General features: G+C 40.7%; 4 protein-coding genes across 7 annotated transcripts; 2 read left to right on the plus strand and 2 right to left on the minus strand.

Moving 5' to 3' along the window:
* Positions 1-42,255: 42,255 nt before the first annotated feature.
* Positions 42,256-59,218, minus strand: map3k12 (mitogen-activated protein kinase kinase kinase 12). Its single transcript, XM_043234047.1, is given in 15 exon segments — positions 42,256-44,426; positions 44,686-44,971; positions 46,689-46,756; positions 46,940-47,364; positions 47,367-47,599; positions 48,692-48,811; positions 50,754-50,870; positions 51,143-51,252; positions 52,475-52,583; positions 52,761-52,919; positions 53,001-53,159; positions 53,244-53,435; positions 54,367-54,550; positions 55,202-55,702; positions 59,080-59,218. Coding segments are annotated over 14 exon segments (2,703 nt in total). The 5' UTR covers positions 55,626-55,702; positions 59,080-59,218; the 3' UTR covers positions 42,256-44,309.
* A 94-nt stretch (positions 59,219-59,312) lies between these two features.
* aaas (achalasia, adrenocortical insufficiency, alacrimia) lies at positions 59,313-72,012 on the plus strand. Of its 2 annotated transcripts, XM_043234049.1 has the most exons (17): positions 59,313-59,442; positions 61,021-61,126; positions 62,217-62,344; positions 62,803-62,858; positions 62,938-63,029; positions 63,102-63,148; positions 63,225-63,323; positions 64,212-64,355; positions 66,129-66,249; positions 67,185-67,309; positions 68,446-68,506; positions 68,960-69,050; positions 70,548-70,620; positions 70,738-70,805; positions 71,465-71,546; positions 71,621-71,705; positions 71,774-72,012. In XM_043234049.1, the coding sequence occupies exons 2-17, from the start codon at positions 61,022-61,024 to the stop codon at positions 71,912-71,914; spliced, it is 1,518 nt and encodes a 505-aa protein (XP_043089984.1). In that variant the 5' UTR covers positions 59,313-59,442; position 61,021; the 3' UTR covers positions 71,915-72,012. The 2 variants fall into 2 exon arrangements, with proteins under 2 accessions (XP_043089984.1, XP_043089983.1); XM_043234048.1 differs by lacking the exon at positions 59,313-59,442 and having other exon boundaries at positions 59,514-61,126.
* Positions 72,013-72,742: 730 nt separating this feature from the next.
* LOC122340430 (cyclin-dependent kinase 16) lies at positions 72,743-111,017 on the plus strand. 3 transcript variants are annotated; one of them, XM_043234056.1, is made up of 16 exons: positions 72,743-74,923; positions 78,818-78,980; positions 83,254-83,378; positions 84,846-84,971; positions 91,651-91,707; positions 96,323-96,437; positions 99,923-100,017; positions 100,103-100,165; positions 101,793-101,916; positions 102,023-102,143; positions 103,225-103,322; positions 103,713-103,818; positions 104,902-104,944; positions 106,479-106,569; positions 106,731-106,808; positions 108,257-111,017. In XM_043234056.1, the coding sequence occupies exons 1-16, from the start codon at positions 74,645-74,647 to the stop codon at positions 108,343-108,345; spliced, it is 1,773 nt and encodes a 590-aa protein (XP_043089991.1). In that variant the 5' UTR covers positions 72,743-74,644; the 3' UTR covers positions 108,346-111,017. The 3 variants fall into 3 exon arrangements, 2 of the variants coding, with proteins under 2 accessions (XP_043089991.1, XP_043089990.1); XM_043234055.1 differs by having other exon boundaries at positions 72,744-74,923; positions 108,254-111,017; XR_006250222.1 differs by lacking the exons at positions 103,225-103,322; positions 106,479-106,569; positions 106,731-106,808; positions 108,257-111,017 and having other exon boundaries at positions 72,744-74,923.
* A 25,457-nt stretch (positions 111,018-136,474) lies between these two features.
* Positions 136,475-137,683, minus strand: LOC122340434 (phospholipase A and acyltransferase 3-like). The gene is made up of 5 exons (XM_043234058.1): positions 137,650-137,683; positions 137,436-137,538; positions 137,181-137,322; positions 136,721-136,944; positions 136,475-136,621 (listed from the first exon to the last, which is right to left on the minus strand). The coding sequence occupies exons 2-5, from the start codon at positions 137,508-137,510 to the stop codon at positions 136,496-136,498; spliced, it is 567 nt and encodes a 188-aa protein (XP_043089993.1). The 5' UTR covers positions 137,511-137,538; positions 137,650-137,683; the 3' UTR covers positions 136,475-136,495.
* Positions 137,684-144,179: the final 6,496 nt, after the last annotated feature.

Genomic DNA, 144,179 nt, shown 5'->3' on the forward strand with positions numbered 1-144,179 from the left:
GCCTTACACGTGCTCTCAGTGCGGAAGGAGCTTTACACACAGACCAACTCTTAATGCCCACAAGAGAATTCACACCGGAGAGAAGCCTTACACGTGCTCTCAGTGCTGAAGGAGTTTTGATCAACTTGGAAACCTTAATGTCCACGTGAGAATTCACACCGGAGAGAATCCTTTCAGCTGCTCGCAGTGTGAAAAAAGTTTCAGTCGAAAAGGAAACCTTGACGTCCACATGAGGACTCACACCGGAGAGAGCCCTTATACCTGCCAACAGTGTGGAATATGTTTCACGCAAAAAGGAAACCTTAACATTCACATGAGACTTCACACTGGAGAAAAGCCGTTCACGTGCCAGCGATGTAGAAAGTGTTTTACATATCAAAGAGACTTGAAACGGCATTTACAAATTCGTTCTGGTAAATCACATTGCTGCGTGGTGTGGCAAGAGGTTTACAAAATAGAGCAATTTTAAAAAAAACCCTATTTGTGTTCTTTCTGTGAAAATCTTAATTATGATGTACTAGTACTTATGGTAATAATTTGTTATTTAGCTATATTTGTGTGAAACAAGAGCGAATCCATGATACAAAGTTGATAGAACTACAAATTCTACACACAGTTGAGTTTTAAGGGGGTCATATGATGTGATTTCAAGTAGTCCTTTCTCTTTGGACTCTTAGCATATAGGTAAGATCCCTAAAGTTGCAAAGAGATATTCTTTATAAAAATTAAGACTTGTCCATAAACCCCCTAAAATTGCTTGTTTAAATACACCTCCACTTCTCTACGTCACAAGAGTAATGTCGTAGCGCTGTAGTGTTGCTGCAGGCGCCATGTTCAGGAAACACTGTTTCGGTGTGAAAGTGAAATTACTTTGTGCTTCCAAAAGAGGACACAACTAGAAATCAGTGAGCAGTCAGAATCAAGCGTTTCACAGACCCATGTAATAATTTAATTTAAAGCACAGGCACTACAAAATCAGGCTTAACACCTCTTATTTTCTTTGAGATCACTCTGGGGTTAAATACAGATTTAAAATCATATCAAGAAATGGCTCAATAGCTATGATACTGCTTTCTAAATCAAATCTTTGCATAGTTATGACAAGAAACAATGGCATCTGACAATACCTTGGAGAAAGAATGAAGCATATGCCATAAACCCAAATAGGAAATAAAACAGTTATCGAAAAAGCATGTGTTCTAAACTCTAGAAACTTCAGTGTCTCGTGTGTGTGTGTGTGTGTGTGTGTGTGTGTGCGCGTATGTAGATTCAGAAGTAATCCTATTAGCAATTTCAAAAGTAACTTGAATTTAATTACATATTTTTGCCACGTTTTCACAGTATTTTAACTTTTGGTCCTGTTAGGTAAAAATTTCAGTTATCAAAACTGATTTTCCTTTTTTTTTTTACAACATGCATTTGCAGAGAGGTCTTCTGGTTCTGGTGACCCTCGCAGTCTTTTTTTGCACATATCCGGTGATTTGTTTTTCGGGCCATGTGCTCGTGTTTTTTGTCTTGTATGAGCACATGGCTTTTGTCTTTGTTACATGTGTGCAGTTTGCCCACCCATCTTGTTTCTTAATTATTGGTGGAGTTGCCCACCTGTTGATCCATGTTACCCTTCTAATTTGTTCCCTTTATAACCTCTTTGTGTTTTGCAGACCATGGCTGGTTCATCATAGATGTTTCCCTGATGTGTCCTGCCTTGCCAGCCTGTTTTACCCCCACTGGGTAGTTTTTGTTCTGTTTTGTTCACTCAAATACTCAGGCACACACAAACATTAACACAAAATCAACCAGTTAACGTTTAGACTTTTATGTCATACAAACCTTTTACAAATAAAAGCTTGTGGAATCACACTAGGTATCTCTACAAGATTATAAAGAAACAATTATATAACTATATGGACTATATAGGTTTATTTTTACTAAGATTTGATCAAATAAGAAATTATTCCAAAAAAGTTAATCTTATTAACACCATGTGATGTCTTATGGTTTGTCACAAATATATTACAGAAGCTTTAAGATGTTAAGTGTCTGTAAAATAGTTAAAAAAAATTTTAATTAAAATAATTTTTTTTAGGTTACATAAAGAATTAATGGCCACACCATAGGGTTTTTTGTGTGCATTTGTCCGGCGGCCACAGGCGCTCCCCTCTCCTGTTCGGGGGCACTGGCTTCTTCCGCGGCATCTCCATCGCTTCTTTCCTCCGGTCGTCAGAGATTAAGGGGATCAACAGCTCAGCATCCTGGTCCGTCAGCCGCACACAGGTGCGGTCATCGCCTGGACTATATGGGGGTCATCGCCTGGACTACGTGGTCCCACGACGCGCTTCTGTAGCGGCGGGGCGAGCTCCTTCATGCACCCTTCCTGGACCCACGAGGACACCAGCGTGCACAGGGGAAGAGACCGAGACAGAAGCGCGTCGTGGGACCACGTAGTCCAGGCGATGACCCCCGTATAGACCCGGCCAATATCGTCTGGATGAAGCGCCTGGATGTCTGGGCTTAAATTTTGATTAGTTATGCTTATATTATGCTTATAAATTTCTTCCAGGGTTACCATGGTCGAGTGAGAAGCCATCCAAGAAGTCGAGCTTAACCCAGCCAAGTTCGGTTGGATGAAGTGCCTGGATGTTTGGGCTTAGGCGCTGAATAAAATCAATTCCAGTAATATGTTACTGTTATGGGGTTAGTCTGTGAGCCTGGATGACTGGACTTAGGTTTTGAACGCTTAAAAATTTCTTTCAGGTTTACCATGGTCGAGTGGGAAAGCCTCCGAGAAGTCGCACTTAACCCGGCCAAGATCATGCCCATAAAAGTGTTATAGTAATGGGGTGAGTCTGTGGGCCCAGGTCTTAAAGAAAACTGTAATCCAAAAAAGTCGTCTGAAAAGTCGCACCTAACTCGGCCAATATTGGCTGGATGAAGCGCCTGGATGTCTGGACTTACGTTTTAAACGCTTAAAAATTTCCACCAGTGTTACCATGGTCGAGTGGGAAAGTGTTTGAGAAGTCACACTTAAGCCGGCCAATATCGCCTGGATGAAGCGCCTGGATGTGTGGATTTAAAAATTTCTTCCAGGGTTACCATGGTCGAGTGGGAAAGTCTCCGAGAAGTTGCACTTAACCCGGCCAATATCGCCTGGATGAAGCACCTGGATGTCTGGACCTAGGTTTTGAATGCTTAAAAATTTGTTCTAGGTTTACCATGGTCGAGTGGGAAACTGTCCAAGAAGTTGATCTTAACACGGCCAAGTTCGGCTGGATGTAGTGTCTGGATGTTTGGGGATAGGTTTTGAATGCTTAAAAATTTCATCCAGGTTTCATCAAGTGAAAAAGTCGTCCGAGAAGTCGCACTTAACTCGGCCAATATCGGCTGGATTGAGCGCCTGGATGTCGGGACTTACCTTTTAAACGTTTAAAAATTTCTTCCAGGGTTACCATGGTCAAGTGGGAAAGTGTTCGAGAAGTCGCACTTAACCCGGCCAAGATCGGCTGGATGAAGCGCCAGGATGTTTGGACTAAGGTTTTGAACATTTAAAAGTTTTTTCCCAGGGTGGTGGGGATCGAGTGGGAAAGAGTCAAAGAAGTAGCACCTATCACGGCCAAGATTGGCTAGATGAAGCGCCTGGATGTCTGGACTTAGGTTTTGAACGCTTAAAGATTTCTTCCTGGGTTACCATGATCGAGTGGGGCTGGATGAAGCACCTGGATGTTTGGGGTTAGGTTTTGAATGCTTAAAAATTTCATTCAGGATGGCGGGGGTCGAGTGAAAAAGTCGTCTGAGAAATCGCACCTGGATGATTAAATGTTTAAAAGTTTCCTCCAGGGTTACTATGGTCGAGTGAGAAAGACTCCAAGAAGTAGCACCTATCACGGCCAAGATCGGCTAGATGAACCGCCTGGATGTCTGGATTTAGGTTTTGAACGCTTACAAATATCAATATATTATACCTTTTATTAATTATGATAATTATGAATTATCATTTGAATTAGCTCTTAATTCAAGTTTGGGGAACTGAATCTAAAAAGATTCACGTTAGTATGCAATTCAAATATGCCTTTAAATCACCTAATACGTCCAGTGTTTTAGGGCAATTTAAACGTATGTTACCAATATGAATTTACTCTGTGATCAGCAAAATAAATCAATTGGACTTTACTCATTTATCTGATTTTAGCTTTACCTCAAGCAGGTAGCAACGGATCTGGGCATGAGTTTGACTTTCCAGTCACATAACACACAAACGAAAATCCGTAATAATGAAACAAAATTTATTAATCAATACCTACTAATTGACAAGACTACACTGAGACTACACTTTGTCTCTCCAAAGTCTGTTAGCTAGTTCTGAGATTGCACTAAGAGCACCAACAAAGCAAAGTTAGGTTTTAGCTTTGCTTATATGTGTCTGCGCCAATTCAGTGAAGAGATGAAAAGGTAGTTTTACCACTCGGTTTGTCTGGGGAAATCCCGGCTTGCTGATTGGTCAGGCTCGTCCGTGGGATGACGCGGTGGCTTTCCCGGGCTGTTCGAATGGAGTCTCTCTAGCTTGGTGGTTCGCTTTAGATGAACCGAGTTGGTTACAGAAAGGGCAGTGAGTGTCCGCGGAGTGATGTAACGGAGCAGACCGGAGTCAAGGGTATCGGGTCATTCTAACTTCTCCAAGTTCCGAAGTTTCTCCATTTCCTTGGCAATTCCTGCAGTGACCCGAATTCCCCTGCGACTCCTGGTGGTTCCGAAAAACTCTCAGAGAGCTCCCTGTTCCTGTGTTTTAAGGTGCAAGTTTTGGGCCGTGCCCTGGGCAGTTGTCCAATCCCGAGGTCGAAGGGCGTGTCCACGCCTGCTTTTGACTCTGGTTTCGTGCATATTTTATCCCAGTTAGAACTGACATTCTGCACTTCTGTTTCTTATTGAAAGTTTATAAATAGAATACACTGTAGTGTATTTTAACAAACACACCTATTCATTCACCACAATATTGGAAACATCATCAGCTTCAACTTGACACCAAACATGCATTAGCTAGCACTTATGGAACGCTATCTGTTAGCGGATTATTCGAAGATTACACAGCGGTTTCTACATACATCCCAAAACATTTATTAAACAGTCATTTAACACTGAACCTACAGCGGGGGAAATAAGTATTTGACACATCAGCATTTTATCAGTAAGGGGATTTCTAAGTGGACTATTGACACAAAATTTCCACCAGATGTAGCCAACAAGCCAAGTAATGAATTCACGTAAAGAAATCAGAGCATTTAATTATATAAGTTGAGTAATAATAAATAAAGTGGAATGACACAGGGAATAAGTATTGAACACATGAAGATAACAAGGTGCAAAATGGCATAGAAAGCTAGGAGATCACCTGAAATCCGTCAGTATTGATAGAGAAACCCTGCCCCCTATCAGTACTAATTGATATCGGCTGCTTTATGATGGCCTATAAAGGCTTCTCATTATCCAGGAGGTAGACAGGAAAGACTTCATGATGGGCAAAATCATAGAACTCTCTCAAGATCTTCGCAATCTTATCATTGAAAAGCATTTTGATGGGAATGGTTATAGGTGCATTTCCAGAATGCTGAATGTTCCTGTGAGCACTGTGGGGGCCATAATTCGGAAATGGAAAGAGCACAAGTTCACCATAAACTGGCCACGATCAGGTGCTCCACGTAAGATCCCTGTTCGAGGAGTCCAAAGAATAATCAGGAGAATTCTCCAAGAGCCAAGAACCACTCGGGCAGAACTTCAGGAAGACCTTGCATCAGTAGGTACTGTTGTTTCAAAGAAAACTATAAGCAATGCACTAAACCGCCATGGCATCCATGCACGCTCACCACGCAAGACTCCATTGCTGAACAAAAAGCATGTTGAGGCTTGGTTAAAGTTTGCAAAAGAGCATTTGGAGAAGCCTGTGGATTATTGGGAGACTATAGTATGGTCAGATGAAAGCAAAATTGAACTTTTTGGCAGTCATTCTACACACCATGTTTGGAGAAGAAATGGCACTGCCCACCACCCCAAGAACACCATACCAGCAGTTAAGTTTGGGGGTGGAAGCATCATGGTTTGGGGTTGCTTTTCAGCAACAGGTACTGGCAGACTTCATATTATTGAGGGCAGGATGAATGGAGAAATGTACCGGGACATTCTGGAGAAAAATCTGCTGCCATCTACCAGAAAACTGAAAATGAAAAGAGGGTGGACATTTTAGCAAGACAAACACAAGGTCAAGGAAACAATGAAGTGGTTTCAAAGAAAGAAAATCAAGTTGCTTGAATGGTCCAGTCAATCACCTGACCTAAATCCCATAGAAAATCTATGGAGAGAACTGAAGATCAAAGTTCATAAGAGGTCCAAGGAACCTTAAAGATTTAAAGACCATTTGTGTGGAAGAATGGGCAAGAATCACTCCTGAGCAATGCAGACGACTGGTCTCTCCATACAAGAGGCGTCTAGAAGCTGTAATCACCAACAAAGGCTTTTCTACAAAGTATTAAATAATGTGTGTTCAATACTTATTCCCTGTGTCATTTCACTTTATTTATTATTGCTCAACTTATATAATTAAATGCTCTTATTTCTTTATGTGAATTCATTACTTGGCTTGTTGGCTACATTTGGTGGAAATTTTGTGTCAATAGTCCACTTAGAAATCCCCTTACTGATAAAATGTTGACCCAGATCAGTGCACAGAACAGGTTATCGTGCTGTCGACCAGATGTTGCGTTTCAATCATCCCAATCTTGACGTGGGTACGCTAGGATTGGCTGAGCTCACTGCAGCGACAGTCCCTTGCGAACATTTGGCAGACTTTGCGGCGCTCTGCATCGCTCTGCAGACCATTTTGATTGCCTTTATGGTCCGGGGTGTGGAGGATGCGCGGTTTTACGATCCGGTTTTAGAGCGATTCCCCCTTTTATGGTTCATGTCTGTTTATCAAGGCCTCACAAAACGCTTAAAAATTTCTTCCATGGTTACCATGGTCGAGTGGTAAAGCGTCTGAGAAAGTCTCTCTTAATCCGGCCAACATCGTCTGGATGAAGCGTCTGGATGTCTGGACCTAGGTTTTGAACGCTTAAAAAGTTCATCCAGGGTAACCGTGGTTGAGTGGCAAAGAGTCAGAGAAGTCGCACTTAATATCGCCTGGATGAAGCACCTGGATGTCTGGACTTAGGTTTTGAATGCTTAAAAATTTGTTCCAGGTTTACCATGGTTGAGTGGGAAACCGTCCAAGAAGTTGAGCTTAACCCGGCCAAGTTCGGCTGGTTGAAGCACCTGGATGCTTAAACGCTTAAAAGTTTCCTCCAGGGTTACCATGGTCGAGTGGGAAAGACTCCAAGAAGTAGCACCTATCACGGCCAAGATCGGCTAGATGAAGCGCCTGGATGTCTGAACTTACCTTTTAAACGCTTAAAAATTTCCTCATGGTTTACCATGGTCGAGTGGGACAGTGTCCGAGAAATCGCACTTAACTCGGCCAATATCGCTTTGACTAAGCGCCTGGATGTCTGGACTTAGGTTTTGAATGCTTAAAAATTAGTTCAAGGTTTACCATGGACAAGTGGAAAACCATCCAAGAGGTCGAACTTAACCCGGCCAAATTCGGCTGGATGAAGCGCCTGGATGTCTGGACATAGGTTTTTAACGATTAAAAAGTTCCTTCAGGGTGGTGGGGTCGAGTGGGAAAACGTTCAAGAAGTAGCACCTATCACGGCCAAGATCGGCTAGATGAAGCGCCTGGATGTCTGGACTTAAGTTTTAAACGCTTAAAAATTTCTTCCAGGGTTACCATGGTCGAGTTATAAAGCGTCCGAAAAGCCGCACTTAACCCGGCCAATATCGTCCGGTTGAAGCACCTGGATGTCTGGACTTAGGTTCAAAACGTTTAAAAATTTCTTTCAGGGTTACCATGGTCGAGAGGTAAAGCGTCCGAGAAGTCGCACTTAAACCGACCAATGTCGACTGGAAGAAGCACCTAGATGTCTGGACTTAGATTTTGAACGCTTAAAAATTTCTTCCAGGGTTACCATGGTCGAGTGGTAAAGCGTCCGAGAAGTCGCATTTAACCTGGCCAATATTGTCTGGATGAAGCGCCTGGATGTCTGGACTTAGGTTTTGAACGCTTAAAAATTTCTTCCAGGGTTACAATGGTTGAGTGGAAAAGCCTCCGAGAAGTCACACTGTATTTGTTTTAAGACAACAATATATTAATTAATACGATTTTAACAAATGCTCTTTGTTCTGTGTCCTTTCCTCTTCTTTATTTGGTTATATCTCTTGTGTTAAAGAATGAATACTGCCAAATAAATGTTGTATCAAAATGAAGGAAGTGTCTTACAAACTACTTCATAGAATTTATTACATTTGGAAATATTTAAGCTTAACATTTCGTATAGCTGTCAACTTTGGTAAACAAAAGAAAACTATTTAGCATCTTTCTTTTCTCATTTTTTGGAAAGGTTTGGAATTGTGTATTAATAGAAAATTGAGTTTATGAAAGAAATGTGTATCAACAGTATATGTACAGTTGTGGCCAAAGGTTTTGAGAATGACATAAATATTGGAAATTGGAAAAGTTGCTGCTTAAGTTTTTGTAATAGCAATTTGCATATACTCCAGAATGTTATGAAGAGTGATCAGATGGATTGCATAGTCCTTCTTTGCCATGAAAATGAACTTAAACCTGAAAAAAACTTTCCACTGCATTTCATTGCTGTCATTAAACGACCTGCTGAGATCATTTCAGTAAACGTCTTGTTAACTCAGGTGAGAATGTTGACGAGCACAAGGCTGGAGATCATTATGTCAGGCTGATTGGGTTAAAATTACAGACTTGACATGTTAAAAGGAGGGTGATGCTTGAAATCATCGTTCTTCCATCGTTAACCATGGTAACGCGTGCAGCCATCATTGCGTTGCATAAAAATGGCTTCACAGGCAAGGATATTGTGGCTACTAAGATTGCACCTAAATCAACAATTTATAGACTCATCAATAACTTCAAGGAAAGAGGTTTAATTCTTATTAAGAAGGCTTCAGGGCGTCCAAGAAAGTCCAGCAAGCACCAGGATCGTCTCCTAAAGAGGATTCAGCTGCAGGATTGGAGTGCCACCAGTGCAGAGCTTTCTCAGGAATGGCAGCAGGCAGGTGTGAGCGCATCTACACGCACAGTGAGGCCAAGACTTTTGGAAGATGGCCTGGTGTCAAGAAGGACAGCAAAGAAGTCACTTCTCTCCAAAAAAACATCAGGGACAGACTGATCTTTTGCAAAAAAGTATGGTGAATGGACTGCTGAGGACTGGGGCAAAGTCATATTGTCCGATGAAGCCCCTTTCCGATTGTTTGGGGCATCTGGAAAAAGGCTTGTCCGGAGAAGAAAAGGTAAGCGCTACCATCAGTCCTGTGTCATGCCAACAGTAAAGCATCCTGAGACCATTCATGTGACAGGTTGCTTCTCATCCAAAGGAGTGGGCTCACTCACAATTTTGCCCAAAAATACAGCCATAAATAAAGAACGGTACCAAAACACCCTCCAACACCAACTTCTTCCAACAATCCAACAACAGTTTGGTGAAGAACAATGCATTTTTCAGCACGATGGAGCACCGTGCCAATAAGGCAAAAGTGATAACTAAGTGGCTCGGGGACCAAAACGTTGAAATTTTGGCTCCATGGCCTGGAAACTCCCCAGATCTTAATCCCATTGAGAACTTGTGGTCAATCCTCAAGAGGCGGGTGGACAAACAAAAACCCACTACTTATGACAAACTCCAAGAAGTGATTATGAAAGAATGGGTTGCTATCAGTCAGGATTTGGCCCAGAAGTTGATTGAGAGCATGCTCAGTCGAATTGCAGAGGTCCTGAAAAAGAAGGGCCAACACAGCAAATAATGACTCTTTGCATAAATGTCATGTAAATGTCGATAAAAGCCTTTGAAACGTATGAAGTGCTTGTAATTACACTTCAGTACATCACAGAAACAACTGAATCAAAGATCTAAAAGCAGTTTAGCAGCAAACTTTGTGAAAACTAATATTTGTGTCATTCTCAAAACTTTTGGCCACAACTGTATAATTAATCAGGATTAAGTTCATCAGGGTCACCCATTTTTGATTGAATGTCGTTTTGAGGATGTACTGAATCAATCATGTGACCCTGTATAAAGAGTCAACCATGTGTTTTTTAACCCTGGAAAAAAATTCTACTAATATTATTCTTTTTAAACAGTTTATTTACCATTTATACAAACATACATAAAATAAAAATGTACGTTGTAGCAACCTGTGTGTGTGTGTGAGAGTGTATATGTGTGTGTGTGTGTGCGTGCTGCTTCAAGAGATCAAACATATACTTGTGTTGTCTTTCAGTTTTTTTTGTATTCATTTGTTCTTAAATCATTCGTAATCATTTGTCCTTTATATTATAGAGTGAAAACATGGGGCCAAGGATGACGGATGATTTAAATCAAGCATGATTTTATTTAAACTGAGCTAACATGTAAAATATGAAGCTAACGTATGAAAGTTATTCCTATGTTTAAAAAATAAATGAGAAAAAAATCAAGGTGGATATTTCTGAGATGCTAAAACAGCACAAACTATCAATGATTCATCTAAATCAGCTTTGGTAGTACTCCATTAGGTTCATTTATTTACAGTGAAGCTCATTTTGATTGGTTGACTTTCCACTTCCTCTTCAGTGATCATGTGTGCACGGTTCTGGACAGGAGATGAAACGCCTCTCTTCTCTGGACAGGTGACCATTGTCTGGAAATCCCTTCATCAGCGAGATCACGAGGGGCATGTGGCTCACCAAGAAGCTTCTGAAGACATGAACACTACGAGTCCTACAAAGAGAAGCAGACACATCACAAGTTAAGAGACTCAGACACTGAAACACGGCACATACTGTACAATGAGAACAGAACAGGAAACGGTTTTTGTTGGGTTCAACATGAGAAGGTTGTGTTCTCCTCCATCTACAGGATGGAGATCTGTAGCTCTCGGGCCTCACACACACTGATACTGATAAACATACTAGTGAGTCAACAAACAACTGTTAGCTTGCTGGGATATAGGTGGTTTCATCGGGCACACACACCTGGCCTGAAGTTAACGACTGAAGTCTGGACTTAGGTTTGAAACGTTTAAAAATTTTCTCCAGGGTGGCGGTGTTAGAGTGGGAAAACGTCCAAGAATGAGCACCTATCACAGCCAAGATCGGCTGGATGAAGTGCCTGGATGTCTGGGGTTAGGTTTTGAATGCTTAAAAATTTCATCCAGGGTGGTAGGGATCGAGTGAAAAAGTTGTCCGAGAAGACGCACTTAACCCAGACAATATCACCTGGTTGAAGCGCCTGGATGTCAGGGGATAAGTTTTGAATTCTTAAAAATTTCATCCAGGGTGGCGGGGATCGAGTGAAAAAGTCGTCCGAGAAGTCGCACCTAACGTGGCCAATATCGGCTGGAAGAAGCGCCTTGATGTCTGGACTAAGGTTTTGAACGCTTAAAAATTTCTTTCAGGGTTACCATGGTCGAGTGGGAAAGTGTCCAAGAAGTCGCACTTAACCCGGCCAATGTCGTCTCGATGAATCACCTGGATGTCTGGCCTTATAGTAACTTATAGAATGCTTAAAAATTTCCTCCAGGGGTACCATGGTTGAGTGGGAAAGCGTCCGAGAAGTCGAACTTAACCCGGCCAAGATCATGGCCATAAAAGTGTTATATTAATGGGGTGAGTTTGTGGGCCCAGGCCTTAAAGAAAACTTTAATCCAGGTTCTTTACTGTATAAAATCATGCCCCGTGATGTGTTACTGTTATGGGGTTAGTCTCTGAGCCTGGATGTCTGGACTTCCACGATTACCATGGTCGAGTGGGAAAGAGTCCAAGAAGTAGCAACTATCACGGCCAAGATCGGTTAGATGAAGCGCCTGGATGTCTGAGCTTAGGTTTTGAATACTTAAAAATTTCCTTCAGGGTGGAGGGGGTTGAGTGGGAAAGAGTCCAAGAAGTCGCACCTAACGTGGCCAATATCGCCTGGATGAAGCACCTGGATGTCTGGACTTAGCTTTAAAACGCTTAAAAATTTCTTCCAGGCTTACCATGGTCGAGTGGGAAAGTTTCCGAGAAGACGCACTTAACCCACCAAATATCACCTGGTTGAAGCGCTTGAATGTCAGGGTTTAGGTTTTGAATGCTTAAAAATTTCATCCAGGGTGGCGGGGATTGAGTGAAAAAGTCGTCCGAGAAGTCACACCTAACTCGGCCAATATCGGCTAGATGAAGCGCCTGGATGTCAGGACTTAGGTTTTATATGTTTAAAAATTTCCTCCAGGGTTACCATGGTCGAGTCGGAAAGTGTCTGACAAGGCACACTTAACCCAGCCAATATCGCCTGGATGTGTGGACTTAAAAATTTCCTCCAGGGTTATCATGGTTGAGTGGGAAAGTGTCTGAGAAGTCGCATTTTAACCCGGCCAATATCGCCTGGATGTCAGGACTAAGCATTTGAATGTTTAAAAATTTGTTCCTGGTTTACCATGGTCGAGTGGGAAACCGTCCAATAAATAGCACCTATCCAGGCCTAGATCGGCTGGATGAAGCGCCTGGATGTTTGGGCTTAGGTTTTGAACACTTAAAAATTTCATCCAAGATGGCAGGGGTTGATTGAAAAAGTCGTCCGAGAAGTCAAACTTAACCGGACCAAGATCATGCCTATAAAATTGTTATAGTAATGGGGTGAGTCTGTGGGCCCAGGCCTTAAAGAAAACTTTAATCCAGGGCCTTTACTGAGTAAAATCATGCCCAGTGATGTGTTACTGTTATGGGTTTAGTCTGTGAGCCTGGATGTCTGGACTTCCATGTTTACCATGGTCGAGTGGGAAAGTGTCCAAGAAAACGCACCTATCCTGGCCAAGATCGGCTTGATGAAGTGTCTGGATGTTTGAACTTAGGTTTTGAGCGTTTAAAAATTTCCTCCAGGGTGGTGGGGGTCGAGTGGGAAAGCGTCCAAGAAGTCGAACCTAACCCGGCCAAGATCGGCTGGATGAGGCGCCTGGATGTTTGGGCTTAGGTTTTGAACACTTAAAAATTTCATCCAGGGTAGCGGGGTTTGAGTGAAAAAGTCTTCCGAGAGGTCACACATAACATTGCCGATATCGACTGGAAGAACTGCCTGGATGTCTGCACTTAAGTATTAAACGCATAAAAATTTCCTCCCGGGTTACCATGGTTGAGTGGGAAAGCGTCTGAGAAGTCGCACCTATCTCGGCCAATATTGCCTGGAAGAAGCGCCTGGATGTATGGACTTCGGTTTTGAACGTTTAAAAATTTCCTCCCGGGTTACCACGGTCGACTAGGAAAGCTTCCAAGAAGTCGATCTTAACCTGGCCAAGATCGGCTGGATGAAGTTCCTGGATATCTGGACTTATGTTTTGAATGCTTAAAAATTTCCTCCACTGTTACCATGGTCAAGTGGGAAAGTGTCCGAGAAGTCACACCTAACCCAGCTAAGATCGACTGGATGAGGCGCCTGAAAGTTAGGACTAAGGTTTTGAACGATTAAAAAGTTCCTCCAGGGTGGCAGGGGTCAAGTGGGAAAGTGTCCGAGAAGTCACACCTAACCCAGCCAATATCGCCTGGATGAAGCGCCTGGATGTCTGGACTTAGGTTTAAAAAGTTTAAAAATTTCTTCCAGGGTTACCATGGTCGAGTGGTAAAACGTCCGAGAAGTCGCATTTAACCCCGCCAATATCGCCTGGATGTCTGGGCTTAGGATTTGAATGCTTAAAAATTTCTTCCAGGGTTACCATGGTTGAGTGGGAAAGCCTCCGAGAAGTCACACCTATCACAGCCAAAATCGGCTAGAGGAAGCGCCTGGATGTTTGGACTTATGTTTAAAATGCTTAAAAATTTCTTTCAGGGTTACCATGGTTGAGTGGGAAAGCCTCTGAGAAGTCGCACTTAATCCGGACAATATAATTCACCATAAAAGTATTATCAATCATTTCAATCATTTTTATTTATATAGCGCTTTTAACAACACAGGTTGCATCAAAGCACTGTACAGTATAATGACAGGGATATATAGTGACGAGAGTGACCAATTTCTTATTAAATGCAGAGACGGTCTCTGTAGTCAATTCAACGATAGTCACTAGAAGTTAAATGTCCCCAACCAAGCAAGCCAGAGGCGACAGCGGCAAGGAAACAAAACCCCATGCATATAGAATGGAGAAAAAAAAACCTTGGGAGAAACCAGACTCAGTTGGGGTAAGTTCTCCTCTGACCGGACGCCCAGCACATAACCTCCAGTTCAATTTTAAACGCAGCTGTGTCAGATAGTGTAAATGACTTAGTGTGTGCGTGTGTGTGTGTGCATCAGGATCTGGTGATCTGTCGACGGGCGCATCTAGGTTTTCTGGTCTCTGATGAACATAATCTCTGGGTGCTAATCCACCATCTAGTCTGGATACAAACTGTGAAAACAGATTGAGAAAGAAACAGGACTAATATTAGCGTAGATGCCATTCTTTTTACGATGTCACAAGTACATCGTATTTTAGGAATAGTGTTCCCGGTTCCAGCAAATCTAAGTAATGCAGCCTAAAAATCCTTTAACGGAGTTTGAATAATAAAAGGTGTGTTGGTGTGTTATGTGTAGGCTAAGTTAAAAAGATGTGTCTTTAATCTAGATTTAAACTGGCAGAGTGTGTCTGCTTCCCGAACAGAGTTAGGGAGATTGTTCCAGAGTTTAGGTGCTAGATAGGAAAATGATCTGCCGCCCGCAGTTGATTTTGATATTCTAGGTATTATCAAATGGCCAGAGTTTTGAGAACGCAGCGGACGTGCAGGACTATAATGTGAATGTGATAAGAGCTCGCTCAAGTATTGAGGAGCTAAACCATTCAGGGCTTTATAGGTAATTAATAGGATTTTAAAATCTATTCGATGTTTGATAGTGTTGACAGAACTGGGCTAATGTGATCATACTTCCTAGTTCTAGTAAGGACTCTGGCTGCTGCGTTTTGGACTAGCTGAAGTTTGTTTATTAAGCGTGCAGAACAACCACCCAATAAAGCATTGCAATAATCTAACCTTGAGGTCATAAACGCATGAATTAATATTTCTGCATTAGAGGTTGAAAGCATAGGTCGTAATTTAGATATATATTTTAAGATGGAAAAACGCAGTTTTACAGATGCTAGAAACATGATTTTCAAAGGAAAGATTGCGGTCAAACAGCACACCTAGGTTCCTAACTGATGATGAAGAATTAACAGAGCAGCCATCAAGTGATAGGCTGTGTTCTAGATTATTATATGTGGGGTTTTTAGGTCCAATTATTAGCACCTCTGTTTTTTCAGAATTTAACATTAAGAAGTTACTCATCATCCAGCTTTTTATATCGACTATGCATTCTGTTAGATTCTCAATTTGGTGTGTATCACCAGGCTGCGCTGAAATATAGAGCTGAGTATCATCAGCATAGCAGTGAAAGCTAACACCATGACTCCTGATAATATCTCCCAGAGGTAACATGTAAAGGTTGAAAAGTAACGGTCCTAGCACTGAGCCTTGAGGAACTCCATATTTCACTTTTGATCGATATGATACCTCCACATTCAGTGCTACAAACTGATAGCGGTCAGATAGATATGATTTAAACCATGCTAAGGCGCTTCCTCTAATGCCAACATAGTTTTCTAGTCTATCCAAGAGAATGTTGTGATCGATAGTATCGAATGCTGCGCTAAGATCTAATAGCACTAATAACGAGATAAAACCACGATCAGATGATAGAAGCAGGTCATTAGTAACTCTAATGAGAGCAGTCTCAGTACTATGGTACGGTCTAAAACCTGATTGGAAATCCTCACAGACACCATTTTTTTCTAAAAAGGAATACAGTTGTGAGGATACTACCTTTTCTAGTATCTTTGACAGAAAAGGGAGATTAGAGATTGGTCTGTAATTTACTAAGTCTTTGGGATCAAGATGTGGTTTCTTAATGAGAGGTTTAACTACAGCCAGTTTAAAGGTTTTGGGAACATATCCTAATGACAATGATGAATTAAATTATTATAGCAATGGGGTGAGTGTGTAGGCCCAGGCCTTAAAGAAAACTGAAATCCAGGGACTTTATTTAATAAAATCATGCCCAGTAATGTGTAATATGTTACTGTTATGGGGTTAGTCTGTGACCCCCCCCTGGGTGGCGGGGGTCGAGTGGGAAAGCGTCCAAGAAGTAGCGAAGCGGCTGGATGTTTGGGATTAGACTTTGAATATTTAAAAATTTCCTCCAGAGTTACCATGGTCGAGTGGGAAAGTGTCCGAGAAGACGCACTTAAGACCTTCAATATCGCCTGGATGAAGTGCCTGGATGTGTGGACTTAAAAATTTTCTCCAGGTTTACCATGGTCGAGTGGGAAAGTGTCCGAGAAGTCGCATTTAACCTAGTCAAAATCACCTGGACGAAGCGCCTGGATGTCTGGGGTTAGGCTTTGAATGCTTAAAAATTTCATCCACCGACAAGGGCAGCTCGAGCGGGAGTTCGCTGCCCAGCGTGCCGCCGCTCGACCGCGCCTCGCCGTGCCCGATCCCCGCGTTCAAGCAGCGCAAATCCTCCCAAAAATGACCAGCCATGAAGAGCCGATTTTTTCTACAGTTGTTTGAGAATGTCACGGAAGGATGGGATCGCCGAGGTTGGGCACGCGCACTGGCCCCGCTGCTAACTGGAGAAGCGCAGCGCAGCTTCTACGCCATGCCGGCCGACCTGGCTACCAGCTATGACGACCTGAAACGGGAGATCCTCGGAAGAGTCGGTCTATCTCTGATCTGCGCGGCCCAGGGGTTCTTTGACTGGGCGTTCCAAACACGCCAACCAGCCCGGGCTCAAGTCGCCGAGCTCACCCATCTGGCCCAACATTGGCTGCTGGATCAGGACCCGACCCCCGGCCAGATCGTCGAGAGGGTGGTCATCGACCGGCTCTTGCGGGCTCTTCCCCGAGCCTACCGTCAGGCGGTTGGCATGCGCAATCCCCGGACGTCCTCAGAGTTAGTGGAAGCGGTCGAGCTGGCTGAAGCGGCACTCAAGAGGGAAGCCGGGGAGCGAGCGCCACCTTTTCCCCAGAGGGCACCCCAGGAGCAGCGCGCGCCGGAAGGCAACTGGCGGCCAGTAGAGCGGGCGGTGGGCCCAGCAATAAAGGACGAGCCCATGCCCACAGAAGCTTCTACCACCCCAGCTCGGGGCCCCCAGGCCTGGCTAGCGGGCTGTGGGTTACACCAGGAGGTGCCCCACGAAGCGCCGGCCGTCCCCATCGTCTTAAACGGGCGCAAGTTGGACGCCGTCCTGGACTCTGGCAGTGTTGTCAGCCTGGTCCAGTCACGCCTGCTGCCTCCCCGTACCACGCCCCGAAAACGCCTGCCGATAGCCTGTGTCCACGGGGATACCAAGAAAGTCTCGACCCACTGGGTCAAAATAACCACAGCAGGCGGAAGCTGGAACCTGGAGGTAGGCCTCATCCAAGACCTGCCGGTGCCGGTGATCCTCGGGCGGGACTGGACCTCAGGCTCTCAGGACCGCTGCCCGGGCCAACAACCCATCCAAGCCGCCGGTGAAGAAGAGAGGGGCCCGCCGCCAGACTGCACTTATAACCTCCGACAGCGGGAGAGATGGTGAGTCCCCTCCTAACACTAACGTGTTCTTTGATGTGTTTCAGCAGGTCACCGGAGGGGGCTCATTGGTCGGGCTCAATGGGACGATGTGTTGCCCAGCGAAGGGGGGAGGAAAAACGTCTGTTGGTGGTCCCGAAGTCAAAGGTGGACACGATACTGGAACTGGCCCACGCCCATCCATTGGCGGGACACTTAGGGGCCGCCAACACCACCCAAAGGATCCGGGACCGTTTCCACTGGCCGGGGCTGGACGGAGACGTACAAAACTTTTGCCAGGCTTGCCCTGAGTGCCAGCGTACGTCGCCCCGGCCTCCTCCCCCCAGTTCGCTTGTACCGCTTCCTATCATCGAGATGCCCTTCGAGCGCATCAGGATGGATCTGGTAGGGCCGCTGCCAAAGTCTGCCCGGGGCCACGAACACATCCTGGTGATCGTCGATTACGCCACCCGGTATCCAGAAGCTATCCCCCTCTGAAGGGCTACCGCCAAGGCCATTGCCCAAGAACTCTTCCTCCTCTCCACCCATGTCGGCATCCCCAGCGAGATTCTGACCGACCAAGGCACCCCGTTCATGTCCCATGTGATGGCCGACCTCTGCCGGCTGCTGAAGATCCATCAGCTGCGCACCTCTGTCTACCATCCCCAGACCAACTGCCTGGTCGAAAGATTTAATCAGACCCTTAAACAGATGCTTCAGTGGGTGGCGGCCGAGGATCGCCGAGACTGGGACTTACTTCTCCCCTACGTCCTCTTTGGGATTCGAGAGGTGCCCCAGGCCTCCACTGGGTTCACACCATTTGAACTGCTGTTTGGCCGTCAGCCCCTAGGCCTGCTGGATGTCGCCAGGGAGGCCTGGGAACAGCAGCAGCAGCCGGCAGCCCAGAGGTCGGTCGTCGAACACGTCCAGGCCATGCGGGACCGGATCGAACGGGTGATGCCCCTGGTGCGGGAGCACATGACGGAGGCCCAGAGAGCTCAGCAACGCCACTACAACCACCCCGCCCAGCCGCGAGAATTCCAAGTCGGCGACCGGGTCATGGTTCTGGTCCCCACACAGGCCTGCAAGTTTCTGGCCACGTGGCAGGGAGCGTACACTGTACTGGAACGGCTGGGCCCAGTAAATTATAAAGTCAGGCAACCCGACCGACGCCGACCCGAGCAGATTTACCATATCAACTTGCTGAAGAAATGGGTGAGGACCAGGGAGAACCTAGCGGCCCTCACCACCCAGGAAGCCCCGGTTGTCGACATGAACGTCATGCTGTCTCCCACCCAGAAGTCAGACATCAAACATCTGGTCGGTCAGTTCTCGGATGTGTTCTCGCCATCGCCCGGGCAGACCCACATCCTACAGCACGACATCAAAACTCCCCCCGGCATCATTGTAAAACAGCGGCCCTACCGTATCCCTGAGGCTCGTCGGCGGGCTATAGAGGAGGAAGTCCAACAAATGCTGAAGTTGGGGGTAATTGAGCCATCTACCAGCCCGTGGTCCAGCCCAATCATCCTGGTTCCCAAGCCTGACGGCTTGCACCGCTTCTGCAACGACTTCCGGCGGCTCAACCAGGTCTCCGAGTTCGATGGCTACCCGATGCCCCGTGTGGACGAACTGCTAGATCGTCTGGGGAGGGCCCGGTACATCTCAACGCTTGACCTCACCAAAGGCTACTGGCAAGTCCCCCTAACCGACGAAGCAAAGCCCAAAACTGCCTTCTGGCCACTGGCAGTACCGGACCCTCCCCTTCGGGCTACACGGGGCACCCGCCACGTTCCAACGGCTCATGGACATTCTCCTCCGGCCTCACCAACACTATGCCGCCACCTATCTGGATGATGTGGTGTTTCACTCGGAGACCTGGGAAGAACAACTAGAGCACCTCGGAGTGGTGCTGCGGGATCTCCGACGCACCGGACTCATCGCCAACCCCAGGAAATGTCACCTGGCGCTCCACGAGGCCAAGTGCCTGGGATACCGCGTTGGCTGGGGCCTAATCCAGCCCCAAGAACAGAAGGTCACGGCCGTCCGGGAGGCTCCTCGTCCAACCAAGTCCCAGGTACGCGCCTTTCTGGGGTTGGCCGGATACAACCGCTGCTTTATCCCCAACTTCTCATCTATAGCCGCCCCTCTGACAGACCTGACCAGGAAGGGGCAGCCTGAGAGGATACCCTGAGTCCCACTGCGGAGGAGGCCTTCACCCGGATCAAGGAAGTCCTGACTTCAAGCCCGGTTCTGCGAGCCCCGGACTTCGGCTGCCCCTTTCTCCTGCAAACGGATGCTTCCGACGTGGGTCTGGGAGACGTCCTGTCCCAGGTCCAGGCAGGTGAGGAGCATCCTGTACTTTTCATCAGCAGGAAGCTGAACCCAGCCGAGAGGAACTACGCGGCGGTGGAGAAGGAGGCCCTGGCCATCAGGTGGGCAGTCCTGGAGCTGCGTTACTACCTCCTGGGCCGGCAGTTCACCCTGCTGACCGACCATGCACCCCTTCAGTGGATGTCCCGGGCCAAGGACACCAATGCCAGGGTGACCCGCTGATTCCTCGCGCTCCAGGACTTCCACTTTGATCTGAAACACTGCGCTGGAACTGCCAACGGGAACGCCGACGGACTCTCCCGGCTGTGGTCAGCTTTTACAGGTCTGTCAGGGGTCACTCCCCGCCCACCCCCAGTTTCCCCCTTGATCTCATCTGTTTTCTCCGCCAGGACCAGGACAGCGCTTGGGGGGGGGGTGTGACGGGCGTCCCGAGCTACCATCAGCGTTGCCCTGGGAATAAACCACGATCACCGGGAAAAGCCACTGATCACCGGATTTGCCGCACCTGGAGCTCGTTTGCCAGTGGCCAGATAAGCCACGTCAGGCCCGTGCTCCAGTGAGCTACCACACTCCCACATGCTGTCTCTGACTGTTGTCTCTTTTGTTTGCATTCTAGAAGCCAGTCCTTGAACCATGACACGGAGCTAATTCCCCCAGGATTCGCCGCGGACGTACTCACTGACGGCACACTGAGCACCAAGCACCCAGAAGACAACGCCACTGACAGCGATTGTGCACCGGCTCACGAGTCACTTATCACTTCATTGTTAAATAAACGTGCCCTCCGGGGTTCAAACGCCTCTGTTTGTGCTGTGCTTCATCCGCCCGTGCCCGTGATATATATATATATATATATATATATATATATATATATATATATATATATATATATAGCTAAATTGAACATAGTAAAGAACAGGAGACAATCTGGAAAGAAAAGTATATGCAGGCTATTAATTTAAGTTTAGGTTGAGATCATTTATCAATTGATCCATTTCAGAGTTTATCTGATCAATTTGAAGTGTACTGTATATAGCCCTTGTCACCAAGTGTCACAAGTGCAGTTACCTACTTTGTGAAATACCACAAGATGGTCAACAGCCTGAGAGATACTGATCTTTTGGGTTTTCTTTCTTCCTGAAGCCTGGGGTTGGCAGAACTGGTCTTTCTTTAAAAGGCAACGCTATCTCATAATGGCCATAAATATTCCTTTCCTTCATCTCATAAAAAAAAGAACATCATCTTGAGATACCTTCATTCATTCTTCACTAATATCTTTGAAGTCTGTCTCAAGAACACAAATCACATCATCACAAATCACTAGGGTAATTATAGCCTATTAACAGACCGATCTCACAATCCTTTAATGGTGGTACCTTATCTACAATACTTGACGAGAATGACGAGAGTGACCAATTTCTTATTAAATGCAGAGACGGTCTCTGTAATCAATTCGACCTTAAATCACTAGAAGTTAAGTGTCCCCAACCAAGCAAGCCAGAGGCGACAGCGGCAAGGAAACAAAACCCCATGCATACAGAATAGAGAAAAAAAAAACCTTGGGAGAAACCACTCAGTTGGGGTCAGTTCTCCTCTGACCGGACGCCCAGCACTTAACTTCCAGTTCAATTTTAAACGCAGCTGTGTCAGATAGTGTAAATGACTTAGTGTGTGTGTGTGTGGATACTTGACAGATGGTTCCACTTTCTCTCATTTGAATGGTAAATGGCTGACCATAACACAGTTCAGTTTATCCCAGGCCTCATGATATGCTTCATCATCAGTCCTAAAGAAAACAACCTCCAAGGCTTTACTGCAGGGCTGCTCATGTACTTCTTAAAATAGAACAGTTTCTCAACAGATGAAGTATATAATTTTTTGGATAAGTGCAACGAATGAAGATTTCCACACAGTAAATCGAATAGGGTCTCCTGTGAAAACCGAAGGTTCTGGTACTGGCAGTCGACTCGTATATAAACTGTATTGAAAGACTGAGGCTGAGACACATGTTCCTGACATAGAATGAGAAGCTGTAACATTTGAGTTTACTTGAGGCAAATTATGAGACACATCTTGCTTCTTTTTAGGATCCAAAATATAAAATTCTCACACTTCTCTTTGACCTTGCCATAATCCAAGGATGAGCACATGGTTTCTTTAATAATTTCTTTATCATAGACCTTAAATATAGCTTGCGTGACTTTCACTTACATTTGTGCTTTAGCTCTTTTCCATCAGAATCAATAACCTTTTTATGCATCTTTTCTAACTGTTGAATCTATTGTATGCTTAGTGTCTAATATATGTGTTATATATGCACAGCAGTCCCAATCATAAGCCAATCCTTTAAACAAATTGAAAATTGAAAGACCATAAACAATAAAACAAACTCATGAGAATTCATTACAGAATTGATGTTAATGGAGTTGAAATTCTGCAGCAATGTGATTATATTTCAGATCATTATGTAATTTTGTGTAAACTCTATATAGCTGAATCATTATATAGCATGCTCTTATACATGACATACTGACAGTGGACTGTATATATAGAAGGGACGAGGGACTGGAGGGCGACACCACTGCAGTCAGTAAACGGACCCGAGTGGTATCAGAACTCTCTGGTAAGAAATAAATCCAATTGGGATTGTTAAATTAGAATTAGATTTAAGGGGAGGGACAAACCATATTGGCTGGATTCTGACTGTGTGGTAGTGCGATCAAGATGTTACATAAGGAAATACAGTCACCTGGGCAGATGAGATGTTTCTGAAAAATTGAAACTGAGACTTTAAGCAAGGCAGTGTGATTTACAAGACTGAACAAGACTATTATCATTGTCGTCATGAGACATTCAACAAACACAGTGGCTTAACAGAGCCTAATGAGTGAGAAATTTCAACCAGAAACCTGGGAGTGTCATCTGTGGGACTGGTTTTGAATGGACTGAGACCTGAGCAACGGCAGCATGGCAGAAGAACTTTCTAAGAGACGTGGCAGTGTGTCATGTGATGATCATGAAAGCAGAAGACTAAATGCAGGCTGTGCAAGAAGGATAGTCTTCAGACTGTCTGGAGAGCCGGCAAGATGAAGCTGAAGGAGGTGAAGAGAGCAGATTCAGGGAAGTGAACATTTTGCCTGCAATGAAGAAAAGCTTGCATCTCTTTGTGTGTTTCTGATAAAAGTAATGAGATATTTGGTAACAGTTTAATGATCTATGAGAGCCAAGGATTTTTGTCAATGGCCAAATATTCTGTGTTACTGGAAGAGTTTTTGTTTCTTTGCCAATTCTGGGGTATCAAGATTGTGTTTACGACCGTGGGACTTGCCATGTCAACCACCTTTACCCATAAAATTGAAAAACAGAAGAGGGTCAAGTGCTGAAACTTGCATTAATTTATTTGCATACGTGCCCTGTTGTGTAAACTAAATTTAAACATAAATGATGCGGTAAATATACATGTGTTATGTTATATTTATATGTTATTGTGGGAGCAGCTAAAAACAGGTAATCTAGTTTTCAACTGTACTTCACTTTTACGGTACAATGCTGCTGATGGACATATAAACATATGCAATGCTCTTATCGGGTGCATTTTCAAACGTAAATTTCTAAACCAAGTTAATTTCTAAACAAAATTAATTCTATTATTTCCTCATACTTCAGTAATGTTCATGATCCAACATAAAGAAATGTTAGGACATATTATAGAATATTCTTGAGTAAACTGGTCAAATTTTAAGACTGGTGGTTTTTAACTTTACTACAATTAACAAATTATATCACTAAAGTAAACTATTTGTATCAGCAATTTAAGAGATATGGTGTAATAATTCCCAGTACCTAGTATAAAAATATACTTCATCATATATTTTGTCATTACAAGTAGTTCTAAATCATAATATTGATAGCTAATGCAGTACATCATGCATACCACATAATCTTAGAATAGTTACACCTTAGTTATGAAATATATAAACAGTATAAACACTTTTCATTTTCCATGTCCTTGTCTCCTTATCTTCCTAAATGTTGCACATTGCACATACCTAACAGGTGCCATTTAGTTATAAAATACAGTATAAATGCTTTAGAATTTTGCAGGTTATTACCCCCTTATTCCCCAAACATTACATATTGTTCCCTTATACTTACAAGTATGTACTGTGGAGGTACTCTATAGGTACAAAATAGGTATGCTGTAAATTCGGCACATGGCGGGTTGTAATCTAAAGTGTTACTCTAACTCCTCCTCCTCTGTCAGTCAGGATCCAGCCTTCTGGTTCTCCTTGAATCAAAAATTATTCATTTTAACAATATCTGCAATACATTTGTTGGCTCCATTCTATTACTCTTGGGTGTTATTGCTATGTTGAATACCGTGCCCAGAACAGAACCATACCGCCAAAACTGTATGCTAATTGTCAATCATCTTTGTTACGATTAAACGTTGCACAACCTTGAATCCTGCAGCTCTCCCTCAGCTCTCCCAAGGGCCTTGACCTTTCTGATGAATATTGTCCACTTTGTGGATGGCTCAGCTTTTAGAGATCCACAAACAGGTCAAAACAGAGTTGGATCCTCTGCAACAACTGAATTCAAAACTCTGGCTTTGGGCACATTGCCATCAAATTATTTAGTTCAAGCAGTGGAGCTTGATGCCTTACCAGAAGCGTGTAAATTAATGACAGATAAATGTTTTACCATTTACACAGATTCACACTATGCATTTGGATGACACTTGTGGAAACATTGAAAACTTTTAATATCAGATGGGCACCTAATATTAAATGCTTGTTTAGAGGTTGTTTTGCTGCCTGAAAAGCTAGCTATCTGTAAATGCGCAGCAAACACAAATAACAAAGATTCTGTTTCTGCAGAAATAGCCAGAGCAGACATGGCTGCGAAGGCCTCAGCAACACTTGAGCAGTCAAAAGAACAGGAATGTACTTTACTATCTGACACTAAGCCTGACATTCCTTCTTGTTCTAGGAGCAGAGAAACACCAGTGGAGTAAAGCTAGCCCTAAATTGGAGGATGGAGTGTGGATGAGTGTTGATTACCAAAGCACTTTGTTCATTACTTTGATTACTTTGATTTTGTTATTTGTAACATCGTCAAAAAAGGTAGAAGCTTTCGCAACAACAAAGCACAATGCAGTAGCAGTGGCTCTGCTGACTGAAATAGAGAAAATCAACCAGGGAAAATCTGTTCAGATAATGGGACACATTTTGTCAATGCAGCAAGCGTTGTGAGGAAACAGGACTCACGTGGGTTAAATCTCTCCCAATTGTTCTCATATATATGAGAATGAGAAAAGATCAAGAATAAATTTGAGCCTATTCAAAATCCTCTTTGGTAGACTACCACAAGTGTCTTTATTAGGGATGCTCCAATCTGCTTTTTTTGCGTATAATATCGATTCTGATACCTGAGATTCTGTATTGGTCGATACTAAGTACCGATCCAATACTATTTGAAAAAGTAAAAATTACCTAATAAACCGCATGCATTCTTTTCACTAACCCTGTTTCATACACAACGATATTCTCTACAGGTTAAGTTAAGTTTAAGGAAATTTTAAACTTTCATTGTGGCGATGCAAGTGGGCCACTCTCACCTAAGAAAGACAGCAGAGATGCAGCACAGTTTGCCCATCATCTTGTGTGCAGTGATTATGTTCATACTGATAAGGTCAATATAAGGGTCAATTAACTTGAATATTTTAGAATTTTACATGCTATTAACAAATTAAACCTGAACTATAACTCAATTGTATTGTTATGGTACTTTGTAATATTGTTTAGTGTCAAATGTAGACTAGAAAACTATGTTGGCATTAGAGGAAGCGCCTTAGCATGGTTTAAATCATATCTATCTGACCGCTATCAGTTTGTAGCAATAAATGAGGAGGTATCATATCGATCAAAAGTGAAATATGGAGTTCCTCAAGGCTCAGTGCTAGGACCGTTACTTTTCAACCTGTACATGTTACCTCTGGGAGATATTATCAGGAGTCATGGTGTTAGTTTTCACTGCTATGCTGATGATACTCAGCTCTATATTTCAGCGCAGCCAGGTGATACACACCAAACTGACAATCTAACAGAATGCATAGTCGATATAAAAAGCTGGATGATGAGTAACTTCTTAATGCTAAATTCTGAAAAAACAGAGGTGCTAATAATTGGACCTAAAAACCCCACATATAATAATCTAGAACACAGCCTATCACTTGATGGCTGCTCTGTTAATTCTTCATCATCAGTTAGGAACCTAGGTGTGCTGTTTGACAGCAATCCTTCCTTCGAAAATCATGTTTCTAGCATCTGTAAAACTGCGTTTTTCCATCTTAAAAATATATCTAAATTATGACCTATGCTTTCAACCTCTAATGCAGATTATTAATTCATGCGTTTATGACCTCGAGGTTAGATTATTGTAATGCTTTATTGGGTGGTTGTTCTGCACGCTTGATAAACAAACTTCAGCTAGTCCAAAACGCAGCAGCCAGAGTCCTTACTAGAACTAGGAAGTATGATCATATTAGCCCGGTTCTGTCAACACTGCACTGGCTCCCTATCAAACATCTGATAGATTTTAAAATCTTATTAATTACCTATAAAGCCCTGAATGGTTTAGCTCCTAAATACTTGAGCGAGCTCTTATCACATTATAGTCCTGCACGTCCGCTGCGTTCTCAAAACTCTGGCCATTTTATAATACCTAGAATATCAAAATCAACTGCGGGCGGCAGATCCTTTTCCTATCTAGCACCTAAACTCTGGAACAATCTCCCTAACTCTGTTCGGGAAGCAGACACACTCTGCCAGTTTAAATCTAGATTAAAGACACATGTTTTTAATTTAGCCTACACATAACACACCAACACACTTTTTATTATTCAAATCCGTTAAAGGATTTTTAGGCTGCATTACTTAGATTTGCTGGAACCGGGAACACTACTCCTACAATACGATGTACTTGTGACATCGTAAAAAGAATGGCATCTACGCTAATATTAGTCCTGTCTCTTTCTCAATCTGCTTTCACAGTTTGTATCCAGACTAGATGGTGGATCAGCACACAGAGATTATGTTCATCAGAGACCAGAACACCTAGATGCGCCCCGTGGACCAATCACCAGATCCTGATGCACACACACATACACACACACACTAAGTCATTTACACTACCTGACACAGTTGCGTTTAAAATTGAACTGGAAGTTAAGTGCTGGCTGTCCTTTCAGAGGAGAACTGGCCTCAACTGAGTCTGGTTTCTCCCAAGGTTTTTTTTTCTCCATTCTGTATGCATGGGGTTTTGTTTCCTTGCCGCTGTCGCCTCTGGCTTGCTTGGTTGGGGACACTTAACTTCTAGTGATTATCGTTGAATTGACTACAGAGACCCTTCTCTGCATTTAATAAGAAATTGGTCACTCTCGTCATTATACATCCCTGTCATTGTACTCTTCTACCTTATACTGTACAGTGCTTTGATGCAACCTGTGTTGTTAAAAGCGCTATTTAAATAAAAATTATTGATTGATTGAAATGTAGAGGCTACCTTTTGTTATTAAGCTGATTTGAACCATCACAGTCACTTAAACATACAAAACGGCAAAATTGAAAAAACATGGTATTTTTGGTTTATGGAAACAACAGTTATGGTGAATAGGATATATACTAACATGTTAATGAAACATGGAAACTGCTCCAGAAAAGAATGAATATCTTACCTTTGTGCAAACCCTTGCCAGCTAACAACACAGTAGCCTACCATTTATGTGATTTATTGGTACTTTACTTTTATTTTTTGTTTTTTTAATTTTTTTTTTTTATTTGTTGCATGCTCGTAGATTCTGCTCACAGTATGACAAGTATAGACGCCTCGTCCATTTGCAGAGGTGCGTGTGCATTCAGTGGAGGCTCGAGCTGTGGAGCTAACTAAAATATAAACAAGGCTTTAGGGAAGTGATATACACCTTGGTCACATCTAGCACAACAGGAGTTAGCTTTTCAGAGGTGATGGACTTTTTTCTCAGGTACTCCTAAACTGCCTAAACCGCATCTGTCAAAAGTGTCAACAGCTTTCATGCACATCTTTTAAAATCTTGCATCAGAAAAAAATGGTTTTTGGTTGTTCATGATGTTTTTATGGTCGTTTACTCCATGACCCACCCAGAACAGTCTGATGACTCAAGACCCCCCAGTTGAGAAACTCTGGTCTGCGGTATCTGTCGCAAAATATCTCCAAATTGTGGATGTTCTTCTGGCTCGCTCCCTGCTGTTAGCTTGATTACTTGAGTACAGAGCATGTTATTAGATGTCACGCTGCACAGCCACAGTGCAAAAGCACACACATTTAAATTACCTTGCAGGAATTAGAAGTCAGATCAGGCCAATTGTAAACAATACCCGATATAGATATGTATTCAATATTGACATCAATACCTGATACAAATATGGGATCGGACCACCCCTCATCTTTAAGCATTGCAGTGTGCTGACTAGGATACATCATACATCAATGTAAGTGCTAGCAACACAATATGATCCATTGGGGTTCATTGTGCCTTTCACCACACAAGCAAAGGTGCTTATTCAACAAATGTGGTTCAGAAAAAGATATTGGAACGATCCAGATCTACAAGATCTTTACACTGCATGGAACACATGCAAAAGTGAGGTACAGTATCTCAGCACTGTAACAATTTCTCACTGTTACCCATCAGTTCCCAATTATGTACAATACAAATATGACCTCCATGTGTTTTGTTCATGCTGTCAATCAATCAATCAATCAATCAATCATTTTTATTTATATGGCGCTTTTAACAACACAAGTTGCATCAAAGCACTGTACAGTATAAGGTAGAAGAGTACAATGACGGATGTATAATGTACGAAAGTGACCAATTTGTTATTAAATGCAGAGACGGTCTCTGTAATAAATTTGACGATAATCACTAGAAGTTAAGTGTCCACAACAAAGCAAGCCAGAGGCAACAGCGGCAAGGAAACAAAACCCCATCCATACAAAATGGAGAAAAAAAAACCTTGGGAGAAACCAGAATCAGTTGGGGTCAGTTCTCCTCTGACTGGACGCCCAGCACTTAACTTCCAGTTCAATTTTAAACGCAGCTGTGTCAGATAGTGTAAATGACTTGTGTGTGTGTGTGTGTGTGTGTGCATCAGGATCTGGTGATCTGTCACCAGTGGAGAGCTCAAATAGCAGACCAGCTGCCAAAGTGTCATAGACTTCTCAGTCCACCTTTTTTAATTCTACTGCCATGGACTGTTTACCATGTTAAAATAGGCAGACCGGTTGGGAAATGTCGTGCGTCATTTTCAAATGCCTCACCACAAGGTGTCCACATAGCGCTTCTCAACTCCTTGGATGTAGAGTCCTGCTGAGGCTTCGAAGATACATAGCCAGCCATGGAAGACCAAGGGAGATCAGATTAGATTGCATGAAGGCTTTGCTGCTATGGAATCCCATTTAAAAGAGCAACTAACTGATTACCAGATAATCTTCAAGTTTAATCCACCCAGTGCTCCTCATTTTGGTGGTGTTTAGTAGAGGTAGATTTTGAATTCAAAACCCCCTTGGATGCGTCTCACAGAATCTAGATGCTATTACACCAAGCATCTCTTCCATGGGTAACTTATGCTTCTGGAGAAATGGGGCAGCACAGGTGGCACCATTATCAAAATGCTGTGGATCAGTTTTGGACTAGTTTACAAAGAACTACTTACCCACACTACAGACACGCCAGATGTGGCACAAGCCATCAGACTCAAACAGTGGGATCAGTAGTTTTCAATAAATCATCATTTTTATTTACATAGCGCTTTTAACTACACAGGTTGACGAGATTTACCTATTTGCTATTAAATGCAGAGAGGGTATCTGTATTCAATTCAACGATAATCGCTAGAAATTAAATGTCCCCAACAAAGCAAACCAGAGGCAATAGCGACAAGGAACCAAAACTCCATCCATACAGAATGGAGAAAAAATAAACCTTGGGAGAAACCAGACTCAGTTGGGGCCAGTTCTGCTCTGGCCAGATGACCAGCACTTAATTTCTATTTAAATTTTTAAATGCAGCTGTGTTAGATAGTGAGATAGTGTAAATGACTTATTGTATGTGTGTGTGTGCATCAGGATCTGGTGATCTGTCCAGGGTGTGCAGATCGAGAAAGAGAAAGGACTAATATTAGCGTAGATGCCATTCTTTTTACGATGTCACAAGTACATCGTATTGTAGGAGTAGTGTTCCGGTTCCAGCAAATCTAAGTAATGCAGCCTAAAAATCCTTTAACGGATTTTAATAATAAAAAGTCTGTTGGTGTGTTATGTGTAGGCTAAGTTAAAGTTGTTTCTGCTTCCCGAACAGATTTAGGGAGATTGTTCCAGAGTTTAGGTGCAAGATAGGAAAAGGATCTGCCGCCCGCAGTTTATTTTGAAATTCTAGGTATTATCAAATGGCCAGAGTTTTGAGAACGCAGCGGACGTGCAGGACTATAATGTGATAAGAGCTCGCTCAAGTATTGAGGAGCTAAACCATTCAGGGCTTTATAGGTAATTAATAAGATTTTAAAATCTATCCGATGTTTCATAGGGAGCCAGTGCAGTGTTGACAGAACCGGGCTAATATGATCATACTTCCTAGTTTTTGACTAGCTGAAGTTTGTTTATCAAGCGTGCAGAAAAACCACCCAATAAAGCATTACAATAATCTAACCTCAAGGTCATAAACGCATGAATATTTCTGTATTAGAGGTTAAAAGCATAGGTCGTAATTTAGATATATTTTTAAGATGGAAAAACACAGTTTTACAGATGCTAGAAACATGGTTTTCGAAGGAAAGACAGCACACCTAGGTTCTTAACTGATGATGAAGAATTAACAGAGCAGCCATCAAGTGATAGGCTGTGTTCTAGATTATTATATGTGGGGTTTTTAGGTCCAATTATTAGCACCTCTGTTTTTTTCAGAATTTAACATTAAGAAGTTACTCATCATCCAGTTTTTTATATCGACTATGCATTCTGTTAGATTCTCAATTTGGTGTGTATCACCAGGCTGTGCTGAAATATAGAGCTGAGTATCATCAGCATAGCAGTGAAAGCTCACACCATGACTCCTGATAATATCTCCCAGAAGTAACATGTACAGGTTGAAAAGTAATGGTCATAGCACTGAGCCTTGAGGAACTCCATATTTCCCTTTTGAGCGAAATGATACCTCCTCATTTAGAGCTACAAACTGAGAGCGGTCAGATAGATATGATTTAAACCATGCTAAGGCGCTTCCTCTAATGCCAACAGTTTTCTAGTCTATCCAAGAGAATGTTGTGATCGATAGTATCGAATGCTGCGCTAAGATCTAATAGCACTAATAACGAGATAAAACCACGATCCGATGATAAAAGCAGGTCATTAGTAACTCTAATGAGAGCAGTCTCAGTACTATGGTACGGTCTAAAACCTGATTGGAAATCTTCACAGACACCATTTTTTTCTAAAAAGGAATACAGTTGTGAGGATACTACCTTTTCTAGTATCTTTGACAGAAAAGGGAGATTAGAGATTGGTCTGTAATTTACTCTTTGGGATCAAGATGCGTTTTCTTAATAAGAGGCTTAACTACAAGTCTTCTTCTCCTATAGTGGAGAAAGAGTGTAATTTTTCCTCAGGGGATCTAAAGCTCACTATCTGATGTGAAACTGTAGTTGTCGGCTGCATAGTTACAATTTTATCTCTGATGGTATCAATCTTAGAAGTAAAGAAATTCATGAACTCATTGCAGCTATACTCTTGGGGAATATTAGCACCTGTTGACGTTTTATTTTTTGTTAATTTAGTTACTGTACTGAATAAATACAGGGGGTTGTGTTTGTTTTCTTCTAAAAGGGATGAAAAATAATCAGATCTTGCAATTTTTAATGCTTTTCTGTATGACAGGATACTCTCCCGCCAGGCAATACGAAATACTTCTAATTTAGTTTTTCTCCACCTGCGCTCCATTTTCCGGGCTGCTCTCTTTAGGGTGCGTGTGTTTTCATTATAGCATGGAGTCAGATTGTTTTCTTTTATCTTTTTTAAGTGCAAAGGAGCAACTGTATCTAAAGTGCTAGAAAAAAAGAGAGTGAATAGTTTGTTATATCATCAAGTTTTTGCGTCGTATTGGATGTGCTAAGGAATTGAGATAAGTCAGGAAGATTACTTAGAAAGCTTTCTTTTGTGGTGGAAGTGATGGTTATACCATACTTGCAATAAGGTGCAGAGTTTACAGGTTTAACTATACAGAGTTCACACAAGACTAGATAGTGATCTGAAATGTCATCACTTTGCTGCAGAACTTCAACCATTTTAACATCCATTCCATGTGACAGTATTAGATCTAGAGTATGATTTCGACAATGAGTAGGTCCAGAGACATGTTGTCTAACCCCAACGGAGTTCAGAATGTCTAAGAAAGCTGATCCTAATGCGTCCTTTTCATTATCAACATGGATATTAAAATCGCCAACCATTAAGACTTTATCTGCAGCCAGTACTAACTCAGTTAGAAAATCAGCAAATTCTTTAATGAAATCTGTGCTGTGCCCTGGTGGCCTGTATACAGTAGCCACTACAAACATGACAGAAGATTTATCACTAGCACATGATTCTGTAGATAATGTTATATGCAGCACCAGAACTTTAAATGAGTTATACTTAAAGCCTGCCCTCTGAGAAGTACTAAGAATGTTGTTATAAATTGTAGCAACACCTCCACCTTTACCTTTTAAAGAGCAGCACCACCCCAGGAGGGATGAAGCCTCTTTTCAACAGGTCAGGTCAGCCACAGAAACTCATCCAATTGTCTATAAAGCCTATGTTGTTTTGCGGGCACATCCAGCCTTCGACACCCAGCAGTCTGCTGTAAATCTCATCACCCCGGTAAGCAGGAAGGGGACCAGAGCATATTACATTGTCCGACATCGTGCTTGCAAATTCACACACCTCTTTAATATTATTTTTAGTGATCTCCGACTGGCGAAGTCGAACATCATTAGCGCCAACGTGAATAACAATCTTACGAAATTTACGTTTAGCATTAGACAGCACTTTTAAATTTGACAAGCTGTCAGACGCTCGGGCTCCCGGTAAGCATTGGACTACGGTGGCTGGTGTCTCTATTTTCACGTTCTGTACAATAGAATCGCCAATTACTAGGGCACTTTGATCAGGTTTCTTAGTGGGTGCGTCACTGAGTGGGAAGAACCTGTTTGATGTTCTAATCCTAACGGATAAGCGGTGTTTTGACCCGCGACTAGCCCGCCTCACGGTCACCCAATTGCCCTGCTGCGGGGCTCTGAAGCTGGAACCGAACAATGTATATGATTCACTGTACTAGTCACATCCAAAGCAGTATCTACAGCCCTTGCATTCTTACTGTCCTCAATTAAAGTTTGGATGCGTGTCTCTAATTCTAAAACCTTCTCTGTCAGCCTAGCTATTTCACTGCATTTATCACACATGAATCCCTGATCGCTAACAGAGAAGGATAAGTTATACATGTGGCAGACGGTGCAAGTGACGATGCAGGGAGAAGCCATTTACTCACCGTAAGGATTCACTTACCACTCTTGTTTTGGTGAGCTTGTGAAAACGGAGCGAACGAGCGCGAGGAACAAATGAAAAGGAGCGGAAAAAAGCCAACAATAGCCGCGAAAACGTGCATGGGAGCGAAAGTGAATTGGCTAACGAATACTAACTCACCGCCGTGTTTTAGATTAAAGCGAACGAACTAACAGCAGTCTAATTAGTTAGATTAATTTGATAGTATCAACGGAATGTAGACAGATAAATTATATTTGATCACTAGAGAAGAGGTGATAAATTGAAGAGTGTAGCTACACGCAGCTACAAACAAACCAACCTCTCAGCAGACAGGAGCAATCGAGCAGGAGCAATGCTTCCTCGCCATCAATGATCAGGGGAGGAGTTACGTTCTCCGCAACCTCATCCTGGTCTCTCACTCCTCTCAGAACACCAGCAGGTTTCAGAAATTACACATGGAAAGTGGGAGAGATGCGGTAATTATAAGGCAAGGCTAGGTGGTATGAAACAGGGGTAATTTGTCTGAGGTTCTTAAATGGGCCCACATACCTGGGATTTAGTTTCTTTCATGGATGACGAGGTGTAAATCCTTGGAGGATAAATCACACCCATTACCCAGGTGTATAGACTGGAGACTCTCTGCAATGACAATCGGCTTGTTCTCTCACGTTTCTGACAGCTTGTTCTAGATAGATGTGAGCAGAGTTACATGTCTCTTCACTCCTCTGAAGCCAAGTGTTAACAGCGGGTAGATTAGATGGTTGGCCTGACCAGGGGAACAATGGAGGTTGAACAGGGTTGTGTTGTTCCAGCCAGGGAAGTCCGAGAACAATGGGTTGCTGTGGAGCGTCAATGACAAGTCAACAAATCTTCTCATTATTTAAAGCGCTGGCTTGAAGTGTGATAACCTGAGTGACAAAATCAATCTCTTCTGATCCCAGTGGTCGTCCGTCTAACGCTGCCACTGCCACCCTGGAGTCACATGGAAGAAGAGGGAGATTATGGGTTTTAGAAAATGTTCGATACACAAAGATCCCCGCAGTCCCAGAATCAAAGCTTCAGTTTTAACACACACATCATTAAACTTCAAGAGTATGGGCAGACTAAGAGATTCAGGGAAATGGGAAAATATTCACTGCAGCTTGTCTGGAACATGCTGGTCTATGAGGGCAGGGAGCTTGCGGATTCTCCGCAGGAAAGACAGATCTGATTCCTCATACGCTTGTCCTGTTCCTCCGTACTCAACCGTGTATAACCGAGATGCATGGTTTCCTGTTCAGAATCATTAAGGGGATGTGCAATGGGTGATGAAGTTCAAGCCTCACAATGAGATCTCATTACATTGTTGACTAGGACGGTCAACTCCAATTGCTCCAGGGTTTTCCCCTCATCTCGGCAGGTGAGCTCGGCTTGTAAGTGAGAGTCCCTTGAGGTTGGGGAGTTTCAGAGGTTCTCCATCCAGTCTGTGCAGCAAAAGTGTGAAACGTTAAAGTGTAGTCAGCAGCTGTGTGATTACCTTGTTTCAGTGACAGCAACTGTTCTCCAGGTTTTTTCCCTCCTGCTGCATGCTCGAATACCTCCCGGAACTGTCGCAGGAAATCGACATATGAGGGAAAAGTCATTTGTCTGCCCTCCCACATAACAGTAGTCCACTCCAGTGCTCTCCCAGTCAGTAATAAGGATACCAGAGCCACCTTGCTGCCCTCAGTGGGGTATAACTGAAATTGTTGCCTGATAAAGATTGAGCATTGATGCAAAAAACCCTTACACTTGGCTGGGTTACCATCAAACTTCACGGGCAAGGAAAGTTGGGGTGAAGCAAGGTTATTACTGAGGTGGAGTTGCCGTGACCGCATTGCTGGCTAGGGGTGTGAGCGTCTGCCTGGTTTGTACCAGCTCCTCGGTCAAAATGGTTTGCTTCAGGAGCTGCTGTTGGTGAGTCCCAAGCATGGCGGCTTGTGACGAGATCTTGGTAGCCAGATGATACAGAGCTGTGGCGAGGAAGCGAAGTGTTCTGTAATGAGGAGTCAGAAGCAGCCGGATCCATTTGTATGCTCTTTAATAAGAATAGTCAAGCAGGCAGTGAGTCAGCAACAACAACAGAAATGTCACAGACAAGGCAGAATCGTAACAGAGACAAGCAAGGGTCGAGGCAGGCAGATATCAGAGTCAGGGTACACAGGCAGAAGGTCAATAGGCAGGCAGCAAAAAAACAGAATAAATGATAAACGGAACCAGGCCGACACAGGAAGACAACAGTAGTGGGAATAACACTCAGAATTATCAGCCAGGGCAAGGATAAGACTTCACAATGTGAGAGAGTCTGGCTGCAGCTTAAATAGCTGTCTTAACGAGGTACACCTGGGCAGGTAATCAGGATAAGGTGAGTGCATTATGGGAATTGCAATTCTGAGAACTAGTACTCTGGAGAGGGTTCCCTCAGGAGAGAGCCACAGAGGCACGCTTCATGACAGTCTGCTTCCCAAACAGAGTTAGGGAGATCGTTCCAGAGTTTAGGTGCTAATAGGAAAAGGATCTGCCACCCACAGTCGATATTCTAGGTATTATCAAACAGCCAGAGTTTTGAGAATGCAGTGGACGTGCAGGACTATAATGTTCAATTCAATTCAATTCAAGTTTATTTGTATAGCGCTTTTTACAATGGCTATTGTTCCAAAGCAGCTTCACAAAAGCAAATTATTACATAACAAAAGCAAATCATTCCACAGACATAAGCAAGTCACCACACAACAGGATGCGTTACAAAACAGCTGGATGAATTACAATGCAGAAAGTCCAAGATAGAATTAGTCCAGACAGAAGGTTGAGTTTTCCTCGACGTCATCGCAGGAAGGTCATCTCCTCACTGGGTCCACTGGAGAGGCTTGGTAACTAGATGCCTCGGGATGTACATCCCGAGGTGGAGACAAAAGGATAATTAGAGTAGCGGCCATTCATACTATTGGGAATCACGATGTACTGTAGCATAGATTTATGTTAATCTTTACGAGTATGCTTTGCTAAAAAGATATGTCTTTAGCCTAGACTTAAACTGAGAGAGTGTGTCTGATCCCCGAACATTTGCAGGAAGGTTATTCCAGAGTTTGGGTGCCAAATGTGAAAACGCTCGACCACCTTTAGTAGACTTTGCTATACGAGGAACTACCAGGAGTCCTGAGTTTTGAGATCTTAAAGAGCGTGACGGGTTGTAGCTTGACAGAAGGCTGGTCAGATAAATGGGGGCTAAACCATTTAGAGCCTTGTAGGTCAGTAACAGTACTTTATAATCAATTCGGAAATGAACAGGCAGCCAGTGCAGGAGGATAAAACTGGGGTTATATGATCATATTTCCTTGTCCTGGTAAGAACTCGAGCGGCTGCGTTCTGCACTAACTGAAGCTTGTTTATTGAAGATGCTGGACAACCAGCGAGCAGCGCATTACAGTAATCCAGTCTAGATGTCATGAATGCATGAACTAGCTTTTCTGCATCTGAGAGAGAGAGCATGTGTCTGAGTTTAGCAATATTTCTAAGATGAAAGTAGGCAGATTTTGTAACATGAGTGATATGGTGTTCGAAGGACAGGTTGCTGTCAATATCACACCCAAGTCTTTAACTGTCGGAGTAACGTTTATATCACATCCATCTAATTGTAGTTTGAGCTCAGAAATTTGCTGTAAACATGAATTTGGTCCGATAAGAAGCACCTCTGTTTTATTAGAGTTTAATAGAAGAAAATTTCTAGTCATCCAGTCTTTTATGTCTTTAACACACTCTGTTAATTTAGCCATTTCTGATAACTTATCAGGCTTAGATGAAATGTATAGCTGTGTGTCATCTGCATAACAGTGGAAATTAACCCTGTGCTTTCTAATAATGTTCCCCAGGGGCAGCATGTATATAGAGAACAGTAAGGGGCCTAGAACTGATCCTTGAGGCACACCACACTTTACAGGCATTATACTAGAGCGGTCTCCGTTTATATCTACAAATTGATAACGGTCTGATAGGTATGATTTAAACCAATTTAGCGCCTGTCCCTGTACACCAGCGGTGTTTAAACGCTCCAGGAGAATATTATGATCTATGGTGTCAAATGCAGCAGTGAGATCCAATAAAACGAGTAGCGAGACGCAGCCTCGGTCGGAGGATAAGAGCAGGTCATTAGTGATTTTAACTAATGCGGTTTCTGTGCTATGGTGCGGTCTAAAACCTGACTGAAACTCCTCATAGACGTCATTCATCTTTAAGAAGGAGCATAACTGCGCAGACACAACTTTTTCTAATATTTTTGATATAAATGGTAGATTTGATATCGGTCTGTAATTAGATAGTTCATTAGGATCAAGTTGTGGTTTTTTGATCATAGGCTTAATAATTGCTAATTTGAATGGGTTGGGTACGTGACCTAACGATAGGGAGGAGTTAATAATATTTAGAAGAGGTTCACCAGCTGCTGGTAATATATCTTTCAGAAATTTAGTTGGAATAGGATCTAATACACATGTGGCAGATTTAGACTTAGTGATTAGTTTATTGAACTCTTCCTGTCCTATGGTTGCAAAACACTGTAACTGAATTTGCTGGGTACTGAGTAAGGCTGGACTAAAGGACGAAGTTAAGGGTTGATTTTCTGTTATTTTAAGTCTGATATTATCTATTTTATTAGTGAAGAATTGTATGAAGTCATTGCTACTTAACTGAGAGGGTGTGCAGCGTTCTATTGCTGACCGATCATTTGTTAATCTAGCCACTGTGCTAAATAAAAATCTCGGATTGTTTTGGTTGCTTTCAATGAGTTTACGGAGGTGCTCGGCTCTGGCTGCTTTTAGTGACTGTCTATAAGTGCATAATCCTTGTAGGCAATTCTAAAACCTCTAGCTTAGTCTTTCTCCACTTACGTTCTAGTGAACGAGTAGCTGTTTTTAGAGAGTGTGTATGACTATTGTACCATGGTACACTTTTATTCTCTCTAATCTTTTTTAACTTGATGGGAGCGACAGTATCTAATGTGCGAGTGAAGATACTGCACATACTGCTGGTCATTTGCTCAAGATCATCTGCTTTCTCAGGTTTATGGAGCAGGTCAGATAGATCTGGTAGGTTGTTTGTGAATTTATCTACAGTGGTTGGGATAATGGTTCTACCCAGTTGGTAACGAGGTGCGGCTCGGTTAATCTCACTTACAGAAAGTTTATAGGATATAAGGAAATGATCAGTGATATCGTCACTTAGAGGTAAGATATCTAGGTCTAAAACATCGATGCCATGCGAAATAATTAAATCTAATGTATGCTTACAGCAGTGAGTTGGGCCGATTACATTTTGCTTTAGCCCAAAAGATGTTAATAAATTTGTGAAAGTAGCTCCTACTGTATTATTTGGGTCGTCAACATGAATGTTGAAATCACCGATAATAAGTGCTCTGTCTTTATTAATTATTAGGTCTGAAATAAAATCTGCAAATTCCTTAAGAAAATCTACATAATGTCCTGGTGGTCTATACACAGAGATAAGAGAAAGAGATAACATAGATTTCTTTGTAGCATCCATAAGCGTAACATTAAGATCAAGCAGCTCAAAAGAGTTATAGCTAATTCCAGTTCCCTGAGTAACATTTAGCTCCTGACGATAGATAGTTCCAACACCTCCACCTCGACCTGACCGGCGGGGCTCGTGCTTATATAAGTACCCTGATGGAGTTGACTCATTTAAACTGATGTAATCGTTAGGTTTCAGCCATGTTTCAGTCAGGCAGAGTCAAAACTTTTGTCTGTAATTAATTCATGTACTATGAGAGATTTCGGCGCCAGTGATCGGATGTTTAGGAGACCAAACTTTAAATATTGCTTCTGTTGACCGGTTTTAACTGATGTTTTGATCGTGACTAGGTTATTTCTAAGGCCTGTGCGGGATTTACTGATATATCTGATTTTTCGCGGGACAGACACAGTTTCTATGTGGGTAATCATATTCTCGGGTCTAACATTTACATTACATGTCATATTGTCAAAGCTGCTGTTGTGTGATTCGTTACTTACTAGTCAAATGGAGTGTAGCGCGGTGGAGATGTTGTCCGATAAGAGCTGGCTCAAATATTGAGGAGCTAAACCATTCAGGGATTTCTGGGTAATTAGGTAATTTAAAAATCTATCTGATGTTTGATAGGGAGCCAGTGCAGTGTTGACAGAACAGTGCTAATATGATCATACTTCCTAGTTCTAGTAAGGACTAGCTGAAGTTTGTTTATCAAGCGTGCAGAACAACCACCCAATGAAACCTTACAATAATCTAACCTAGACGTAAACGCATGAATTAACATTTCTGCATTAGACGTTGAAAGCATCGCAATTTCAATATATTTTTAAGATGGAAAAACAGTTTTACAGATGCTAGAAATATGGTTTTCAAAGGAAAGATTGCTATCAAGCAGCACACCTAGGTTCCTAACTGATGATGAAGAATTAACAGAGCAGCCATCAAGTGATAGGCTGTGTTCTAGATTATTATATGTGGGGTTTTTAGGTCCAATTATTAGCACCTCTGTTTTTTCAGAATTTAGCATTAAGAAGTTACTCATCATCCATATCATTTTTATATCGACTATGCATTCTGTTAGATTCTCAATTTGGTGTGTATCACCGGGCTGTAATGAAATATACAGCTTAGTATCATCAGCATAGCAGTGAAAGCTAACACCATGTCTCCTGATAATATCACCCAGAGGTAGCTTGTATAGTTTGAAAAGTAATGGCCCTAGAACTGAGCCTTGAGGTATTTCATATTTTGTAGTTTTGATAATTGATCTGCAACTTCCTAGGGCTCAGTGGCCCTTTGGCAAAGTTACCAAGACTGTGGCAAGCAATAATGGATGTGTGAGAACAGCAGATATCAGTGTTCAAACAAAGTGTACACCAGGCCAATAGACCACCTCATTTCATTGCCAGCCTTTGAGGATGAAACCAAAGACTTTGAGGATGAAGATCCAATGGTCTTTGGACAGCTTCAAACGTATTAGGCCTATGTTGCTAGTCATTGTCTAGTTCATGTGTATTTATGGGTACACACTGAACAGTTGAGATATATCAGGTAGTTTATTTATAAATCTATCCTTGGTGGCTGGAACAATAGTTCTGCCCGGACGATAACACATGCAGGAGAAAAGGAAATGGTCAGTAACATCATCAGTTTGAGGTACAGTATCTATGTCAGTAAGATCATTTCCACATATCTCATAACTCTCACTATAGTGTTAGTAGACTGGTAGGGATAGGGTTAGAATATGTTGACTTGTTCTTAAAAAGTTACATATAGTCATCAGAATGTCTGTTGGGAGATCACAATAAAGAGTTAACAGATTAATTTGAGTGTTAGTAGACTGTCTGATGTTAGTTGACATACGTGCAAAGTGGCTTATTATCAACAAAATGTTCAAAAGGGACCATCAAAATAAAGTGGTCATCTGATGTACTCATAACTGCACTTTAAGTGACAGGTGTTGCAAAAATCACAACATGACTGGTAAAGTGCCATTTACTAGGTAAGGCATGGCTGTAACCTTACTGTTTTTCCACTGGACCTTCTTCACATGAGAGTGGTGGGTCAACAATCAGGGAGATCTGTGCTACTGTACTCACCATACACTAAGGAATATGGCCAGATGTTGTCAGACTCATATTCCTTAAAACATTCTCATGGTATTACTCAGGATGGATGCAGGATGGTTATTATATACCAGGGAACCTCAAATCTGGACCTCAAGATCCACTTTCCCTAATGAAATACATCTGAGAATGTTAATCAGTGTCTTCAGGATTATTAGAAAATCACAGGTAGGTGAGTTTTATCAGAGTTTGGGCCTCCAGGGTAAGATTTGTAAAGATGTATAAGAGAATGATATATGATTTTGTGTTGTATAGACCCTTGTGTTGTGAGCGTGATTTTATCAAGTACAAGACGTTCCTGGATCAACTTGTTTATCCTAGAACAACATTCCAATCAGAATTGAGGGGTAATAAATAAATAAATAAATATATTATGATCAGGGTTGGGTGCCCATACACCATTGTTAACCAGCTATCGTTTCCCACTGATTTTATTAACACTTTTTAGATAGGGTTAGGTTTAGGAGCAGGGATTGGGAAAAGTTTGTATTTTGGACAGTATGTTGATCCAGGATCATGTCTTACTTGACAAAATCACAGCGACCCCTTTCTACACCCCTGACTACAGTACAGTCATTTTTCTTCTGTCTTCCACATTATTCAAACATCTGGAGTAAGGCCAGGTTAGTACAGCAGCTAGGGGAAAAAACAACTGGCAAATGTCTGTGGCGGTAGCTAATGTGTCCTTCAAGTGGATACTGAAAATTATTTTCTAAGCTTTATTTATTCTACTAGACATAAATGGCAGGTTCTACATACTAAACGGACTTATAAAAGTCACATTGCAAAATCGTTGTTTAACTTGAACTGTGCACTTCTGTGTTAAAGCAACTTTTGTAGTTCTTTATACTAGGGGGCTTCCCATCAGGCATTGTTTCTTTTTTCTTCCCACAAGATGCTTATAAAACTGTTTTCTTGTTCATAGAACCAGATTAGTACTAAATTCCACATAATATTGAAAAGCAATATATTCACATATTTTTTTAATAGTTTAGCTATTATTTAATAATTATATATATATATATTTTCATTTTTACAAGTTCACAAACATAGAATGTGTCAAATGGTTTGCTGTAGGATGATGGATTACGGTGTTTACATGACTTAATAATGTGACTAAAATACATCTAGATTACTTCATGCCTGTTTTTCCAAATGTACCTTTTAAATAGCAGTTTCTAATTCATAGTCAGATTATTGCTGTCTATTCAAATGTAACCAATTTTTCAAACTTTGGATTTTGTTTTTGTCAGAACAGAGCTGCCAATATATCTGCATTTTGACCATGCTGAGTAGTCCAAAAAAAATACAAATAAATCATGATTTGTATGGTCCAGGGCTGCGTTTCCCAAAAGTATTGTAAACTAAGCTTATCATAAAGACCACGGCGACAATGGTTTTATGACCTTCTTTAGATTACGATGCTTTTGGGAAATGCAGCCCAGGAGATTTTTAGCATCATCATCAAGAAAAAAAAAATGTGGTTCAAGTTATCATCTTCAAAAAGATTTTAAATGGTTATCTTAACATACATACTCTTGAAACTGGAGATCTATTGAACCATCACCATTATCATAAATACATTTTCAGTGCAACATGAGAAAGTGATCATGTCCATGTATATAAACATCCTACTGTAAAGTGCCTACAAGCAACACAACATTATTACACATTCAAGGTAAAAAAGGTGCAAACATTTCTTTAGATGTATAAAAACAATTGATTTAAAAATTAAAATACATAAAAATGTATATCATGCATTTGTTCTTCGGGACTTTACCCTTCTCAGACCTACATCTGGCAAGCTAAAATTCATATACATTAAATTATTGTCATTTATTCATTTTACTTTATTTTTTACAGTGCAGAAAATAAAAGTGCTTTCTTCAGATTAGGTTGAAATGTACATATTGCATGTCCCTATGAAAGAAAAAAGTACTGAAAGATAATCTGAGAGGTAAGAGGAGAACAGACAGTTGGAACAGGTATCTCCGTATCATAAATCATGTACTGTACATTTATGTGCCGTTCGGTCTGTGTGTTGTGTATACTTGCATCCAAGGTGTTTTACAGTCCTTCACTAGCAAAGCCAACCTGACTGTGTGTGTGTGTGTGTGTGTGTATATATATATATATATATATATATAGAACTGTACATTTACACACCAGACCAATCTAAGCTGCCATGATAGGGTGGCACAAGCACAGGAGAATAGTAGAAACTGGACCGTTTTTATTGTATTTTCATTATGTTATAACAAATAATTTTCTTGTTTGTTTTCTTAGATTTAGCTTACTAAATATATATTTACAGAAATTCAGGGCATTATATTCATAATAGGATCACATTTGTATACGCACCTTGTAAATGCTTTGGAAAGGAAGCATCTGTACATAGTAGTGAAGTCAGTCCCAAACTGAGAGCAACTTCATTTATGTCACGTCTGAACAGATCACTGGGGTGTAGTTTTGGTAAAACTACTTCATCTAGGCTGGAGGACGGAGTTCCTGTGATCAGGAGTTTCATCCAGCACCACAGATTCAATCAAGACTCTTTGACTTTACATCAACGCGCTAACCACAAGCCTTGGACACATCAACGGACACGATTCTGGACCACCAGGAAGTCTGCCTGCACTACAACAGCACAAACCTATTGATAGCATCATTGCTGCTTATTGGGAATGCCCTGAAGTTTTTAATTGCATTGATCTGTTCACGTAGTTCCTGTAATCCTTATCTCTAGCAGCAGCTTGCTGCTAAACTTATCTTGCTATATTTTCCGTGGCTACGTCCTGGTCACGAGGCAGTTACGATCCCGAAGTTGTTATGACCAGTGTCGGCATATTTGTTCTTAAGGTGGCTAGTCGTTTTGTGTAGTGTATCGTTGCGTTTCTCAGAGGATGTGTGCGCACACGTGCTTCATGAAAATCTGTGTTGGTTTCGCTTTGGTGCAACTAAATGTGAAAGTGTGTGCTGTTCTGTGTTATAACGTGTGTGCGTGTACGTGTGCGTGCGTTTCAGTTTTGAGGACCCTGGCCCCAGCCTCCGGCGCTCGGGGGACGACTTGGCTCTCCGCTCCCTGATTGGTCGAGTTCAGCACTGTCACAGTCCGAGTCCTCACACAATGCACGAGTCTGGAAACAGGACAAAGAGTGTGATTTAAGATGGTCTAAACGAACACACAGTTAATATAGATATATATTACATATAGACAGGCTTTGAGAAGGTAGGCTGGTCCTGGAGGTCTGTCCTACAGAGTCTGTCTGCAAACTGCATTTTCGGGTGTGTTTGCTCCAGCTAATTTTTGCAGGGTAGTGGACCTCCAGAGCCAGGTCAGGGAAACCTGTTTTCAATGGGGGATAAGTTTTGAAAGGTTTCACACAATATCAGTACCTCAAGAATATTTTGTTCCAGGTCAAAGTTGGCCCTCTCCTGTTCGAGCGCAGCAGCCTCTCTTTCGGAAAGAGTAGGGTCTGTAATATCAACAGGGATCTCAGACCCCTGGGAGATGAGGTCATCGCTGCGATCGTCCAGTCGCTCATCTGTGTTAGTGCTGACCACATCCGGCGTGCCGCTGTGGGAGTGGTCAGTGGTGTGGCCCTCCTCTCCCTCGGAAACGGACAGGTTCTCTGAGCTGAAAGTGGATACTGATTGGCACTTGGTTATACTGGTTGGCCGTCTGCAAAACATATAAACAATGAAACAAGGTCATATTAAAATCAGAACTGTCAAACCCTAACTAAACAGGTTAGGTTCAGCTTTAGTACTTGGTTATTACCTAGCTTTAGTAATTACTATAATTACATACAACCTGAAATCCAGAAATGTTGGGACCAGTATTTTATACACAATAGAACGTACATTACATAAATGTTAAAACTGAGAAATTTTACTGTTTTATGTCCAAAATGCTAATTTCTAATTGAATGCCTGCTACATGTTTTTCATGGTGTAGCATATCCTCTTCTTTTCAAAACAGTATGAAGATGTCTGGATGTTGGAATTTGGTCCAATTCTTGGCTCATATTTATAAAAACTTTGATGTGGGAAAGTCCATAGCATCATGTCAGGGTCTGAGCAGACGTATGCATTTTGTATTGTCGAAGTATTGAAGGTGTTTGGAAATGTAAGCTGTAAGCTGTAAGCTCACTGCTCTAAATTATGATGATTGGTGATATTTTATGTGTTAATTACATTAATTAGGAGTCGTGTACAAGCAGAGACCTGAAACCATTCATTTGTGCTCAAGTTCCAGATTATGTTTGATTCAATCAATTCAATGAATTACACACACACATATTCGAGAAATGAACGTAAAATCAAAATTAGTATGATTTCTGCGCAGTATTTTAGAAATGAGGCCCCTGGACTGCAGCATTTCGGCACCTGATTTTTCTAGTATTAAGCCATTCTGTTGTAATAGCTTCAGTATGTGGTTTTACATTGTCTTGCTGAAATACACAAGGCTTTCCCTGAACTAGACATCATCTGGAGGGATGTCAGAATCCTCTACTGATCTTGTTGTGCATTTGTCAAGAGCTCCAGCGAGGGTTTACTAGATGTTTACAAGATGTGTTAGAACATATAAGTGTTCTTAGAATCTTTTTTTAGTTTGTATATCAACCTCTGATACAGTTTCATATGCAAGTTACCTCACTTGGAGACAAAAAGACGTAAATGTACTCTTTTTCACCTTCTACCTGGGAAGAAATTCCCTTGTCCCTCACACAAAGAGATTCATCCAGTTTCTCTGAGTTTCTCCACCTTTACTTCTGAGAGACTCTGCTAAGTTATCCCTTTTATGGCTAATCATGTTATGGAGCTAATGTAAAATAATATAGTTGCTAGATGTTCTCCCAGCTGAATCTTTTCAAAGTCTCTTGATTTTTCAGCCCTCTGTCTCCTCCTTGTCAATTTTTTAAATCTTTAGCAGGCATCAAATGAAATTTGAAATAAGCTCATTTAGTGAATAAAAGGGTTTAGAAAAAAGTTTAGGCATTCGTTATGTTCTCTATGTTCTATTGTGAATAAAATATTGGCTCATGTGATTTGAAAGTCTTTTAGTTTACGTTTTATTACTAAATGTCCCAATGTCACAGAATTATAAAGTGGCAATCGTTTCTTCATGGGAGAGTACAGTGTCCATGTGCAAGTAGTAGGTCCTCAAGGTACCTTCTGCTTCCCGCTAGACTGTCCTAGAGTAACTGGGTTAGGAAGCATTGATCTAACAGGTTTCTATAACTGAGCACCTTAATGTGTGCTATGACCAGGCATACAATGCTCACCCAGTGGGTTAAAAACAAAGCCTTATTTTATTACACGTGTTTTACATAAACATAGCAACTAAACTAAACCACCATAGTTCACGCAGATAGAATACGTGATTGTATTCTTACCGTCTCCTTGGTAATTCCACCTCACTGTCCACCTCTCCCTCTTCTTCTTCTGAGGAAACGCCACGTCGCTGGTGGAATTCAACACAATTCATTTCAGACATGCTTGAAACTACTGTTTCAACTGTTTCCGCAGGGTTAATGGGTTGACATTGGTATAAATTCTGTTTGACTGAATTATTTTATATTCTACCACAGCAGCTTTTGATCAGTTGGTTTCCAAAATGAAAAGTAGGGAATAGAGAGGTGTGTACCTGTTTGCGTGTGATAGCAGCTCGATACAGTATGGCTGATGGAGTCAGGTGACTGCCGCTGGATCCTCTGGGCAAGCGCACCGCCCCGGTTCCCTCTTCTCTCTCCTCTCCTACATGAGTTCTGCCCACCGCTCCACTTCGGCCACAGCAGGGTGAATCCGGGCTGCTGGAGAACGGCAGTGAAGCGGCGTCCTCACTTGCTGTGTCGCTCCTGGGTGGAGTCTCATCCAGACCAGCCCCTGCTTCGGCTCCACCGCCGGGCTCTCTGCCCAGGGCCTCAGTCGTGGCAGCTCCACTGACTCCATCTTCAACACGGCGGGTGGAGCACAGGAGATCTGGGCTGGATGAGGATAACTTCAGCGGGGGCGGCTCCAGCTGGCCCTCCCTCATCACGCCCCCCGAAGCAGCTTCAGTGAGGGGCGGTGCGGCGTGGTTGTGTTGGGCAGCGGGGGCTCTCTTTCTCGACTAGCAGGGGCAGAAGGGTGCTTAGGCCCTGACAGATCCCCGCTGCTTCCCTTGCCGCTCCTCCGATGGCGAGTTTTCACCCTGCGGGCCCGGCTAGGTGAGGTAGGTCCTCGGTTTGCACATGGTGGGACGGTCACCTGCAGTACACCGGCATCCATCTTGGGGAGAATGATCTCGGACCTCAGGAGGTCGGGTCTGTGTATAGCAGTTAAAAAGCAACTACTGATTAAACAACATATATTACATTACATAATACAGCACCCTTGTTACAGTGTAATATATTTTAGTTTAATGGCTCTCTGAATTTTATTTTAGCATAATAACGTATATATTATACATATACAATTATGTTAATACATAAAAAAGCCTATGCTTTCTCTTTCCTTCATCCCTCCCTGACTAGCTTGTACTAATCTGAACAATGCCTGTGTTTATTTGCCTGTTTATGATGAACTGCTGCTGGTATTTCTGAACTGTAACGCACTTTGGATAAAAGCGTCTGCTAAACGAATAAAGATAAATGTAAATATATTCGGTCTTGGCAGACTACATCTGCTATGTGCACCTCCTAATGTCAAAACGTATGCAAACATGCAGCTGTGGCGATGTAAGACTTAAAGCTGGTGCAGAAACAGACATAATTAAACCGATCCCCATAACTGACCTAGACAGGTGGTGCTGGGGGAGGTGGAGGGTTTCTGAAGACTGCAGGAAGTTAATCAGCTGCTTTGTAGTATTCTCTTGACCAACTTTTATTTGTTGTAACTTTTTTTTTTTTTGCAATGTTAACTTGTAGTATAATATGTGTCAAATGCAACACTTATACTTAACACAAAAAAGAAATAACTATTCTCCAGAATAATTTTGCTTTGGGAATGTATGCATTTAGGATGTTCAGTCGTGTCTATATTTATGGAAACATCAAACATACTTCTTCAAACATTTAATCGTACACTTTTGTTGTACTTTTTTCAGAAGTTACAGTGAAACTGGAACTACTTGTATATTGTTCTATACATCCGTTCACATACAAGACAAATCTCTTTACATTGTGAAACTGTGTATACGACACAAAACGTGAAGGGCATGTAATACATATTGTACATATTACTGAATGTTGACACGGACAAGGTGTCTCAATGACTAACCTCATGATGTCACTCATTTAAAAATGTAACCAGTTTAAGAACAAATCAACGTGCATACATACATGTTATGAATTGGGCAAAGATGAATTTGTTTTGCTGTAGATATAAATGCCGTGCCTGTGTGGACGTCTGTTCTTACCTCTTGCCATGAGAAGGCAGTTTCTGAGGGACGCTTCTCTTCTTGATGAGTTTGTCCACTGTGGTCGAGGGGTGATGTTTGAAGAGACCTGGATATTTCTTATCCAGACACTGCTCCCTCCTTAATCAATAACACAGCAGCGTTACCATTTCACTCTGTTTTATATGAAGGAGCTGATTTGACTGAATATTAATCATCTCCGAGTACTGTGATATGGAATATTGGGTGAAGTTTTCTTTAAAGAGAACAGAATAGGTCCACAGACTGAAAGATTGAGAGCTCTGTCTACAGTCATCATTCTCTGTTCTGCTTCATGACTGCGTATAGCTGGTGAAGCAATTCATCTGTTTTATTCCAATAATACGTTTTCCACAACACTTTTACTTCTGTGCATTATTATTTAATATCATTTTTTTCTTATATAAGCGTTATATTTCATCTCTTCTGAGTATAATCTTGCACTATGTCCACACTTTCTTCTGCATTGCTCTTGATTGTCAAATTAAATTTCTTGTGTGTGTAAACATACTTAGTAATCAAGCTCTTTCTGACTTTCTGAAGCCAGGCTTCTTTGTCACACTAAACACACATAGTCTGTGATATTAACAGCTGGTCTGTGTGGTAGTTACAGGACAGTTACTCCTCGCTAGGTAATATTTCTTTGTTTGTACTTTGTTGCCATATTATAGTTACTTTTCTCTTTCAAACCCTGGATTGGGTGAAAATTAAAAGGCATTCCAGCCATATAAAGGTGACATCTGTGGTTGTGATCTGCACATTTGTCCTGTGTTACAGGCCGCTATGGAAAAATGTGTCGAGACCAAGCACGGCTCGTCTATAAGGGCTTTTTTTAAAAGTCGTAAAGTAAGCCGGACATATTAAAACTTGAAAACATATTAAACTATCAAAATGATACTAAGCGAGGCCGTCCTGAGCTCAACAGCGCCCCACACATTTTCAATGTAAATCTGTGGTGAAAACAGAGATTTGAGTCTGTCATCTTCACATCTTTACATTATCAGACTCCAGACCAAGAGCTATACGTATCTGCATCATCCAGCTTTTTTTATGTGGAGTACTATATCAAATGATTAAAGTAAAAATCCTATAGTTTAAACATGCTCAAACGCCTTTATATGGTTCTACTGTGTTATGTTTGTTTAGAGAATATTCATTTAATTATGTATTTCCTCACCCGAATTCCTCCACAACTTATAACATTCTCAATCCACATTTGGAGATGATAAATACTATTAATACTATTATAATTACTTCCAACTAGCGTGGCACTCACAGGATAACGCGAGGACATTAGATGTGTTCAGCAATCAGAATATGAAGCTTATAAACAGTTAAGGAGCCGCTCCTGGACGGGGAGATGATTTATTGAATAAATGCAAGCGCTGCACATTTCAAAGACAAAACACAGTACTGTTGTTTTTATATGAATGTATCTTTCAAGAATGACTTCAGAAAGGTTTCGCCGCCATTTTTATTTAGCGTTAATCTTTCCTATAATGCGTGTAAAAGTAGGCTAGAATTGTTGAACGGCGCTTCTTTGTGTACAGCTATAATTCAGCCGTTTCAAAAGCGTCTCCTACTGGAAGAGAATTCATTTCATTTCTAATAAGCCTGTTTGTTGTACTTGTTCAGATCAAGACCAAAACCCACCCTTGATCATGCAGAGATCACACAGAGCTGTAAATGTGAACCTGTGGATTGGCAAAAAGCTAATGGAGGCCTAATGTAGACGAAATGTAGGTCATCCCCCGGACCCCCCACAGGATACAGGCCCACTCCCTGATTTTGCTAAGATACGATCCTGGATCGACATTACTGTCCAAAAATATACACTTACATACCAGCAGACAAAGTCAACCCAGCGTTAATCGGTGCATGAAAAATCAGCCAAGTGAAAAATTTCAACCAAAGTGCATCGACTGAAAAAAGTCCACTTAAAAAAAAAAAAAAAAAAAAAAAAAAGCCCCTGTATTTGGTATTTTTAATTTACAAAAGTAATTCTTATAAGGTCATACTACACAGGTGAAAAGAAGTGCTTTACCTGAGCAGCTCTTTCTCTTTGAGCTCCAGCTGCAGCATCACGGCGTTGAGCTCCATGTACAGATTGTTGGCTCTCTCGAGCTTTCTCTCGTAGTGTTCTCTGATGTCAAGAGCATGCCTGTTAAATCCAGTCACACAGACGTCATGCTTCGTGATGGGCACTGCTTCATTTCTTGTCTCATTGTAAAAGTAACCACACAATGAATCACCTCATCCCGTATTCAGCCAGTGCAGAAATGAGTTAGGTTGCGGTGATTTATTGCAATACAGCGTCCCAATGTTCTTATGCATAAGTACATGCAGCTAACCCTAAACCAAGCCCTGATCACGAACCCTACAGTAAGTGCAGGTTGATAATTAAATGTACCATTACTGTACACTGTCTCTGACCTGAGTTCCTCTCGTCGCCGGTTGATCAGCTCTTCATCCAGACGGTGAAGACAAGTGCCCTCTGACTTGATCTTCTCAAAGTGCTGCTTGACCTCCTCACGCCACTCGGCCTGCGCACACACACACACACACACACACACACACACACACATCTCGAATCATCAACACTGTGGCTCGGCTCATATATGTATATACAAAATATCTTAACTAAATCCCATGACTTTTAAATATTTTGGCAAAAAAGCTTGCAGTACTTATTGTAAAAGTACATTTAAAAGGAATACTATTTTAGAGCGCCACCTGGTGGATGGAGAGTGAAATCCACTTATTTGATAAGTTGACTTACTAAAGTCAGTCAATATTTGTGCAAAATAAAATCTGTCTTAAAAATGTATGATTAATGTTTCAGTAGAAATGCCTTAAAGTATCTACTATTGAATCTACTATTACATTTACTGCAAAGAAACTGCTAATTTTTGCTAATTAATGTAAAAAGAGCCTATAGTTATTTTCCACATGGTTAAAATTGTAAATAGAATCCATTTGAATTTGACAAAAAAATGATATGTTCTTTATATTTTTAAATTATTACATCTTATTCTGATGGGTCATTTATTTCTTTATTAGTGTTTCTGACACAAACGTGTTGACCTTTTCCCAAACTATATATACATTTTGGAAAACCTTTCCTTACACAGAACCTGATTTTTCTGGATCAGTGTCTTTGCTGACCCTGAAACAACAGATCTAAAGAACCAGCTTTTAGTTTTAGTGAAGTTTCAGTGTTTGGTGCTTGTGCATCAGTGTCATTCATCTATCATTAAATCTGATTTTAGACATTACTTATCGGTAAGGTTAGGTTTAGGGATAGAGATATAGTTAAGATTAAATTTTTGGATTAAAATGTTGTTTAAGTCTCAACAAAATACCCAGGAACACGTCAAACTCAGCAAAATCAGGATGTGCATCGTTGTGTCCCGCCCACGAACACATCATTTCACTGATGACGGGCCATCTGACCAATCAGAGCACGGAAAGGAGTGGTTTAGAGAGACTGAATCTTAGAACTGCTTTGAACGATTCACTTGAGCTTCGCTGGAAAATGAGGCGATATTAAACAAGTATTTTGAGAAAACAAAAGCATTTCTTCAGTTTGAATGTGCACCTATTATAGGAGACCCCCAAAACAATATCAAGTAATGTTTTTTACTCTCAAAACTGATTAAAATAATCAGCCTGTCAAGGAAATATACTATTACATCTTTCACCGTGGTAAAAGCGGTAAAAGCGGTGCATTTCCAGGACCCTTGGCAGTGTTGTGTTTCGTCTCACCTGAGATTTGAAGTAGGTCTCCTGTGGGGTGGAGAGCACGTCTGCAGACGCGATGTCCAGATGCAGCAGGATCTGCCTGAACGACGGCCTGTTCCTGGGTTTGCAGTTCCTACACAAACACACGCGAGCATCACAAAAGACACGTACGTATTAATGTACTATAGTTTACATTTATATTAAATGTCATTAGCTAAACTTAAGTAGGAGTTTGATTTGGCATACGTTTATTGCATTGTTTACATCTGCTACAATTGCTTTACATTCAGTACACTTCTTGGTTTCTCACCAGCATTGTCTGAGCAGGATTTTGAAGCCATCGGGGCAGCTTTCAGGAAGAGGAAGCTGCAGGCTGTTGTTTCCCACGCCCCATATGATAGCGGACGAGTCCACGTCTTTATACGGGATCTCACCGGTCAGCATCTCCCACAGCACCACGCCGAAGGACCTGCAGAAGATCACACCAGCTGCATTCATCTACGTCCATCTCTGCAAACCTCCCAGACCCAGTGATTATGACTGATCATACCAGATGTCCACTTTCTCCGACACGGGCTCGTTCCGAATCACCTCGGGCGCCATCCAGGCCACGGTGCCTGCAAACGACATCTTGGTGCTCTTGTCTCTGAGCTCCTTAGACGTGCCGAAGTCTGAGATCTTCACCAGGTCATCGTGTGTGATCAGCATGCTGCCAGAGAGAAGACACGGGTGTAAGGCACGCTCCCAGTCATAAACCAGGGTCTCGGCTAATGAGGCTACAGCAGCGTTTTACTTGGGTGACTTGAGATCTCTGTGGATGATCTTGTGCAGGTGGAGGTAGTTCATGCCGCCTGCGATGCCCATGGCCCAGTCCACCAGCAGGGACGGCGTGATCTTCCGGCCGGCCCTCAGCACCTCGTAGAGCTGGCCCTGGGCGCAGTACTCCATGATGATGCAGTAACACGGAGCCTGAGTACACACACCCCTGAAACACACGTACAGAGGGAACGAGCTTGACGTGAGCTGCTGCTGCTTCCGTGCTTCTGTTTAGGGTCTGTTTGACTAGTGCGGTCGCTGAATTATCTGTTTATACTTTCCTAAAGCCCTACAAGTTTAATGGGTTGTGTTTACTGACAGGTTTCTGGAGGAATTCAATGACAGAATCACGTGATGAGAGATCAGTGTCGTCTTAGGACCTGAGGACCACGGGCATTTAACAAAAGTCTTCAGCCTTGTCTCTTACACAGAGATTTCTGTAGATGATGACATTTGCAAAGCCTTTGCAATGTGATGTTTTTAAAGTATTCCACAGTATTTCTACGCACTCTTTCACAGACGACGTCCCTTTTACAGCTAATCATGTAACAGACCTGATGTCAATTAACTTAAAATTTGAAATGAGCTCATTTATAAAAGTGTATAAAAATGTACAATTTCTCAGTTGTTATGTTTAAAAGTATTTTAGTTTTTATTTTATTCAAATTTAAAAAAAAAACATCCCAACATTACTGGAATTCGTGTTGAATGTTAAATGTAGGAAATATATATGTACTCGATGTAACAAAATATTTTCAAATGTAACAAAAATATATATATGAAGACATGAGACAAGAGTATCCAAACATTTCTTTAGAGAATCTTTAGAATGTTGTATTGATGCATTAAAAGTAGGTTTACAGTTATAATCCATCTACAGTTTGGACGTAGTCTAGTTTGAAGTTTATTTACTTAATGCTTAGCAACGCTGAATTATTGTGCACTGAAAGATAAAACAGCAAGAATAAAACATAAATACAAAAAAACCTGTGAAATACAAATATTCAAAACATTTTTCGACCAGTGAGCCTATACACTATTTATAACAATGCTTTTGTATAATGAAGGTGATGCTGGTGTGCAGGTTTGCGTTCACTCACTTGAAGGTAATGATGTTGGGGTGTTTGAGCTTGCGCAGATGTTTGATCTCAGTCTCCTTGATGTCTCGGACTTTCTTCACAGCCACCTCCTCGCCATGAAACTTTCCCAGGAAAACGGCTCCCTGCGCCCCACTGCCCACCCACTGCAGCTCGGAGATCTCCTCAAACGGCACCTCCCAGGACTCTGCAAGACACGCCCCCTCTGAATACATGTCTGCAGAACTGAAACATGCACCTATACATACGAAACACTAGAGGCAGTGAAACTAACGTGCTTCATAGTAATATCACGACATGAATTCAAAAGAACATTTGAAAACTGATACTTCTGAATGTTAGTGTAACATATCCAGCTTCATATGTATGGGACAAAAAAAGTCCTCCATACTTGATCACTGATTGTCAGCTCTTTTATTATTTCCTTAATTTTTATTGAAATGATATGAGATTATTAATACATGAGATCATATGAGATTTGAAAAGAGTTGAGCAAAACTTGTCGATTGCATCAACAAGCATGTGCTTTATCATCTACTCCACTGGAACTGATGAGCGTCTTTTGTAGTCTTGACTGCCCAATCACACGCTGGTGGGAGGAGTTAGTGTAAAAAGCCTCTGTCAAGAAGGCACGTAGTATAAACAGACACCATGATTTATATGAAGTAGATTTGTTCAAATGGCACGGTATACCAGTTTTTCACACTATAACTTTTTAGGGTTGTGTTTGTCATATGAGATAATTCTGAACCGCTGTAATACGTACATGAAGCATGCCTATATCAAGAATCAAAGTGTCACTGGAACCAAAGTTGCATCCACGGACCGCCGTACTCACCCTCCTGGCTCTGCTTGTGCTCTGTGGAGTAGGCTTTCCCGATCATGGTCCACACGGGCTTGAGGCACCCGAACAAGCCCTCCAGGAAGCCTCCCCCGCCCGCCTGCAGTCGGAAGCTGTCGGACTGGCTGCGCACGGCTCCGCCCTCGGCCCCGCCCTCCTGCAGCTTGAGCACGCTGTTGGAGAAGTTGGCGGGTTCGTCACTCAGGGTGGGGCTGTTGCTGTGGGTGTGTGTGCCGCTGCCGCCTCCCACCGGGTCGATGGAGAGCACGTTACGGAGCACACACTGGGTCGGGGTGAGCTCGGTGTCAGGCGTGCTCGCCGGCACCTCTGAATCAGGCCGACAGAAGGGGGGATCGGACAGCGGGGTGCTGAACCCTGAGAGGGACGGGGAGGGGGCATGTTGCTCATGGACGCAAGCCATGGGGGCAGAAGGGGCGAGGGTGGCCCACTGCGTTACCCACCCTTAAGACTCTGTGGCAGCGCTGCTCGTCGGCACACCTGGAGAGAGCACAAACAACACAAGCTGTGAGATTCTTACCTGATCACCTGTTTGAAACAATGCCAGGGATGTGTTCAGGTGTGTGGGAACCGCACAGTGTTCTCAAACAAGAGAAAAAAACACATATACAAGTCAAAGGGATAGTTCCAAACCCTTTAAGACCTTTCTTCATCTTCAGAACGCAAACTTCTGAAATCACAGTGCACTATTTGAGGGGACTATTTGAACCATAGTGGAAGCTCTGGAATGCACTCATTCAGTCCCACAATGCACCACAAAAATGTGTGTATTAGTGTGATTTTGAGCTGCTTCACATGATTATGAAGCAGCAAGCAATCAATGTCAAGTCAGCAGTCCTTCCGGTGCACTCACTCGTTTCATTCACTCCTTCAAGTCCACTAATGTAGGGAATAGTGAATGAAGGTGATTTCAGATACAGCCTGAGATATCACAGTCATACTGCTGCATTTGGTTTTCTCAACTACTAATTAAACACACCTGAACAAGCTCATGAAGGACCTCAGGATCACTCAGCTGAGTCTGATTAGGGTTGGAGCTAAACTCTGAGGGACAGATCTCAGGAGCCCTGGACTACAGTTTTGCAAATTTGTCCAATTCTGGAAGATTTCTTCCCATCACACCAAGAAGAATCACAACAAACTTTGATTCGAATTAAAAAAGTATTTGAAAAAAATCAAAAAGACGAAGGTCTTCGTGAAGCATTGAGAATGACATCATTTGTATTACTTCATAAAGAGTTTTTCTAATGGAAATCTGCTGTAAAGCACAAGATTAAATGTGTTTTCTAACTAAAAGTGATGTGAAAACACATTATTTTAGGCTAGTTGCTTATTAGCATGCATATTACTAGAATATTACCCATTTATTAGTAGTAATTAAGCACATATTAATGCCTACATTTCTAATCCAATACCTAAACAGCTAGGTTACTATTCACAAACAGCAAATTAGGAATTTACTGAGGGGAAAGGCTAATGGATTCAACAAAATGCAAATACCATCGATTAAGAACTTCTTGACTCACGGCAGGTCTGTCTGTGAGGAAATTCAAGCTATCATTAAAAATCGAGGCCCTGTTGAGTCATAACAAAATGATTCTTTGTCAAACGAAGCCCTGCTTCACCAACTACCAACGTCTGAAATACCTTTTGAGCTCAAAGTTCAAATGAACAGAATAGTTTAAGACGAGATGTATGATATCATTTTTAGACTTTTCTGCCAACATAAACTCTCTACTATTGAACTACATTGAGCCCACATGATCCTGAATAGTAAAATGGCATCCTTGTAGTGAGCATCACATGTGAGGGGGTAAGTGGCTCACTTTGTAGTGACCCCTGGGACCAGATTTACTATCAGCCTGCGTCAGAGCGAACCCTCATTAAAGCACTACTATCAGGATTGACTAGATGATGAAAATCAGGAGAAGTCTGCAAGAAATGTGTATTTTACCCCACCTTTCGAGAAGCAATCAGGTGGGATGTGTTGTGAAAACCTGGCAACCCGGCTCGTGCCAGCCCAGAACAAACATTCATTTGATTTATTAAAGACACGCAGTGGGAGATTAATGCATCTGTATGAGTTTGCCTTTCCATCTGTAAATTTATAAGAGAAAGGTATTTAAATGATTCATGATTCAACGCAATTTACTAAGATTAGTGCCCGTCCGTTCACACGTATTGGCTTCATGATTTATGTTTTAAAGCAGGTGGTAATTTGTGCTGCTCTTGGTGGATTGTGCTGGTCATTATGAAAATGTGTTCTTTAATCACCCGCAGAATCTCCCCTCCTAGCTCTAAGGCCCTGTTTAGTAAATCCAGCCCTCCGTCATCGTTACTTAAAGCTTCTGATTGGTGGAGAAGCCTCAGGGTCATCGGTTCTTCTCTGAATCAACACTGCAGGACCGCCATACTCTTATGATACTTAAAAAAAACAGCACATTTAAGCTATACTTTGTACTCTCTATATAAATATACATAGCAGATCCAAAGCTTATACAGTCACTTGAACAAATCAAAGCCGCCCTGGAGAAGCCAGCTCTGATTTGATACGATTCTCAGAAAGTCCGTATTAAAAGGCATTTTGGACACAACATCGTCAATATAGATTGTATTTTGTCGTCTAAACAAAGCAGAAGTTCGATTCACTGAGCCATCCCTCCTTCTAAATGAATCATTTGATAAAGGAATCAGTTAAGACTTGCTGCCACTTGATGCCAACCTCTACTCTAAAACAACAACGCAACACCAGAGAGCTTCCGCTTTTCACCTCAATATACACAGATTTATTTTACGCCATCTGCGGACCCTCAGGTGAGGGTGATATGAGGAGACACGCATAAAGTGTCCTTACACATTACAGTAAGTAAAAGATGCACTCTTTATTATTTCAGGCGATTAATAACTATCAAACAATAATCACCGAGTCTAGCCAAAACAACATATTACCGGAGAGCAGAAGCAGCGTTTACTGCCGCATCAGAAGCGCGTTCAAGGATAATCTGAGCAAAGACTTCACTCGAGAATTCATATGCAGATCAATAAAAACGCCGTGTCCCGTGTTTCTACGGGTTAGACCAGATTTCTCTAGTTTACAGTGTGTTATTGTTCCACTACTCTTTGTTGCCATTGATTTTGTTGGCCTAGATCATTTTTTACATGGTAGTTTAAATTCAAGCTTGAAATACTAAGCCAAAAGCGTTTTTCTGATGCTATAACAACCTCAGCAGTGAATGTGATATAAATGCTGGTGTTTCTGGTGATCAGCTCGACGCGAGATGAAACGGTGACACGTCTGTATTTACGTGCATTCTAAACAAAACCCTTGATGTTCACGGACGCTCGTGTTATTTGTGATTTACCCACAATCCCACGGGCTGGCCCTGCTCACCGCAACGCGAGCGCCAGCAATAACATCCCCGAGTCTATTGTACATCTGCGTGAAATATATTGTGACTATGAAAAACACCGCACTTCTGCGCGATCCGACGCATGCGCTCGCGTCGCGTCGCTCTCCGCACAACGCGACGGAATTGCATAACAAACGCGCGCGTTCTTACACGACACGATTCCTCACGCGCGTCGTGTAATCGCGCTTTTCCGCGGATGAAAGCGCAGTAAACGCACGGGCTCGTTCAGATGTGATGTCATTGGCGTCAATGGCGCGTGTGAACGCGTGAAGTACCGCAACGAGCGATGCGCTTCCAGCATCAAACACACACACACTCACGCTTACACACTCTCTCACACACACACACACGCGCGCGCACACGCATCGCGTCCCGATTAAAGCGCTCTCTCCCCGCGGCTGGCCCGAGCTCTCGGTCGCTTCGTGCGCGGTGATGATGGAGCAGTACCGTCTCTCCGGAGGATGCTGCTGCTGCTGCTGCTGCGGTCGCGGTGTCAGGAGACGGGTGGATCCGCTGCGTCTTCGCGGTAAACGCCTTCTCCTCGCTCACCGAGCGCTGCTGCTCTCCGGGCTCGGCGCGGTTTCACCGGATCCCGTCGGCTGGGCTGCTGATCGCGGATTCGGGGTTCATTAGTCGAGCGGAAGGAGCTGTTCCTCCTCTACGGTGCTGAAGTGACGTCACGCGGCGCGGGGACGCCGCTAGGGGGCGCGCGCGTCAGCGCGGACATGATGATGTCAAAGACGCACGCGATCTGTCCGTGACCTTCTGATGAATTCATGTTGTCGATAGATATGATTCGTATCACGTTTGGTAAGACACTAAATGCACGCCGATTGCATTAATAGTACTTTTTTTGTAACGTGTAGCAATAATAGGCTTAATAATGAAATTATGCGTTTTCATTTAGTCATTCATCCAAACGACTTAAAATGAGGACAACAGACGCAATCAAAACCAACAAAAGGCCAATGATAAGTGCTGTGCGTGTTTTAATTATACTTTCCCTAAAGGGAAAGGGTTAAACCTTTCTGTCAAATTCATTTTTAAGAGACTCTTAAATCTCATTTGAATGTGTAAACCTATGCATTTTAAGTTGTCCATCAAAACAAATGTCTCTTAGCTCATCTTACACACGGCCAACAGTAAAGTGCACTTTACAGGGCAGACACCGTTCGAGCGACTGCTGTGTCCTCAGCGTGAAGTGAAACTAACAGGACTACAGAGTCTCTGCGCTATGGAGGTGTCTGTTTCTTTACAAATCTTCATCTCCTCACACTCAACAAACACCAATCACTGAGGATGAACACAGCCGATAGATACATGTCATACGGGCTACGCTGGATTTCGTGGCATCATCTGAAGCGTGTACCAAACAAAGGTTCTGTCTGAAGATAGAAGAGGACTTTTCCAGAGGCTCCTGAAACACAAAACCCACACCTGCTCTCCGATAGGTCTTAATAAGGCTTTTCCCTGTATGTCCTTCACTGTTCAGGTCAGGGGTCTTTCCAGGTTGTTCCTCAGGTCCTTCATCTATTTCCACACCACCTAGAACTACTGAAATAACATGCTGGCCTTTTAAACCAAACAAACATGTGTTAATGTTAATACACAATTTGCCAATTTAGAGGTTCTGGAGGGCATTTCATTTTTATTGCTTCATCGTGTGATTTGTGTCCGTATGTTTAGGGCTGTAGCTGGTGTTTGGAGGACCAGCTGAGGAGCGAGTGTTTCTGTAGACTGAAGGGACGTTGGACTGAATCTGGTCCAGAGCGGTGGAGGAGATTGATGAACACATAAAACTAAGCTAGAAAATAAAAAATAAAATAGATACTGCACCGTGCACTGAATTATGATATTGTGAACCATGTAGGCGACTAATGGAGTGCTTTTCAACAGATGTCTTGTTTTCAGAGCTGCTGGGCAACAACAAACGCTGCTTGACTTCTTCAAGTGGCCTGAGGGGGGCAGCAGTCTGCTTTAACTCTCACGAGAGCAAGACGAACAAGACGTTTGGGCCTCGTCTCAAACGGAAGGCTGCATCCTCCGTAGGACGCGTTTGTAGGCTGCTTACGTCATCAAGCCTGAGCATTACATTCGCGAGTCAGAAGCGTAATACAGCCATTTACACTTAATTAAGAATAATAATCAAATTTATAACTGTTAATATTCTAAAATAAGATATTTAATGACGTTTGCAGCCCACACGCGACCCCCGCAGGATGCGAGCCTTCCGTTTGAGAGACGGCCGTGTTGCGTAAACGCGTTTGCGTTCTCACGCGGTGTTTTCCTGTCGGGCTTCCGTAGACCGAAGGCGCGCGCGTGAATCTGTTCAGTAGCTGCGCTCTTTACCGGCGTGTTTTCGTGAAGTTTCTCTCTCTCTCTGTGTAGGATGTGTTCCCTCGGGGTGTTCCCGGCTCCGGTAACGGCTGCACAGACGCTGTTCGAGCGCAACAACGAGCTCCTGTCCGCGCTTTACCCCGGAGAACACGCTCAGGTCTGGAGAACTCTTCCGATAACAGCCCCTTCATGAAGCTCATCAGCTCGGGCTAAACAGTAACAGTCCGCTCCGCTCGGTTTAACGGGGCTCTGAATCATGTTGACTGACTGATCCTGGGCTGACCGAGATCTGTCAAACACACCTCAGAAACCCGATTCTAAGAAAGCGTTCACACACAAAAAACTCAAGTGTTTAGCTCTATTCGCATTTCTTTGATGTGTTAAAGTCAGTGTTAAGAGCGCTTGACACCAGAGTAGGATTGACTTCGTGGGGTCACCTTTTTTCCCGCAGAATTACAGATTTTTTTTTTATATATGGATAATCAAAGGAGAGAAAGTTTGTAACCAGACTGTTTTGGGTCACCATTGGTTTCCATAGTATTTTTTTCTAATAAGGAAGTCGATGGTGACCCAAAACAGCCTGGTTATAAACTTTCTTTAAAATATCTTCATTTGTGTTGGGCAGAACAAAGAAATTCTTACATATTTCTAACTGCTCAAGTACATGATGACAGAATGATAACAGAATTTATTGAGTGAACTTTTCCTTTAAGGAAAGATCACCTATATAGAAAAAAAACAAAAACAAAAATAGATAGCGTCCCACCTTCATGATCGTATCACAGTTGAACTAAAGAGTATTTGTAGCTTATCCTTGATCCTGCTCTGAAATAGAAAAAAAAAACAAATTTTAGTTTTAACAAGAAATTTGACAACAGAAGCAAATGCTATTTTTTGGGGATTGGACTACATAAAGACCGCGGGACAGAAAAACGTCAGGTCTTTAAATCACAATATCACATATAATGCACAATGTTTTTAAACAACCTACAGAATTATGATTCAATATCTGGGTTTGTTGGGCACTGTAGAATTGAAGGACACGAGGAAGCAGATTGCATAAGAAGCGCTACCGGCAGACCTTGAAACAAATATTAATATCAAACGGAGTAAACTCCATGAAACGAGCCCCAAAGTTGGAAAAATACGTTTGCTGTCGGTTTTCCGAACCTGCCGTAGAATAAGTCGAGTTGATACTAGAAGATCCTCCAGCAGAAGTCTTGATCTGAATTGTGTTCTGGTTACAGCCGTGTGATCTGCCCAGTCCTCAGTTCACCAGAGACACTCTGAAGGGTCACAGTCGTCCAGAGAGCAGCAGTAAATCAGCCTTCCTGGACCAGAGAGACACGCTGTGGATGAGGAGCGCTGGAGCCTGGTGAGTCACGCTAGCCACAGTCGACCCTCAAAACCTCGTTGTTACCTGTCTGATTGCTGAACGCAGTACACACGCAAGTTAGTTTGGATTTTTGAAAAAAAGAGAAAAATCACACTATTCCTGACTGGGAAGTTTTGATACGGTTGCTTTCATAGGAATCCGTCTATATGGCGTTTTATTTCTATATTCATGCATTGGCCCCGACGGCTCGTCAGCTTGAATGTGTGGAACAGACTGCTGCTTGACGGCTTCATGAGAGGACGATGCTGGGGTTTTCAGCGCCTCTGCTCCTCACGCAAAGCCTTCACGTGACTTGTTTTGTCTGAATCTTTCCTCGTCAGGTGTTTGTTCCTGATGTAGATCGCGATGTTCGTCTTAGATGATGATCCTCAGCACACGTGTGTTCAGAAGTGCTAGGTTTGCCAGAAGTTGAGCTGTGATGAGTGTCTGTGTTTCAGGCGTGACGCCGGTCTGTCCGGTCTGCTGGATGAGATCACTAACAGCGCAGAGGAAGGTATGTCTCAGGACACACACACACACACACACACACACTGTCAGACGTTGTCTTCAGCCGCTCTCTGTCTGTGTTTCAGTGCCCAGGTTCCTGGCCGTGGGCTCCGCCTGTGTCCTGGCTCTCCTCAGATGGGCTTCTTCCTTCCACGGCTCTCTGTTTCCTCACCTGACCGTGAGTATGAGCTCAGATCCTGTCAGCATCCCCCCGCAGTGATAACGGACCGCCTTTCTTTCTGTACGCCAGCTGAGCAGCGACGAGATGGTGGCCGAGTTCTCACAGATGCTGGATTGGTACGTCCTTATATCAGCTCTTGGTTTCTGAGGATAAACCTTTCCGAACTGAGCACAGTTCCTCTCTTGTTGTCAGGTCCGACAGCGCTCTGAGGAGCTTCGCCTGGCATCCTCACACTGATAAGTTTGCTGTAGCTCTGCTGGACGACTCCATCAAGATTTACAAATCTAACAGGTATTCGAGTGGACAAACGCATCTTACACTACTTATTAAAGTAGGACATTACGACTCTCATGCTCCAGAAGTGCAGTCTGAATCACAGCTCCACTTTGGATTTTTTTGTCATGCATCTAAACGATTGAGTAAGACACGATGAAATGTTGATTCATTAACATTTAAATCTCATCAAATAGCAAATATGTCTGGGTTTACACTCCAACCTATTTTCAGGATCCAAATCGAGTATACTGTACTGCGTTATTGAATACTTTTTTTTATGTGCAAAGTTGGCACTAATCTAAGCTCTAAACACGAGACATGTCATAATGAAAAATGTCATAATGAGGCTTAATTATTATTAAGTACAATTTGTAATATTGCAAATATTGTATGGCCGTATTACAAAACAGTGAACGAGTGACCGCACACGTTTAAAGAACACTGGTTACGGTCAGATACAGCACGTTTAGCAGGGTACATTACTCTGTGTGCTGGGGGAAATATGAACTAATCCAAGCTAACATGATATAATAGCAGACTGTAACTGTATAATAACCAGCTCCTGTAATGACTGGACTACATCAAGACCAATTACAGTGTCCTGATAACCACGACGACGACGATGATGATGATGACGTCACTTCCAGGTCAAGAAGTCAAAAAATTTAGTAGCAAATGAGAACACATCTCTACGTTCTCATGGGGGCGGGGCTAGTAGCGAAGGAAAGATCCCTAAACAAGGCCATATCTGAAGAGTGCGATTAACATCTCAACGAGTAATATGTTGGTCACGATTGAGGTCCTGTACATGTTATTGTGCAGTAAGTCGTTTTGTAGTGTTGTCGCATTACTTGAGATGTTTGTGGAGTTGAATCTCTGCGCTGTGTTTGTGTTGTGCCGCAGTTCTCCGAGCCCGACGCTGAAGCACCGCTGTCAGAGGTCCGTGAGCGCCCTTCAGTGGAAGCCTCTGTGTGGCTCGGCTCTGGCCGTGGCCTGTCAGTCCTGTCTGCTCGTGTGGCACGTGGACCCCACCTCTCTGTCCACCAGGTACCGCACTGAACGCACACAAATACCGGCCACTATCCACAGGATACATTTTTAAAAAACTCCGACTGAGTCATATACACCTATCCTAGGTGGTGAGTAAAATATGGGGTCATTTTCATTTTTGGGTGAACTATTCCTTTAAACACCGTTACAGAGAAAGTAGCTTTATAAACAAATAATGCCATCTTTAATTACACTTGCCCTAGATATCAGAATGAATTACAGGTTAATTAAAAGTATTTTAATGTTTTTGATATATTAATCTTTTACCCAATGTAATGTAATTTTACACTGATGGCAGGTCTTGATGTCTGGTCTAAAAATACCACAAAACTGAATGAAGCTGTTTGAATTGCACTGAGACGATATATTTAAAGGCACAGTATCTGTGTAGATCCCACATCAGTGCTGTGATGAGTCTTTAGGCTCTTTTCCACTGCACGCTACGGTTCGTTCGTTCACTAGGTACAGTACCTAAGACCTGGTACTGTTTTAGTACCACCTCGGCTCAGCTTCCTACCGTACCAAAACATGACGGGTGAACTCTGCTGTTCACTGATTGGCCGTAGATAATCGTAACATTATTGAACTTGCCACACAATGTGCTTTTAGATCCGCACCCTTGAACGACGTCAGGCAAACCTGAAAAAAAAGTGTTGCTGTCGTTGTCTGCATGTCGTAAGAGTTCCCGAACCTTCTCGTATTTTTTTTTTATGTCTTATTTATTCTTTCGACAAGTGTAACTATATACAAGTGCAAAACCCACGAATGAAAGAAAAAGAAACCCACGAATCTTACTATTAATTGTCCTCTCTCTGTTTCCTCGTTTCACTGAGACAATGTGGAGAAATAAAGGTATTGTTCCAAGTCCAGATCTAATCTGAGAAGTGATGGGAGTTTTACTCCATTAAACGCTTTGAGTGTGACGCCCAATGAGTCCACAGTATCGTTCATGTTGTTTGTCAAATAAAACATGCTCACAGCTGAGCATTACCTCAAAGAGCACAAGGTTAACCAAATGCTTTCCCAAACAAACTGAGGAACTCTAGGGTGAAGTCCAAGAAATAGCACCCTCAAGCTGCTCCTAGTGGTGCTACAAGAGACTTAAATACATAATAACAGGAATACAGGAGCTGAAGTACATTAATAAAACCAAGTAACATTTGGTCTGTGACAATTACGCATGTACACAATGATGCATTGTATCAAATAGTAGTTAAGGCCACCTATATAAAGTGGGACTGAATGTCATTGCTGAGATGGGCCTGTTTCTGAGCTGCAGTGGTCAAGTATGTGTCCACACACACACACACACACACACACACACACACACCACCTCACTGCAGTCAGAACCCAGTAAAACCATGGTTTACCTTCAGATGTTCACAAGTCTTTCATTTGGAGTCTAAGTCTAATCTGAAGTCTATAAAAATGCAACTCAAGTGCCCAACTCTGGTAAAACCATAACCTCAGTGTGAGTGTGTGAGGAATATCCTGAATGTTTAGCAAACCATGTACATTTAATGATTTGGTTATCAGTCCTTTTTTATTAAACTGTAGATGCATGCATGATGCTTATTTGTTAATTTATATATATGATTTATAAACATTTTAAACATTATGCATTTTTTTCATAGTTCTAAATAAACATGCATTAGTGCATTAGTTCAAATATAGATTGAATACGAAATAGAAATGTAGTTTTTAGAGATTGTGACAGCCCCACGTAGAGGTCAGTGTGAATGGTGATCTGACGGAGTGTGTCTGTCTCAGGCCGTCGTCCGGGTGCGCGCAGGTCTTGTCTCATCCGGGTCATTCTCCCATCACGTCCATCGCTTGGTCTCCCACCGGCTCCCTGCTCGTGTCTGCGTCTCCTGTCGACACATCCATGATGGTAAGCCTTCAAGGGTAATTAAACCCCTCTTTCAGCGCTGGTTAGTTTTAAAAAAGGTTCAAGCGGGCTTGGTGGGGGAAGAGGGTAGATGGAAAACACTCAGCTCGGGCTTCATTTGCTCTTTATATAATAGTTGAGCCAAGCGTCTCCTCATAGGATAAGGACACACAGGGTCAGGAATAATTTAATAAACACAGACGTGTCATCGATGTATGATCGTCCACTGCCACAACACGGTGTAGATTTTAAAGCCAGAAGTGCTGATATATGTCAGGTTTTTTTTTTTTTTTTTTTTAAAGGGGACAAAAATTTCCTCAGTAATAAGTGAACTAACTCTGGTTCATTCAAGTTAAGGGTTTAAATTAATAACCAGACCCACATTTTTTATTTAAATGCTTCTTATTTTTGTTGGACCAACATTAATTTTTCGATGTCGTTCTGTGCTGTTTTTTGTTGATTTCAATAAAACAAAATGTCACTAAACATTATTTTTAGAGCACCCGCCATACAGTAATTGCAATGAGCTTTGCTGCTATTGATCATAAACAAAGGCTTTACTTTAAAATTTGGTAATTTAAAAGAAAGAACTAAATTCAATCAATTTGTCTAGTTGAGTTGGGTCCTAATATCTCAGACCATGTGTGAAAATGCTTGTTTTTTTTATGTACTTGCAGGAAAATAGCTTCCAAAATTACAGCTGTGCAAGACTGCTCTCTCCAAGATAGATATTCAGTTGTGATAAGTTCATTTAATTAAACGGCTGTTAATGCTGTCAGTAGACACTATTTTTTCCAACAGACTTCATGCTGAACTTTTGTTGGAGTGAATTCATTTGTTTATTTGCTCGATTTTGTGTTCCTGTTATCAGTGTAATCTCAGACTGCTCGAGCTCACTGACCATATGCTGAGTTAGCTATGTTTGTGTGTGTTTGTAGGTGTGGGACGTGGCTGCAGAGAGCGGTGTGCCGCTGCAGCGGGTGGGTGGAGGAGGCGTCACGTATCTTTCATGGTCTCCAGACGGCAGTCGACTGCTGGCAGCTACTCCATCCGCTCTGTTCAGGTAGCGTCATGTGATCCAGTCCAAACACGAGTGTGTAGAAAAACAGTGATGCTAATGACAAATGTAACTTAAAAACATAAAAACCACCCACGTTGACCAATGTGCTTTAATGGTGCTCAATCAGTAGAACAGAAAGGTAAGATGGAGCCATACCATTTAATGATATTTAAACAAAAAGTACAATTTTTAAATCCACTCTGTAGCACAATGGCAGCCAGTTTTGGTCAAATTGTAGTCAGGACACAGCTGAATGACTAATGCCAATGTAAAGAGAACTACAGTCCAATCTTGAAGAAATGGCATGGATTTCTTTCTTAAAATGTTTACTTTTGATAAAATGGCGAAGCTTTAAAAAACAAGGTTTCTCCACATAATCTGCCCGTCAAATTTCAAAGATTCAGCAAACACAACGCTCAAGGTTTTCAGTCAGGGTTTCACAGTTGAGGACAACCCACCCACGTTTAGAAGTTTTACTCTGATTGAAATTCAAAAAGTTCGAAGAAAGCCATGTCTCCAAACCATCTGAATTTCAGGGGCACATACATTTGTGTGTCATCAGTGTAACAATGGATTGACAGCCCATATTTCTTAAAAATAGAACCAAGAGGCAGTATGTAAAGAGAAAAAGTAATTGCCGCCAATATGGAACCTTGAGGAACCCCACATGATAATCCAGCATTACTCTCCCATCTTAACTCAAAAATGTCTGTTGGAAAAATGAGATTATGATCACCTTAGTGCAATGCCTGTAATGCCTACACAATGTTTCAACCAGTCAATAAGTGACCGATTGTATCGAAAGCAGCAGTTACATTTCAACGTACTAGAACAGCATATTGACCAGAATCACATAATTAATGACAGAGCAGCCTATGCTGACTGTGAACAGATACAATAAAGTGACCGATTCTTACTCTACAAGAACAGTCTGGAGCTTCTGACTCAAAGCCTGTAAGAAAGATACGTTTTCTTATCACGACGCACTGGATAGCTGGCCAATCAGAGCACACCTAGCTTTTTTAGAATGAAGGTTTGAGGTTCTCCACAATTTCTTGAAGCTGATTACCAGTAATAGGAAAAAATCTGATCAGGAAGCTATTTATTAGGTTTCAGACTTTTGTGTGTGTGTGTTGTAGGGTTTGGGAGACACGCATGTGGACGTGTGAGAGATGGCCATGTCTGAAAGGAAGTTGTCAGGTAAGAAAACTCTTTAAACTAAATGTGTTCACACTAATGTCAATAACTCTAGAGTGTTAATAATCAATGCCTAAATCTGCTGTGTGATGAGCTTTACAGAAAACAAGCTAAAACACCTTTTTATAAGCTGTCAACCCCCCCCAAAAAACTGGGCTTTATAGTTGATGTCAGGTATTTAACATTATTAGTGCTTTGATGCAACCTGTGTTGTTAAAAGCGCTATATAAATAAAAAAAATGATCGATTGATTATTCTTATAAAAAGTTTTTACTGTAGACCTTGTCACAGAGTGTTTTTTGCATTATGAGGCATTATGAGAGTGTTGGCTGTGGTTTTGTGAAACCTGTTCTTCTGTGAAAGCTGAAGGAAGTGAGTCCAAATGTACACGTTGCATTGGCCGTGTTTTTACTGTGTGTGTGTGTGTGTGTGTGTGTGTGTGTGTGTGTGTGACAGTCGGCCTGCTGGAGTCCTGATGGGGGCTGTCTGCTCTTGAGTATGCAGGGAGAGAGGGTCATATACGCACTCACCTTCTCTGATCTCACAGGTATGAACTACACCTGCGCTCTTCTGAACACCGTGTTTCACTGTTCATTGTGAACGGCTTCAGAGTAGAGGGCATGTCCGTGAGAAAACATGACTCCTAATCCTGCTTGTGTTGGGGGGTTTTTCGCAGGAATCTGTCGGTTACGTCTGTTTTTTTTTTTGTTTTTCACTGAACTAAAAGCCAGTTTGTATTAAATCAAAATTATAAATCTGATGGAAGACTTTGTGCATTCGAGTCCTTTTGGAAAGTTTGTATTCATAATTAAGACACCAGGTATATTTCAAGTCAAATCACTTTAGTTGAAACAAGATTGCAGTTTAATTGTTCTCCTTAAATCCAACATTTTTTCAGAATAAAAATAAGAACAAATCTAAAACAAAATAATGCACATTCTTAATCATTTTGTAGATGCAATGTAATAAACGGAATCCTTTTTTACGGTAATTATGCTAAATATGTTATTGTTGTGTATGAAACGTATGTCAGTTTTGTTGTATGTGACAAAAATAATCGTATTAATTTCAATTCCATTGTACCCGAGACGTTTTCTCACTTGACATGCTCCCAACTCTGGAAAATAGGACTTAAATCAGATTTCCTGTTTCTGGCTCATAAGAATGACTCTTCAGCACATTATCTGCATTCAGTTCTTCACAGAAATTCTGTACAAATGCAAAGACAAACATTATAAGCCTAGCAACTGGCTGCTTGTTCAATTCTAGTGAACTCGATTTATCAGTAAGAATAACAGCTCTGTTTTTATCAGGATTAGTTTCAGTGGAGTGATAAAAGTGAAGGGTTTGGGTTTGTTCACCCAAAAATCAGTGCTGTCATCTTTTACTCGATCTCATGTTTGACTTTCTTCTGCGGAACGTAAAAAGAGAACTGTTGAAATTGTTGGTTACCTAATCATTTTCAACTTAATCAATTTAGTTCCACAGATGGTAGAGGTTTAATAGATGAAATAATCACAAAATCAAGTTTTCTTGGGAAATCACATCAATTTGCTTTGAGTATTTGTCAATTAAATCCAATGTAGTGTAGAAATGTTCTGTTGTTTTTTTCATGCTTTGTATACATTGATTGCAGAGCCTCTTGAGTTTTGCTGTTAACTGTAATAAATGAAACAAAAGGTTTTTTTTGTTTGTCAGGTGGCTTTTGAGAAAGTTCATCCTGCTTGCTTGCTTTTTTTTTTTTCTTCTCAGAATAAATGAGGCCAGGTCCTGTTGTTTTATAAGTGTCATAAATAGTCTACATGACTCATCACGCACTATATTCTAAGTCCTCTGAAGTCACATTTTGTGTGGAACAGAACCAGATGGAAGTTTTTTCTTTCTAATCTTCAAAGTTGGCTCACAGAGAGGCACTGCGATGCCAAATGAAGTGAAGACGCAGCTAACAGTGAATCTCCAGCTTAGGTGGAGTTTCATGAAACTGTAAAGGCTTTGAAAGCGTGGTCCTCGTGCAGTGTGTAGTACCGTGTCTCTGGTGTTACAGGAGGCTCTAAGGCTGCCAGCGTCGTGGCCGATCTCTCCGAGACCACCTTCCCTGGACCTGATGGAGACCTCACGTGAGATGCACATTTATCTGCACACGTGTCTATTATCTAGCGCTCATGTGGAGCATTGAAAGTAATTTAAGCAAATGAAACTCAATTAAACTGGTTTCTCTTCTGTCTAAATCCCAGTGTCGGAGGAGAAGTGTGCTCTCTGTCATGGGATCCGCGAGGAGAACGACTAGCTGTGCTTCTGAAAGGTAAAAGATTGATATTATGAATATTATATTATGTGGAGAACATTGCTCAACAACTGCTGGACTAAGTGATAGTATTGCAAAGGGGGTTTGATGAAGTTTGATACTAGTGAGGTTTCAGGTTTAGTTTACTTCAAAATAAAAGGTTCTGTCATTAATCACGCACCCTCATGTCGTTCCAAACCCGTGTAACCTTCATTCATCTTCAGAACACAAATTAAAATATTTTTGTGGCTCAGATTTTTTGACGCTATGAGAAGACTTTCTTTTTTTTGCAAAAACAAAAATAATAAAAATGTACTAAACCTTTCTCCTCCCCTGAGTTATGTCTTCCTCCATTTTAGAAAGCAGCACAACACATACGCATGCTTTTGTCGTAATCCGCCTCGTTTTCAGAAAGCACACACACGTATGTTATTGTAATTCCTACAAAAATGTGTCTCCTCTGTGTTTCCGTCATGGTAGCAAATATCCACTGAATGGAAACTTACATGTGAAAATAAGTATACCTAAGGAAAACAGTTTGCAAATATGATAAATTAAGAAACGCTACCTGGTCTCATCTTGCCATGTTCTCAGAAGGCCACGAAAGAGTTTTTCATGCTCATCTCCATGAGATCTTTCTGCTGCTGTAAGGTTAGTCCTCTGTCTTCTTCGTGCAGGTGACGCTCAGGCAGGAAACCACCCGTCAGTCATAGCGGTCTTCAAAACACGCTCCAGTCCCGTGTTTGAGCTGCTGCCGTGGTGAGTATGATTCTGGATGAGCTTCTCCGTGATGCTGCTCTTCTCGAGTCTTCACGTCTTCTTCTCTGATGCAGTGGGTTTGTGATGGGAGAGGCCGGAGCAGAGCCTAGATTCATGCAGTTCCACCCTCACTTCCAGCACGGAGCTCTTCTTACTGTGGTGAGTGAAGATGCCCAGACGAGCAGCAGAAGGAGGCTGTTGATTGATTGAGTCTCTGTCTGTTTCAGTGCTGGTCTGATGGACGCATCTCTCACGTGCCGTTTTACTTCAGCGGCGCTGGGCTTTCAGGAGACTCTCCCCAGCAAGTCCTCTCCAGCAGCACGACGGATCAGGCCTCAAACAAACTGTACACAGAGCAGATTTCCTGAACTTCTCCATCAGTATCCGCTTCCAATATAATGTCATTAACAGTATAATGTGTGACTTGTGTATATGTGAAGATAAACAAATATAAGTCTTTGTATTATTTTGATTTCTGATTTTATTTGCAGTGGTCATTGCATTTTTCCAAAGCAGCCCGTGTGCTGAAAATGTGAAGAAAAAACAATTAGGAGCTCATGAAGAACTTTCCATTTTTCCTTTTTTAAAGAAATGAGGATACATATACAAGCTAAATTAATTTATTTCAGTACAAAAAGTATATTAGGTTAGGTTTTTCTTCTTAAAGCACTTTGTTTTTAATATTAAGTAAATGCAAGATACAGTTTGAGTAACTAAAATACAAGTAATAAAGAAATGAGTACTTAAGAGTCTTGCTACGCTGGGTCAGACTTATTTTAGAATGTCTTTATTACATGGAGCTGGTCATTCAAACACTTTAAAATGCATCAAATATATTACAATATATACACCATAAGGTAACATTGTCATAATTCATCTGCAGTAGATCATAAGCAGTCATTTAGTACAAATGTGTCTCATCCAATGTGTTTTAATGAAAATTACCCCATATTTAACTCACCCCGAAGCCATCCTAGATGTATGACTTTTTTTCTTTTTCGGACAAACACAGTTTTAAAAAAATTTATTCCTGTCTCTTTCAAGTTTGGTAATTCTTTGGATAGCTCTGTGAATGGAGTATATTGATTAAAACCTATACCCCCTTCAGGGCTTTTAAATCAAAATGACCGAGAGCGCAATGATTCCTTTACTGGGATGCCTACATCTAAAACACATGTGCTCGTCGCTTGCAAACATTCAAGAAGAGTGGATTGTCACGGTGTGTTCTTAAATGATTAAATGTAGTTAAATGACAATGAAAGATGCCTACCTACACATGTAGGAAAAACTACACTAAAACGTGCTGCTGTACACAAGGTAGTTGGCATCTAAAACCACTTGCACTTAAGCGGTCGCATATAACAATTATTTAAATAAATACAACTTAAAGACAGTTATTGCAGGATCCCAATATCCTTTTATTGGATAAGGTCTTATGACAGTAAGATTAAACAATTACTTTGAGTCTGAAAGTCTAATAACTTGTGGATAATGTATTGCAGAACCTCGTAAGCTTGAACATTATTCTGGATGCAATTCTGTGCCGTGACCGCTGGGTGGAGTGTGGGCCTTCATGAATATATAGACAGACAAAGAGTAAGAGAGGGCAGGTGTGTAATGAGAGGGAAGCACAACATGTCTGAAGGCATCCCATGGCTATCCTATAAGTATTTTGTTCAGGGGCCTCTCCGTTCTCTCCAACGGTCTGAGGCTTTACAGACCAGGTCAGTGATGGCAGAGGGAAGGTGTGCTCTTCTCATCCCATGCAGCTGCGCTCTCTTCACTGGAGAGGCGGTGTGAAGAGATCATGTTTGTGATCTGCTGACTCTAGGATCTCCTCCTGTATTCTGTCAAGCTGTCTCACCTCCTCCCTGTAGGCCTGATCGTTGTCGCGTTGCCTTCATATTTTACAACATGGTTTGTACTGAACCTGGCAAAGCAGTCGTGTATCATCGTTGTGAACAATAATGGTCTCAGGACATAGCCCTGAGGGGAACCAGGGATCTGAGAAATGACATTTCTAAGAAAGTCCAGTATCCGGCTGCACAAGGGGATACCAAGGTTTGCTTACCAAATGTCCGTGCCATACATGGAGTCCACACGAGTGTTCCTCTCCTCCAGATGGGCCAGACAGGATACAGCGTCCTTTCTGGAGCAAAACTGGAAAGGATCAAATGGAGGGAGTCTTGTATTGATAAGGACATGATTTCATTGTGAAATGTATATTTGCCCTCACAAGGTAGTGGAGCAACCTTGTAGCCTGTGACGGACTGTATGCCTTGCCACATGGACACGTGTTTTCCTGCTGTAGGCCCGTATCACAGCCCTAATGGTCTGGTTGAGGTTGGCTCTTGGTTGGCCTCCTCATTCATCCAGGGTAATCTGCAAAGATTCTCCCTACCTGTGTGCTGCAATCAAATTTCATAGGTTAGGATTTTAAAACCCCCGTAATTTTAAAACTTAACTACCTTACTAACAATTAAGTTAATTGGAAGTATATTGAGAGAAAATGCATGTGGTTTCTTAATAGCCATAATTGAATCTTTACAAACGAAGGGTAGAAGACCGGTCAGGGTAGAGGTAAACTCAATCTACCATGAAAACCAGGTTAAAAGATCTAAACACCTCATACTGGACCGAAGCCTTTCAAGAACTCAATGTGAAAGCGGCTTTGAGTGAGCCAGACTCAAACATCTCTGAACACTACCTGGATCTGTGCCAAGATCATACCCACTGCAACAATCACCGACCAAAGCCTGTACCTCACTATTCATTTTCTAGTGTAACATGTCGTTTTTCAGTACTCGTGTCTGGACGGTTTGGCTTTGTCAGGTCAAGTTTTGAGTTGGGGACATTTTATATGAAATGCCATTTCCCTTAGGAAGGTGCTTCGAGGCTGAGGTGAACTGTGCATACATACATACAGCCTTTAAAACTCTACGGTTTTAGCTTTCACGATAGGAACATTTCATACGATCACGGAACGCTTTACAGGGAAATAAAACCGTCATCAGCGAAGAAAAAGAGGATCGGGGCACTGCTCTTTGCTCGCCTTCGAATATCTCAGCCTGTGTGAAACATGACGACCGGTCCCGTAGATGCGGAGGTGCATGTTGGGTACGAACGGGGTGATTCCGATACGGGATGTTTACTGTAACGCGCATCAGCAGCGCGGGCGGTCACGTGATCCCGAGGAGTCCCGTCCCGCACGCGAGAGATGTCCGTTCATCGGTTCTCGCTCGGTGATTCAGCTCATACGGTCCCGGAGCAGATGCCCGTTAGTCCGAGATTCGCCTGCAGTCAGCGGTGTCAGTGAAAGCGGCTGCGTCAGCACAGAAGCCCCGCGTCGCGCCTCGCCTCGCCTCGCCTCGCCGCAGGTAGGCTACCGTATGACCGCTGCGGCGTTTTCTCCTCATTACCGATTCATTCCGCTTCACGTCTCACTGCGCTCATCAACTTTGTGCACAGTTACCGAGCAGGGCAGAGTTGTGTTCATGTGACGGTGTTGCGTTAAGACGCGCGCTTTCCGCGGTTATAGTCGTGTACATGTTTGGCATTCATCGGTTTCGGCATCGGTGTGACGCATGTGTTTCAGACCGGGACCCCGGGACAAGATGTCAGTGTGTGGAGAGTTGCTTTAAGAGATGTCCTTCTACCGTGCCATCGTTTAAAGAGACAGTCCACTCCCCAAAAGAATGACTTTCTGTTTTAGACGGAACGCAGTGAGAGAAATTCAGAAGACTGCTCTCAAAACCTTCACACACACGCACACACACGCACACACACACACACACACACACACACACACACACACACACACACACACACACACACACACACACACACACACACACACACACACACACTGTGTTTTAGGATGTTTCTGCTTTAAGACACACACGTGTGACCGGGAACAGGCTGTAATCTGTTACTAGTTCCAAATTACACGGTAGACATTGTAACATAATCTGTTACACATTTTATTAATATGACTTTTATGACTACTTTTATATGGCTTTTAGATCACTTTTGGCCCCGCTCATTTAAATAAGATAATCTTAAACCATATTGATATAAAAATACAAAGGGTATAGGTTAGTTAACCACATATTACTTCTGTTTGTCATTCAAACACGTGAAAAACATCTAATTGTATTTTACCTAATATATATTTTTAGACGAAGCACCCTGAGATTTAAAAAAAAAAAAAATATATATATATATATATATATATATATATATATATATATATATATATATATATATATATATATATATATATATATTAATATTTTAAATTGTAATATTTAAAAATTGTTTAATAAAAGTATAATATTTTCCTGTTCATTGTTTTCTGAAATGACAAGATGTGCAGGCAAATAAATATATATTTAGTTTTATTCTGAGTCATTTTTAAATTATTAGGTATAATTGATCATTTTGTTTATGATTTATGATTATTAGCTTTTCATTAAAGTCATAAAACTGTAGTTCCTTCAAAGCCTGTTTGGTGTAATGTCATGTTTAATGCACTTCATGTCGTTAATAACAATAAGTTGAATGTATTTTATGACTCTTTGTATTTTTATACTAATATGGTACAATGATCCCATTTAAATTGATGTGATAAAAAAGTCATCTAAACGTAGTATAATATTGCCTAAAGAAACGCTAAACAAACATATAATACACCACCTTTTTAACAAATTATCATTTTACATGGAGATGATAACAGTATCATTTTCGAAAACATACATTTAAAACCCATTTTCAACTGCTGGCCTGTGAATTATGTAAGCAGAATGATTTCAATAATAATTCATAACGCAAACACGCCTAACATAATTCACACGCATGAGAAAAAAAGATATATTCACAAAAACCCATTCACATGCACAAATCAGTCGACCAATCATAACCCACTGTGGGCGTGTCTACCCGGACGGTGACGTCATCAGCGTTGGAGTTTTTTTGGATTGAACAACAATTGAATTTACAAACTCAAACTTACATTTACGTACTTCATACACAAATGCCCATTGCCCATGGAAATAACTTACTTTTTAATATCTTCCATATTACTTTTTGTCTCCGATATGTATTTCTTCAATCTTCAACAGATACATAGTCGTGAGATGCACTGAAAGTTTAGATGCGCTCATAACAACAAAAAAACAGTTAGTTTAGAGATGCCTTCTGCCAAAGATTAAGAGATTTCTTCATACTTCAATCTTCTGTGTACTAGTTCTCTTGTATGTAAATCTTTTATTTAAAAGATATTTATTGTATGTAAATCATTTAAAACAATTTTTTTTACGTATTTCACTTCAGGAGTAGAATCTATAATTTCTTCACATTCAATAATTATCAGGGCTTTCTTGACTGTAGGTTTTTCTTCAAAAAATATTCAAAATGAGAAATCTGATACTCATAATCAGAAATGGTTGACAACTAAATAAGTTAACATTTGAGTGCATAAATAGTTTTGGAGAAACCTTGTCTAATTCCACACAGAATGTCATTTCATGGAGTCATATCTGATAAAACTATCAACGATATTACAGAACACTTTAATAAGCCTTTCCCAAAAACAAGCATTCAAAGTGTTGTAAATATAGATTGATTCTCCACCGCATCGAATGCTTTGAAGTCTTTCTGATTGTATCAGTGGTTCATAGTCGATGATATCTAGGATTAATCTAATACGATTTTGGATATATCTTCCCTTAATGAACGCTGACTTCATATTAGGTGATAAACTTCCTTTCTGGATGCTTTCTAAAAATACATTATATAATAATTTAAGAATATCTTTCTAAAGTTGGGTAGTTCACACATCTATACCTGGTTTCAGAGCTACATCGATTTCCTCAAAAGTTAACTCAAGTGTTTATCTTCCACATTTTGTCTATGCATTTATCTCTTATCTTCAAAATAGTCAGCCTCCTTGTAATTATGCTGATAGAGGTTATTATTTAAAAGTCAAATTTCTTCCTGAATTACTTTTCCCTCTGTTATAGTCTCATTAATCTTAAACGTACAAATTTTCTTCTTTGTTGGTGTTTGTTGTTCAAGGCCGATAAAATATGATGAACTTTTTGGATAAGAACTTTTTTCTCCATTTTCTATCCCTGCTCTTGAATGAATATAAGCTCCATTTGTTAGTAGAGATTGTATATATATATATATATATATATATATGTACAGCTAAATCACCCTAATGAACTTAGCAAATCTTTCATCATTCAAAGCAGAAAGTTCGCTTTTTGATCCTGCAGACTGCGCTTAAAGAGTGTTACTCTTCAACTGCTAGGTAGCAATTTGATGCATTTTTTTAAAATAAAATTTAAATAGTAAGACAATAATACTGATTAGTTGCTTATTAGCATGTGTATTATTAGAATATTAATATTAGCACATATTAATGCATTACTCTTCATCACCTTATTCTACATCCCTAGTCCTACCCAGTGTCTAAACTTAAAAACTCACTATTAATAAGCAGCAATTGTTTAATCAACTTGTCCTATATAGCTCTGTATTTTAATTTCTGCTTTTCCTTTGTATTCGGTTTATGATTGACCTCTATAGGATACTTAGCAAGTATGTGAACATTCTACCTACCCAACCTAAGTCTACTAATGCTCTTACTTTTTCCGTAGAACGTTTTAGCTAGCTCACATTAGCCTTAATAATAGTCTCACCGGAAACACTCGAAACACCTAACCACTCACAAGATGTTGTAAGGTACCGTGCAGATCTTAAATAAACAATGTTTATTTTAATGTTTAAATAAACATTTACCGGGCAATGGTCGAGACAGGCAGCAATCAACATAATCAGGGTCAATATCAGCAAACACACAGCAGAGAATCACAAGATGTAATACAGGTTCAAAACTCTGGAGTATTTTAAGAGCAAGTGAATGCACCGGCGCCTTCATTTGTCCTGCAGTGAGCCACTCTTCAGCTGTTTAGTGATTCCACCAGCAGATGCTACATACTCTAAAATTTTTCATCCATTTAGTCATTTTCAGTGCTTATACAAAGTTTTATGGAGTGTGTAATGCTTAACATAAAGAAAAAAACAAATGGTCTTTGCACTTTGCTTGATTTCACAAACACACTTATGCCTGAGATATAGCACGTTCTTGCTCAAAAATCCCAAACTTTTTTAGCCCTGCTCAATGACATTACATGTGAGAATTATTGCATAGTACTACATTTATGAGATTCAACTACTGAATGTGCCTATGTGCTCTCAACCCAAAGTGTCCTTTAGGTCGTGGGCAGAGTCAAGTTTTGATGGACCGCATGAAGATAATTAAAAAGCGCCTGTCCATGAGCTTGCAAAGTGTACGGCGTGTGGACGAGAGTCTCTCAGAGCTTCCTGAACATACCGGGCTGGATGAGCCTCCCTTGTCACGAGATAGTGGTGAGAACAAGCTTTTACAGAAACTATGCATACAAACGCACTTACACTCATTTAAAGTAAGGTTTTGTACACTGACAGTTATTCGTACTAATGCATGAATGCTCGTAGGAAGGATGTATTAAAAGTGCCACAAAGTTTGTTTAATTCTTACACAGAGTTGTAAGACAACAGTTGTAATTTGGGCACATTCACTGTGTTAATGATTTTGTAGAATAAAACAAATCTAAGCATTAAATAAGGAAATCCCCAACAATGGTCAAAGCTGTTCTTTTTCGTTTTCATCAGGCAAGGCAGCATATGACACTACCTTGTTACAATTTTCTTATTTCAAAACTTTGTATATTGGATTGATGTAAAAATAAAAAAATTCAGCACCATAGTGTTGGGAATCTGAAACATTGAAAGTAATGTTTACAAGTGTGAAGTTTCTTCTGTTGGTTAAACCCCCAAGAATGACTGTATTTTGACTCTATATTCAGGCATTGCTCACCTTAAACATCCCAGCCTAGCTGTACTAAATGCTTGATTGTCATCTTCCTCAGCATACGGTGTCTTTCTATTTTTTGAGCAATATTTTAAGAAACTCATCTGAAAATGCAATCAGGAATATTTTAATGCATACAGCTTAACATTCTTAGTAGCTAATAATTTTACTGAGATTTTTTTAAATAACTCTTATGATTTACTGAGCTAGTTATCTACAGAGGAGGTCGAAATTTTTTGAGCTTTTTCAGCTAAAAAAATGGATTTCAGCCAGTTATTTCTATCTTTTGCTGTAGTATGTCAGTAGACACTCACATGAATAAACAGAACAAACTGAGACAGACCAAGACGCTTCAAGAGACCTACCAAAGCTACTTTTAGTCTTCAGAGTGTAAGCACTTGTGTAAAAATGCTGTAAAAAACGTTGTATTAACTAAATGAAATCAACATCTGTTGTGGCCATTCTTTGTGCTTAAAGTAGTTCTTGCCTTTGGTGCACTCGTGAACTGTATGTAAACGGATATTTCCTAGTGACATACTACAGAAGAAGATGGAAATAACTAACTTTAAACCATTTTTAAGCTGGTGAAAATTATGGCCACTAGTGTAACTGATAATACATGATCAGTTAGTGCTATTCATGCTCCCTAAACTTTAAAAGAGCACAACTTTAAAATGTCTGATGTCAAAGTGGAAATAGGTTAATATTAATTCTTTACTTTCGGCAGCTAAATAATAAATTGGCATTCATGGAAGAATCATACCACAAAGAGGATGGAAAAGGGGCATTTGCTAAACATGACAAGGTTTTTTTTTTAACTTTTATTATACAAAATGCATAATACCAGTTATGTCATGACAACTCTCAAAAGCAATAGATCCTTGGCTTCTGCAATTTTCCTCAGTGTATTTGCATGAAGACTGTAATGGGACGAACAAGACGTGAACCGTGGGGATCCATTTGCAAGGCTTTATTTGAAAGACATGGTAACAGAAAGCATGGCAATATCATGGGCAAGACACAAAAGCTGTCTAATAAACAAACAAGGATCAATCAATGACAAACGTAATTCAGATGAGGTGCGAACACAATCCCAACAACAAGACAAAAGATAAATTCAGGTTAGGCAAGACTAGGCAAAGCTGTAACAGGCTCTGTAAAGTAGCTATCAGGGGGAGGGATAAAGGGCCAGGTTCACATGGAAGTGGAGAGACCAAGAACTGAGGCAGAGCAGAGGACCAGTGTGGGGGCAAGGAATCAGGGAGGAAAGCAGAAGCTCACCAGAGGAAATCAGACAGAACATGGGTTCGCCAGGGCAGAGTCAACGGAGCAGGAGCACACCAGGACAGAGCAGACAGAACTGGAGCCCTTGAATTGGAATTCTTGAATGGTCTCTATGGCAGTGACTGAGTTAACGTAAAAGACATGGGATGCATTTGTAGTCCTTGGGCTGAAGACAGGGAGGGTTTTTTGACAGACAGGGCTGAAAGTTCTGTTAGTTTAATTGAGGATGGCTAGACAAATAAACCATTCAGTATTGGATACATTGGCAAAGGCTGATTAGGTTGACAGTTCACAATTAGATGCTGGAGTTGATTTAAAGACAGATAGGCTCATTGGCTGAAACTGAACTGGTACACCTTTCAAAAGCAAGATCTGAAACTGGAAGGGCTTGAAATCTATGCTCATTGGCAAAAACTGGGCAGACAGAAAAATTATAAGTCATACTGACAAAAAGTCACACACACACACACACACACTAAGTCATTTACACTATCTGACACAGCTGCGTTTAAAATTGAACTGGAAGTTAAGTGCTGGGCGTCCGGTCAGAGGAGAACTGACCCCAACTGAGTCTGGTTTCTCCCAAGGTTTTTTTTTCTCCATTCTGTATGGATGGGGTTTTGTTTCCTTGCCGCTGTCGCCTCTGGCTTGCTTGGTTGGGACACTTAACTTCTAGTGATTATCGTTGAATTGACTACAGAGACCGTCTCTGCATTTAATAAGAAATTGGTCACTCTCGTCATTATACATCCCTGTCATTATACTGTACAGTGCTTTGATGCAACCTGTGTTGTTAAAAGCGCTATATAAATAAAAATGATTGATTGATTGATTGACTGACACACAATTCTGAATCATATGAATATTGGTTTCCTGTTCATCCTGTTACCTGCGACCCACTGCTCTGCACATATTATCTGGCACAATCATTTGAGTTCATGGAGCTCTTTCCTAATGAGCTTATTATCTGCATCAGTTGAGGGGAGAAATGCAAATGTGCATACCTGTGGGTCCCCAGGAACAAGTTTGAAAATGACTTAGAACAAACAATAGATTCATGAAACCAAAGATTACATCTTACCTGTAGAATTACCCAAAACACCATCTGAGGCACTTAAGGGACTTCAGACTCCCATCTCAGGTGCTCAGGAACTTTTACACCTGCACCATTGAGAGTGTCCTGACGGGAAACATCATCTCCTGGTTCAGGAACAGCACCATGCAGGACAGGCGAGCTCTTCAGAGTGTGGTGCGGTCAGCTGAGCGCACCATCCACACTGAGCTCCCTGTGCTGCAGCACATCTACAACAAGCGGTGCTGTACCAGGGCCAGGAAGATCGTGGAAGACCTCAGCCATCCCAACAATGGACTCTTTTCTCTGCTGCGTTCAGGAAAGCGCTTTCGTTCCCTGAAGTCAAACACAGAGAGAATGAGGAGGAGCTTCTTCCCGCAGGCCATTCGGAGTCTGAACCAGAGAACACCCAGCACCTAATCACCGGGATTCCCATGTTCACCCCTCTTTCCCCAGATACCCACTTACAACTGGACATTTACACTGGACAAAATTGCACTAGTCACTTTACATTGGTCATTCACACAGCCACTTTATATTTTATATTTTATACTTTTCATTTTTTACCTTTTAAATACGGCGCCATATTTTATACTTATATTTTATATTTTATACTTTATTTCATTTTTTACCTTTTATACTTTGCACACTTCTTCGTGTATATATATTTTGTTTTCTATTCTGACGCTGGACGGTTGTAAAAAACATTTCACAATGCCGAGGGAGATTGGCAGGCCCGTGGCAGGTCCAGTAGACAGATGCTGATCTGAGGGTGAACAGTGGGGTGACAGGAACTAGAGGTGGAGGAGACAAGAACGAGTGGGAGGGCGGGAATTTTTGAATCTCCTCTGGGCTTGAGGATGCTCCTACAGCGCAGTCACCAAAGGGTGTTCTTGAGGAGCAGGCGGAGGGTGCCTAAAAGGCGCTGGCACTGGGGTATTCTAGAGCCCCTTCTGGGCTGGATGGAACCAGTGAAGATGAAGGAGGGCTGGACAGGACCAGCGGAGACAAAGAAGGGTGGAAAGGGGCAGGATCTAACTCCATTTCAGTTTCCCAGTCACTTGCATCCATTTCATCCATATCTAACTGCCCCTGAAGTATTATTAGTTCACTTGGTGCAGTGGGTGGATCTCCACTTTGTGTTCTCGCTGTCCATGGCTCTCTCCACAGGGGCAAGGTCTGTTGCCAGCTCTTGCACCTGGTGTGACATCTAAGAAGCTAGCTAATTACCTGATTACGAGAGACAGAATCTAGTTCACAGATCACATGAGGAATGAAAACAAACACCAAATAGTCCAGGGATGTGAACAATCCAAGCTCCAGATAACTTTTGTGTACCTAACATAGTTATGGGTTTTATTTTTTAACAAATTTGATGTGAAATAAAATAAAATTTAAGACATCAGAGTTAATAAATTTGTGTGTGTTTGCAGGTGTAGTCCATCGTAAAATATGGTCAGATGGAGAAAGTGATCAAGCCTCAGGAACGTCTTCTGATGAAGTTCAGAGTCCTGTTAGAATGCGTATGCGCAACCTTCAGCAGCGCATCTCTAATGAGGTAATACATATACAATCTCAAGTGAGTAATAAACAAACAATCCAACAAGTAGACTCACACTTAATGCTGTGCCCAAGTCATATATTAGGTTGAGCAAGTATGGTGCCTGCTATTTGCACAGGGAGGAAACAGGGTCATGCTCACATACATCCAAAGTGCACCATGTGCCACACAACACAATGCCATACTGTCAGCTACAACATTATCTAGGAGTTTGACAAATATTATGGTCTGTGAGACAACATAATCTATATATTCTTTTTACTAATTTAAAATATTTTTAATACTTGAAATTACAGGCTTTGTCTGACCTACCAAGTTATCAGAATTGCTGTATATTTGTGTTGTGTGTATATTTTTGAAGTACTATTTCAGCAAGGACCTTTTGAGTTCTGAGACATTCTCGGGAGAATGTCATTTATGCATAAGGAAAAAGGCAATGATTAATTTTGAACTTTCTTATTAATCTGATTAGGCCATCAGGACATCATCAGTAAATCCAAAGTCCGACAACATCCAGATTTTTCAGTCTGTTAAGGAAGTGGGCTATGACTCCCACAAGTCTTCCAGAACTCTACTTGTGAGGGGAATGCTTCTGTGTTCAGAAGATCTTCATAGTGTTCCATCTACCTCCAAGCTATATTGCCAGCAATTTTCTGTCTCAAATTACAAGACTAGACTATGCTTCCTCTGTGTAATCATCAAGTTGCCAGAGCTTCTTTGAGGCCTGCAAAAAGTATGGCTTCTCCAAGCTCTTCCAATAGTCCTCTTAACCTTTTGAAACTTGCCAGCTAAATTGAGAGACCCACAGGCTAATAAATAAGGCTTCCTTTTTCTGCTTCATCTGCATGTACACTGATGTGTTCTTGGGTTGCTGCCATGACAGGCACCAACAACCACTTTCCAACCACAGTTTAAAGCGGCCATTTCTGTTTGAACTGGACCCACCCTGAGTTCCTTTTCCCCAGCATTTCTTGATAAAGAACTTTGATAGGATTCTCTGCTAAAGGTCCCAGGTAAACCATATTTCCGAGTTTCCCATTTCTCCTTTTTTCACGTGAATGTCCAAAACAAACAACTGCTGGTCCAGTGATATGACAATGAAGTTGAATGCCCACATTGAGCTTAAGGTAGGGCCACATTTTGCCATAGCTTGTTTGTCAGTACCTAGCTTTACCCCTATGTTTTTTGAGATTTTAGTTGAACCAGTTCAATTAGGAGTTCATTCTTTAGTGAATGCATTTTTCACACTCTTTTGTGCCTGTCTTTGTATGAATGGCTTTGACATTTACTGCTGTTTGTACCTCGTGAAAGCTGTCAAAGCATCATTTTTGCTAATGTGTAAAGTAGGGTTGTATACCTGCACTTCCATCAGTGTCACATTAAGATATATTCATCAAGAGTGCTGCCCCATAAAACTGCTTTTTGGCACATTATGTATTTCCTTTCTTTCCATTTCCTCTTCAGGACATCAATAAACGTCTCTCACTGCCAGCAGATATTCGTTTGCCAGAAGGTTACCTGAAGAAATTTGCAACAAACAGTCCCCCATTTGACAAACCTCTAAGTCGAAGACTTCGCAGAGCGTCACTTGTGAGTTTTTCTTTGTCTATCTATTTTGTCTTGTTTTGAAGTAGTAGTAGATATCGTAATTGTCATAATCTTGAATAGAATTTTAAACATAAAAAAATATTAGCATTGTCAAAATTGACAACTTGAAAAGAATATCTTTGTCAAAAATTGTTAGAAAAAAGTCTGAGATGAAGTAGACAATTTTGTTATACTTTAATTATACTGTATAGATGTTTTGCTTCAGAATAGTAGTACATTATTGTCATTTGTTGCAATATTAAAAATATCAAAGGTGTACAATCAATGGCTGTTTGTTCAAAATCCCACAGTACATTATTTTAATTTTTATACAGTGTCTAAACATAAAGAGTCAGGTATGTCAGTTGTTCATTGCTCTGAAACTTATTGAATAAAATGCTTACACTTTTAAAGGGGTCATGACACAAGAAATCAAAATTCCCTATATCTTTTGATACAGAGGAGGTGTTTGAATGCTTAATACACCATGTAAGTTTCATAACTTAAAATGTCCTCATAAATAAAAAAGCATGTATATAATAATCCTCAGAATACAGCTCGTTTTGGATTCATTGACATCACAGCATAAACAAAGAGCAACACATTGTCATAGGCCCCGCCTACTGGTGTTCAGCTGCAGCCCCTTAAAAACAGCCTGTTTCTGAAAGAGGATCAAAATTATATGTCCACATATTTATTTATATGTGCAAAAAAAAACTTTTTAAATTTCAATGAACATATTAAAATAATGCTAAATCTATGTTATGACCCCTTTAAGATTAGGATTTATGGATGTTTAATGTGATTTTTGTAAGTTATAATAAAACATAGTTTTTTTTATTAGTCGAATTGCACAAATTTTAGGGTCTGTTCACACCAAGATGAATGTGCAAAATTTTGTGCGATAAACATTTTCATTTGAACAAAATGGCTGTTAATGGCTCTTCTCAGACTCACACAAATGTTTGCATTCCATCAATGTGTGTGTTGTTTTTTAAGGAATCTTCTCTTTTACATTAAAAAATGGCCAATTAATGGTTTTGGTCATGTGACTGGACATTCTGCATAAATGTTTATATAAAACTATTACTCGATGGCACTATGAATGTATTATTTTATTAAAAGACAGGAAATAGGAAAAACCTGAAACTCTTAGTACTCTTGTATTTGGTGTTCTCTGATAAGCATTGAAACAAATAAATATAGCATGGCCACATAAGGGGAGCAATATTTATTCTGTTTTGCTTAATTTAAATAAAAGCTAATTGTTATTGTTTTTCGTTTACTTGAATTTGGTCTTGAATTTTGGAAAGTTTATGGTCTTGTTCTTCAGTATTGTGAGAGCCCCACAAGTCCTCCTGTTTTCCTGTGATTACATGACCAAAGATGGAAGCACAACCTGTCCATATTTAGAGCTGATATCCAAGCAAGGATGAAAAATTCCAGGAAAAAAATGAGAGGGTGGTCATTGTTTGCTTCATTGATTAGAAAAGGGAGAGTCGATGAAAAAAAACATGTAGTAGTCATACACTTATTGCATTGATTAATTCCAGCTACCTAACACATTTTATTCATGGATTCACAACCCAAGGGACTGCACGTACAGAGAAAATACCACCACACAACTCTAGAAGTGTTTTTTTTTTATCATCTGCATTTTAATTATTTTATTGTATTTTGCTTTATTATGTTTTACTTTCAACCAGCCAGTGATGATTCTGAACGAAAATACAACTTTCACAAGCATCTGATTGACAAATAAGCCATGCTCTCCTATTTTATTGCTGTCATTGTTCATCAGTAGGTTTCGAGAAATGAAACATTATGAGGAAGCATTCTTGCATCCAATTTTAGATCAACCTCAATACATACAATATTTTGAACAACAAGTTCAAAATGCTTACATTCAAAATGAATGTGTCTTGGAATCAATCAGGGAATTGATCATATCATGACAACTGATCTAAAGGACACGTACTTTCATATATTAATCTTGCCACAACAAAGGAAGTTCCTGAGGTTTGCTTTCAGGGTTTCATTGCTTTCATTTGGCCTAGCCTCGTCACCCCACATATATACAAATGCACGGATGCTTCTCTGGCTCCTCTACGACTCCAGGGCATCAACATTTTAAATTACATAGACGACTGATTTTGGCTCAGTCTCAGGAGCTAGCGCTTTGACATCAGGATGTCGTCCTTGCTCATCATGAATCTCTGGTGTAGGGCTCCCTCCACTAGAATAACTTATGCCCTCAGATGGCATGTTTTTGAAAGTTGGTGTGTGACACACCATGCAGATACAGTTCACTGCCAAATTGTTTCAGTTTCCTGTGATAAAGCACCCTCTAATTGCCCTCTTTATTTGTGGAGCCATGCGAATGAGATCACTAACTAGAGTGATTGCCCCTTTGTGCTTGAGGGTCTGGTTGACACCCCTTTTGAACATTGGACTCAGCGCCTGTCATGTTCCTCATTCTATAGATGATTTTTCTTATGGCCTTCACTTCTCTAAAGAGATTTGGTGATTTGCAGATGCAAATGCAGCCCTGAATGGTTTAGCTCTTCAAGATTTAAGCGAGTTCTTAACACATTATAGTCCTCCATATCGGCTGCATTCTCAAAGCTCTGACCATTTAATAATACCTAGAATATCAAAATCGGCTGCGGTCAGCAGATCCTTTTCCTATTTAGCACCCAAACTCTGGAACACATCTGCCTAACACTGGTCAAGAAGCAGACACACTCTGTCAATTTAAATCTAGATTAAAGCCACATGTCTTTAACCTAACCTACACATGACACAAATTAATACGCTTCTATTATTCAAATCCGTTAAAGGATTGTTAGGCTTCCTTAATTAGATCAGCCAGAGCCTGGAACACTCCCCATAACACACGATGTACTCGTTACATTGTAAAAAGAATGGCATTTGCGCTAATATTAGTCTGTTTCTTTCTTATTCTGTGTCTCAGTTCATATCCAGATCAGATGGTGAATCAGCACCAAGAGATGACCTCCATCGGAGACCAGAACACCTAGATGTGCCCTGTGGACAGATCATGGGAACCAGACGCACGCACACACACAAAAAAAAGTCTTTTACACAATCTGACAAAGCTGCGTTTAAAATTGAACTAGAAATTAAGCACTGGTCGTCTGGTCAGAGGAGAACCCAACTAGGCCCCAACTAGGCCTGGTTTCTCCTGTTTTTTTTTTCCATTCTGACATGGATGAGGTCTTGGTTACATGGTGATGTGACCTCTGGCTTACTTAGTTGGGGATGTTTAATTACTAGCGATTATCGTCAATTTGATTACACAGATCGTCTCTGAATTCAATAAAAATTAAGTGTTTAATCTTGTCATTATACACTACTATCACTCTGTTCTCCTATTTGATACCGTTCAGTGCTTTGACACAATCTGTATTGTTAAAAGTGCTATATATAAAAAAGATGGATTGATTTGCAGGCTCTGTCAGTCTCGTCATCCTGCCTAGACTTTGCCCCCTGGGCTAGTCAAAGCTATTTTGCCTCCTCACTCTAATTATCTTCAAAAAGTTCTATTCTTGACCACACATCTGGTTGTTCTTGAAGCTTTCTGCCCTCCGCCATTCACAACACCAGAACAGGAAAGTCTTCACTTACTGTATCTAGTACGTGCTCTTCAGAATTACATCCACCGCACTCACCAGTGGCGTAAGTCGGAGTAGCTTTTTATATGCCATGGGGGACGTACCCAAGGAACATTGCCAGGCTGCCACTAGGCAAACTATGTCACATTGGGTGAGGGATGCAAATGCCCTAGCCTATGAAGCTGTGTGGTCATCCCTCTAGGGCCCTAACAGCCTGGGGGGTTGCCTCTTCACTGGCTTTGGCAAGAGGTGTCCATGATACTCTGTGCACTCATGTCCTTAAGTTTACATTTCAGAGTCATGTCTGAGACCTCTTCAATGATTATGCATGCTCCAAACACTTCCAGTGTGGCAGCATTCTTGTTCCCATTAGCATTTGATACACAGCATCGAGAGTAGCTTTTGATAGGGAATTTCTCGGGTTACTTGACTGTAACCCTGTGCCCTGAAAAAGTGGGAATGAGATGCTTCAACTCAATGCCGCACTGTAAGCGTGACTCAACGTCATTTTAGACAAAGATGTAACCTGAGGATGTTCACATTTCACGTCTATTTATAATTTCCAGGTGTACATCAAAAATTACATCACCTAATTGTTGACATGTTTGACAAAGGTGCTTCACAAATGGCTGAACAAAGAATGCACTCATTAGCGTTAGATACGCAGCATCTCAATCCCACTTTTTTAGGGGACAGGATTACAGTTAACTAAACTGAGGCATTTCTTGTCTTCAGGAACCATCTGTTTGTTCAATATGTATGAGTTGAGCATTAATTTTAAGAAGTCCGTGCCTCTGTGCCCAAGATTTCGGACACCTGAGGATACACATAGCCTTTACATTATGTGTCTTAGCAAGGAGCATGTGCTTTCAGTGCTCGAGGGCATAACTTAACAAATTTCCAATGAGGAAGCTCTGTCCTCACTTCTCGCTATTCTTGAGGAACAGGCCTCTGCATCTCAAGACTATGGCTGAGGCATGTCGGAAACTCACCTTGTGGACAGAAGCTCGAAAAGGGATCTCTCTAGATCTTCAACTACAAGCTTGTGCAATCTGCAGAATCTGGATGTTCTCAGTGGATCTGAGAAACCAAACTTTCCACTTCATATTCGACTTTCACTTTCCGGACATTTCGTTACACCTGTTGAGGCAGTGTTCAAGAAGTTTAGGGAGACAAGGGTTTAGTCAGAGTGTTTCTCAACCCTGGTCTTGAGTCCTCTTCAACACTGCACATTTTATTTGTCTCCCTAATCAAGCACACCTACATCAGATCATTAGCTCATTAGTAGTGATAAGGTTCAGATAAGGGAGACATACTTCCTCCACTTTCTGGAATCGGGAACAAAGAAAGAGGACAGGAGACCTCAGAGAGGTAATTGACAGAAAGTGCTGCGACTGACAACAGTCTGACATCTCTCCTTAAAATGCCTACTGAGAGGATATAATAAGACACATGTTTCTGCTCTATTTAAGCAATAAAAAGTCTGAATGAGTATGTAATGTAAACAGCATTTTAGGGTCTGCCAAAATGTGCTGGTCCAGCCACCTGAAAAATCTGAGAGATTTTGCAGTTTGACCTTCTGACTGAAGTGGAAAACTGATATTGCAGAATATCACAGAGGAATGTTGTGAGCTGCATTACCAATAACATTAACACCAGGGTTGCTGACTCCCAAAGAGATTCAATGAACACAGTGGAAAATCGAAAAAGTGTAAAAATCGAATCTGTTTTGGAGAAGAAATGCATAAGCATGAAAGGCTACTAACTGGAGTTGGGCAGTTAAAAAAGTACAACTAAGAAGCCATCTGATCATAATTGTTACAAAAACTCCATAGCTGAACAATACTGGTGCTCAAGGAAAGCAAGGCTCCACACTGAGAGCTCCCTTCTCTGTTAAAATAACTGGCATATGCAGGTTAGGTAGACTTTAAAGCAGGGCAACTGGATTATGCTGTTCATGTGCTGGTCCTACACTGGTCCTAAGCAACTAGCTCCTGCTCAGGTCCAGCTTAAACCAGCTGCCATACTTCAAAACATACCTAAACAGCATATGCTATTTTTTTCAACAGAAAAGACCTTTGGAGACAACTAGGAGAGGGCTATTTAGTCACTGTGACTCTCTTTCCACAGGGATTTATTATGGCAGATAAAAGGGTTTCCCAAGCCAGATACAAAATGTCCATTATCTTCACATGGTATGGACTGTTGGGTGAACACATATCTTATGAAGGATACTCACCTGACATTCCAGCCCATACCAGGATTAGATTTCCTTTGTATCATGTGGCCTTTTTCTGGATAACAAAACCAACATCTATAGTTCGAAACCAAAGAGAGGGGATACATCTACCACCCATTATGATATTGCAGAGGCTATTGCAAAAGGTTCTAACAGAACTGAGAACAAAAAAAACACTTTTCAAAGTACTGGATAATGGCTCCATAAATTGCTAATATTGCTTCCTTTATGTAGTCATCAGTGGGTTTAGATTTTCTTAGATTTTTCTCTTCCAGATGTTTGTTCACAACATGTTGTCACGCTGCAAATTTGTGTCAATGTCATAAATAGAATGCAGCAGCAGTTTACTGTCAGGATTTGTCATGTTATGCCGCATCCCTGAATGAGTTCTATTGTATTTTTTTGTGTCACGCAGCTTGCATCTGGTGTTAGACTTGTAAAAGAAATACTAAATACTAAAATCATAACTAATCACATGTAAGTATTGCACTGAAATTTCTTGCCGGTGTGAACAGACCTTGGTGCTGAAAAATAGTGTAGGTGTATTTTTTTTGTAGATTTTTCTAGAATTTGCTTAGAATAAATTTATTCTAAGCACCTTTCCTTCTTTGTTGTATATTAATATAATTAATCAAAGCATAAACACAAAGTAGTCTCTCTGTGGATGTTAAGGATCATAAAAAAATGTATGTTACATTAGGTCAAAAAGTGCCTTGTCATTCAGGTAGCAACTCCATTGCTAACAGTTCTATTGATGATAGTTCTCTTTGATTAGTCAGCTAATCACTGAGATTTGTTTTCCTTTCAGTCAGAAATCGGATTTGGAAAATTAGAGACATATGTCAAACTGGACAAATTGGGAGAGGTGAGCTACTGATATTGTTAAATCTTCTGCACACTAGACTGTTACCACAGTTTGTGATTGTTTTAAATGAACAGAATTATCATCTGAATCATATGAGTGAGTGTTTGACCTTTGTGTAGATGGAGTGAGTTATCTTTATGTTAACTTTTTTCTTTTAGTCATTGTTGGAAGAATGTGTTAAATCCAGTGTTGGGGAAAGTTATTTATAAAAATATTTAATTACTACATAAAAAATTCACTTTTTATGCAAAGTAATGCATTACATTTATTATGAATATAAAAGCCCTTTCACAGTAAAAGTTAAATGAAAAAGCTCAAACAAACCATTCAGCTGTGAGGCATCTTTCTCTCTATCTCTTTCTCTCTCTCTCTCTCTCTCTTTCAAACACACACACAAATACACACACTTTTGTTTTATCTTAGTGAGAGCATAGACTTCATGTAACAGATGCAGACTCAATGTTCACAAGGTTTATTAGCACAGAAGAGCATAAATGGAACTTTGCAGATAAACAGATCTGTAAATAGATAACAGATAGTTCGAGACAGGCGATTCAACAAGGTTGAAACAAGTTCTTTTATTTTCCAGGATATAATTATGCAAAGAGTCGAGGGAGATCTAGGAAGCACACATCACACCACAGAGAAGAGAAGACATGTTCACAGGAGGCAATGAGGAGCAAAAGGGAACACAACAGGTAAGTGTAATGGTAAGTCTTCCAGATAGTCTTTTCGCAGGAGGAATGAGTCTACATCGTAAGTACAAGCTCGGACACTGAGTGAACTGTGGTGTGGCAGATTAGTACTTTGGTGACAGGGATCGTTGGGATTGTCTGGGGGCAGAACCTGGACACCCCCAACCTCCTATCCCTCTACGGCCCTCTCCTGAGGGCCAAAAACCTCGGACATCGCGGTGGCCTCCCTCTTCCTCTCGGTGCTGGACAATCTGAAAGTGCTGAGTGGAAGTCATTTAACAATGTTGGGTCTAGAATGTCATCCATAGGTGCTCAAGATTTTTCCTCTGGACCATATCCATCCCAGTCCACCAAGTACTCTAATAGGCCACCACAACTTCGAGAATCCAATAACTCCTTTACCGTGTATATCAATCGATCCTCTGTGAGTAGCGGAGGAGGATAGAGACAGGTGGGGATAGAGACAGGTTCAACATAGGGTTTGCGTAACAAAAGCTGAAATGTGGTGATGAATGCAATATTGAGGAGAGAGTTGTAGTTTAAATGTTGTAGTTATATTAACTTGTTTCACAATGTGGAAGGGACCAACAAACCTGGGACTAAGTTTTTTACAGGGCAGGCACAGGCGAATATTGCAGGTTGAGATCCACACATTCTGAACAGGTTGAAACAAAGGTGTGTCTGCTCTTCTGAGCTCTGCTTGATTGTTATGCCTGCGCACTCACCATTGTAGATGGTGATTCGCTCCTTCCCAGATATCTCACTCTCCAGGAACCAATAGTCGACAGCAGGATCATCTGAGGGTTCACCTGACCAAGCGAATAGGGGAGGATAGAAACTGAGCACGCACTGGAAGGGAGTGAGTCCAGTAGTTGATTGCCACTGAGAATTCTGTACGTACTCAGCCCAGCCCAAGAACTGGTTCCATGAGATCTGGTGACCATGGCAAAATATACAGAGGAATTGCCCCACTTCCTGGATTTTTCTCTCCGTCTGTCCATTAGTTTGCGGGTGGTATCCTGATGATAGACTAATGGTCACACCTAGGAGAGAAAAGAAATATCTCCACACCCTGGAGATGAACTAGGGCCCACAATCAGAAAGAATGTCAGAATAACCTGAAAACTTGATTAAACCATTATTCAGCCATTTCCAGGGAGGTAGGTAAACCCTTAAGTTTTAATAATCGTCAGAATTTAGAAAATCTGTCCACAATAACTAGAACGAGTGTTACCTTCTGAGGATGGCAGATCAATAATGAAGTCGACTCCTAGGTGTGACCAGGGCGATTCAGGATTAAAAGTGGACAGCTTGCCAACTGGTAAGTGTCGCAAAGTCTTGGACATCCCACAATCCCTACACTCACTACACTCACCCACTCACATTACTTCTCATGGCTCAGAGGCAACTGGAGGAGAAACCCATTTGATTGGGTTGACAAATATTTCCCTGTAGAGCACCATTTCAGGCTCTTCCGAATCCTCATCCTTGACATGGATATGCGGTAGAGCATCTGCCTTCACATTCTTGTGCCCAGGTCTGTATGAGATTGTGAAGTGGAAGCTAGTGAAAAATACAGCCCATCGAGCTTACCGGTGGTTTAACCTCTTAGCATCCTTCAAGTACTGGTTTTTGTGGTCTGTCCACACTAAAAAAAGGATGTGCGGCTCCCTCTAACCAATGCCTCCATTCTTCTAGAGCCAATTTTATAGCCAATAACTCCCTGTTGCCGATGTGATAATACATCTCTGCCGGGCTGAGCTTCCTAAAAAAAGTATGCGCAAGGAAGGAGTTGGGCTGGTTTCCCCTGCTGCTGAGATAGAATAGCTCTAACTCCGGTAGTGAATACGTCAACCTCAACTACGAAAGGGAGTTCAGGATCAGGATGGACTAAGACTGGTGCCTTTGTGAATGCCAGCTTTAAAATGGAAAAGGTTTGAGTTGCTTGGCAAGGACTTGGATTTACCTTTCAGAAGGGACATTAGAGGACTGTTTATGATACTGTAGTTATTAATAAAATGACAATAGAAATTGGCAAACCTGAGGAATCTTTGGAGTTGCTTCTACTTTTCCTTGATCCATCTGCAGCCCTCTGGAGTCAGTATTATTGCCAAGGAATTGCAATATGGGTAGATGAAAGTACTTTTCGGCCTTGAGGAAAAGCTGATGACAGAGTTTCTGAATTCATCCAAGGGTCAACATTCAGTGACAAATAGTTAGCAGCACTCAGAGACAATAAATTGTGAATATAAGGGATTTAATATACGTTATAGATAACGCTTATTATAGATAACATACAACACATTAATGAAACACATATACGTAGGATAAAGGAAAGTAAGGAAGAGAGAGAGAGAGAGAGAGAGAGAGAGAAGGAGAATAATCACAGTATTTCACATCAATTAACCACAACCTAGTGAGAATCATCAAAGAATCAAACTTCACCTTAAAAGGGGCTCAAATTTAAACATGCATATAACTAGTTATAAAAGTTATATAAATTATAAGTGCAGTACACAAAAAGTTCTTGATGATTTCATTAGGTGTGAGCTGGAGGTTTTCCTCTGGTTCCTCTTGAAGGTCCACAGTGAGATGAAAAAGTTATTTGAAGGTAACTACCAGAAGGTTGAACTCAAGAGTTTAATCTGTAGAGTATCCGTCTCAAAGAAAGGTAGATTTTAGCCCTTTTATGGCCCATTGGCATCTTTATTGCTGGTCTAGAGAGTTGTACAAAGTGTATTCTTGAATAGATTTTGTACCTTGTGTGAGAGGATACAACTGTTCGCCTGCTGATATTTGGTCTGTATGACCAAATACTTGATGGAACTGATGATGAGACCTCTTTGTCCCCACAGCGTTTCTGCCCATTGAAAGGCGGATCCTGAAAGTAAAGAAATAATGAACGCTATCTTAGATTGTTCAGTAGTATATAACTTAGTTTGCATTTCAAACACGAGGGAGCATTGGCGAAGGAATGCATTGCACTCCTTGAAACTGATTGTCGATGCTCATGGTGTGGTCTGAGCTTCCGTAACAGATGCAGACTCACACAGAAGGTATGTAAAATGTTCACAAGGTTTATTAGCACAGAAGAGCATAAATGGAACTTTGCAGATAAACAGATCTGTATATAGAGAACGGATAGTTTGAGACAGGTGATTCAACAAGGTTGAAACCAGTTCTTTTCCAGTATATGCAAGGATATGCAATTATGCAGAGTCGAGGTAGATCCAGGAAGCACACACCACACCACAGAGAACGAAAATGGGTTCACAGAAGGCAACAAGGAGCAAAAGGGAACACAACAGGTAAGTGTAACGGTAAGTCTTCTTTTCATAGGAGCATAGGAATGAGTCTACATCGTAAATACAAGCTGTCACACATTCTCACTAGTGGGTCATCCTAAACTTTCACTATATAAGTGACAACATTTACATTCTCACAAGTATAGTTCAACCAGTACACAAAATTAAACACAAATATTATGTTTAAATAAAGTAATTTTGCTTATTAGTATTTTTGTGTGGGGTCATTGAGGGTCGATAGCAAAGACATTGGTTCATAAAATATGATTAAATGCATAAAGAGTTTTGTGTTAACAATTATGTGAATAATTTGGTTAATTTAAAGAACATGTTCACACACAACACCTCTGTACTCACTCCTGGTTTCTTTCAACACATGGAGAGGAGAGCTGTCAGTCAATACATGAAAAACAAAGTAACTTACATGACTTGGTGGTTTAAAAAAGTAACTCAGATATTTCTTTGTACATTGAAAAGTAATCCGTTCCCCCAACACTGGTTAAGACAGCATTAGACGGACACTCCATTGGTCAGTTTATATTGTTATTTTCTGATAATTATATAGCTTGCCTGTTTATATAAATTCAAAGGTTGTATGTGTGTGTTGGTGTGCAGGGCACATATGCAACAGTGTTTAAGGGTCGTAGTAAACTAACGGATAATCTAGTGGCTCTGAAAGAAATCAGGCTGGAGTACGAAGAAGGCGCACCTTGCACCGCCATACGAGAAGGTACAATACACATATACATACATATTAAATATTACAGAATAATTCAGATTAAAGGTTATCATTAATACCATTAAGTTTTCCTCTAGTACTTCCCAGAGGCTTGTAGGTTATTTATCACATACTTTCCACAAGAGATCAACCACTCAAACCGCTGAGAAGGTTCGTCCATGCATAGTACTGCTTTCTAATAATTAACTAGTGTTTTCTCCTCAATCTCATAGATAAAGCTGGTGTTTAAAGTGTACTGTCAAATGAAGCTTCTAGCTGAGGGTGACAGAATGTGTCTGTTTCTCTAACTTTTGCCTCTGATATACTCCACATCTTGTGCACCAAGTCTTTCTATATGCCAATTCTGTTTATATGTTGGTGTGATCCAGATTGCAGCCTGCAAAAACTATTTGCAGCCTGTCTCTCAAAACTACTACTTTGTTTGTGTTTCCAAAAGAGAACACAACTAGAAACTCAACTAGTGTTAAGTTTTGTTTACAACACTGTTCCAGAACAGTTGAACACAAATATTAGAGTGTGTTCAGCACATTTACAGAGAACTGATTCCTGAACCTGACAGAGCAGTCTATGCTGACTGTGAACAGAGACTATAAAGTGAGTCAAGAACAGCCTGCTGCTGCTGACCCGCAACCTTTAAGTAAGATACATTTTCTTATTAAAATTACCTGCTACTTATTATTCAAACACAAGTTTTAAACAGTGTAGAGTAGTTCTTGTTGTTTGTCATTTCTGCAAACACGAATGCAGACATGGTCATGTTTACGAGGCGCCATGCAACGCCACGAGTAAAAATACAAGTTATATATAAAAGTCATTATAATCAGTAATTATGTCCCCACTGCCTCATTTGTAATTTTATTGTTTCGTGTCATAGCATAGGGACACAGCATCACCTTATGATAAGGGGCTTAACATTACATCACATGCTTGAGGTTTTCGGCCAATCACAACACATTGGATAGCTGGCCAATCAGAGCACACCACACTTTTTTAGAAAGATGAGCTATGTGCAAATTGACCTGTTTCGGGAAGGTGGGGCTTAGAGGAGAAACAGTAATGTATAGTATGTGAAAAATAATGTGGTTTTTGAACTTTAATCCTTTGGGGTCGATAAACGTGTATTCAAGTTTTGAGGCATCTTGTGATAATGCCAGAAAACTTAAATTATATTTCAGTCTTGATCAGATAAGAGCAATACATCAGTCTAATCTGTTAATCTGTCTATTTTTTGCATACATTCACAATATCACAAAACATTCTGCTTTTGATAAATAAAGAAAATAAACAAGGTGAGTTCTCTGCCATCTCTGACACCTTTTGTCTGAAACTGAAACTCATTGAACTTGACTTACAGACATGAGAGATATGTCTACCCAGGAAACAGGGGATGTCCCATTGACGTTGTGAACATCTGGTTAGGTCCACAGAACATCCACTTTGTAACGTGTGCAGAACATCCGGAATTTAGTCCACTTTGTAACGTTTGCTGGTGGACATTCTAAGGATGTCCGCTTACGCATTTGGTCCTCTTTTTGTCCGAATGTCCCAGTTTCGTCGCTCATCTGCCATTTCCATTACACTTTGTCTTCAGTCTTCCATGCTTCTGTAGTGCCACTTAAACTAAAATATAAACCCATTTTAAAGGTTACTTTTCATTGATAAAATCTTTTTTTTTTTTTACTATGATAATAGAATGCAAAATGCATGAAAAGGAATAAATAAATGTTTTGATTTGTTTTGCTGATTATTATTATTTATTTTAATTAACTTTGTAGTATAACTAATAAATTGGAACTCACTGTAAAATTAATTTAATGAATAATTACATTTTCTGGAAAAAGAAAATAGGTGTTTACTTGTTCAATTAAAGATGTCATTAGCTCACTAGTCTGATTTCAGTATTTCATCAAAAAACACTACAATTAGGTCTATTCCCCATGCATGAAGAAAATAAGGTTGAACCCCAGGAGCTCTAAAATAATATGATAGTGATGAATGTCACTTTCCTTGGGAGAAACCAGACTCAGTTGTGGCCAGTTTCTCATCTAGGTGTTCTGGTCTCTTATGAAGATAATCTCTGGGTTCTGATCCACCATCTAGTTTGGATACAAACTGAGAAACAGAATAAGAAAGAAACAAGACTAATATTATGAGTAACAATGAAAAGTAATAATGAAATATAGAGCTGAGTATCATCAGCATAGCAGTGAAAGCTAACACCATGACTCCTGATAATATCTCCCAGAGGTAACATGTAAAGTGTGAAAAGTAATGGCCCCAGTACTGCAGAACAACCACCCAATAAAAATTTAAGTCTAACCTTGAGGAACTCCATATTTCACTTGTGAACGATATGATACCTCCTCATTTACTCTACAAACTGATAGCGGTCAGATAAATGCGATTTAAACGATTTCAAACTTCCACTAATGCCAACATAGTTTTCTAGTCTCATGTTTTAATTATACTGTGTTGTAAATAAAATACAACTAATTTTAAAAAGCCAGATATCAATCTCCTCACATTCTTTCTTACCTGCCTCTAAAAACATTTCTAAAAATGTAGACATGTACATCCATCATTTTCACATATTACTGCACAGTTTGTGTTGAATACAAAATCATTACATGTTGACCAATAGTGTGTTATAAGTAGCTGTCAGGCCATGTCAAAACATCTCAAGCTCCCCAAAATCACCTCAGACCCCAGAGGGTTAAACCGCATACACATAAACCAAATGCACAAAATAAAGTTAATAAACATCAAATGACTCCTTTAATGCATGTGTATGTAACAAGGAGTCCAGGGTACGGCAAGTTGAAGAATCCAAATGCTGATTTAAGCGAAGACTTGACTTAGATACCAACAGCAGTGACAAATGCAACATGATGGCAACTTATAGCAAACAATACAGGTCACATGACAAGAACCAACAACGTGAGACGGGATACATGACTAGAACAGACAGTTCTAAGCATAACACAAGGGAATCATATGACAGAACACAGACTTGAAAACATGATCTTGAAACAAAACCCAAACCTTACGTTACAGTATATTGATATCAGGATTATTTCTAGTAGACTAAAGTAACAGTGCCAGGCTCTAAGTGCAGAGAGTGATACATTTTTATGATGTTTTTGTTTAATCGCATCCGAAACAAACGTTTTATATATCTTTATTATGTATATGTAAATACACACACACATGCATGTATATATTTAAGAAAAAATATATTTGTATATTAATATATTTATGTATAATGTGAATCATATAAATGTAAATACATGTAAATATTTTCAAAATAGTGTGTGTATTTATATATGCATAATAAATATTAAAAGATGCAAACATATATAACATATATATATATATATATATATATATATGGATGTGATTAATCATGAAATAATTGCTTGACAGCACTAGTGTTTATTTATGTTGATTTGGTGTGATGATATTTCTCTCTTTATCAGTGTCTCTTCTGAAGAACTTGAAACATGCCAACATTGTCACCCTCCACGACATCATTCACACAGAGAAGTGCCTTACACTAGTCTTTGAGTACTTGGTGGGTGATGCGCATGTTTTATTCATCATTATATTTTAAATTTTGTCCACCTAATTTTAATTCATTGGTGCTCTGTCTTTTTCAGGAAAGGGACCTCAAACAGTATTTGGATGACTGTGGGAGCATAATGAGCATTTATAATGTAAAGGTTAGGGAGAAAACATATGTCTGCCAGCTTGTAATTTTAGACTTTACTAACAGGTAGGATACAAAGTTAAACTAGAGAGTGAAAGTAGCCGTCTACAAGCCCAAAACACTCTAGCAAAGAAACAAGAAAAAAAGGGAAAAGGTATACAAAAGAGAGAACAAGTGCCTGCCATGTAAAGGACAAACAAAAGCAAAGCCATATACACACATTAGCCTCTGTGAAGTCAAGTTTATTATATACATGCACACATTTTTTTTTTTGGAATTATATAGTTTACAGCAATAAAGCTAAATACTGTTGTTCATTAAGTTAAATGTATTTAAATTATAACAATTAACAACATTAATTACCATTATTTATAAGAGCTGCCAGTTGTAACTGTAACAGAATTACATCAACTAATCTGGTTGTTCAATGAACATTCAGAATAAGGTCATATAAACTCTATGAAAGGATATTTTGTGGCCACAGAAAATACCTTCTTTTTGTATCAATGCATTAGAGAATGTAGCAAGGGTCAAAATCGCTAAGGGACATTATTTGCAAGGCAGAACCAGAAACTCCTGTCATTTGTGCACAAAAGTTTTAAAAGTTTTTTTAACTAAATGCTAACTCACATAACTGAACACTCAAGCATAAATGCACTCATACAAAAAAAAAGTGCAAAGGCTTGATGGTAAACCATCAGGAAAAGCAGAGAATGAAGCTATAAAAAGTTAACCACCTGTAAACCATCACCACAGTTTATAACAGGGTCTGTAACTAATGCTAATGTTAAATGTATGATACTTGCATTACCTCATTGGTGAGGGTTCAGATGCAGTTTCGGATGAAAGTCTTGATGGTTTCAACAGTTTCGGTTTTACAAATCACATTTTTGGGGGTTTGAAGAGAGATGAATTCCAAAGATGTTCTGACTCATGATAATTGGGAGTTTCTTCCCAGGTGGGATGTGGAAAAGAGCTGAGTGAGAGATCTGCTGAGATCTGAGGATCTTTGGTTAAATAGAAAATCAAGTCAGCAAGGCCTGAAAAACTTTGGGCTGCAGAGTGGCTCACCTCATCTTCTCAGTGTTTAACATAACAGCAGCATGCTACAGCTTGCTGTCTCAAGGCCTGCCAAACATGGGTACGCTAGCTCAGACTTTTCCACCAGTGTGGAAGAGACCAGAAAAATATTGGCATTGGAGCAAGGCCTTTTTGATCTGTGCAGGTCACACGTCTTGAAGGTCTAACTGCCAGTAGTGTCTTGAGCTTTGGAGGGATAGTTTTATGACTCTTTGTCTCTAAGCATGGTAATTTGCAAATGTGCTGGATTTGAGGTTTATATACAAATTAATAAATCGATTAACACCAAACACTGCATAATTGAGGTGATATTAACTAGTAATCTATCATAAACATGCATAAAACATGTGAACTAACAAGAAGAAAGTCCATTGTTGAGGACATTATGTGCCTTACCAAAGTCAGAGTCGCTGCTGGTTGGTCGGGTGAAAGGGGCCTTAAAAAAATTATGTTTAAATGTAACAAGTTGCTGAATGTCTGATGGGTTAAATTGCTGCAAACTAAAGGTAAGCACCTGATATTGGAACGACTTTTATGTACTCTTTGTTGCTACCTTATAGATTTTCCTGTTTCAGCTATTGCGAGGCCTAGCTTATTGCCATCGGCAGAAAGTTTTGCACAGAGACCTAAAACCTCAGAACCTTCTCATCAATGACAGGGGAGAGCTCAAACTTGCTGACTTCGGTAGGCCCAATCGCTCACATATCCAAATACATATCATACTTAACAGAGACACATATGTAAAATAATTATACATTGTGAAGTTGAATGGTTTGTTTGTGTACTGTAGGTCTTGCACGTGCAAAGTCAGTGCCCACAAAGACATTTTCTAATGAAGTAGTCACTCTCTGGTACAGACCTCCTGATGTGCTGCTAGGATCAACAGAGTACTCCACCTCTATTGACATCTGGTGAGATGCACATACACACTTACATATTCAGTCCATTTGTAGGAAATATCATCAGTTCATTTTTGCAGTTTTTGCCGTTTTTGGTCAAATATTTCAGTCATCTGGGTGTTCACAGTGTCCAAGCAACTGTAATACAGGGGCCTGAAGTAGGACTAACACAACTGGGGCAGAAATTTTCAAGTCTTTGTTGTAAAAGTAACTTCGCAACTTATTCTAACCCTAACCCTACCAGTCTACTAATACTCTTCTAACACTCTAATGAGAGTTTTCATCGCATGCGATTCATTTGTGATAATGAAAGTGATATCTTGTCAGTGAAGTGGTTTATTTATGCATTTACAACTCAACTTTGAACAAAGTATCCAGTAGGGTATGTTTCAAATTGATTGCCTTTCATACTCTTGTAGCAAGCCTGGTTTAAAATAGCTGGGGAGGTTACAACACTCTCCTTTACAGCATGTTGTGTGTTTTCATACTGGAGATGGCAAGTGCTATGATAGAGCATATATGTTTGAGCCCAAGAGAGAAGAAACTAAAACAACACCTCCACAATAAACTGTGACATATTGATTCTCCTGATTCAGGCATTTCAGAAGGGTAGAAAAGAATAATTCACATTTTAAACTCTTTGATCAGGCTAGTCTTTTGTCGAAACTGGATTACAGAAATCTCATGCCTGGTCTTTCAGCAAGTTCCATCAAACTGCTACAATTAATCCAGAATGTGTCCACAAGATTAATCATTTATGAGCCAAAAAGAATGCACGTCACACTTCTATTCATCAACTTCCACTGGCTACCAATAGCATAAAATTCAAGGCATTGATGCTTGCCAACAAAACCACCTTTGGCTCTGCAGCTCTTTACTTTAGTTCACTACTTCAGACTTATGTGCCTTTTAGATGCTTGCATTTTGCAAGTGAACGACGTGTTTTATGTAAATTGCGAACACTAGGAATGAAATTTGTACAGTTGTGTCAGCCTGGATGTTACTTGAAAAGACTATTTAAAACCTTCAGATCATTTCTTGCTATACATTTCTCAAAAAGGCTCTTCCTTCTGCTTTGCTTTTGTTAATTTAGGGGTGTAGGTTGTATATTTTACGAAATGATCACAGGACGCCCCCTCTTCCCTGGCTCAACAGTGGAAGATGAGCTTCATCTTATATTTCGTATACTGGGTAAGAGCTGTGGTGTTATGCAAACTAAACTTTTAATAGCACTAACTAAATTAACTATCTTCATGTTTGCATATTATAAGCCAGTTGAGACTCAATGTTTTTATTGTGTTTGTTGTTACATGTTTGTTTGAATATGTACATGTTTTTGAATTATTTATTTTTTTTATGAAGTAAGGTGCAATGCGCTCTAAATTATTTTAGTAATGAGACTAATGTAATAACTGAGTTGAAACGTTTTATGCAAGTGTAATAATGAGATCTCATTACAGTTTGATAGGGTTTACAATGCCAATGCCTTTTTTTCTTTTTACTTATATCTGTAGCTGACTCTAATGACTTGGAGTGTAGTTGAGAGTCTGTTTTGATCATAATCTTGCATGTCATCTTCAGGTACTCCTACTGAAAAGTCTTGGCCAGGAATTAACACCAATGATAACTTCCTTTCATACAACTTTCCCCATTATGATGGAGAACCTCTGATTACTCATGCACCCAGGTGTGTATCTGTTGTTTTCTTTTCTTGCTTTTTTTAAGTTTATGAAATTCCTTTCTGTTTGGCAGCTGTTGTGATATTACTGAGATGCCCCTTCTATCTTGTTGGTCAAACCGCTCTGTCTATATTATGACAGGGAAAGGGCTAGGTCACCCAAAAATGAAAGTTCTGTCATTAATTAATCACTGTCATGTCGTTCCAAACATGTAAGAACTTTGTTCATCTTCGGAACATATTTTTGAAGAGCTCTCTGACGTTCTATAGACAGTAAATATGTTACTGTGATGAAGGCACAGAAACATAGAGGACCTCTGTAAAACAGGCTGTACATTAGGGGTTCAACAGTAAGTTTACAAAGCTATGCGAAAACTTTTTTTGCACAAAGAAAACAATAATAACATAATTTATTTGTTACTTAATCATTGATACGTTCAGTAGACAACACGAGCTTGCTGAACGCAAGCGACACTCACTATGCTGACTACGTCCAAATTTGCGGAAGACGTTAATTCGAGGGAAAGAATTGCTGAATAAATTATATTGTTATTGTTGTCTTCGCACACAAAAGTATTCTCATAGCTTTTGTTTTGGCTATATTTCTGTGTTTTGATCAAGGTAATATCTTTGCTGTCTATGGAGAGCTTTCAGATTCCTTCAAAAATATATATTTTTTTGTGTTCTAATGATGAAGCTTTGTTTCTAATGCCTCTAATTCTGCTTGAGAGAACTGGCTGAATGAACAAGACAAAAATGGTGTCAGTGCTGCCCATGAGCAAATGAAATATCAAAGCAATAAACCACAAACAAAAAAAAATAAGAAAGAGCTAAAAAGTAGTTTTGCTTTTGATAAAATAAAAACAAACACAAGTCATCTTTCCATTTCAGAGAGGATATCAAATGGTTAAAATTTACCATTTACACACATAAAACAGATTACTGCTTAGCTTTTTTCTGTAATGAAAATAAAAAGCAAGTGATTCAACCATAAATATATCAGTTGATAATTCATATGATATGACTACTAAAAGTTATTAACATTGAGACTGGAAAACTACAGATATATGTTTTGTGTGATTTGTTATGTAGGATTACCAATGATGGACATGATCTACTATGCCAGTTATTACAGGTAAAGTATGCATTTGATACCTTTGAAAAGAAAAAAAAAACAATGTACTAACCATTCTGGGTTTAAAAGACAGTGAAAAGTGGAGACAACCCTGCTGACCATTGTTGAAGCACTTCGACTGTCAAGAGTGAGCAGAAGATGTAGGGTGTATGGGACAGAGCTCATTCTCCAAAAAAAGACAGAAAGAAGAGATTTAAATGTGTGCGGGTGGAGGCTGGCTGTGGGTATGTGACGTAAGGAACTGGTTGCTGATGGCTGCCACCTTATCAGTGAAGAAGCTGACAAAGTCATCATCAGTCAGAGAAGAATAATCTCTACTAATGAGCTGGGGAGTTGAATCAGGTGTGTTAGATGAGGGAGACACAGTTACAAATGGTGTGAGGATCCATTTGCAGGCTTTTATTCGACAAAGGCATGGTCAAGCAGGCAGACGTCAAAAACACAGCAAACAGGAATATAGGAGGCAAGGCGGCAACAACAAAATCCAAAAACAGGCAGCAAACATTCAAAAAGCAAAGACAGGCAGAGTCAAATCCAGAGAATACCCATAGGGAAAAACAACAAAGAACGAACAAGGTTTATACTAACTAAAATGCTACATGTTAGTGAAATGCCTGCTTCAGAAATTGTAGTCAGCAAACAGGAAGTAGTAGCAGAGGAAGCGATCGTAGTTCATGCTAAGGTTAGAGCTCCTTCTGCTGGCTTGGCGTGAAGTTTTGCTTCATTGGGAATGTTGGGAATGAATGTGTAATCCAAGATGGTGGCGCGGCAGTAGCACTCAGTGGCCACTCCGGAACCAAAATAGTGTTTTTTGTTTGGGAGGGCAAAATGATGGCTCAGCCATAAGGGAGTGGTTCACGATATCATAGTAACAAGGTAGGGGTTTCTATCTGTGCCCTTGCACCCTAACTTGTGCCGGCCAGTTTGCTGAGTAGATTATTTTGAAAGCTAACTTTGGCCGCTGTCTTCTTTAGATTATCATAATATGTTAATGATCAGTCCAGGGTAATTCCGAGGTACATCGAATTTGGGTCATGTTTGATCTCCTGGCCCTTGAGGTAGATATTGAGATCCTATTTTGCTTGTGCATTGTGGAGGTGGAAGATACTGGATACCATCTTAATTGCACTGGGTTGGAATCGCCACCTACTGAAGTCTACCAACAAATCCATGTCCTTGTTCAGTACTTTCTTGACCTCATCAAATTTTCGAAGTTGGGTTCCAATGCAGATGTAATCAGGGTAAATTAATTTGTGGGACCATGTTGCTGGAAAATAATTAATACAGATGTTGAAAAGACAGGACGGAGCTGTTTTTGTCTGCCATATGTACTCGAAAATGTCATGGAGCAAGAGTTCCATAGCCTCTAGTACAAAATGCGGAAAAAGATAGTTTCAGACCATGTGATATTGCATTTGGCTTGTAGTGAACTCATAAATAGAATTTGGAATAAAACATAACAACGTTTTTTTTTATATATATATATATATATATATATATATATATATATATATTTTTTTTTTTTTTTTTTTAGTTTGAAGCACGGCAACGTATTTCTGCAGAAGTGGCTCTCCGGCACATTTATTTTAGAGACCTGGGAGAAAAAGTGCAGGACCTGGCTGACAGTAAGTATTGTATACTAGAAATAGTATAGTCTTATAAGCTCATTTTGTTTGTAGGATGTCACATTGTGTACATACATTTTGTGAAAGCATTTATAGTCATTCTTTCACAGCTGAAATGTCAATTATCTATATTAATTGTTTGTTCAATTCCGTCACTTTAGCTACCTCCATCTTTTCTGTCAAGGAGATCCGACTTCAGAAAGACCCAGGAAAACACTTCCCAGCTCAAAGAGAGTTGGGTGAGTTCAGATCTTTGCCTGGATTTTGAGTTTCAAAGGCTATTTTTATGGCTCCTCAAAAAAACGGATGAGAACTTGATTGATAAAAACATGATTTTAAATTAGGCAAATCATTGCATTTACTACAGTAACAGAGCAACAGTTATTTCTAGTTTACTGTTGATTCGCAAAGGTGCTAAATAACAGGCAGACAACAGCCAGCAAATCCTGCTACTGGAGGACCACCTTCCCACAGAGTATAGCTTCAACATAAAAGTTTTTGTGCATATTTTATGCCAGATTTACAATTCATGACGATTTTTTACTCGCCAACATTTTTTTTTTCAAAAAACCTATCAAATGCCCAAAATGAGAGCCAAATCAGTGCTCGTTCATGCGAGCGACAATCACGTAGAGAAATGCTGATGTGTCGTCGGTGCATGTGAGATATTTGACACGCTAGTCCTGTAGTGTGAAACGTGTTTTGACATTGATGACAAACAGCCAGACGGCTCTCATGGCATAAAGCTCACCTTCACCAGTCTACCAGTGTCAGTTTCTCTTCTGTGATCTTCAAAGCAGTATATCCGGGTGATTCCCTCTCCAGTGAAAAGACATTCCCTGTTATCAATCCCGATTCCTGTCCTGTCCAGTGCCCTGTGCACCCGTAAGAAAGTCATGTTATTATTTATATGTCTCTCACCTTTGCACTCCCACATCAATTCTGTTGGATTCATCTGACTTCTTGTCTATCACGTCAAAGTCATCCTTCGCAACTACATGAAGTTATGTTCAAGGGCTGCGATAAAAAAAAAAAAGAAAAATTTGATCTGTTTATTATTATTCATACTTTCTCGCCCTAATGATACTTTCGGTGATGATTGTGCCTCACGGAGACCCTGAAGTGAGAAGATTTATGTCTTGATTTTGATAAATAGCATGTTCATATAAATTATAGTATAAATATCAGGACTGATTTCAATAAGAGCACAGTTTAAGTTAAAATAGGGCTTTTGCGTTATCATGGGTTATAAAAGGGTGATATATTTTGGATTTGGGAGTCCCAAACAACAGGTTGACATGCATGCAAGGTTGAAAAACTTCCAGTTTCCTAAACTATGCATTTATTTTTACAGTATTTGTTCAGCGACTCCCAAACGATTCATTCAATTAATTTTGCCAAACCTCTCTGGTGATTGGTCGATTTCATTTAAAGCAATGTTTGTGAGCTTTTATCATTCCAAAAGTGGTCTGTGCACACAACAGGTGGGCGGACAATATGCTAATGTTTCCTTTTGATGTCAGTATGTAACGGCTTGGGACAAATTTTAAGACACTTTAACCCATTACAATACAACAGTTAATTTATTACACAATTAGCACAAGATTTCATCAACAGTGGTTTATTGAGAGCGATTTGTTCAAGTAATTGGTTTCTTTTTTTAATATGCCATTCTATATTTCAGCAGTGGTCCATCGAATGGGATCCGCTCCTCCTGAACACTTTCTTCCTGAAGGAGTAAATCATCTTCTACATCCTGCCCCGCTCTCTTCATAAATGTGCTCTTAAGAGCAAGCACTTTCCTTGCATTTCTTTGTATTTGTTTCTGTAAGTATCTTTTTATTATTATTTATTTGCACATTTTTTTCTGTATGTAAATATCTGTATAAATTGAAGTAGAGAACAATATGCACATTGATAGGCATCAAGCACCAAAGATGTGTAATGTCTGTGATGGAAATCTTAGGCAGCCCAAACAAGCATAGGGTAAAAAGTTTCTAGTAATGGCATGATCTCTTATGTCATAAAATGTAGTCTTCCACTTTAAAGTGAGGTTAAGTCAAATTCAGTACCAGCCATATTGGAAAATTCCCTTTCTTGGATTTTTGCTAAATGTTTAACCAGTTTTTTTCAGTTGGGTAGGGTTAGGGTTTTTCTTCTCTGAAAATGTGTCCAATGTTGACCATTTTTGAGTCCCACATCATGCCACTGTATTTGAAATGCATTAAAACAATAAAATGGCCTTGCCTGTCCAAACCAAACAGATTTGTATAATTCAGCAATCCTTTGGTAGTATTTCATAGTGAAGATGCCAAAGAGGAAGAGAAGCTACTTCTGAGTATGTATGTATAAGCTGGTATGTGTCTTTGGAAACATGGATACCTTAGCAGTTTCCCAAAGGTTCCACCTAGTGGTCTTTCCCGGCTCATCCTGTTTAAACATTGCAAGTGTGTTTCTTAAACAGAAGTCTGCGTTCTCAGTTTAGAGATCCTGTTTTGTGTCCTTCATTTAGCATGTTTCGAAGGCACCGAACTGGACCACTTTCATTATAGACAAAAAAATTGTTGAAGATGACGGCATTATGTGTTGTTAGAAATGAACTACCCACTATGTAAACTAATGGAAGACAGCATATAGCTGAAATTCACTTCACTGTATTCATAGAAAGTCATTTAATATAATGATTTATTTTTATAGTTTTTTTGGGCTGTGGCTGCAGGGGTGGAAATTGTTATGACGATGAATTGGATTATAAGATGTGTCCATCTGGAACAACAAAGACATAACATAATGATAGAAATAAATGGCAAGCACTATTTTTTTAATAAAGTCTATCAAATGCAGTGGCGTTTGTCACTATGGATTGCTGCTACAGTTAACTGCCTCAGTCAGATGTGCAGTGAAGCGACAGAGGCGTGAAAACTTAGTTTTCAGGTCACTTGTTGATTGAATAGATCTTAATTATGATTTCAGGAAGTCTTAATTTGGGGATGTTAAGACAAGATTTGAGATACAGCTTAATGTCAAAATTACACTTGGAAAGGTTATGATACTGTTTTCAATATGCCAGTCTGCTGTTTTTGTTCAGACCAATGTGGAAATGAATCCATGGTTTTATGCAGCAAACATGCAGCATATATTTATATCTTATTTAATTAACATAATCAATGACCATCTCATTTTATTATTGAGTGCTGAGGACTTGTGCTAGAAAGCTCACTAGGATGCAGACTTTTTGCTTAAGAAGCTCCCCATATTTGGGTCTTCACACCGTGACCTCTGACGATTTTCAGCAATACCAATACTTCTAGAGGCTTCGACAATTCTGTGGGTCAAATCCAAAATAAGCCAGTAGTTGTTTGGCGTTATTACCATTTTGTTTAATGTCATGCAATAATAGTCATGTCAAGTGATTTTTGATTGACTGATCACCCTCTTCAGCTCAGGGGAAGACTTATCAACAAAGTGTTTCATCTGAACTCAGATTGGGGTTTAAGTACCATTAGTGCACAACTACCGCTGAACTTGACATTTGATACGTAACAAAGAGCATGCAATCGACACTGAAGACAAAAACTCTAAGATTGGTTTTCTGTAGAAGCTAAGCATACGGTCATATCTGAAGTGTGGTGTTCATTTATACATGTAAATATGCTTAGTACTGGTTTCACTAATACACAGTCATGTGTGCACATATGCATACTGTGGTCTAAAAAATTGTTAATAATTGTTCAATTCAATCCTAATGTGTCTACCTAAGGCTGTGGAAGAGTGTGTAAGTGACCAGGGGCCTCATTTATAAAGCACGTATACGCTCAGATTTGTTCGTGGAGTGTTTCGCCTAAATCCATGGCAACACTTTTTTAAAATCTCTCTTCGACGTGGAAAAGCGCACAGTCAGGGTCTGAGCATTGTTGGAATATTGCAGTTTTCTGAAAATGTAAGCTGTTCTTGCAGCTTGCGGCTCTAAATTATGATGAGTAGTGATATTTAATGTTAATGACATTAACTAGGAGTCGTTTACAAGCAGAGAGTTGAAACCATTTTTTTTATGCGCAAGTTCAAGATCATTTGCAATTTATTGATTTTACATCTGAAAGAGAGGCATACACTTGTTGTGCATATCTGAGAAATGAATGCAAGATGACATTTAGGATCATTTCTGGGCAAGATTTTATAAATGAGGCCCCTAGTAACAAAACGTTGACTAGTTCAGTGTCAGCATACAGTCATTTACATGCACTTGCTCGAGTGCATCCAGTCTCATTGCAGCTCTCAAAAGTAATATTTTATATTTGAATATATATGTATGTATGTGTGTGTATATATATATATATATATATATATATATATATATATATATATATATAGGTTTTGCTATTCTGGTTAGATGATTCTGTATTTCATTGGCTCTGTACTCTACTCTGCACAATGATAATAAAGTTGAATCTAATCACACAAAAGTGTGGTGCTTTGATCCTAGGTGAAATCAGTTCGAAGCAGAATGCCAAAGGTGCAGTAAATGAACAGTGTTCAACAGGTGAACCAAGATGATAAAGAAAAGTGTATACACTTGACTGTGAGTCTCCTCACTGTTCTGTCTCTGTCAGGAAGAGATCCGTTAATACTCCACTAGGAAACTTAAACCTGATCAGAATTCAATGCATAAAGCAATAATAAAACTTACCCTACCACATTTTCATTTTCATGAGCATTATGGAGCAGCGTCAACCCTAACACCTATGTGCAGTGACGTCTGTTTCACAAGTAAGACCCAGGAAATCATTTATATGGACAAATGCATTAGATATCACTGTAGCTGAATAACAGAGAGATACAGCTGATAGAGACGTTTTGACTGATAAACTCACAAATGCAATGCAATACTAATTTACTATTAGGCCTTGTATCACAGTACGGGAGCACTTTTATTTAAAAATAAAAACATTTTAATCCTTAAGATTCGTATCAAAATTACACTGGGATAAGATTTGAATGGTTTACAATCACATTGAAAGTGTAGTTTGTTATAATAATAAAGGAGGACTCCAGGCACATTTTCAGTAGGACAAAAAAAGAGCATTTTATTTAACTTGTTAACCCATACCTAGGCTTGGGTGTCCGAAAATCTAATCCAATTCTCATATAAGATGCTTAAGGTCAGGAATCATCTCATCAAAATCCAAAATTTTGATTTGACTTTAAAAAATTCAAGCACAAGAAGACTCAGAAATGAGGGACAGAAATGGAAATGATTATGTCAGTTGGCACTGCAGTATTCATATACTATATTTAATAGCTGAAAATTACCTCAAAAATGACCTCTTTTCTAGCTACAGCTATGTCTTTGGCCATATTAAGGATTTTCTGCATGTTATAAGTTATTATTATTACTTCTATTAGGCTTTTCTGCTCGGGAGCACTTTCCGTATTGGAGTATGAATGAAACACACTGCATGAGAGTGTCCTTAAGATTCGTATCATCTAGTTTTGAATATAAATAAATAGTTTGGTCAAACGTAGACTTATCTCATTTCTTTGCCCATGTGCTTACACATTCAAAGCACACAGTAAAAAAGTGAGTCAAAATGCATCTGACTGACAAATACATCGTGGTTGATCTATCAGCCAGATGCACATAAAAATGTGTGCGTTTTTATTTCAATGTTGTTGTTAGTACTGATGTTAATAGTCATGCATTTAGTTTACCTGATGTTAAAGAAGTCGATTTTTACCAGCTGAAATGTGTGCGTGTATATTGTTCTTGCTCCACCCATCCATGCAATAACTGCATCCTTCTTATCAACCGAGTTTCTATTGACTTTTATACTGCTGTATTCAAATCAGAGCATAGTCAAAGCAAAGTGCAGTTTAAGCAGCTCGCCCCCGCAGCTGAGCAGGACGTTTTGATTGGTTTTGCACTGGAGTCAGACCTGTCTGTTATTGGTTGAAGTGCAGGGCTCCTTTGAAAAGTGCCTGTCAAACGCCAGCTTGCTCTGTTCTCCATTGGCACCTTGGAGAAAAAAAATGTAATGAAGCTGACTACTTTACTGTTATGGAAGTATTTGTAATTTGCTACTGTCCACTTTTACTGTAAGACTCAAGAAACCAAAGATCCTATATCCACACATTGTTCCAGAAAGACCCTGGCAAAAGATAGGTGTGACCTTTTCACCTTTGGCCAGCAGGAGTATCTACTCTTAGTGGATTAGTATTACAAGTTCTTTGAGGTAGAATGGCTAGAGTCAGACACAGGAAAACGGTCATCACCCATCTTAAGTCACAATTCGCAAAAAAATGGAATTCTTGAGACAGTGATTTAAGATAACAGACCTCAATTCATTTCTTGTGATTTCCAAGTTTTTGTTAAAGTGTGGGAGTTTACTCACAAAACACGAATGGAATACAAACCGTTAAATTTATGCACGTGAAAACAAGACTTCCAACAATGTCACAAAATGTGTTTATAAACAAGAAAGATGTTATGTGATACCAAGCAGAATTTGTTGGTTGTTTTATAAATTTCAGGTCATGGACAGTTGAGTGTGACCTGTTTATATGAAAAAAGGGATTTCATGATGTACATAATTCATCTTTAATATGATTAAGTTTATGTAGAAGCCAAAGGGTGTTGCAGTTCAATAAAAGACCAAGTTGTTGGTAAAAAACCTAGAAGTCTGCCGTGTGTGCTCCATATAAAACACAAGGGGACTTAGACTTTTTAACATGTGATAAAACAGAAAAGAGAAGGCTACAGGCACACAGGCACCGACCCTTATCACTGAGAGCAGCTATAAGATGTTTTTGGGTCACCTATACCAGATGGAAGAGGGTTTGGGTCCTGGAGCTGTGGCAGTGCTCGAAGAGAGATTGAAGTTGTTGATGAAGTTGACTTCCTTCGTGCTGCAGGTTCTTTGTAGCCATGTATTCATCCCAAGCAGTGAAAACATGTTAGTTCCCTTTGCTGGGAGTGCTCTACTCACTCCATGTTTGTGCCATCTATTAGTCTGTTCATCAGTTTCAGCTTGTTCCTACACTTAACTGTTGAGATTCACAGGAGTCAACCGGCTGTATGTTGAGGGGGTCCGTGATGATAATCTGCTGTTTTGGACATCCAGCAAGTAACATTCCAATGGATCACATTCAGATGAATCTGATGGGCTCACATATGTGACTGTTCATCCTTAAAATGCTAACTCAAGATTGTCTTTGTGATGTTAGCATGAGGGCTATATTTATCAGGAGAACACTCAATTCTCAACAAATGTTTGCCCCTAAAGTTTGGTAGGTGGATGCATTTCTCCAGTGAGAGCAAGTGAGCACAGTTCAGTGAGTTAATCTGGGTCTTTAAATTTATGAGTCATTTCTTTATGGAGAAACCTTTGCTCTTTCTGGCACCTTTCTTAGGATGAAAGTCGGACCCATCTTCATGAATCCTCTCACCTTCAGTGGTGTAGTTATCTGGGTAGACTTCAACAGATGAAGGAGTTCTCCTCACTTGCACACCGCTTTGTATTAGACATCTAAAAAGTATCTCATTGGCCATTCAGTGATTGAATAGATTGAGTACTTCCGACTAGTAAATTTTTGTATTCTTGGTCTGAATGATTCAAAGACAAAATTATAAAGGTATTGGTCTAGAGTTACCTAAGATTTCAATCAATCAATCAATCAATCACTTTTATTTATATAGTGCTTTTAAGAGATTGTATCAAAGTAAAAAAAACTGTAAAGAAGGAGAATAGAGTGACAGCGATGTACAATGACAAGATTAAACACTTGTTTTATTAAATGCAGAGACAGTCTCTGTAATCCAACTAAGCAAGCCAGAAGTGACAGTGGCAAAAAAAAACAATCCACACAGAATTTATAGTGTGAATGTACAGTCAGGTCCATAAATATTGGGACATTGAAAAAATGTATACCATATACCACCACAATGGATTTGAAATGAAACAAACAAGATGTACTTTAAGTACAGACTGTCAGCTTTAATTTGAGGTTATTTACATCAGGTGAATGGTGTAGGAATTACAACAGTTTGCATATGTACCTCCCACTTGTTAAGGGATCAAACATAATGGGACAATCTGCTCATATTCAGCCAAATGCTTCAGAACTCACTGGATGGCACCTCACAGTGCAGATGGACAATGACCCAAAGCATGCTGCCAAAGCAACCAAAGAGTTTTTGAAGGGAAAGAAGTGGAATGTTATGCAATGGACAAGTCAATCACCTGACCATGCATTTCACTTGCTGAAGACAAAACTGAAGTGAAATGCCCCAAGAACAAGCAGGAACTGAAGACAGTTGCAGTACTGGCCTGGCAGAGCATCACCAGGGATGAAACCCAGCCAGGTGATGTCTATGCATTTCAGACTTCAGGCTGTAATTGACTGCAAAGGATTTGCAACCAAGAATTAAAAAGTGAAAGTTTGATTTATGATTATTATTCTGCCCCTGTAGCTGCCCCTTGGCACTCACAAACAAGAGAGACAGAGAGTTTCTGACGGGTGCTTCAAGTTCTCCCTCTTTATTCTGCCCGTGAAGAGCGTCATTTAAGCTTAGTTGCGTAGCACCATGAAACTCGCTCCGCTTTACCAAAGGGTACTAAGTTGAAATAAACTGGAACCAAAGCCTCATTTACCAGGAACAATTTTTTTATCTGGGCAAATTTCGGAAGGACATCAATCGTTACCGTTCTCTGCTGATCTGACCACCTGCGTTGCCCCGCCCTCCAATGCGTAAGGCACGTAATATGTTCAGAACTAATTTAAAGTGACAGAACCACCAATCAGTCATTTACACTCCCATCAATCATGATATGATGAATCAACAAACTGAAAATGAATCAGAACATGATTTTGAACCATAGTATCACCACCTTTAAGTTTATGAATGTATGTAATGACTAGAACATTTTGAGATATAATTACTTGATCTGATGTGAGGGTATCACTCAAGTCATTAACAGTCACTCTTTTTCAAGGAGCACCACCAATTTCTGGATGGGCCTTTCAATAATAGTGGGCTTTGAGGGTTGACTGTGTTTATTTGAGAATTTTCGGTCTCCTATTTGTACCTTCACCCGTCTTACAAGTCCATCACTCTCCTTGACAGTTTCAACCACTCTGCCTAACTGCCATTGACTTCTTGGGAGTATATCCTCTTTGATGATTACAACATCATTTATTTTGAGATTTCTGCGAGGAGTATGCCACTTTTGTCGTATAGAAATGTTAAGAAGATACTCCTTCTTCCAGCAACTCCAAAACTGCTCAACTAAGTATTGGACTCTGCGCCATCGTTTTGTAGCGTACATGTCGTCTTTGACAAATTTTCCTGGAGGTGGAAGTGCAACATCAGACTTCATCAGTATCAAATGGTTTGGGGTTAGAGGTTTGAGTGAATTTGGATCATTAATCCCATCAACCGTTAGTGGACGACTGTTACCTATTGCAGTTGTTTCATAGAACATCGTTCTAAGTGATGCATCGTCAAGCCTGCCTGGGCACAGAGTAAGTGTGGCATTGAGTACATTCCGCAAAGTTCGTATTTGACGCTCCCAGGTGCCTCCAGCGTGGCTTGCAGAAGGAGCATTAAAGACAAATTTGCATTGTTTATCTGCAAGAAAAACTTCCAGAGCTTTGGTGTCAACTTGTTTCAATGATTTTTTAAACTCATTTCTGGCTCCCACAAAGTTGGTACCGTGGTCACAATGAAGTTTGCGAACTGCTCCTCTAAGGCTCACAAAGCACCTCAAAGCATTGATGAAAGCATCCGTTATCAAATCTTCAACCATTTCAATATGAACTGCGCGAGATGAGAGGCAGGTGAATATTAACCCATACCTCTTGTACTCCTTGCGAGATTTCTTAACGACAAATGGTCCAAAGCAGTCCATGCCTGTGACGGCCCATGCGGTGGCCGCACATTAAACGATCGGGTGAGAAATGCACAATACACTAATGCACTAATCTATATTTATTTATTTTGTTTAAATGGTTCATTATTATTATTTGAAATAAGACTCATACACAGTTTGTTAGTTTATTTATTTTAAAGCAGTTAACCGTTTGGGTGCACACAAGTTGGTTTACTGTGTTTATTTGGTTTAATATATATTTCTTTGAGTTAAGTTACCATGTCGTGGGTGGTGTGGAGAGTGGCAGAGGTACCGGCTGTTCCTTTGTGAGGTCCGGCAGTTTAAAGGGCGACCCGCCACCACGGCTGCTCTTTTTAGTTCCGCCGGCTTGTTCCATCCAGCTGGGAATTGTAGGGGAGCGCTGATGTGGTCAACTGTTTTGAATTATTTGTTAATCTTATATTTTTTTCTTTTTGCTATATTTCTTTCTCAATTTATGATTTATCTAAGCAACTATTTATGAAATGATTTGTTGTTGTTAGATTTATGTAAGCATTTAAAATATTGATTTCCTGTGTTTCCCTCCTTGTTTCTAATGGATTAGTCCGTTTGTATATAAGTGCTCTGTCATTTTGGGATGGGGAGCTTGAGTTGGTGTCGTCTTTGAGTTGCCAGTAGTTTGCTGTTTTCTGTATTTTTTTTGGTTATTTTTGTTTTATAAGGCCTTATTGATTTGGGAATTTTTGTGTGTTAATATATATTTTTGGCTCTTAATTAAAAGTATTTTTTCCCCCTTTAAACTTTGTTTGTGCTGGTGTAAGCCCTTACAATTCTAAAACCTGGTGTGATCCCTCACAATGCCACAGAACGTAAAGGGTGCAGATACTTCGACACGCTCTTTGGGAAGTTCTGCCATGCGTTGTTCTTCTGTAGGTCGTCTAAGTTTTCGACACTGCACACACTTGTGTATCAGCTTGGCAACTAACTTGCTGCCTCCAATGATCCACAGCCCATTCATTCTATGCTCCATTTGAGTTTGATTCCGACCCTGATGACAAACCTTGGCATGGTAATGTGACAGAATTAGCTTGGAGATGTAACTATCTTTTGGGAGAATCACAGGATGTTTTAGTTGTTGACTGAGTGATGACATTCTCAATCTTCCACCTACCCGAAGAAGACCTTTGTCCAAAATGGGATCTAGGTGATACAAAGCCCTGGTACTCAAAAGAATGTTTCCCTTCTCAATCATTCCCTTTTCTTTGGAGAAGGCTTCCTGCTGAACCAGTTTAATCACCACTTCAGCAGCTCTTTGACGTTCCTCAACAGTCACATGATCACTGGGGTATTTTTGTTTTGATCCTAGCCTTTTGATCCTTGCAACAACCTTTAGGAGCCTTGACCAAGAGGAAAATCGACTGAAACGACTGAGAATGTCCACGCTGTCATCGACTGTTGTTGAGAACGTTTGGACTGATCTGACTTTGGGATCACCAACCAGCAGGTTAATGGGGGTGTACGGTGTTGAACTTACTTCTTGCTTCCACAGGAATTTGGGTCCAGGTAACCAGATCGACGAAGAGATGTCAGAGGTGTGTAGCCCTCTAGAGGCATAATCAGCTGGGTTTTCTGTGGTATTTACGTAATACCACTGAGCTGGATCCGTAATGTCCCTTATCATCTGCACACGGTTAGCAACGAATACATGAAATCTTCGTGCTTCGTTGTTGATATAAGCCAGAACGACCTGTGAATCTGTCCAGAAGAACTCTTGGTCAATCTTCATATCAAGCTCTGTTTTCAGCACGACACTCATTTTTGCAGATAAGACAGCCGCCGCAAGTTCTAATCTAGGTATGCTTGTGATTTTTGTAGGTGCAACTCTGGCCTTTGCCATCACCAAACTGCAATGCACTTTATTCTCTGCATTTTTGAACCGGAGATAAGAACAAGACCCATATCCCGTATTACTTGCGTCGGAGAAGTGGTGCAGCTCCGTTCTGATGATTTCACCGTAAGCATTTGGGTGATAACATCTTGGTATGGTGACTTCCTTAAGCTTCTGAAGACCATTTTTCCAATCCTCCCACCGTGAACATAATTCATCTGGAGGCTGATCATCCCATCCTATACCTCTTTGACACAGTTCTTGCAGGATGCTCTTTCCCTGTAGAATGAATGGTGCAACAAATCCAAGTGGGTCGTACAGGGATGCAATAACAGACAAGATACCACGGCGAGTTGATGGCGGATCTTTGAAGCTGATGTTAAAGTTGAAAGTGTCATCCTTTGTTGACCACTGAATGCCAAGTATGTGACCTGTCTGTGTTGCTTCCAAATTTAAGTCAAGGGGCTTGGGTGCAATAACCCTTTCTGATGCATCTATGCAGCTGAGAACTTCATCCTCATTTGAGTTGAATTTATGAAGCCGTAAGCCTCCACGCCTACACAGCGCTTGAGCATCAGCAATCAGTTCTTTGGCTTCATCAACTGATTGAACACTAGTTAGCCCATCGTCTACATAGAAGTTCCTTTCAACGAACTCTGCTGCCAATGGGTGATTGACTTTGTGCTGCTGCGCCAAGTACTTCAGACCGAAATTAGCACACCCTGGAGATGACGTAGCGCCGAAGAGGTGTACTGCCATGCGATAGTCTTGCGGCTCTTTCTCCAAGTCTCCACCCTCCCACCATAGAAACCTTAGATAATTGCGTTCATCTGGAGGGACAAAGAACTGGTGAAACATCTTTTCTATGTCGCAAGTGACTGCAACCTGTTCCTTTCTGAATCGGCAGAGTACTCCCACTAATGAGTTAATTAAGTCAGGTCCGGTCAGCAGAGTGTCGTTTAGAGATATACCGCGAAATTTAGCTGAACAATCGAACACGACCCTCAGCTTATCTGGGTTTTGAGGGTGGTATACCCCATGGTGTGGAATGTACCATACAGTCTCTCCTTCGGATATCACTGGGGCTGGTTCAGCATCACCTTTGTTAATGCTCTCCTCCATGAAGGCTTTGTAGTGATCAAAATATTGCTTGTTAGACTTCTTCAGATGCTGTAAGCGGGAAGCTGATAACCTCTTGTTATTTGGCAGTGAGGGTTGGCCGCTACATTTGAAAGGGAGAGGAAGTTCATAATGTCCATTTTCCTTCTGTTTGATATTGGCACTAAGATGCTGTATGAAACGAACATCCTCCTGAGATACACTTTTATTCTCATAGCCTCTCTCATTGAAATCTGACTCTAGAATTCTCAAGACATCGATGGGTGATGGAGCAGGTATTTCTCTAACTGCCACTCTATGGACGAAACTCTGATTTCCCTGTCTGTCTAGATGTGGATTAGAGAGACCTATAATACTCCAGCCAAGCCTGGTTTTTTGAGCAAAGGTACCCCCTATAATGACTTCAAGAGGGGCTAGAGCTGATGGGCAGTCAAATCCTATCAACAGTCCAACCTCGCAATTCTGAAGTGGTGGTAATTGGTTAGCCAGATGTTTGAGGTGAGGCCACTGCAACGCCGTTGTCTTGGTTGGAATATAGGATTTGTCAACAGGAATGAAGTCTCTAGTATATGCTTGCCGTAGTTGAATAGAGTTTCTTGCTTGAAGTCCTCGAACTTGCAGACCACAAACCCTTTTTCTTCCAGTGATGGTATCAACGGATGTCATGGTGCTAAGTCTAAGTTTCACCAGTTGAGTGCTTGCATTTAAGTCATTGTAAGATTATACTCTTTTATTTAATTATGATAATTATGAATTATCACTTGAATTCGCTCTTAATTCAAGTTTGGGGAATTGAATCTTAAAAGATTCACGTTAGTATGTAATTCAAGTATACCTTTAAATCACCTAATACGTCCAGCGTTTTAGGGCAATTTAAATGTATGTTACCAATATGAATTTACTCTGTGATCAGCAAAATAAATCAATTGGACTTTCCTCTTTTATCCGATTTTAGCTTTACCTCGAGCAGATAGCAACGGCTCTGGGCATGAGTTTAACTTTCCAGTCACATAACACACAAACAAGAAATTGGTAATAATGAAACAAAATTTATTAAACAGTACCTACTAATTGACAAGACTACACTGAGAAGACTAAACATACACACACACACACACACCTACACATACATTCATGCACACATCCACGGGTTGGAAGTCTGCTAGCTAGTTCTGAGATCGCACTAAGAGCACCAACAAAGCAAAGTTAGGGTTTAGCTTCGCTTATATGTGTCTGCGCCGATTCAGTCAAGAGATGAAAAGGTAGTTTTACCACTCGGCATGCCGTACCATGTATGTATGTGTATGTGACAAATAAAATTTGAATTTGAGAACTTTGTGTGAGTGCATGGGTCATGACTTTGTGCAGTTCCTGACTTGCTTGAACCTCTACAGAAGTTTTCCTTAAGTCTTTCGGAGGCACTTTATTTCTTTCTTCATGCAAGCAGGTAGGGTGATTTCGGCCACATGTTCCACATTTACAGTATGTCGTCTTTTACAGTCTTTAACGATATGACCCTTTCTGAGACACCCGAAGCAGAGATGATTTTCTTGGATGAAGGCCTTCTTGTCTTCGATGTTTCTTTCTGCAAATGTAGGACATAGGGCAATGCTGTGTTTTTCATCTTTACAGACAAAGCATGATGCCTTTGGTTTAGAGCTGAATGTTTCAAGCCTTTTGGAGCTGCAATCTTTCACATTAGCCTTCGTGCTAAGAATCTTAGCTCGCTTGGGAAAACTTTCATCTGAGTTTTTCGGATTCACAAAAAGCGGGGACGTGATGGGGTTACATACTATTCTGGTTTCCTTTTGCAGGAACTCTGTGAAATGCTTGAAACTTGGATAGTCCCCTGATGCGTCTAGCTCTTCCACCACAATTCGATTCCACTTGCGCACTATCCACTCAGGAAGTTTCTTTAGTAACTTGTAGTTTTCCTCACAATCATTTAGGATGGCTAGTCCTTTAACATGAGGAGTCGCCTCGACACATCCTCGTAGGAAGTCAGTGAAGTCTCGTAGGGCAGTAGGATCATTTACCCCAATTTTGGGCCACCTCATCAGATTGTCTCGAAGAGCCTTTTGCAGTATGAATGAATTCCCATACCTATCTTGCAGGACTTTCCACGCGCCTTGGTACGCATCCTCTGAATTTCTGTAGAAATATCCCTCTACTGCCTTGCGAGCTTCTCCAACGAGGTAATTTTTAAGATAGAACATCTTCTCACTAGGTGGAAGGGGCTTTCCATCAATAAGGGCCATAAAGGACATTTTCCAATCTATGAATTTCAAAGGATCGCCAGCAAAGATTGTGGGTTCAGGAACGGGCAGTCAATGTGTGCTTAATGAGTCTGCTATTGCTTGAGCTAGGGTAGTGTTATGCTGAGAAGACTGGGCTTTATGCTCCTCACAGGAAGCGTGTTGTGGCAAGAGCGATTCAGCTTCTGGGTTTAGTTGAAATGTAGGCACTGTTCTTGTACAGTCAAGGTGAGTGCTAAAGTCCATTTCTTCGTCAACACACTGAATAGTGCCTTCAAAATCATTATACACTTTAACACGAGCTGCTGCTATCTCAAATTCAAATTCTAATTTTATTTGTCATACACATACATACATGGTACGACATGCAGTGAAATGTTTTTTACAACCGTCCAGCATCAAAATAGAAAACAGAAAACAGAATTTAAATATATATAAATATTAAATATAAAAAAATATGTATAAAAATATGTATAAAAAGTGTGCAAAGTTTAAAAATAAAGTGTAAATAAAGTGTAGAATATAAAATATAAAGTGTAAAATAAAAAATGTCCATGCAAAGTGTAAATTGTCCAAAAAGTGAGTATCTGGGAAAGAGGGTGAACATGGGAATGGTGATAGTGCAGAAATGGTGCGGAAGAAGCTCCTCCTCATTCTCTCTGTGTTTGTCAGGGAACAAGCGCTTTCCTGAACGCAGCAGAGAAAAGAGTCCATTGTTGGGATGGCTGAGGTCTTCCACGATCTTCCTGGCTCTGGTACAGCACCGCTTGTTGTAGATGTGCTGCAGCTTCTTTACTTTAGTCAGCTTCTTATCTTTACTTCTTTGTTTAGCTTTAACTGCTCTCATCTTCTTTAATCAATCCTGTTGCTTTATTTCTGCAAGCATCTTAGCTTCACAAAGCTTCCAATCACTCTCCATTTTATTTAGTTTCGTTTGTTGATCATGGATTTCTTGCATAGCTTTAGCTTGCTCTTGTTTCGCTGCAAGTTCTGCCTCTGCATCAGCTCGTTTACTTGAGATCTTGTAGGACTTTGATTGACTACCTGTTCCCTGCGATGACTCTGAAATTACTGTATTTGTTTTTGTGTGTCCAAAGATGGATCCGTACTCATCTTTATTTAGCACTTGTCTCACTCTTTCTTTCACAAACTCTTCATTATAACCCCCTTCTACCGTTTCCAGCCGTTTACTCACAAGATCACTGATTTCAGCAGTCAGTGCAGCACAAGTGTCCATACGATTGATGATGTCTGACAAAAGTAGCATGGTTACGTAATATTGGTTCATAGTGCCGATAAACTGAATCATGTTGGCTTTGAATGTCTTGCTGCATTCTTTCGAGAGTCTCACGTGAACAGAACATTTTCAGTCTTGATCTAGTCTCTTTTGCAGACCTCTTCCAGCTTTTATAAGACTTAAAGAAAGCCTTTTCTTGTTTCTTGGCTTCCTGTTCACGCATCTTCAGACCCTTTTCTGTAAAGCTTCTCGCACGTGAGCTTGATCTGACCTGCTGCACAGGTGGGTTGCTTACTTCTGCTCGGAGTGACATCTCCCCTACTCGTTCGACTGTATGCACAACAGTATCTTCTTCCATGGTCTCCTCTGCTTTTAGGACTCAGGGGGAACTTTGGGGGTGAATGATACCACTCTCATCAGACCTCTAATATGTAAGCCTCAAAGGATATTAGCGAGCAGGATCAGTGCAAATGCAAATAACAGTATACAACATTCAAAGACAAGCTTTCTATAGAATTCGCCAGAAAATTTTAATTTTCACAAGGTGTTGTTAACGTTAACACTCACACTCACTGTAACTTTGAATGCTCAACAGATTCAAATTCCTTTAAGCAATGCTCTTATTATACTCGAAATAATGTATTTCAATTTTTAAAGTATGAAATAAATGACGTGTTGCACATCATTAATTCTTTCTTTTAACTTCGAGCCCTTTGTTATTTAAATGTTCGATGTCCATTTTTTGTGCACTGCAACTTACAAAGTTCAGAGAGAATGAACGCAGCTTACGTAGTGTAATTGTAGCGAATACTAAATAGCGTATTGCACTCGCATAACGTTTAGAATAGGCCAATAGATCAGAAGAAGGGCACGGCTACTGGAGAGAAGAGAACAGCACAACAGGTGAGTGAACAATCGACAAAGTCAATTTTTGTGTTTAACTTCCTGTATTTGAAAATTAAAAGTTAACAATTAGTAGAAGTACAGTAAATAATAACAACTGTTCTTTTTGGATTTCACAGATGCATGGATTCAGCAGATCGAGTACACAGATAAAAAGAGAAAAATAAAAGAGGAAAATAAAATAAAAAAAAAACCCAGCCTTGCAAAACACAGGGCAGAACAATAAACTTTCAATAGTTTCAGCGTTAAATTCACATGAATGCATTTTATACGATATTAATTCGACACTCCAAAACTTATTGAACACTATAGCACTTGAATAACTTTTGATACTAAGTTAACTTTATTTTTTACACGTGCGTTAGCTTTAGCCTATGCGCTATCAGTTTCAGCTCACATGGTCTACGTAAACCGATCATACAATCAACTATTAAATCATCGGCACTTTTCTGATACAAATATCAAATTTTATCAAGACATTTAAATAAAACTCACCAAGGGATAAATAAATATATTCAAGGAGCTCTTTTGTGGCACTTTTTAACTCTGCAGTTCTGTAAATCTCGTCTCGTCCGCTTAGCTCTCCGATGACAGCTCCTTCACATTAGAATATCAACTTCAGAAATCACGATTTCTGTAATATCTGATCATTTCTTTCTAATTAAGGTCACTTACAAAGAAGGATTAGGAGATCGCTTCTTGTAGCTGCCTCTTCCCACTCTCAAGAGAATCGAGAATTTTCTCTCTGACGCGCTCTACCCAGAAAAGATAGGCGGGGCTTGACTCACTGCTGCCACTAATTCTTAAAGAGACCATCGCTATTTTTCATCAGCGATGGCGATTACTCCTTATTTAAATCCATATTAACGGCAGTTAATGCGGGTTACATTCTCCCTGCCTTGAAGATATGCAGGTCCCACTGCATCTTCCTGGCTGTGAAATAACAGCAGACGGACATCCAGTTTTCTCATCCAGAGAGGTTCTCTCAAGGGAGTTAGACTCTCCCAGTGATGTGACAAATGCTGTACTGAGTCCCTGCATTAAGGACTGTATGACCAAAGAAAGGGGATTGCCTAACTGAGGGTACTGTAACCTATTTGGTGGCTCATGGCACCTCTGCGAACGCCTCAGGACACCTCCTTCAATTTGATCAACCTCTGTCTGGGCACTTCGAGCATTTCTCTGATCAATGACATCATCTTGAGGCAGGATGTCAGTCCTGTCATCTTTGCTGGACATTTTAGATGCCAGTTCATCCAATTCCTTCCTCTGCTCCACTAATCCTGGGTCCTCTCCCACGGGTAAGTGATTCGATACATCTGTTCTCACAAGATCAATCATCTCCGTATCTTCTCTATCAGGCTCATCCAGAAGACTTTCCTCTTCAGCATTAGATGTGTCAGGTAAGTTCATCTTTGATGTTACTGGAGTGGGTTGCTCTGGATCTGTATTCATCTTAGTTTTTTTTACAGGACAAACTTCTATTGACACTCCACCACTTGACTGCTTCTGAGGTCTAGAATTGTAGAGTATTCTGTTTTCAACACTTGGTAAATGGACAGGTGTGTAGTAACTTGTAGAGTCTTCCTCTGAATCAGAATTCTCCGACATACATTCAGATTCCTCTGTTCTGGGGTTTGCTCGAGTTCTAGGCCTGCGAGGTGTTTCTGTTTTTTCTGGTTTCTCAGGTGTATTTTCCCCCAAGAATCCACAGGGTAGTAATAAGTCTCTATGCAATGTGCGAAGTGGTCCATCCCTGCCCTCGGGTTGAACGGTATAGACTGGTAAGTCGACAGCTTTCTTGACCACGATGTAAACTTCTTTGTCCCACTTATCTGCCAACTTATGCTTTCCTCTTAACTTGACGTTCCTTACCAGGACCCGATCTCCGACTTCAAGGAATGAGGCGACCACTCGCTCATCGAACCTTTTCTTATTGCGTCCTGCTACCCGGTAACTTTCTTCCAGACACTCCTTCAAATTCCTCACATAACTTGAATGAGAAGGGATGGACTCATCAGCAGGTAAATTGAAGGCCAGATCAATTGGTAGCCGGGGCTGCCTCCCAAACATCAGTTCATAAGGTGAGAATCCTGTTGAGTCATTACGAGTGCAATTATATGCGTGGACTAATGGCTTCACAAAATCCTTCCAGCGGGTTTTTCCCTTATCATCCAGGGTCCCTAACATTTTGAGCAGCGTCCTGTTAAACCGCTCTACGGGATTTCCCCGCGGGTGGTAAGGTGTTGTTCTTACTTTATGGATTCCTGCCATCCTACACAATTCTTTGATGAGCTTCGACTCAAAGTCAGGCCCCTGATCACTGAGGAGCTTCTCAGGAAATCCATAATGGACGAAAAAGTTGTCCCACAGTGATTTGGCCACAGTCTGAGCCTCCTGGTTTCTAGTGGGTATGGCCACAGCGTACCTGGTGAAGTGGTCAGTGATCACTAGAATATCTTTAATATTGCTCCGATCAGGCTCCAGCGACAGGTAGTCCATGCAAACTAGCTCGAGGGGCCTACTAGTCACTATATTCACCAGTGGTGCAGCTCGCTCAGGAGGGGTCTTTCGTCTAACGCAGCGTTCACAGGTCTTTATCTTCTGCTCCACAGTCAATGCCATTTTTGGCCAGTAAAACCGGGACCTAGCCAGGTCCAGGGTCCTCTCAATTCCGAGATGTCCCATGTCATTGTGCAGACTTTCTAATGCAGTTCCTCTGAGTTCGTCGGTAATGCTAGTTGATATAGCACACCTCCTCGATCTTGTCTCCTTCTAAATAACACTCCATTCTTGAACTCCAGTCTGTTCCACTCCCTCAGCCATAGGGCTACTTCAGCAGGCTCCACTTTTCCTTCAGGTTTCCTCCCAGATTCCAAGTACTTAATGACTTCTTTTAGTTCTGGATCAGCTGTCTGACATTCTCTCAACTCTTCTTCAGACATCTGGGGAAGAACTGGAAGACCGTGGGCTTCCTCCTGCTGGAACTCTTGAGGTATTGCACTAACACTGAGAGACAAAGACTCAAGCACAGTAGGTTGGAAGTAAGGCGAGTCAGAATCATCAGGTAAATTCTGATATACTTGGTGTCTTTCACAAAGAGCTTTCACCACTGCTGGCAGAATTGTTGGCTGTTCTGATTCTGCTAAATGGTGAAGAGTGAATTGCTTGATTCGTTCGCGTTCTTTTTGAGAGACAAAATCATCCACAGGCCTATCATGAGGACGTCTTGAGAGACCATCCGCGTCTATGTTTCGCTTCCCTGCACGATATTGAATTTTGAAATTAAATGTCGACAAGCTGGACAGCCACCTATAGCTTGTCGCGTCGAGCTTCGCAGATGTTAAAATATAGGTGAGCGGGTTGCTGTCCGTTATTACAGTGAACTCTCCTCCATAAAGATAGTCACTAAACTTGGCTGTAATCGCCCACTTAAGTGCAAGGAACTCTAATTTGTGCGCGGGGTACTTCGTTTCGCTTTTGGTCAGTCCCCTGCTCGCAAAGGCAACTACTCTCATTCGGCCCTCCTGCTCTTGATAAAGAGCAGCCCCAAGTCCAGTGGTGCTTGCGTCTGTGGTTAACACATAGGGAAGACTAGGATCGGCAAACCCTAGGACTGGGGCTGAAGTCAGCTTCTCTATGATTGTGTTGAACGCTCGCTGGCATTCCTCAGTCCATCGGTTCCCAAACTGCTCTTTAGGATCCCGATACTGTGTGCTTTTCTTTGGATCTCTTCTCTGGTTTTTCTGCAGAGGGGGATATCCGATGGTAAGATCGTTAAGAGGTCTTGTGATCTTAGAGAAATCTTGGACAAACCTCCTGTAATATCCCGCAAATCCAAGGAAAGATTTGAGCTCTTTGAGGTTTCTAGGCCTTGGCCAGGTCTTGAGGGCTTCAATCTTGGCCGGGTCCGTTTCGACTCTGAGAAACTATATGGCCAAGGTATTGGACTGACGTCTGGAAGAGCTTGCATTTTGCGGGGGAAAGCTTCAGTCCATACTCTCTCAGACGCTTCAAAACTTGCAGGAGTCGTGCTTCGTGCTCCTCTAAGGTTTTAGAGAAGACTATGAGGTCATCAATAAAAACCAACACCTCCCTTCTGTTAAGATCACCCATGCACCGCTCCATCAATCTTTGAAATGAACTTGGCGCATTTGTGACCCCTTGTGGCATCCGGTTGAATTCGTAGAATCCTAAAGGACAGACGAATGCAGTTTTCTGTTTATCAGCCTCTTCCATCTCAATCTGATAAAAACCTGACTTCAAGTCGAGGACTGAAAACCATTTGGAACCAGAGAGAACGAGAAAGCCTCTTCCAAATTTGGCAGAGCATAAGCATCTTTTATGGTCTGTAAATTCAATTTTCTGAAATCAATGCAAAGACGTACATCGTTGTTCTTCTTCTTCACCACTACTATCGGAGAGGCAAAGGGGGATTCAGATTCTCTTATAATACCTGCATCAAGGAGTTCTTTGAGATGCCTTCTTACTGCATCGACATCCTGGGGATGGATAGGCCTAGGCCTCTGCTTAAAAGGTGTGTTATCACTGAGGTTGATGTGGTGTTTCACTTTTTTCGTGTGACCATAATCCAGATCATGCAGTGCGAATACATCTGGCATGGAGTTTACAAGATTAGTTATCCTTTCCTTCCATCCACTTGACAAAGGAGAGTCACCAAAATCGAGGACAATCTTAGATTGTGCAGGGCTATCTTTACACACAGAAACATGTGCAGGGTTTATTCTCTCCATTACATCTTGGACAGAGTGCACTTCAGCCAACACTGCTCTAGGAGGTATTGTTAGATCAGCTCGGCTCTCATTCTTCAACACCACCGGTATCTGGATGTTGCGCTTTTGAGGTAAGGAATGTAAACCACTAGCCACTAGCAGTCCACCCGGTAAAGAAGATGATGCCGATGGCTCTACAGTCACACAGGTCTCTGACAGTGGCCCTCTGATATTGACACATCCATTTAAAACCACTGTGCTTCCAGCCATTATTACTTCAGGCAGGCTTCCCTTCAATCTTATTTGGCCCACAACACTCATACTAGCTTGTTGCCGTCTTGCTTCTAGAACTCTTATCACAGCTTGATATCCATGAGAGCATGACTTGGCTTTGAGCGTAGCTTCTTGCGTGCAATTGATATACAAGACATCCAGGGTATTGGTGCCAATGAGAATTTGGGGCACATGTGTTAAGTCTGGCACTACTAGGGCCAATGTTGGAACTTCAGTTTCTGTTCCTAGAAACTCCTGAGGGAATTTCAGAACTAATTCAACATATCCCAAGTAGGGAACAGCCTGGCCATTTGCCCTTCAACTTCCAACAGGTGATTCAAAGGCTCCATAGGGTGGTGCGACAGATTACTCTTGTAAAAGGACAGGGGAACCGTTGTCACTTGAGATCCTGTGTCTAACAGACAGTTTACTTCCTTCCCTTCAACTTCAACTTGAGCAGTGCATCTCATTCCTATTAATCCATCTGGTACCCGTCTGGTACATTTCACAGGATTCTTAACACCGACATGCTTATTAAGTACTTGTTGCTGCTTAGGGCTTTGTTTCTTCCTCTCAGTCCCTATCCGCCCTGCGACAGAGACTGATTTTAATTTAAAGGCACCGTTGCAACTCCATTTTTAAGATCCCACTCAGCTTGTCTCTCTCTCAACTTCTGCCTCTTCTCCTCAACTTTGGGTGGATTTGGTGCATTCTCGCAGTTTATAGCAAGGTGACCATCATCTCCACAGCGAAAGCAATACCACGGCCGGGGACGGTTGGGTGCACTCTCTGTACACTTCAGTCTTTCTCTATCTTTCCTGCTGACTTCATTGGCATTGAATCTTCCCAGATGAGGGGGTCTTTCAGGTTGGTTCCTGTATACATTGGAAGCAACTTGAAATTTAAGCTCTGCTACCTGGGTCTTCAGCTCCTTCAGCTCATTTGCCTCAGCACATCTCTCTTCTTCTTTCTTAGCGGCTGCTTTGATAGCTGCGATTTGGCTTTGAAGACCAGCTATTTCCTTCCTTAAAATGCCCACTTCCAAAACATCTTCACTGCACTGGGCCTTGCCCTTCTGCTTGGACGCTTTCTGCTTTGCACTATTAGGAGTTGGGGTCTCTGTAACATCCGTTTCCAATGTTTCACAAGGATAAACAGACTGCTGGTGTGTCATTGTCCGTAATTTAATGGGAGCGGATGGGTGTTTCTTTTTCTCAAGCTGCAGGTCGGCTATCAGGGCGTCGTCCCAACAGCCTCTGCAAAACTGCCTCAGCAAACAGCGGTTTCGTTCACCCTCAGCAACACCTCCACACCTGATGGTTGTGCTCAGGATCACATGCAATCTGTGGAGGTAGGCAGATGATTTTTCACCAGGATTTTGCAAGGTGCTTATAAACTTGGCTAATAATTCATCCCCGTCCTCCACGGAACCGTAGACTGACTCTAGCAGTACAAGACATTCCGATGATGGTGCATTCGGATTTACATGTTTAATAATGTCTGAAGCAGGAGGTAGCAAACTGTCCAAAATTTTCCGTGTCTTGTATGATTCAGGAAGGGATTGATCATTCAACAGATGGTCAACATTTGCCCTCCAAGTGTCAAAATCAGGCTCGTTGCTTGGACGGGGGCTCCTTCCAGAAAAAGGTTTTAAGCGAAATGAAGAATTGTGTGAAGACAGAGAGTCATTTGATCTGACTATGTGCTCCATCACCATCCTCTGGATTTCTGGAGGGTGCAATGCAGTCATAGGCAATTTTAGCGATACCGTTTCAGTAGTACTGTCGTCAAAGTCTGTTAAGCGATGCGGTGATGTCGCACTCACTGCTTCCTTGACTGGGTTTTTGGGCTCTTTATCCTTCGAAGGGTGAGTCAGTATTTCTGCAGCAACTTCTGTTCTCTGTAGAGTTGGGGATTTTTGCCCTGAATGTTCAGGAGTCAGCACATTTGATTTACAAGGGTGTTGCTCCACCTCAGTGTCCATTCTGGCTGTTGAGTGAACTGTAATTTTAATTTCACTCATCTTGTTCAACTCACGTTGGAGAACATCTTGAAGGGATTCTCCACTGGCACTTGCTATTGCCTGCAATTTCTCTAAGTATCCTGTTGTGGCGCTACTGGCAGAAGTATATACACTACTTAAGGTGCGTACATGAAACACTGTATCTGCATTAGTGGGACTTTCAATACTTAAGGGCAATTTGGGTTCAAGGTTGCACATGGCAGAATTGTGCGTGAACTCTACTACTGCATTACGATGGAACTCTGAATGTGGGTCATCGATTGATAAGATTTGTCGAATAGAGCCAAACTTCTGCAAATACGCTTCTATGGCTTCATCTAGTTCAGTTTGTGTTATGCCACTTACGATCACTGCATTTTCAACTTTAACGTTTTCTCGTTCTACGACCTCCATTTCTGCTTAATTCACTGTACGATTATTTCAGTGATTATTCACCTCACTATCTACTGCCTCTTCTCTCCTGGCTGGCTCGCCAAAATCGTGTAGCGAATACTATATAGCGTATTGCACTCGCATAACGTTTAGAATAGGCCAATAGATCAGAAGAAGGGCACGGCTACTGGAGAGAAGAGAACAGCACAACAGGTGAGTGAACAATCGACAAAGTCAATTTTTGTGTTTAACTTCCTGTATTTGAAAATTAAAAGTTAACAGTTAGTAGAAGTACAGTAAATAATAACAACTGTTCTTTTTGGATTTCACAGATGCATGGATTCAGCAGATCGAGTACACAGATAAAAAGAGAAAAATAAAAGAGGTAAAAAAACCCAGCCTTGCAAAACACAGGGCAGAACAATAAACTTTCAATAGTTTCAGCGTTAAATTCACATGAATGCATTTTATACGATATTAATTCGACACTCCAAAACTTATTGAACACTATAGCACTTGAATAACTTTTGATACTAAGTTAACTTTATTTTTTACACGTGCGTTAGCATTAGCCTATGCGCTATCAGTTTCAGCTCACATGGTCTACGTAAACCGATCATACAATCAACTATTAAATCAGCGGCACTTTTCTGATACAAATATCAAATTTTATCAAGACATTTAAATAAAACTCACCAAGGGATAAATAAATATATTCAAGGAGCTCTTTTGTGGCACTTTTTAACTCTGCAGTTCTGTAAATCTCGTCTCGTCCGCTTAGCTCTCCGATGACAGCTCCTTCACATTAGAATATCAACTTCAGAAATCACGATTTCTGTAATATCTGATCATTTCTTTCTAATTAAGGTCACTTACAAAGAAGGATTAGGAGATCGCTTCTTGTAGCTGCCTCTTCCCACTCTCAAGAGAATCGAGAATTTTCTCTCTGACGCGCTCTACCCAGAAAAGATAGGCGGGGCTTGACTCACTGCTGCCACTAATTCTTAAAGAGACCATCGCTATTTTTCATCAGCGATGGCGATTACTCCTTATTTAAATCCATATTAACGGCAGTTAATGCGGGTTACATAATCTTCTTTAACTCTACTGTCGCTCAGAGTCTCACGCTGCATCTAAAGGAACTGTTACACCGCCACCTTCCGACCTTGCTCTTTAAGCTTTCCGATGACGTCATGACCCCCGTGACTTGCCCGCGTGGAAATGGCCGCGCTGCAGCTTTCTTTAAGCTTTGAGTTTCACTGTAGCTGCCCCTTGGCACTCACAAACAAGAGAGACAGAGAGTTTCTGACGGGTGCTTCAAGTTCTCTCTCTTTATTCCGCCCGTGAAGAGCGTCATTTAAGCTTAGTTGCGTAGCACCGTGAAACTCGCTCCGCTTTACCAAAGGGTACTAAGTTGAAATAAACTGGAACCAAAGCCTCATTTACCAGAAACATTTTTTTTATCTGGGCAAATTTAGGAAGATCATCAATCGTTACCGTTCTCTGCTGATCTGACCACCTGCGTTGCCCCGCTCTCCAATGCGTAAGGCACGTAATATGTTCAGAACTAATTTAAAGTGACAGAACCACCAATCAGTCATTTACACTCCCATTACTTTTGGTCGCTTAACAAGTGGGAGGCACATATGCAAACTGTTGTAATTCTTACACCATTCGCCTGATTTAGATATAAATGTATACCCTCAAATTAAAGCTGGCAGTCTGTAGTTAAAGCACATCTTGTTCGTTTTATTTCAAATCCATTGTGATGGTGTATAGAGCCAAAAATGTTAGAATTGTGTCGATGTCCCAATATTTATGGACCTGACTGTATGTGCGTGTTGTTGAGTATAACAAGTTTTTCCCAATTTTGTAAGTTTGCCTTGTTTATTTGAGTGATACCTTGTATTGTGAACACATTGTGATGTGTTACTGATTTATCAAGAAGAAGAGACCACACAGAATATTGTATTCTTTTATTTGATAAGTATTTATAAGATACACAGTACACATGGTATTGTATTCATTTTATTGAATAGTAGAAAGAAAGACCACCACAGCATCATGTCTAAAAGTAGTTTATTGAGAAAAGACATTAGGTATTGTTGGAAACGTTTTTTAGCTTCTTTTTAAGAAGAGACCAGGAGATTCTTGGTAAAGCAGGAGTTTTTATTTCGTTGCTGTAGTCATCTGCAAGAAGTCTTCAAGAAACCTTTAAGAAAATCGTCAAGCAATCTCCAAGAAAATCTTCAAGAAATCTCCAAGAAACAAATCTAACTGAAACATGTTGGGTTGAAGTATATATGTTTCAGAAGGGGAGGAGTACACAGAGGTGGAGACCAGTAAAACAAAAGTATGCAAATGCGATCAGGAACTTAGCCCAGAACAGGAACTTTCCCGATCCTTGATCTATTTAGCATCTAAGTGTCATTCAAATGCATAGGTGTTGTAGAGACTAAAACAAAAGGCACAGTTGTACCTCAGGATTAGCATTCACACTTGACTTGGGACACCTACCAGATGTTCAAGAACAAAAGACAAAAGATAACTGTCTCGGGGCTTGGGCTTCCTGCTCTTAGAATGTTAATCACAATACACATTCAGCATATACTGTTATATTGGAATCTGTGTTTAACCTTTTATAAATTTGTAATACAACAGTATGATATATGTATCATTTAGTTAAAGTATAGCCAGAGATAAAATATGTATTAGTAAGAACTTTGAAGAGTAGGAATGTTACCGTTGAGTGCTGAGTTCCCGACGCGGAGAGGAGGACATCTTAGAGAGATCTTCGCAGAAGAGCAGAATGATAAGATGGCTGTGTTTTATAGTGAGCTTCTTGAGAGGGAGGTCTCCAGCTGTATGGGACTTTCCCAAAAAGTGTTGACTTGCACCTGTAGTCTATATAGTGGGGTTGCACTTAGAAGTGAACCAGAAGATAACGCTGCACCTCGGTGACACGCTTCTCTGATGCCAGACAGCCTCGCCACGATGCCTCCGAACGACCGAGCTCGCAAATTATACAACTTTGTTTTTATTTTTATTTTATATTAGTGTTTTATTTGTAATGTATTTAACCTATATATAATAAAACTATATCTTATTATCACCAATACGCTCGCCTGCCAAAGACTCTGATTTCAAGACCTGAGCAGAACAGACCACGGAGAAGTCTTCTGTGACCTGTCTTGTGAGTATGATTAAAAGCTTATGAGAGATAGGACAGACTCGACTTACTTTACCTTACCTGAGGATAAACTAAATAATGTAGAAGGTGCAGGAGATTTGAGCACCATCAAACAGTGTATATGTGTGCATGTCTGGTTTTTAGTGATCTGTGTATGGGGTTCATCTAGGTGTTCTGGTCTCCAATGTAGGTCAGCTTTTGATGACATGCAAAGTACAGAGTTACTGAATCATGCATTGTATGAATTGATTTGCTTTTTCTTGTGCTACACTTTTTAAACTAAAGCACACCTCCTCCCTTTTGGCACTGTGTAGCAGATCTGTGAGAAGAGCATTTTCGTTTTTAAGACAATTGTGAAATCGCTCTGTGGCCACATGGCAGTTCTGTGCTTTAACTGTAGCTATATGGAAAATAGCAGAGTGTACCACTCAAGTGACAAACTTCAGCAAATATAGACACACATGTCATTTAAAATGGCTATTGTTGTTTTTGGTGGACGGCTGAACCCCAATAAATTCCTGTAGCACATCAGGTAGCACATTTTAATACATAGACATATTCTTAGTCACAAAGTCTCCGCTGTCCACAGAAAATACCAGGATGTCTGTACCACTTGAAGTCATTAATAATATATTACTCAGAGTCTCCTTTAAAAATGTTTTATCGCATCAACATTGAGATGTCTTCACTTTCTTAAACAATTACTCATAAGCAATAAATCAAAAGTAACGTTCAATAATTTACCTCCAAATGCGGGCCTGAAGTCACACAAGCATTTTTTAATAAGCAAAGCAAGGTTGCATCATTTCTTTCTTAAAACCCTTGAGGCATTAATTTCCTTATTGGGATGAAAGAGCATTATGCCCAAATTAAGATCTTTCTTCACTTTAATCTTAAACTTGCATCAGCATAAACAAAATTATCAAAAAGGAAAATTGCTCAATGCCAGGTCAGTTTACTTTCTTCATGTTGAAATGATACTTACAACTCCTTCCAGCAGTAGTCTAGCCACCTAAACCAGCCCTTCGCTGTTTTTACTAGCAAAAATGAAAAACACAAAATCATATAGAAGCTTGATAAAGAAAAATATATACCAAAAAGGCAGGTATGAACTGAAATCGTATCATCACTTGTTAGCCGTGCTGATTGCTTGTAATTCCATCTCTGAATCCTGTATGTTTCTTTCAATAAGCCTTGTTTCTCAAATGCAAATGCTTCGACCTGAGCTCTTAGTTTGTGCAATTCTTCAGAGCATGTCTTTTCGTCGAAGCCGGACAGAGAAACTCAGTCCTCTGGTGCAGTTCATGGGCCAGACTCCAGACCTCTGTTTAGACTTTTACACAACATTAGTTTTACAATATCAAACAGAGTTTGAACATGTAGTTTGCAGACTTGGTTTAAAGATAGGTGTAAGTGAATCGTTTCTCTGAGTAAGGCTCAAGAGCACTGTAAAACAATTACTGAGAAAATGCATGAAAGGAACATGAAATTAGTTATTGAAATGACAGTATTTAACTAAATTTGATGGATTTTTTTATAGTACGCATTGTAAAAAAAACTGTCACTGCATGAATAATTCAACATTCCTCATCAGTATAGATCCACCACTGCTTATAGGCCAGACTTACTCTCAGGAAAGAGGAAAAGGTGTTTTTTAAACCCTGACCTTACAGGAAGAGAGTGTTTAAACGATTTATGTTTGCTGATTGCTTGTACGGTTATTTAACGTCCAAAATAGCATGTTTTAAACCCGTCATTAATTTGCCCTGTTTAGTCAAGTTAGTGACTTTGCTGTGTACTTTTGAAAGGAGAAACAAGTGTCATAAATGACATTTGAGTAACAGTCTCACACTGCTAAACTAAAGTAAGTTACACATTTTGGAACACATGTACTTCAATGTCGCTATATTTAAAGCATCGCATCTCTAATGCAGAAGCCTTTATAGTTACAAAATTCAACAACACTTTCACACAGTGTAAAGAGACAAATGAATCGGTTGGAACATTACAACAAAAAGCAGATTTAATGCATGCTTGTAGTTTATTATGAAGACATATATCCCATTTTCAGTAAGGATAAAGAAGACATAAAGAAGAGGACGAGAAGAGTCTCATGGTCCAGGAGCAGCTACAGAGCTTCCGTTGTCGTCTTCTTTGATAATTTCTTATCCAGTTTTCAACCCAGGTACCTCTCTGTTAATTTCAAATATAATACAGCTTAAACAAACAATACATGCCAGTCGCATTAATGACAAACAACAAACATATTGAAGTTGACTAGATGTTCATCACCTGTTCAGAGTGTTCAAATCCGTAGCGAATTGAAGTGGCTACGTGCTCACAGTTATGTGCTCTTGGCCACCACAAGTTACAGTGATGATGGAGCTGCTGGATTTTCTCTATCATTTGCACTCTAGTTTGCACAGGCACAATATCGTCAAGGTAGTTGGACGTTGTGTAATTGACATTTCCCATTGCAGCAAAGATACATGCAGAAAGCCTGATCCTGAAGACAGCTATTGAGGAACAACACAGGATTCAGAAAATAATGCTTAAATTTGTGCGCATATCAATATCAGGATACGATTATGGCTCTTGCTCTAATATTGTGTAAACATGAACTATTTCAAGGGGTTTTCAAACACTTATGTTTTGCTCAAATATATCTTCACGTATGCTGTGTGAGAAAAATGTTTGAAAACCCGTGCTTTACACTGGTGAAAATAAAATGCTGCAGCCAACACTGGCTTACAATTTATATGGAAAATGTCTTCTTCGCTTCTTTTCTGTAGTCCTTCAATTTGACCCTTCTCCACATATAAAGCCCAGTGGGTGAATAGAGGCCTTGATCTTAGGAAGTATCTAGCAACATAAACCATATCCCCGAATTGAAACTGAGAGACAGAAAAAAAAAGAATGTTGTTTCAGGCAGAAATATGGATATGGATGTACATGTTTCAAGAATGAGCCTCAACAGCTAAACATATATCTGTATGTAGTATCTTACTCTTGGGAGAGGCTCAATAGACAGAGCCAAATGAAGACCAAACAGAGCCAAAAACACCAGCGACCTCCTCATCATATCTGTGCTTTACCCCTGCAATAAGTTCCTTCAGGCATGTTAACATGACATGTAAAAAAAGTTAGAGCAAGAAATATATACAGCACAGATCATTTTATGAAGCGTCTAGGACAATTGATAAAAGTCTTCTGAACCATACCTGAAAGATCCCAGAGGATATGGCAGAAAGAGACAGACAGGCAGGTAGAGAACATAAGCTGGACTTCTTTTAAGGTCCTCACCAAGCAACGTCACCTCTTCGGTTGACAGATAAGAAAATAAAAAAAACACTCTTGGCCGTTCGTTTCGTTGTACGATGTGGTTGATTTTTGCAAGATAAATGGCACTAAATGTAAAACTCTTCTGAATGGTGATGATATCAAGCTTCTCTGCCCACATTGGTATTTTATATTTGTAAGTTATCAAATATGTCTTTCAAGTATCCATGAAATTAGATTTCATTTTGTGGCCATATATGCACCTCAGCTCAGTACAGTTTTCACGGTTACAGAGAAGTGAGAAGAAGAGAAGAAGAAGAAGAAGAAGAAGAAGAAGAAGAAGAAGAAGAAGAAGAAGAAGAAGAGAGTCCAATTTACATGTTTCATTAAATTTACCAAATTTACTTTAAGGATTCACTGATCATTTTGAAATGGATATTCGTAAAAAACCACAACAAAATTGGTTTGTGGTACTTATAATCTTTATTCTAAAAGATCAAATCTCTTTATACTCTAAAAACATTCTAGATACATTTTGTGTATCACTGTGTTGATAATTGAGCACAGAAACCAAAAACAAAACTTAGCTTCAGTGGCTTATTTGATACATACACATTAAACTGAAATTAGCATAGACAAGCCCGGTATCTATGGAAGGCCGTTTCCGCCATTCAATAAAAAATTAAAAAAAGGTTATTGCGTCTTCCTCACAATTCTGACTTTTTTTCCTCATAAATAGAGCTTTGTATGACATTTTCCACTTTACATCTCGCAATTGTGACTTTATAACTCGCATTTATGAATTTTTATTTTTTATTCAGTGGCTGAAACGGGCTTCCATAGGAAAATGTCATACAAAGCTCTGTTTATGATAAAAGTAAGGATCCCCTGTGTCCTGGAAGAGTCACATCTCATGGTTTCCAATGGTGCTTTGCCAGAAAAAGGCAGAATTGTGAGATAAAAAGTCGCAATAACCTTTTTCTATTTTTTATTCAGTGGCGGAAACGGTTTTCCAGAGGGATCAGTATCACTCACACAGTTTTACATTTTGTACCATTTATCTCATGCCAATTAAACAAAACACAAAAAGAGCGCAGGCAAATGTGGGCTTTTTTACATTTTTATTTTCTTATCAGTCAACTGAAGAAGTGACGTTGCATGAGCATCACATTAAAAATGTGCAAGTGATCTCCGTTTACGGCACACACCAGCTGGCATCTTAAAGGCAAGTATTCAACCCGTTTGTGTCTTCATTCTTCTCTTTCTGTGAATGGTTTTATTTTAATACAATTCAATTACAATCATCTGTTCTGTTATATGTATATTTCACAATTCATTCCAAAAATGATTATCACCATCGCACTTTCTTAACATGAAATGGTGTGTCTCAAGGAGTTTGGATTCAGCAAAAGACGAGTACTGGTCCGATAATGGCTTTGTTGGTAAAAGTATTTTTAGCCGTGTTCGCTCTTCAACTGGCTCCTCTTGTTATTCCCAAAGAACATCCAAAGGTTCGTACAAATACAGACACTTTGAATTCTAACAGAAATGTGCACAGGATTAGTTGTTAACAGAGAAATGTACTGTAATATTTTCACCTACAACAAATGTTCATGTGCCATATTCTCAGTTCAAATTTGGAGATCTGATCGCAATGGACTTCCCTTCTATGGGTAATCCACCCGTTCCTATCTACATCCATTGGGCTGTATATGTGGGGAAGGGAAAGATTGACAAGCTGGGCAACATAAAATCCAACGATGAGGACATTTTCCATATATATGGTAAGCTGACTGCAGGGTTTTGTTCACAGTGTAGAGCGTTTGTGGCGGGAACACTGTTTCCTGACAGAATGAACTAACTGCCCAGTGATTCTCTACCAACAGGTGGTGAGTACTTTGAGGAAACACTCTGTGCATTTGATAAATTGGATGACTTGTCAGACAAACCTGAAGTATTAAACTACCTGGACAAGGACAACAAAGGAAAAGGTTACAGCCCCATTAAAGAAGAGGATATGATAAGTGAAATTAAGAAATTGTACCAAAATTGTTTGTGGTGGGACCCGATCTTAAGCGGCTGTGAGCATGTACTCGCTTATGTTCGCTACGGAAGAAAACAGATTGGGGAGGTATTGTGTGTTTGATCAATTTTTGTAACGTTTTACATAGATGCCAAAAATCAGAAATTCCATAACATTTTTGCATGTTCATTTTATACAGTGCGCATCTGCACAGAGACAATGAATGCTCTCTCTTCGTGGCTCCAGGGCAAAACGGACACTTTGTCATTTGCATCTTCAGTTTGAATGTGATTGATATTAAACTATAAGCATGCATTTGTATCTGCTGTCTGTCATTATTTCTCATGTCATCAACAACTGAACACACAAGTTTCATATTCATCAACTGTATTTTCAGTTTTTATAGGCCAGTAATCTACTTTTCTTCATTACATTTGCCATGTAGACCTTCAATACAACTGTTCTGTAATTATGAATTCTGTACCATTAACTGAAGTGAGTCTTACCATACAAAGACATGAATTTCTGCCAGATATTAATCAGTTGGGCAAGTACGACACTAAAAAAATACATTAAAAGGTTAAGTTCAACAATTGTATTGTTACAATGTTGGCAAAAACAGATACAAAGCAGCATTTTTTCATGTTGATGCTGCAAAAAGTCTTTTCATCATCTAGTCAAACCCTGTTACTTTATTTTGCTTCATCCTGTGAGTGCCGATTACAAATAATGGCCAGGTTCCACCGCCACTCAGTCACAGCGATCACCATCACCTGACTTGTCACATCTTGTCTGCTCGCATATAGAAGAAGTGGCTGGTCTGTGTTACGTCCTGTGTTCCAGGAAATTTCCTGTTCAGGCCTAAAGTCCTGTTCTATATTTGCATACTTTTGTTTTAATGGTCTCCACCTCTATGTACTCCTCCCCTTGAAACATATAAACTTCACTGTGCTTGGTTTTAGTTAAGATTTTTTTCTTGGAGATTTCTTGAAGATTTCTTGCAGATGACTACAGCAACAAAATGAATATGATCTCCTGCTTTACCAACAATCTCCTGGTCTCTGCTTAAAAAGAAGCTTAAAAACGTTTCCAACAAGTCGAAGGTCAACGCAGCCATATACCAGGAAGTTTTAGGGCACTTCATGCTTCCTGCTGCTGACCAACTTTATGGAGATGCAGATTTCATTTCCCAACAGAACTTGGCACCAGCACATGTTACACCCCTGATAAAGGGGAGAAATGTTCATAAATAAGTAAAGGGCGAAGACTCGTGCTGCTGTCTCTGTGTCAATCTTCATTCAACAGCATAGATTACTTAATAACAGAACTGAATCAACAGATAGATCAGTACATTGAATAACAGTAATATGTCAACTATTACTAATATGTATTCGTATCCCCCCTTGCATTTATCTAAATGAAGGAAATCAACAGATACAAGCTCAAAAGGCTGAGTCGTAGTGATATTAATGAGAGGAGCCCTTGTCTCTTTGCAAGGCTTCTTTTGTTTCAAACAAGGGCAACTTTTTGCAACATAATGTTCAATCTCTTGTTGCATATGGGGCCAGAAGAAACGATCTCTGATCAGTGATGTTGTGCGATCAACCCCTTGGTGACCCATCTCATTATGCAACTTCTTCATTACCACTGCCTTGTATCTTTCAGGTAGGACCAGCTGGTGTCTATTGACTGTCTTCCGCTTTAAGATGCCATTCTCATCAAGAAGAAGCTTTTCCCATTCACGAAGAAGACATCGACTCTGAGGAGTATGAGACTTAATTTGTTGAGTGGAAGGTCGCATACCAGTCAATTTATACTTTATTACGGTTCCGATGTGTGGATCCTCTCTTTGACTCTGCTGTATTTTAGCTGAAGTAAGAGGTTCATCATCATCTGTGTCAAGTGAGCATGGAGACAAGTCAGATATTATCCAAGGTGAGGCATCTTCCTGAACTTCTACAGCTTGTGCAGTGGCTGCAATGCAGTCTGATGACATTCCCTCTGTACAGTGTTCTATCATTCCTTCAATGTCTAAAGGGAATCTTGATAAACTGTCGGCATCTGTGTTTTCTCGGCCGGGAAGTCGGCTAACTCCGCTACCCACCTACAGCCAGTGGCATTGAGTTTTGCGCTGGATAGTACATATGTGAGGGGGTTATTATCGCTAAAGACTGTGAATGTTGGTGCGTAGTATAAGTAGTCTCTAAATTTCTCAGTTATTGACCACTTAAGGGCGAGAAACTCTAGTTTACCTGAATGGAGGTGGTAATTTTGTTCGGCAGCTGTGAGAGTCCGAGATCCATATGCTATTACACGAAGCTTATCTTCCTGTTTTTGGTACAATACTGCCCCCAGGCCTTGGTTTGAGGCGTCCGTATGAAGAATAAAGGGCAGTGAAAAGTCTGGAAATCCAAGGATGGGTGGTTCGATCAGATGATTTATCAATTTTTCCAAGATCTCTTGGTGCTCATCCTTCCAAACTATTAGTTGGTTTGAAGGCACTCCTCTATTCTTCACTTAATTTTTTCTGGAATTTCGACAAATGTTTTCCACTCCCGGGGTGCCCTTGAGTAAAGCATACAATGGTCCAGCAATCTTTGAAAAATCTTTAATATATTGTCGGTAGTAACTTAAGAGGCCCATAACAGTTCGCAGCTGCCCAACGGTACTTGGTCTCTTCTCCTTCCAAGCTCGCACAGCCTCTGTATCAGTTGGGTCCACTTTACTACCTTCAGCCGACACAATTCTTCCGAGGTAGCGAATTTCCCTTTTGAACATTACACATTTGCTTGGCTTCAATTTTATTCCATATTGTCTAAGCTGCTGCAGTACCTTCTGCCAAAGGACTTGCTGTAGACTAAGATATCATCAAGGTATGGCACACATATCCAGTCTCTCAAACTCTCCAAGCATTCCTCCATACACCTTTGAAAGGCAGCTGGAGCATTCATCAAACCAAAGGGAATTCGGATCCACTCATATAACCCCCACGGAGTTACAAATGCAGTCAAGGGCCTACTCTCCTTTGCCATAAAGCCTTGATGGTATGCTTTGCCCTGATCTAATAGTGAAAACCATGAATTCCCACCTAGGTTGTCAAGAATATCTTGGACTCTGGGAATTGGCTGACGATCAGGATTGGTCTTCTTATTCAACTCCCTGTAGTCCACACAAAGACGGAGACTTCCATCCTTCTTCCTAACACAGACAACAGGTGATGCATAAGATGATGTTGATTTTGATATCCAACCCTGAGCAATCAGGTCATGAAGGTAATCTTTTACTTCCTTATAGAGTGGTTTTGGTACAGAGATGTATGAACGTGCGACAGGAGTTGTGTCTTTAAGAGATATTTTCAAGGTTAGATTTTCTATGCATCCAATGTCACCATCTGACTTTGAGAATGATGCACATTCCTCTTGTAACATCTTGCACACTACTTCCTTTTCAGGCTGACTCAGATGCCCTAAATCGACTGGAGGGTCCCAGGTACCTTTGGCAAACTCAGCACTGCTTATTTGGATGGGATTCACTGAAGCAGGTATGGACTGTATTGACTGATCCAATGACATAGATGGGTAAACAGCTTGTACCGTATATACTGTTCCTATAACGGTTTTTCCACATAAGACAATGTCATGGTCTGTTGGATTCTGAGCATCAAGTATGATGTATGGTGGAGCCCCCTTCTTTACCTTTACAAGTGTCTCCTGGAACTCTAGCCCTTCCGCCCATTTGGGATCAAGATCGGGTTCAAACATCAAGACAGTTTCCTCCTTCAGTGGACTCGTCTTTATTCGGCACTCAACTTGCAAAGAGGTACGCTTGGGAATTAATATCTTTTCTTTGGGAGTTCTCACCACATATTTGTGTGACTTTTCTGCTTTTATGAGCTCTATAAAAGCTTGAATGTGATTTACCTTTAACCTTGGGCGAACCATATTCACAATATTCTTTAACTGTTCCACACACGCAGGATCAGCACTTCCACCTATGTTGCTTGTCATGATGAACTCAATAGCGTTGTAACCAATGATAGGATGGGAAAGGTGCTTTCCCCTTGTTACCAGCATGGGTATAACAGACTCAATGTGGTTACTATTTTGTCCTGGCAAACAAAATGTTACTTCTATCCACCCAACATAAGGGATATCTTGTCCGTTTGCTGCTATTATTTGAAGTGTGTCAGGTGCATCGATTATTTCAGAAAGAAGCCTTAACCTCACATCAGGCAATATTTCATCCTTCCACCACTCATCAATGATGCAAACCTGAGATCCAGTATCCCACAATACTGTTGTTTTAACTCCCTGGATGTAACAGTCAATGAGACACTGTTTCCCTACTAAAGCGGCGACACACAGTGATTTGTTTGAATTAGTTCTCATTGTGGCACTTAATCCTTTCACATCTTTATGCTCTTGCTGGCACTCTTTCTTGTGTCTACCC

Source organism: Puntigrus tetrazona, unplaced genomic scaffold, assembly GCF_018831695.1.
Source record: "Puntigrus tetrazona isolate hp1 unplaced genomic scaffold, ASM1883169v1 S000001055, whole genome shotgun sequence".
Classification (NCBI taxonomy): Eukaryota; Metazoa; Chordata; class Actinopteri; order Cypriniformes; family Cyprinidae; genus Puntigrus; species Puntigrus tetrazona.

Bases quoted from the DNA above. Each gene is read 5' to 3' on its own strand.
- aaas (XM_043234049.1), top strand. From the start codon at position 61,022: ATGTGTTCCCTCGGGGTGTTCCCGGCTCCGGTAACGGCTGCACAGACG. The intron at 61,127-62,216 runs GTCTGGAGAACT...TTCTGGTTACAG, and splicing joins ACCCCGGAGAACACGCTCAG to CCGTGTGATCTGCCCAGTCC. The intron at 71,547-71,620 runs GTGAGTATGATT...TCTCTGATGCAG, and splicing joins GTGTTTGAGCTGCTGCCGTG to TGGGTTTGTGATGGGAGAGG.
- LOC122340430 (XM_043234055.1), top strand. From the start codon at position 74,645: ATGCGGAGGTGCATGTTGGGTACGAACGGGGTGATTCCGATACGGGAT. The intron at 100,166-101,792 runs GTTAGGGAGAAA...GCTACCTTATAG, and splicing joins TGAGCATTTATAATGTAAAG to ATTTTCCTGTTTCAGCTATT. The intron at 104,945-106,478 runs GTAAAGTATGCA...TTTTTTTTTTAG, and splicing joins TACTATGCCAGTTATTACAG to TTTGAAGCACGGCAACGTAT.
- LOC122340434 (XM_043234058.1), bottom strand. From the start codon at position 137,510: ATGATGAGGAGGTCGCTGGTGTTTTTGGCTCTGTTTGGTCTTCATTTG. The intron at 137,323-137,435 runs GTAAGATACTAC...TCTGTCTCTCAG, and splicing joins CTATTGAGCCTCTCCCAAGA to TTTCAATTCGGGGATATGGT. The intron at 136,945-137,180 runs GTAAGCCAGTGT...GTTCCTCAATAG, and splicing joins AGACATTTTCCATATAAATT to CTGTCTTCAGGATCAGGCTT.